Source organism: Scomber scombrus, chromosome 18, assembly GCF_963691925.1.
Source record: "Scomber scombrus chromosome 18, fScoSco1.1, whole genome shotgun sequence".
Lineage (NCBI taxonomy): Eukaryota > Metazoa > Chordata > Actinopteri > Scombriformes > Scombridae > Scomber > Scomber scombrus.
This window is the reverse complement of record NC_084987.1, coordinates 24,148,388-24,272,149: the sequence shown is the minus strand read 5'-3', so window position 1 is coordinate 24,272,149 and position 123,762 is coordinate 24,148,388. Positions and strand designations below refer to the sequence as shown.

At 39.9% G+C, this 123,762-nt stretch overlaps 5 protein-coding genes across 11 annotated transcripts in view; 3 read left to right on the top strand and 2 right to left on the bottom strand.

The window, feature by feature from the left end:
* Window positions 1-17,482: 17,482 nt before the first annotated feature.
* hdac5 (histone deacetylase 5) lies at window positions 17,483-67,914 on the top strand. Of its 5 annotated transcripts, XM_062439087.1 has the most exons (32): window positions 17,483-17,660; window positions 23,662-23,716; window positions 24,163-24,345; window positions 28,690-28,869; window positions 35,145-35,327; window positions 44,204-44,290; window positions 45,918-46,180; window positions 46,309-46,453; window positions 46,560-46,665; window positions 48,681-48,814; window positions 50,963-51,094; window positions 51,391-51,500; window positions 52,096-52,212; window positions 52,435-52,546; window positions 52,691-52,804; window positions 52,932-53,125; window positions 53,218-53,336; window positions 53,469-53,661; window positions 57,608-57,719; window positions 59,873-60,006; window positions 60,433-60,553; window positions 61,008-61,057; window positions 61,150-61,257; window positions 61,357-61,412; window positions 61,522-61,609; window positions 63,734-63,853; window positions 64,787-64,884; window positions 65,026-65,144; window positions 65,343-65,476; window positions 66,608-66,689; window positions 66,783-66,951; window positions 67,057-67,914. In XM_062439087.1, the coding sequence occupies exons 4-32, from the start codon at window positions 28,848-28,850 to the stop codon at window positions 67,094-67,096; spliced, it is 3,462 nt and encodes a 1,153-aa protein (XP_062295071.1). In that variant the 5' UTR covers window positions 17,483-17,660; window positions 23,662-23,716; window positions 24,163-24,345; window positions 28,690-28,847; the 3' UTR covers window positions 67,097-67,914. The 5 variants fall into 5 exon arrangements, with proteins under 5 accessions (XP_062295071.1, XP_062295072.1, XP_062295073.1 ...); XM_062439088.1 differs by lacking the exons at window positions 23,662-23,716; window positions 24,163-24,345 and having other exon boundaries at window positions 17,483-17,644; XM_062439089.1 differs by lacking the exons at window positions 23,662-23,716; window positions 24,163-24,345 and having other exon boundaries at window positions 45,918-46,168.
* Window positions 67,915-73,838: 5,924 nt separating this feature from the next.
* pex12 (peroxisomal biogenesis factor 12) lies at window positions 73,839-78,241 on the bottom strand. 2 transcript variants are annotated; one of them, XM_062439103.1, is made up of 4 exons: window positions 78,025-78,241; window positions 76,564-76,691; window positions 75,147-75,682; window positions 73,839-75,037 (listed from the first exon to the last, which is right to left on the bottom strand). In XM_062439103.1, the coding sequence occupies exons 2-4, from the start codon at window positions 76,684-76,686 to the stop codon at window positions 74,611-74,613; spliced, it is 1,086 nt and encodes a 361-aa protein (XP_062295087.1). In that variant the 5' UTR covers window positions 76,687-76,691; window positions 78,025-78,241; the 3' UTR covers window positions 73,839-74,610. The 2 variants fall into 2 exon arrangements, with proteins under 2 accessions (XP_062295087.1, XP_062295088.1); XM_062439104.1 differs by having other exon boundaries at window positions 76,564-76,688.
* Window positions 78,242-79,769: 1,528 nt separating this feature from the next.
* On the top strand, window positions 79,770-83,557 carry si:ch211-237i5.4 (insulin-like growth factor-binding protein complex acid labile subunit). Its single transcript, XM_062439357.1, has 6 exons — window positions 79,770-79,803; window positions 80,944-81,176; window positions 81,476-81,621; window positions 81,997-82,165; window positions 82,247-82,409; window positions 83,250-83,557. Exons 1-6 carry the CDS (start codon window positions 79,770-79,772, stop codon window positions 83,555-83,557), a joined length of 1,053 nt encoding a protein of 350 aa, XP_062295341.1.
* A 6,522-nt stretch (window positions 83,558-90,079) lies between these two features.
* LOC133999799 (uncharacterized) lies at window positions 90,080-95,196 on the top strand. Of its 2 annotated transcripts, XR_009927390.1 has the most exons (6): window positions 90,080-90,178; window positions 90,266-90,337; window positions 90,424-90,454; window positions 90,586-90,830; window positions 92,295-93,101; window positions 93,152-95,196. XR_009927390.1 is itself a non-coding variant. In XM_062439115.1 (5 exons), the coding sequence occupies exons 1-5, from the start codon at window positions 90,164-90,166 to the stop codon at window positions 92,595-92,597; spliced, it is 666 nt and encodes a 221-aa protein (XP_062295099.1). In that variant the 5' UTR covers window positions 90,080-90,163; the 3' UTR covers window positions 92,598-95,196. The 2 variants fall into 2 exon arrangements, 1 of the variants encoding a protein (XP_062295099.1); XM_062439115.1 differs by having other exon boundaries at window positions 92,295-95,196.
* Window positions 95,197-122,852: 27,656 nt separating this feature from the next.
* The window catches only part of col1a1a (collagen, type I, alpha 1a), a 22,300-nt gene continuing 21,390 nt past the window's right edge, over window positions 122,853-123,762 (bottom strand). Inside the window, exons 48-49 of the mRNA XM_062439084.1 lie at window positions 123,674-123,762; window positions 122,853-123,562 (exon numbers count right to left, since the gene is read on the bottom strand). The exon at window positions 123,674-123,762 is cut by the window's right edge and continues 154 nt beyond it. Of these exons, the coding sequence (XP_062295068.1) occupies window positions 123,416-123,562; window positions 123,674-123,762 (236 nt within the window). The 3' untranslated portion in view covers window positions 122,853-123,415. The remainder of the gene's footprint in view (window positions 123,563-123,673) is intronic.

Below are 123,762 nucleotides of genomic sequence, written 5' to 3'. Positions count from 1 at the left end.
GAGGCAGCTACAGCAAGTGTGACTGACCTTGCTGCTAGGGTGCAACAGCTCCAGTTAGCCTCCTCAGTACCACCTCCTCCAGCTGCTCCAGCCCGAGAACCTCGCCTGCCTCCACCTGAGACTTACTCAGGAGATCCAGGATCCTGTCAGTCATTCCTAGCTCAGTGTGAGCTGATTTTTGGACTACAGCCATTGACTTTTCCTTCCGATCGTTCTAAGGTTGCCTACGTCATCACCCAGTTGTCTGGAAGAGCTCGTGAGTGGGGAACGGCCATCTGGAGCAACCAGGTGGCGATCCAGGATGACTTCACTCAATTCACTGGTGAAATGAAGAAGGTCTTCGATCGCTCTAAACAGGGAAGGGAGGCTGCTCGTGAGATCCTTAACCTCCGTCAAGGCCGCAGGTCAGTGTCCGACTTTGCAATAGAATTCCGGACTCTGGCGTCCTCTACTGGTTGGAACCTGGAAGCTCTGTATGATACGTTTTTCAATGGACTTTCTGAAGGGATTAAGGATGAACTCATTCCCCGCGATTTGCCTTCATCTTTTGATGGCTTGGTGGATGTGGCTATCCGTGTGGACACTCGGCTAGGTCAGCTTCATCGGTTGAAGACAACCAGTAGTTCTCAGCGGACTGAGCTTCGTCGAGGGTCCAGTTCTCCTCTTCAGGTCCTTGAGGGGGGATCAAGGTCGTCCACTCCGGCTCCTCCAGAGCCAATGAAGATAGACCGGACTAGTCTTTCACCAGCTGAGAGACAGCGAAGGCTGGAGTCTCGTGCCTGTCTGTACTGTGGTCAGCGTGGCCATTTTGTTTCAACCTGTCCTGTAAAAGACAATGCTCACCAGTGAGGCGGGGAGTACTGGTGAGCGCAATTCCCTCAAGGATCTCCCCATCCCTTCGCACAGTTCTGCAAGCAACTGTGATGTGGAGGAGCCATCATCACACCACCTCCGTCCTCATTGACTCTGGAGCTGAAGAGAGCTTCATTGATGTATCACTGGCCACCAGATGGGGAGTTCCAGTAACCACCCTGCAAGTGCCATTGACTGCCTCAGCGCTAAACGGGACCTGTTTCGCCAAGGTAACCCATATCTCATCCCCGGTGAGTTTGATGCTCTCTGGTAATCACACTGAGGAGATTGCTCTTTATGTTATTGATTCACCACAGATTCCCATAGTTCTTGGTCACCCTTGGTTAGTCAAACACAACCCGCACATTGATTGGGAGAAGAATTCTATTTTGGGCTGGAGCCCATTCTGTCATTCCCAGTGTCTGAGGTCTGCCCTTAACCGGTTCCCTGTTTTTCCTGAGCTACCTGAGGAGTTTCCAGACCTGTCAAGAGTTCCGGAGGAATACCTAGACCTGAGACCCGTCTTCAGCAAGTCCAGGGCAACTTCTCTACCACCTCATCGTCCATATGATTGCTCTATAGAGTTGCTTCCTGGAGCTTGTCCGCCTCGAGGTCGTCTGTACTCTCTGGCGCCCCCTGAGAGAATGGCCATGAACAAGTACATTGAGGACTCCCTAGCAGCAGGTATTATCCGTCCCTCGTCCTCTCCAGCAGGGGCAGGGTTTTTCTTTGTGGACAAGAAGGATAGATCATTAAGACCTTGCATTGATTACCGGGGCCTCAATGATATTACGGTTAAGAACAGATATCCTCTTCCCTTGATGTCCTCAGCCTTTGAACTGTTACAGGGTGCCACAGTGTTTTCTAAATTGGACCTTCGTAATGCCTATCATTTGGTGAGAATCAGGGAGGGAGATGAGTGGAAGACGGCATTTAATACACCCACAGGGCACTACGAATACCTTGTAATGCCGTTTGGACTGACCAACGCCCCAGCTGTGTTCCAGACTTTGGTCAATGATGTACTGCGGGATATGGTAAACAAATTTGTTTTTGTTTATTTGGACGATATTCTGATTTTTTCCAAGTCCCTTCGTGACCATGTCCATCATGTCCGATTAGTTCTTCAGCGGTTACTAGAGAACCAACTTTATGTAAAGGCTGAGAAATGTGAGTTCCATCAACGCTCCACATCGTTTTTGGGCTTTGTCGTCTCTGAAGGTGGTGTTGGGATGGACTCCTCTAAGATCAAGGCAGTCATTGATTGGCCTACCCCTCAGTCCCGCAAGGATCTGCAGAAGTTTCTGGGTTTTGCAAATTTTTACAGACGGTTCATTCGTAACTATAGTTCTCTTGCCTCTCCTCTAACTGCTCTGACTTCCTCCTCTGTCAGGTTTTTCTGGTCGGAAGTGGCGGAGAAGGCGTTCCAACAACTGAAGAAGCGTTTCACCTCTTCTCCCATTCTGGTTATGCCAGATCCTTCGTGTCAGTTCATTGTTGAGGTGGATGCCTCTGAGGTAGGGGCTGGAGCTGTCCTGTCCCAGAGGTCCAAGGAGGACAGTAAGCTGCACCCATGTGCCTTTTTCTCCCACAAGTTAACGCCTGCTGAGAGAAACTACGATGTCGGGGACCGGGAACTTCTGGCGGTCAAACTCGCTCTGGAGGAGTGGCGTCATTGGCTAGAGGGCGCTGAGGTTCCTTTTCTTGTGTGGACGGACCATAGGAACCTGGAGTATTTGAAGTCTGCCAAACGACTCAACGCACGCCAGGCCAGGTGGTCTCTTTTTTTTAGTCGGTTCAATTTTACCTTGTCTTTCCGTCCTGGGTCCAAGAATGCTAAACCTGACTCTCTTTCTCGACAGTTTAGTGCTCCAGATGCTGCCCCTGCCCCTAACACCATTTTGCCTTCTCACTGTTTAGTGGGTGCAGTTTCTTGGCATATAGTCTCTGTGGTTCGCAGTGCCCAGCAACAGGAGGCTTGCCCAGCTGGTTGCCCCCCTAACCGCCTGTTTGTCCCCAGTTCTGTCCGTCCTCAGGTTTTGGAGTGGGGTCACTGCTCCCGACTGACCTGCCATGCCGGGGTTAGGAGGACTATGGCATTTCTCCGTCAACAGTTTTGGTGGCCCCGAATGGTTGCAGATGTCCAAGCCTTCATTGCTGCCTGTCAGATTTGCGCCCAAAACAAGAGCTCAAATCAGCCACCTGTCGGACTCCTCCAGCCGCTCCCGGTACCCAGACGACCATGGTCCCACATAGCCTTGGATTTTGTGACTGGCCTCCCGCCTTCTGATGGTAACTCTGCTGTCCTGACTATTGTTGATCGGTTCTCCAAGTGTGTGCACTTTGTCCCTCTGCCTAAACTCCCTTCTGCCAAGGAGACAGCTTCTCTCATGGTTAACCATGTCTTTAGGATCCATGGAATGCCTTTTGACATGGTGTCTGACCGAGGTCCTCAATTTGTGTCCTCGTTTTGGAAGGAGTTCTGTAGGCTTATTGGAGCCACCGCCAGCCTCTCTTCAGGATTCCATCCTCAGACCAACGGCCAGACAGAGCGGGCCAACCAGGACCTTGAAAGGGTTCTTAGGTGCCTGGCGTCCCAGAACCCCACATCCTGGAGTCGGCATTTGGCATGGGCTGAGTATGCCCACAATTCTCTCCCTGTTGCATCTACGGGTCTCTCCCCTTTTCAATGTTGCCTTGGCTACCAACCACCTCTCTTTTCTTCCCAGGAACTTGAGGCATCGGTTCCATCGGTCCAGGCGTTTGTCCGGCGGTGCAAGGCGACGTGGAGACGTGCTCGAGCCTCTCTGTTGCGTTCGGGTGCCCAGGTCAAGCGGTTGGCAGACCGCCGAAGGGTCAAGGCCCCCCACTACAGGAGCGGTCAGAGGGTTTGGCTCTCTACCAAGGACCTACCTCTCCGAGTGGACTCACGTAAGCTGGCTCCCCGCTTCATTGGGCCCTATGTCATCGAACGGGTCTTGGGCAGATCTGCAGTCCGGTTGCGCCTGCCCCTCTCACTTCGCCGAGTCCATCCCACCTTCCATGTGTCCCGGGTCAAACCTGTCTGTCACAGTCCTCTGTCTCCCCCGGCTGTGCCCCGCCCTCCCCCCCGGCTCGTTGATGGGGGTCCTGTCTACACTGTCGAGAAGCTGATGGATGTTCGCCGGCGTGGGCGTGGTCTCCAGTTTTTGGTTGACTGGAAAGGGTATGGGCCAGAGGAGCGGATGTGGGTTCCCGCCCGCCACATTGTGGATAAGACACTCATTAGAGACTTTCGCCAGCAACACCCACGCCATCCTGCCTTGACGCCGAGAGGCGTTCGTTGAGGGGGGGGTAGTGTCAGTATCCTTGCATGTTCATTGACACCTGCTGGACATTTTTTGTGTGTTGCAACCATGTGCTTTTGTTTGTTTTGGGTAATGACTCCGCCCTCACCTGTCATGCTTCCATGTGGTCATTGTCGGCCATTTTGTGCTCACCTGTACTCCGTTAACTCCTAATGATTAGGCCTACTTATTCTGTGCTCTGTCAGCCCCAGTTTGTCAGATTGTCCCAGTCTTTTGTTCTGAGCACATCTACCGTTGTTACCTGCTTTTCCTGTCTGCCAACCTGCTTGTTTGTACTCTGCCTGTGAACCTGGTTTTTGGATTTTGCCTGCCGATTTGGATTATCTGCCTGTTTGGACTGCTTATTTGGACCTGACCCTTGCCTGCCTCTAGACCACTCTTTGGACTGCCCTCTAGTTTGTCAGCTCTTTTCCTGTTTCAGTTTTGTGGCCAAGAGCCTGCATTTTTGTTGAGTTTTTTCACCGTTTGACGGGACATTCTTTGTTGGAGTTGTTTTTTTGACTTTTTCTGTTCAATTAAAAACTCTTGAATTTGGAACTTTCTGCATTTGGGTCCGAACTTTCTACAAAACCTGACAACCTCGGCACCAAGGAGTACCACTGATCCTCCCTTCATACAACTCATACAACTAGCTGTTTCTTTTTTTGACTTTCCATTTTCTATGTCTTTACATCCCTATGCTTGTAATATTTGTGATATAATAACACAGATATACCGGTACCTTTGGTTTCATTTGTTACATAATAACATTATTTACAGAACTAAGAAGTCAAACAACATAAGGAAGAAGTAAGGTAAATAATCAAACACAAAGTAAATATTTACATAGTAATACACAAGGTGTTGTTAACATTTATCTTGGATGGTAAACAAGTAGGGGGAGGGTAAGTAGATGTATCAACACATAAGTGGCAATTGTATATTGTGTGGCCTTACATATATACTGACAAACAAACCCACAGACAGACAGATAGGTAGACAAAACAGGGAGACGGACAGACAGACAGACAGACAGACAGACAGACAGACAGACAGACAGACAGACAGACAGACAGACAGACAGACAGACAGACAGACAGACAGACAGACAGACAGACAGACAGACAGACAGACAGACAGACAGACAGACAGACAGACAGACAGACAGACAGACAGATAGATGAAGAGATGGACAGACAAACAGATAGACAAGGAGGTAGCCTAACTAATAGGACAGGTTTCTTAAAACAACATTCAGGTGCACATATGAACTTTGAAATAGCCACTTACTATACTGTTACTATACTTCCACCACAGCTCAACAGGGAAACACTAAGAGGGAATTTGATGCTAAAAATACTATAAATGTGTCAGATATCACTTGATATGACTAACTCAGACTGATGAAGCTGAATAGAAGCTGATCATCTACTTTTAAATGACTGTGTGGACACACTGTGGATTTTGTCCTTCATCACTTCCATTGAAAGCACATTTGAAGGAGATCTTTTAATAGTCAGTATGAATGATTACAGTGGAGAAAACCTCTTCCACTGTTCATATGGACTACTGACTGTTGCTTTAAGACACACCTAAAAAAAATTGTGAACCTGTCCTTTAAGTAGTAGTTGGTCAAGGTGGGGCTATTGTAACTGTTCATACATACTGTGTATGATTAAATCTATAAGTATGTATCATATTTTATCATTATAATCAATAAAAAGTGAATCTGAAAAATGACTGCTGTCAGATAAACATAGTGGGGTTAAAGTGTGGAAATGTGAGTATAAAATAGAATCAAATAAAAAAAATTTAAAAAAAAACATACTTAAATAGAGGCTATGTAGGCTACCTTTAAAATGAAAATATACTAATGAAGTCTGACAAAATGAAAATGTTACAAAAAGTAGGCTATAAGATAGGATAAGATATTCATTTTTTGCATTACTTCAGCAGCAAGTGGACAGTAAAATAGAAGAGCAGCAATAAGAAAAATAATAAAGAACAAAAACTAATAACTAATAAGTACAAAAACAATAACAACAATAATCGTAAAAATATATAATAAAAATAATAGTGACGTTATTTAAATTATTTACAAGAGTAAAATTGGTATTGAGTGGTAATATACCGGAGGTGATACTCTTATTGCACAGATTAAGTGAAATAAATATATATGTATATAATATGTATAAAACTATACTATAACTATACTATACTTAAAAGTCACAATAAACTCCTTTGGTCAGTGATTAAATAGTAATACGATTATTAAAAGGAAAGCAGGCAGCTTTAAAACTGTGCTTGATGGGAGTAAAGCAGACATGTGCGGCTTTTTATCATGCTCTTTATCAGCAGAGAGTCATACAATACAAACACGACGTTAAGAACACACAGCAGGAAGTGTCGCACAGAGCTGATGTGAGTTAAATAAGGACACGGTCAGAAAAGAGCCCAAACAAGACTGCTGCTTGTTTTACTATCGCATCTTGTGTCATTATTATATTATAACAGAGTACATGATCACACTACTGTACACTAATGATTTAACTCCGACTGTCACCTTTTACCTGGAGCATTAATACAGGAGCCAACATGACTACACAATATATCTCACTCTATTGTTATTAATAGGCTATTTAAATTACACTGGAATGATGATGATGATGATGATGATGATAGTGGCATTTATAAAGAGGCAGTTAGTAGCTATTTGGGGTAAAAATGAAAAAGGAATAATAAACAGCTGACACTTACTGCGCTGTTGGCTCAGCTCTGCTCTGCTGAGGAAGTCCTGGAGTCTGGATCTACAGATCCGCCTCCCTCCTCCCTCCCTCCCTCCCTCTCTCTCTCTTTCTCTCTCTGTCTCTCTCTCTCTGTGTGTGTGTGCGCGCGCGCGTATGTTTTGGATTCCCTCCTAAATAAGCCCAGCCCATGTGCCAACAAGACTGTAAAGGAGGAAATAGTCAAATGCATGATCAGACTGCCACCTTAATGATCACATTAGTTACTACATGTTCATTTCTTTGAGGTAAAACAAAGATATTATAATAATAAAGCTGAGTGGGGGGAAAACAACTTAAGAATGAAGGAGGTGCTGAATTTGACTTGAATGAAACGTCAACATAATACCAACAGAGAGGGGTGGAGGGGTGGATTGATGACTAACAGCTCTGGTGTCAGGGTTTGTTGCCTTGACAACGCTGTAAAGGGGAGGTGGGGGGGGAGGCTGGGAGATGATGGAGGAGGAGGAGGAGGAGGAGGAGGGTTAGGTGGGGTCTGGCTGTGAATCATAGCTGCTTATTAGAGGTGGAGCTGGATTAATACACCTAACACTACTGTGATGTCTGATTATCTCTGCTACTGTTGAGATACCACACCTACCTCTATTACTCTTACTACTGTTACTACTGATAGTACTGATTATACATTCACATTACAGTCCAGCAGTCCTACGTGTTATAACTATGAATGGTGAAATCAATCAATCAATCAAGCTTTATTTATACAGCAGCTATCATACAAGTTAATGTAGTTCAAAGTGTTTCACAGTTGATTGTCAAGCTGAGAATAAGACATAAGTGACAGCATAAAGAAAAGGAATAAAAGAAGACAAGAGAACAAAAACAAAGAAAAAATTTAAAGAAAAAAACTGAGGCCGATGCACACGAGAGAAAATAAGGAAGATAAAAAATGTTTAGAAAATTTAAATAAAGTCAAATAAATAAGAGAATATAAATAATATAAGAGGCAATAAAAGAAAACGTTTATTAAAAGTTAGAGTAACAAAACTAGGTTCAAATAGATTAAAAAGACAAAATAGAATGAAATAAAAGAGATAAAGTTTAATAAAAGCTAGACTAAAAACTAGATTAAAAAAAGATTAAAAGAAAGAAACATGAATAAAATCAATAAGATCAAACTTCTAAACTGTAAAATAGCGTAAAATAAAGTAATATGAAAAAAAGTAAAACATCAAAATGAATAGAATAAAATAGAATAAAAAGACTATAAATAATACAAGCCGGGCTGAAAAGGCAGGGTTTGAGTTTACTTTCAAAATTGTCAACACCAGAAGAAGTATGCAGAGCTTTCACTTACTGCTATGTAGTAAAACCTGTGATCATCTAATATCATTTGGAAGTAGTCATGTAGTCACATAAGTATTGTTGTGGTTACCTGTTTTTTTAATCTTGTGATACTTAAACTGTGGGGTTATATGGATGTTAAAAATGTACCTCTATATCTTTGATATGTTTCTAATCCTTATATTGTCTGTAATTCTTACATGTTATTGTCTGACAGGTGACACACACCGTTTCCATTAACCCAAGGTGCTCATTAATTAGTCAGATTGATCCGTCCGGTCCTCCCATGGGATGATTGAGGCAGCTCTTGTCTGTATATATGGAAGTGTTGTGATGCTGCCCATGATGTGCCTGATGACAGTGAGACAGTGTGTACTTTCATTTTTGGATTGCACTTTTCTCCTATGCACCTGCCACTACACAGGTTCTTTCACTTACTTACTGCTAAGTCAATGGTAAATGGAATGGACTACTTATATAGTGCTTTTCTAGTCGTTATGACCACTCAAAGCCTTTTTAGATTACATGTCTCATTCACCCACATTCATACACTGATGGCAGGGGCTACCACACAGGGTGGAAACTAACCATTCATACACATTCATACACCATTGGCGCAGCAACGGGAGCAATTTGGGATTAAGTATCTTGCCCAAGGACACATTGGCATGTGGACTGGATGAGCTGGGAACCAATCTTCCAATTGGTGGACGACCGCTCTACCGCCTAAACCACAGCTGCCCCCAAGTAAAAAAGTAAGTAAAAACTTTTACTTAAAAAGTAAGTGTTATCAGCAGTTTAAAAAGGTAGGCCTGTCACAATAATTACGTGATCGACTTATCGTACAATAAAGTAATTATCGACATCATCATGTCTATATAAGGACTAATCGTATGATACATGGACATATTATCATTATATCAGTGGTATAAAATGATCTTCAAATGACAATAATATAGTTTATCGTGATTATTCATGAGACAATATATCGTCCAACAAAAGCAGTTATCATGACAGGGCTAGTTAAAGATATCAAAAGTACTCATATGATTGTGTCATAATTGCTAATGTATCAACATATGAGCAGCATTATAATCAGCTTTTCTTCAACTGCTCCATCTTTCACAAGATACTTTAAAGTGTCACGGTGGTGGTTTTGTACGATCAGACAACAAACATTTCCCCTAAAAGTGACGATCAGTGACGTGTCATTTTGAAATGTTTCTCACCGCCTTTCTAGTGGTGTAAAAGTTGCAACACTTCCCTCTAAAATGATAGCACTACAATAAACACAGCACACACAATGACTAAGTGCATTTCATGTGAAGAAAACGTGTGTAAGGACGGTTGAGGTGTCAGCAATGACATGAACCCTCCCTTCCTCTCCTCTTGAGGGCGCTCCAGTCCTGGATAACTCGGTTGATGATCAGGCTGAAGTGCAGCATTTAATGCAGCAGCAGGATCTCTGATGTTCAGACCGGGGTCCTGGGACACACTTGGAAGTGGGGGGTGAGCTTGAGGAGCTTCCTTCTGCAATCAGAGGTTTGTTTTAAAGTCTATGAAGGGTAAATTTGCTGTTACCATAGATCTTAAATAGGAGGAGGCATGCTTAGATAATGGATTTGTGTTAGAGGTGTATTGAATATGTAATGTAATGCAATGTATATTTACTCATTGTTCTGTTTTATTATGTTATCTTAGTGGAACAACAGGCACTTAATTAGGAACACCTGTGCAATTGAATGCAATCCAGTATGCCTTCCACTCTCACTTTAACTCAGAAGGTGGAAAAAGAGCAGTTGTCTAGGCTATCTTCATTAATGTCAGAAACTGGTGGTTATAGGCGTGTGTGTGTGCGTGCGTGTGTGCGTGCTTGTGTGTGCGCGTGCGTGCGTGCGTGTATGTGTTTGCCGTGTACATGTACTCCTTTTCTGTCTGACATTTCTGATTTCTCCTGTGACTCACAGAGGGTGACTCACCACTGCTCCTTTTGCTGGTGGTGTGTGTGTCTATGTGTGTGTGTGCGTACGTACGCGCGTGCTACATATTGATATGTTTTTCATTTGTCTTCATTGTCTCTCTCCTCTCTCTCTCTCTCTCTCTCTCTCTCTCTCTCTCTCTCTCTCTCTCTCTCTCTCTCTCTCTCTCTCTCTCTCTCTCTTTCTCCATCTTTTATTGTCTTGTAACTTTTAATGGCACCTGTGGGCCCATTTTTCCCCCAACCTAATTTCCAGTATCGATGAAGACTTTGGTCCTGCTTCAGTATGACTGGACACATTTGCACCTGTGTGGGTTTGAACCTGTGACAGTTAGTATTAACTGAGATTTGATGTCCACTCACTGGTGCAGCATGAGGTCCTGATTCAAGAACACACTGATTTGAGCAGAATTGATGTGTAATTTAGTAAATTTTCATTTGTTCAACCTGTATCAGCTAGCAGCAGTCAGCATGGTCAGAAGCCCAGGTTGTTGTGAGAGTCAGAGTTAAAACAGAACCAGAAACTTTTGGGAAATATACTTTTTAAGTATTTTTTACAACACCAAAAAGTGACCAAAAACATCAATGAATGAACAAAAGCAGGTTAATAACATTCAATTTCATTTTTTAGCATTAGCATTGTAATTTCAAGGTGTTATTTTTCAGTTAATTTTGAAAGCATTCATTTTTTAATTGTAGAAAAATGTACAAAAAATGTGTATTTTTGGCCATTTAAGATAATCTGAAACAAGCTGCAAACATAACAGTGGCATACTATCACCTTTAAAGTTGATATGGCCAACATGGGGAGGCTGTGGCTCAGGAGGCAGAGCGGGTCGTCCACTAATCGGATGTCTGGCGGTTTGATTCCTGGCTCCTGCAATCTGCATGTCCAAGTGTCTTTGGGCAAGATACTGAACCCCAAATTGCTCCTGATGAGCAGCCCTTGCCGTGTGTGTGTGAATGAGTAAATGTGACTTGTAGAATAAAAGCAATAGTCCAATTACATGCATAACATTTGCCTATTTAGAGGGGACATTTTTTTGGAGCAATGTTCTGGTAAATATAAGTCCAGTATTCACTCTTGTTTTAGCTCTGGCTCTTTAACTGCTACGTGTTCCACAAGTCTGCTGTTTGATGCCGGGTAAGTATGTTACAGTGAGCTTTCGGAGCTTTTTCATTGAATGCAACTATGTCTGAAAACAATACTGATGAGAACAGTGAGAGACATTACTGTTGCATTAAAGCTGCGGACCCAAAAGAGGAACAAAATGACCTCAAAGAACTGGTTTAAATGTGTCCACCCTATATCACCTTGCACCAGTTAGCCTTTAGTGAACAGAAGAGCAGACTAAAAGGTGTTTTATTGTGAGGGTCAGGGTTCAAGCATTTTGGTAACAACCGAACTGAAAACAAAAAAATCAATGAATGAACGAGGGATTGGTGATAATCCTTTATGAGTATGTGAAAGGAGCGGCTTGTAGTGATTGGTTGACAGTCATGTGATTGAATGTTAATTTAAAAAATATTGATTATAGCTGCTTTAAAGAGGAGCTATATACTATTTATTGTGCTGTACACATTATTATGAAGCTTTGTGTTTGTATATGATGTTAATACAAGTGATTTTGTAAACAATCATAATGTAAAAACTGCTTTTTCTGCTCAAAACGATCTTATACTGTATTAGTCTGCTTGGATTTGAGAGAGTGGAGAGTCTGATATTGGCTCCTCATTTAGCTTTACTGCCATCTCTATATTGCTATTAATGCTACACTGAGCAATGGTCAGTCAGTGTCCCTGCACCCCTCACACCAACCACTATGTAGCCACGGGTCCACGTCTTCTACACTCGTTCCCCTGCTCTCCTCTATTGCATTTTTTAAAGCAGAATTTGAGTGCAGTTACCCTTTTAGGCATCTCTGTCTGTTTTCACAGGATAAACAGCAGGTGAGTCAGGAGGTTTTGCTTTAAACACAACACATTGTACTGTTTAACTGCGATGGGAAGCAGGAGGAGATGAGAAAGCATTTGGAGGGTAATGGGATACAATGAGATGACCTTTGACTTTCACCTCTGTCAACCAATCAATAGCCTTCTGTGCCAAAGACCTCAGCCAATCAGCGAAGTCCTTTAAAAATACCCACGAGGCACCTGTGGAGTAGTCTGACTGAGGACAGCGTCTCCATGGCAACAACATCATTACCAGAATAGCCCTTTCTTTCTCTCATTCTCTCTATTTCTGTCGCTCACTCTCTCTCTCTCTGTCCTTTCATTCCACCTCCACCGCTCTTCTTCTTCCTATCCTCTGTTCATGCAGAATATTTCTCCTTTCCTTTCCTTCCCTGCATCTTTCCTCTATCTTCCTTTTTTCCCCCCATCCTTCCACCCCCTTACTTCCTTTCCTCCCCCCTCATCTCTTCTCCAAGGTCCCTGCTTCTGTCGCATTCTCCCACCTTTTTCCTCTCTCTCTCTCTTGCCTTCTCCTTTCGTTCCTCCCTCCTTTTTTCCCTATCCTAGTCTTTTTCTACTCCCTCCACCTCCTCCTCTCTTTGTATCTGTGCTAGGAGTGAAAATATTTATAGCGTCAACTATGATTCCTCCTCTCCTCTTCTCCTCTCCCTACATTGTAAACAAGAATTCTATTCAAAGTGCTTTTTTTCCACCTCGAATCTTGCCATTGTCTGACAGTTATTTTATTTTACCTGCGTGCATCACAATTAAAGATATTTTTAAATCAGTTTCGCCAAACCCCATGGGATCATTCCCAAATGGAGCTGAAGTCCCACCGCACTACTGTTTCAGTAGGCTCTGTTCCATGATGAAGCCTATTTTTGTTTCTTAGCAAAGGCTTGTTTGGTGCACAGTTTGTACCCTTTGACTTTTTCTCAGTGACCAGAATTATTTTCGACACAGTTGCTCATGACGATACAGCCGGGAAAGATTCAAGTGTTCCTCCGAGTGAAACTGTAGATTAGAAAAGTGGATACCATTGTTAAATAATGGAAATCTGGCATCCGATATGACCCTTCAGTTCTTTCTAAATATACTACGACAGAACTAAATCTGGATCTCAACTAACATGATTTAAGATGATTGATCATTAACATGATTTTGACTTAAGAAGTCAGTTTGTGCTAATATGTTTCATATTCCTGGGTTTAATACATGTAATTGCACATGTTGCATAGAAACGGGGTTTACAAAGTAGGACTACTGGACTATGGGATACTAGACTATGGGTCTTCTCTCAGACAAAGCTTGGAAAAAGGTGCCCCTACAACTCCGCTTAGTTTACTTGCTTAGTTTCGCTCAATTCCTTGATGCCTAAAACATCATAATTATGTTATTTGATCCCATAGACACTCAACAATTGGGCAAGATAGCTTGATATTGCTGTTTGACATGACTTTAGACTATATTAAATACATAAAAGAAAGTCTGTTCTAAGGCATTTAGTTGTTTTTGACACTGAGAAAAACAGTAAAATTCCCCAAAATGATGTCTTTAGGCTATTCTACACAATCTCCTATGATAACTGATATGATATTTTTTCAGTTCTGTTCACTGAGTCTCCCCTGAAACTGTTTAGAGCCTTCCTGGGGAGGACCATCTCTTACTTTGAAAACCTATATGGCATAGACAGTAGCGGTAGGGGTGTGGGGCATGGGTCAATAGAATCCCCCTAAAAGGTTAATCCAATGGTAATCACATTACAGCAACACCAGAAACACCAATATTCCAATATAATATTCCAATGGGTTTTCTGTCATATATCTACAATATATTTAGACACATTGGTTGTCAGCAGTGTGTTTACTGTTGGCGTTGTGAATAATATGTTATGTCATCGTTCCATTGTGAGTATACATACGGTATCAAACAGGCTCTTTCTCTCCCTCCCAGCCTCTTTGTTAGCCGTTGTGAATGTGCACAACATTTTCTGATCTCAACAGGCAGCCCGGCAGTCAAGTCGACGTGACCTTTGAATGCATAGCGTAGGTTTCTACCTGGATGCAGGCTCCCTGGGATTTGCACCTTGCTTTCATTGCTGACAGTGTGTTGATTTTCTTTTCTCTTTTTTTAGATGAATCATTTATTTTGTCTTTAAGTTGCTCGCTTGGTTAAAAAACCCTCCCAAAGTGGCAAATACTCCATATTTGGTTATACAACAATTAAAAGCTGTGACTGGATTAACCTGCAAAGGGGCCCGAGCTAAAAAATGACCCGCTGAGGCCCCATTACTCAAACCCTCCTTCCTCCCACTCTCTTTGTAATGTCTACAGGTAGTACTTAGCTATTACCTGGCTCTACATTTGCTATGTGGTAAATTTACACATAAACACATTTATTTTGGAATAGGGTAATGAAGGTCCTAAAATTGGACCTTCTTAAGGACTGTGCCTAAAGATCAAGTAAGCAGGCTCCACCTTAAGGCCCTTATTATGCCTCTGCATATTCCCATATTCCCAAACAGTTACAATTTATCAGAACCCTAAAAAACATTTGTCACATAGTAAACATGGGGCTTTTGTAGCACCCGGGGTGTGTGGGGCCCAGGGGCTCGTACCACGACTTTAAGTCAACGATATGAGAATAAGATTTTTCTAAAAAATTACTACTGGTTTCACAATCTGCTCTTCAGTCCCTCTCTCATGGTCCTTCTTTCTACTCCCCAAACCTGCTGTTCTCCACCAGGTCACCAAATGCCCTCAGACTTCTCTCCAAGACGTCACCTCATTCCCCTCACCTGTGCTTCCTCACCCCATTTCTCCCTCTCTGTCTCTTTGAATTTAAGAGACTCCCGGTTCAGAAACCCCAGTCTTGTGATGATAATCATGTTTTCTTTTAAATACCTGCCCTCTGAGTTACTGATCCCCACAAACAAACGATTAAGAGACTATTTTGCCTTTTTTTCCCCGCTGGTGTTTTACAGTTTTTCTCAGTTGCTTTGGAACGGAAATTCTAAAAAAATACCTGTTCAACCTCAACATCATGCAGTTACTTGTGCTTATGTCATGTTGATCAAAATGTGTTATACTGGTACTCTGTTAAATAATCGTACCCCCAAGACATCTAGGCATTAGTTCATTGCATTAGTTATCCCATGCAAAATGGTTGAACCAGTTGTCATAATCGGTCAAGCATATTTTCTATATATTTTTAATGGACTTTTTTATGAAAATGTGTCCTGAATTGTCCTTGACTTGTGGACAAGTGGAATGTATGAAGTGTTAGATTAACTAATGATCAACCAGTTCTCTAAAATAGCTCATAAACAGAACCTAACACAGTGTTACAATTTCTGGCAACGGAAGAACAACAAGGAAATGAACAGGGTCAACAGCTGGGAAGAAGAGGAGTAAGTGTTTTTCAATCGTGGCCTCACGGTGGCCCAGACTGGTCAGGTGCAGGCGAATGTTGGGAGAACAGGCGTGTCCTCAATTGTTCAAAGGTTTCGTAGACAGGACAGGTATGTCGTCGAACAACGTGGACTGTACTGTAATACTGCTACTGTATACTTACTGTTATGCTTTATATTACAAGCATTTTGACTGTCTTGTTCGTGCACAATTACACAAGGACTTATTCTGTCTGTATTGACTTTGGAGATAAACTAAGCATTCTGAGAAAGTTTTTGGCTTTTGCGGGTAATCCAATTGCACAGTGCTGTTTGTACGGTTTGTTTCAAGAAATGCACTCACTGCTTTACAAATGTTAAGGATGGTTTGAGAAATGTACCAAAGTGATTGAGAAAAACTGTAATACATCAGTTGTACATAAGAAAATACTTTTGTGTATGAGAGATTACCTTTTGATTTGTTTTTATTACTGGGATTTTTTGGTTTTCAGTTTGCTGCGTTCATGTGTTCCTTCCATCCTAGTTTTCCCTTTACACCTGCCCTGTATCTGCCTCGTTAGTCCTTACCGCTCCCAGTGTATTCCCTAGCCAATCACCTCCTTGCCTGTTCTCTTTCTAATCACCTGTTCCCATCCCCTCATTAGTTCATTTTTTAGTATTTTAGCCCTGGTTTTCTGCTCAGTACTCTTTGGATACTCCATTCAGTTCAGTCCAGTTTTGCTTTGTCTGCCTTCAGACCTCAAAGATTTATTGAGGTGTGAAAAACCCAGAAGGTCTCTTGAATAGTTACAGCTGTTCTGAAGGTGTTTCTAGAAACCTCACAGACTCTAAGCATCTGGGTGAACAATAGTCCACCTTATGCAGGATTTTTTAACTCAAGTTGTGTCTCTTGGTCCTAATCCAAACAAAGATGGTAGCAAAAATGTAATATCTTGTGCTTTAATGCTCCTTTAGTCTATGTGACTTACATTTTTATTATCAGTTAAGCTGGTATGCCTTTATTGATGTAGTTTTGATTTATTGTTCATATTAAAAAAAGCATTGATACTAATGCTGGTGTTTTACCAAGAAACAAGATCAAAGTCACACAATTGTCTATATGGATTTATAATTAGTGTTGCAACTTGCAAAACGGCTTTTTTATTGTGTGTCAAACAAAATATCTTTTAATCTAGACGATAATAAATCTCTTTGAGGATTTTGGAATGTGGAATGAGGATGTTGTTGAACCCCCCTCTTGGTAGCTATATTTTTCATGCTTATCTGTGGGGAATGAATGTAGCCTAATGGGAATAAATGAGAGGTAAAGACATGGAGTAGGCCTATTGGTAATAGACAGGAAGAAATTCGTCACATTTAAGGGCTGAAAAGCTTGATGTTGGGCCAAAATGATGCACAAAAAAACTTTAAAATTATTAAAACTGCTTGTATTACCATTTGATTAATCGACTACTTGGTGCTGAATGACTTGCGTAAATGACTGGGGAATATTCTTGAAAGTCTTCCAGTGTCCAGGGTGGACATTGAGCAGTTGGACCAAGTCAACAGAGTAGTAAGTAGGAAACATTATAGTGAGGTGAAGTTTAACACGCAAGACTAACTAAACCGTATCTCCTGTCTGTCTATCTCTGCCTTGTCTGTCTGCTTCCATTGGTTTCTATTGAGTCTATTTTTAGCCCCAGCAGACTGGTCACGTGGCAGGAGGAGGACGTCAATAATGTTGTTGTTGGTGGTGAGGGAGGGAGTGAGAGAGTGAGAGAGAGAGAGAGAGAGAGAGAGTGAGTGTGTGTGTGAGAGAGAGAGAGAGAGAAAGAGAGAGAGAGGGAGAGAGAGAGAGAGAGAGAGACTGTAAATATGGAGGAGGTGAAACGGTAGGAGGCGAGACGCGTCCTTCTTGTTAAAACACCCGTTTTCATGTGAAATAAAGGCGCAGAGAAGCTCTACGGGGCGCACACCGAGCCTCAGCGGAAACCAAAGCCGGGGAGGAAGCGACCTCTGCGGCTAATACTCGTTCCAGGAGGAGCCGCCGACATCCACGGTACCGTGAGGTTTACGTGAGTGTCTGTGTATGTGTGTGTGTATATGTATGCGTGCGTGTGTCACCGTGCAAGAAGGGTATATCTACCGACAGACAGTTAACGGCTGCAGAGTGAGTATAGCTAGCTAAAGGACGTAAAGCTGAGAGATAAAACAGCTAACTAGCCACCGAACAGGTAACACTTCACTCACAGCCACTTGTGTACTAGAAGTTAAGTTAATAGCTAGCTGCTAACTTAACTAAGGTACAACCAATAACTTAGTTTAGGAGCCAAAAGTTAACCAGCTACCTTCTGTAGTGCAAGCTTGAAGCTAACAGAGAACAGACAGCAATGTACTGATGGTTAGACAGCATTTACTCTCCTGTTGTTACCAGTAAAGAACATCCAACCAAATGACCTAATATGAAAGTAAATGACCTACCAGCAGCAAACACCAGCGCCTGCAACTCCCACCTTCTAAGCTTAAAAAGTGGCATCAAACCCCAGTGTATTACAATAGAAGTAAGACATCATTATTATGTAACATATTGCAATATACATACACAGTTATGGATGAAGGTCCTGGCATACAGGTACATTGCAAATTCTGAAGCTGTCCAGCATTTTCAGGACTGTTCTTGGAATTGCGATGTCAGTGAGGACAAATGATGGAGGTTTTAACACCCAGCATGAATTATGGCAAGCTCTTACCTTTATGGCGTCGCCTCTGTATTGTTCTACATGTGGTCAAGCCAGCTTAAAAATATCCTTGTTCTGTTGTGTCAGTTTTGCTGTCAAACTGCGTTGGACTGCGATGTTGTCTGGCACATGTATGCCACCTACCTGGGTTATAACTAGAATGAGGCACACAAAAAAAGACCCAAAAAGCGACTTTGTCATGTTTTGAATTGCCCCTCAAAAATACCACAAATATGTGGCGGTTATGGTGATTATGTTTTATCTAGGATAAATTAGACAGAGAGGATGCCAAAGAGGTAGATGATGGTAAAAAAAAAAAAAAAAAAACCCATGCTGCAAATCGACCATGTCTTTTGTTACAGTTGACTCTCTTGTCAAACCAGCCCAATTTTTTTTTTGTTGTAAAGAGTGTGCACAGGATGATGACATACACGTATTTGCAACTGTTACTCCCACTTGAATGGCAAACACCCAACAATCAGCATCTGTCATCATCTATTCACATAAAGTAAAAGAAAAAAAGCATGTAATGGAAGTTGCCATGTAACGTTTAACCAACCAACCAACCAAACAACCGCCCAGGTTATTGAGAGAAAAGTGTAATAAAGTCAAACGAGTGTTGTGCGCTCAAGTGAAAAAATAATTATTATTTACATTAATTATTCGATGGAAAAAAGTGTCCATTGGGATTTAATTTTTATACCAAGATGGAACAAAAAGATGACAAATGAAGGTTGTGACAAATGACGTTATTGATCTTTCAAGGCTTATCTACCAATTCAATACTATCACGATACTTCGGTGCCGATTCTTGATCAAAAGCTAATTTGAATGAATAGAAAAGGTTGCACCATTTTCAGTCTGATGCTTCAGTACACTAATGCCCTTATTCCACTGAAGTACAATATGAAGCAGAACTGGCAGGTAAGATAAATGCTCCACTGTCTTTTTAATGTAGAAGTTAACTGCATTAATGAATAAGTTAATTCAAAAGTATCTTACAGTCTCCTTTCTGTATGAGAATCAACTGAGGGGGAAGGCAGGGTGCTCCGCTGTGTTAGTAGTAACGTCACGACTCCAGCAGTGGAGAGCAGCCTCTCTGCGGGTAAAGACACTGTCTAACACACTGCGTGGGTGCAGGGTTTTTTGAGGTGAGCACAGAACTATTTTCTTTACCTCAGAGCCGGTCTCGTTTGTTACTGCCGGAGTTTGCTGCTCTGCTTCGCTAACGAAGAAGAAGAAGAAAGTTCACAGTATACATCATTTTTGTCTTTATTTAGTTATTACAGGAAGAACTCCATGGCTATGTCTGATATCACTCCATTATTCACTACTCCATATATAATAAACACTAAATAGTTCATTCAATAGTGAGCAGCAAATCAAGATTTCGGACACTAATCGTCATCATTTTGTATCACCACCATCAGCTGTAGAGTTGTTTGCCGGTCTTCACATCTTTAAAATGTGGAGCATTGCATTGTGGGATTGTTAGCAGCAAGAAGTGTACATGACATGGACACTACTTTTTTCCGTTCCATAGTGAAATATTTGAGGTCTATATATAGTGGAGATATTTACACACTCGGCATTCAGACATTCAAATTAAATGCTGGAGGGTAAGTTTGGGCACCATATAGTAAATGGGTGATTTCAGCCACGGCCCAAGATAACTCTAGCCTGTGTGCGCTGTAGACTGCCCTCATAGTTTAGTTCCACCTTTTTAGATCTGTCATAATCACCTGTTGGAATTTTCAGTAAAGGCAGCATCATATGATACAAAGGAGGCCAGCCTTTGGGTTAGATAGGCAGACAACAAAAGTATCAGTTAGCAAGTCCCTGTGATTTTGATCAGTTTGACTAATCCTCGTTTGAAATTGTACCAGTCATCCATGTCCTTCGTTTCTTCATATTTTGTAGGAGGTTTTGTGGTTTGACTGGTTTACTGTGGCTTTGTCTTTTACCATTCCCCCTTTGCAATATTTGAAATTCATCCACTAACAAAAAAAAAGTGCTAAAAATGTCACTGTTTTATTAAACAATAGCAGGCTATGCTAATCTGGGTGACAAAAAGTTTCGGGCCCCAAACCACATAGCTGTTTAAAACTGAAAAAAAAGTATGAAAAGCTGAGCATAGCAATACTTTCAAAATGGAATTTATGTTCACTGCATGTACACAGCTTGGTTGAGGAGGAGAAGTCACGTTTTGTGGTCAGCTTGGTTATCCACTGCTGTGAGGCTGCTTTAAATGCACACTATGCAGGATTTTCCTTAAAAACTACATATAGATTCATACAAAAAGAATCCCTCTCAATCATCACTTATGACTCACCAGAAGTGTGTGGTGGTGTGTTTATCTACATAGATCCTGCTCTCTGCTTGTATTTTCTTATTATTTTGGTGTGTTTGGGACGTTTCTGGGTGTCAACCATTGGGCCGTTGGGCGTGTAGCCGGCAGCCAATAACAGCGTGCAGGGTGTGTGGTCTGGACTGGTATCATAGCGACCAGGTTACATCGCCATCTCTGTCTTCTCTCCTCTGCTCCGCTCTGCTCTCTGTCTGTGTGTCATGGATTTTTAAAGAGTAGCAGGTCTGTTTTATTACTTTGATTTATGGCTTTGTTCTCACCTGCTGCTCCCTCCTTCTCTCAATTGCTCATTGGGCTGGAGAGGAGGTACCAACTTTGAATAAACCAACCCACAAATCGTGCTGCATAGTACACATTTAGAAATGCCTACAATCACAGTTTAGCCAATGAAAACAAAGCCTAAATCCATCCTGTATTAGTAAAAAGAGCTTTAGCCTAATGTTAATTGTTGGAATGTATATCCTTAAGCTACATCACCTGGGGTTAGTATAGGGCTGCAACTAATGAAGACTAATTATCCAATCATGTAGAAAATGGTGAAAAATGTCCACCACCATTTCCCAAGCACAAGTTGCCAGTTCATTTTTTTGATGATCGACTAATTGATTAATCAGCTGTTCATTTTCAGCTAGAGCACAGTTCAATCATCATAGCTTGTCTTGTAACTAAACCACAAGCATAGGAGGAACCAATATTTTGGGTATTAGGGTGAATTTAATTGCAAATACAGTAACTTTACAGCTGATGGTTCTCAGTGTAGTGGGTGGATGTTTTCGGCCTCTGTGTCTGACACACAGCACCTCACACCTCCGGGGTTCCTGTGGGCCGCCCGTGTAGAAGCTGGTAAAGAAGGCTTCGTGATGGCTAGCTAACACGGGGAGCTAACAGATGACAGCCTGGTCGGGGATTTCCACAGTGTTACTTTACTGTTCAGTACTCATCCACCAGGCCCGCCTCAATGGCACTACACACGAGAGGTATACATATCATACACGCCGCGACTTGTTGCTCTGGAGATGCAGCACACATATCAAAGAGAAACAAAAGCACAGTTCAGTATGTAGAATATGCTTCAACTGTGACTGATTGATTATTGATTCAGTATAAAAAATCTCCACTCTGTGAAGTCACACAGAGATTTACTGCACAGTACATTTTGAGGTATTTCTGTGTATTAGTGTGGACGTAGTTTAACTTTTTTCTGTTTGCTTTAATTTCAGCTCCTTACATAAAAATAGAGCTGCAACAATTAGTTGATTAATCAATGTTAGAAAATTAACTGGCAACAATTTTGATAATTAATTGTTTTTGTCATTATTCAAGCCTCTTAAATGTGAGAATTAGCTGTTTTTTTTTAAAGATTTATGACCGTAGTTTGGACAAAACAAGCAAATGGAAGGCAACACTGCACTGTAGACTCTAAAGAATCGTACATTTTGAACATTTCACACACAGACAGATAAGTTAATAATAAAAAATAAATGAAAAATCACACTGAAATAAACTATCTGAATATTCCTGCTTTGTCTTAGTCACTGTTGACATAAAACATAACCAAACATACGATACATACGACAACCAAATGTTCAATTACAAATTCATTGAAAAGCGAGTCTGCTAACATTTGACCTTTTTGATTTGATTTTTTTTGAGGTACCAAACCATTATATACCCAGGTAATTAGATTAGATAGATAGATAGATAGACAGATAGATAGGTAGGTAGGTAGGTAAGTAGGTAGATAGGTAGGTAGATAGATAGATAGGTAGGTAGATAGATAGGTAGGTAGATAGATAGGTAGGTAGGTAGGTAGGTAGGTAGGTAGGTAGGTAGGTAGATGGGTAGGTAGGTAGGTAGATGGGTAGGTAGATAGATAGGTAGGTAGGTAGGTAGGTAGGTAGATGGGTAGGTAGATAGATAGGTAGGTAGATGGGTAGGTAGGTAGATGGGTAGGTAGATAGATAGGTAGGTAGATAGATAGGTAAATCAATAGATAGGTAGGTAGTTAGATAGATAGGTAGGTAGATAGATAGGTAGGTAGATCGATAGATAGGTAGGTAGATAGATAGATAGATAGATATGTTCTTCAAGATGTTGGAGAGCTTTTGTCTCCCAAATGACTCTTTGTTATATCACAGTTTGAGCCGTTACAACCACTATAGAGCAAAAGGTCGCGGCCAGCTGCATCATTCTGGCGGTTGGTACACTACCTACAACTACACAAGGAGTCAGCGCCCCCCCCCCCCCCCCCAAAAAAAAAAAAAATTTGGACGCCTGACAAACATTTTGAAGCATACGTGCCAGTAATCAACTGCCTTAGCAATGAACGGGGCGCCGTTCCAGTTTAATACCTCCTCCCTGCAGCACTCGACCCTCACATCATTCCAGCTGCTGATAGTCTGGTCTGAAGGACTGAGGAGAGGGATTTGTGGCTCTATCATGGACTGAGGTTTTTGCTAAAGCCCAGAGGTCAGACTTCAAATCAAAGGTTGCTCCATTAGTTACGTAAGAGCTTTAAGGGCCAGGCCACTGACTCTTACCTCCAGTGTCCAGATTCTTTTTTTTTTACCATGGCCGACTTCTATTCTATTTTAAGTGTCAGAGTTCATTATCTTGGAAATACTTTGACAAACAAAGTCTTCTTTTAATAATGGCTTCCTAATTTCACCGCACTGTAAAAAAAAAAAGAAAAAGGGACAAATAGTGAAATAGCCTAGTCTAGACTTTAGCCCAGTCTTTTAATTTCTAGATAGCATTTTCCTGGATAGCATTTCCCTGCTGAGCGCAGCAGAGGAATGCTTAGTGATACTCAGATGTAGGTTGACAATAATCCTATAGCAATAAACCTCCACGACACTACCGGGAAGGAGATAGCCGCCTCATTTGGCTCAGAGTGCCGAAGCCTCATTAAGCTTTGGATGAACTTGAATGCATTTGTAAAAGATGAGGGATTTTGTCACCCATTTCTAGGAATGGGGCGACTTCACAGCCAGTGTGTGGAGAGGAGGAATGATTACAAAGACCAGTAAGTCTTAAAACATACTAAACATATGTGAGTATTGTAGTAGTCCTTTGGTTTTCCTCCCTAGAATACATTGTCACATGTCTGGTTTTGTTCCAGTAACACTCTAAAACCTAAAGATGTTGAATTTAACTTCAGGTTCTTAATAAATTCATTTTTACATTCATTTTGTGATAAAATGAAGACGTGTAAAAGCAGCACATTGTCACATTAGAGAAGCTGGAACCAAATCCAATTTTTTTTTCTATGAAAAATGATGAATTGATTATAGTTGTTGATTCATTTTCTGATGATAAACTGACTAGTCATTGCAGCCCTGCATATAAACATAATCTTTAAAATGCGAGCCTGATGTCACTTCTGTTAGGACAGTGTGTGTGTGTGTGTGTGCATTTGCGTGTGTGTGTTTGCTGCAATATGCGCATTTGTCTCCTTTCTCCTTGAATCAGCTGGACAAGAGAACAGGAGGGAGGGAGGGAGAGAGAGAGAGAGCCAGGTGGTGTAACCCTGAACTTCCACAACAGCTGATCAGTCAGTTCAACCAACTCTTGCGCATGTTCACTGTGAGGTAACCGCGTGCACAATGAATGAAAAAAAAAAGAAAAGAAAAGCCATCATCGCCATGGCAACAGGTAAATAAAAGGCAGAGCCTCCATTTTATTCTAGTGTACGTAGAGATGTTAGTGCATCAGTATGTGTACGATGCAGACGTGCTTTTCTTTCATGGATTATAAAGTAGAATCAGGCTGTATTTTTATTATTTGACATATATTTGTTCAGCTTTAGTCTGACGGGGGCAAATCACAGGAGGCAGCAGCTGAAGATGAAAAATCTAGTTAAAGAAGAGTTCCAGTAATCATGTGTTGACTGATTTGCACTTGAAAAGGTGTCAAGGTTAAAATACTGTAGATTTAAAATGTATTACACATCTGTTTGTATGATGGTTCAACAGTGTTCAGTGATCCTGCACACTCATAAATATTAACACATCATCTCCAGTATTATATGAATGATGCTCCATTAGTGTCATTGATCCTTTACGTCAAAGCTTCATACTGATTTCCTTACATTTAAACTGAGATGACACATTATGTGCAATGAACTGCTCTGACAAGCTGATAGCTGTCTTGTATGAGCAAATGCTGTTCAAAGAAATGACAAACAAATATCCAACCAGGATTTAGATTTAACAGTAAACTTTAGCCAATCAGTGTGCTTCTAGAGGCACTTTGATACACAACGAATGAACGGGGAAATGAAACAGCTTCTGGCTCTGTAAGAGGGAGGAGACGGAGAGAAACTCAGGCTTTGTTGAAAATTTGAAGATAACCTGCCAGAGAGCAGGTTAGCGTCACAGAGTCAGTTGCCATGGTAACTGAACCCAAGTTTAGGTTAGCTCTCTTTCTGGAACCGTAAAACCCAGTTTCCCTCATCTCAGGGTTAACAAACTGTTTGTGTGTGTGTGTGTGTGTGTGTGTGTGTGTGTGTGTGTTTGTGTGTGTAATGGAAAACAAGCAAGAAAAGGAGACAAATACTGGAAGAGGCTATGACTTTGACTCCACATCCCGTTCTCTCTCTCTCTCTCTCTCTCTCTCTCTCTCTCTCTCTCTCTCTCTCTCTCTCTCTCTCTCTCTCTCTCTCTCTCTCTCTCTCTCTCTCTCTCTCTCTCTCTCTCTCTCTCTCTCTCTCTCTCTCTCTCTGTCCCTCGCTCACACTTGCTGTTTGTTTAGGGAAGAGGTGCTCAGGTGAATCGTTACCACGGCAGCCAGCTCCCTGGTTGCCAGGCAGCACTTCCTGCTCCTCTCCAGAATGGGAGGGGCCAGGTATTTTAGGAAATTATGGTGTGAAGTGGAGGAGGAGGAGGCGGCAGAGGGAGGGAGAGAGAGAGATTTATATTTTTTGATGCTTTGGCAACATTGTGAACTTGTTCCAGAGAAAAGCAGAGAGACACATGACTCAAGTGTTGTTCTATTCTATTTTTTGATTATACCGTCTTTCTTTTTCTTTCGTCTTTTGTTTCTCTTTCTTGCATGTGTATAGATGTCATTAGGTTAATGAGAAGCTGGCCAGCATGTTAGTTTGTGGCTGCTAGCTAGCTGTATAACTTAAGTACTGTCTGCATGCAGAGAGACACACACGCACACACATAGCGTTTCATCCCATTATCTGTGCCCTGACACTGTTACCACGGCACCCAGCTGGTTTGCTGTAGTGACACTGACTTCCTGTGACTTGTCTCAGGACTTAGCATAGTTGGAGAGGAGCCAAATACTGTAAAGGCAGCATAAGGCCAGCTGGAGCAGAGCCAGTAAAATAGATGCTCCTGTGGGATGCAGGCTAGTTCTCGTTATAAATGTATAGAAAGTTTAGCTTGATAAGTATACAGTGTGCATTTGCATTTACAGTTCTAGGCTGCTTTCACCTTCACAACCAACCGCACTGTCCTTCAGTGTATTTTTATTTAACTAAATGCACCTGCAGTCTGTTTAAACTGGATGATACTGTTACTGTTAACATACATCAATCAATCAAACTTTATTAATATAGCAGCTTTCATACAGGTTCATGCAGTTTACAGTGCTTCACAGCTGATTGACAAGCTGATAGAAATTTAAAAAAGATTTATAATAGGACGGATTTATAATAAAAATCTAAAATAACAATTACATAAAATAAAAAATGAGAATAAAAATGTTTTCAAAAAAACCCCATTAAGGATTTATAATAAAAAGTAAAATAAAATAAAAAAAAATAAGAGGAAAAAAGTTTATCAAAAGTAAAATGAAAACAGCTGTCTACTTAAAAAAACATGCAGTGAGTGCTGTGAGTCAATCAAAACAGTAAAATTGTAAATGAAATGTGTTTGTTGGTTTTTTTTAATAATTGGATCCTGCTGATTTTTGTAGTGTTTGTTAGTTTGAGTTCAGAATGTTCACAGGAAGTGTCCGACCAGGAAGCGTGAGGAGGTCATTGTATCACAGTATGCAGTAAATATAAGATCTTTTGCAGGCTGTTGTATTGGACTGTAGGCCAGTTTACTATGCAAAGAAACCATAGACCAGTTTACTGTACTTGCAACCAGTTCAGCAAACATGTTAACCAGTTACCTGTAAATGTGGGTCATTATTATTACAACTAAGTAGCCTGAGCCTCATCTCTGACACACAAACACACAGAAACACACAGAAACACACACACACACACACACACACACACACACACACACACACACACACACACACACAAGTCCGCACACCCAACAGTCCTCTGAGATTCACTCCAGACAATTATTCAGGATGTCGGACTGTGCGTGTGTGACGTTTCTCTGCGCATCCTGTTCCTCTCTTCTTCCTCTCTCATACTCACACTCACACACACACACACACACACATACAGCAGACTGTGTCAAGATAAGACCATAAGGTGGCGCCAGAGGATCAGGGAGCTGCAGAAAGAGCAGCTTGTTTCCTTCATGTGATGTAATTCCTGAATGTTTGTTCAGGATACAACACAGGGAGGGATCACTCTGAAATGAAGACAAGGTTATAAGTTACAGTTATAATGTCTAAGTTATAAAAAAAATCCAGCTCATTTATTTAGTAAAATGTTACAAAAACTAACAAAACATTAGATACAATCACATCAGACTCAAATATAAACACAGTACAGACTACAAGGTAATTAAACAGATAAAGAATTATTAGAATATAACAAATATACATTTACAGGAAATTGTAGTGGAGAGTATTGCAGTTATTAAACAAATAGCTACAGTTGAATTTATGAGACTGAGAAAATAGTTTGAATAAGCAATCAGTGATTACATTACACTTTAGCAGCTGTAGCAATTACACAATAGAGATACAGCCTTGAGAAAGTAGGTATGTGTAATAGAATAAATGTTAAACAGACAGAGTAAATGATCAATTAGTATGGATGAGCAACCTTTTCTTCTAAGCCTTTGACTCTACTGGAAGTTGTGGGATTCCACAATGGAAAGCTGGTCACTCGTTAAGCACGTTTCCCCCTCCGTTATTTCCTCGTCCGAAAGCGTAACGTGAACACAGTGAGTGAGGACCAGGAGCCACCAGGAAACACATGTTGGTGGCTGGACAGCAGTACCGCCATCAGCTTTACAAACCTTGTCCTAATATTTCCGTGTGGGATTGAAATTGTCGGGCTAAGCTTTTCAGTGACACGAAATCCATATTACCTTTTCAAACAATGGCACAAGCAGCTTCTCATTTCTAACCCACCACTGTTGATTCGACAGCTGTTCTAGATGTTTTATGAACTGTAGCATGTTAGGTAATTAAGCTAACGTTAACTCCACATGAGTCCTTCGATAACAGGTTCTTGCTGACTTGTTTCGAATCAAGAACCCTGTGAAAGGATCTTAAATATGCACTTGGCAGCCGATGGCTATATCATGCTGAAAATACTTATCCTGATGCTACATGGATCAGTTCAAAAAGTCAGCATCCTCACCAACTGATGATCCATGTATAAGACATAGAAATAAAGAAACAGATAGTTCTCGTATTGCAGTGCAGTTAGTACTAGTGTAAGTAGTGTTACAACAGAGAAGGTTCTCTAGAAGACAACTGTCCTAACGTGCCTGGTAAACTAAAAGCTAGCTCAGATAATGAGTTTGGCTGGTGTCGCAGGAGTGTAAATGTCCCCAAATCCAATAAAGAGATGGACAGAGCTGCTCTTTAACATTATCCTCAGCTCCACCAGGAGCAGCTGTTGTGAGCGGGACTTTTTAAAAACACTACTTGTAATTTCACAAAGAATTCAATGCTTGGAAGTAACACTGAATTATATCACTACTATAGGCTGAAAGCTAGTTGGCATTATGATCTCATTATTACTGTCAGTACATTTTTATAAAGGCTATATAGTGTATGTAAGATGAACCTGCTAGGATCTCTGTGGGTAAATTACATCTCAATTTTCTTTCTTTTTCTTTATAGAAAAGCCAACATTAAGTAGACAGTGTGATTCATCTGCCTGCCTGTCCATCATCTGTCCACCAACACATGGCTGACTCTGAGGACCCACTTTAACACTAACGCACACACACCCACATTAAGAAGGAAGGCTTGGAGAGGGACGTCCAGGTTCAACCTTCATGAATTCATCACACAGCTCAGGTAAGTCTATGAATCTTAAACAGCTACTGCGGTTAATAGTGTAATGAAACAGTGTGAAACAGGTTGCATTAGTACCCCCAGGGGCCTCTGGGCACTGAAGCTCATGTCCCCAAAACATTTTTATGTTTTATTTTTATTTTATTCTGATTGGATAACACTGCTGTCAGGTGGAACCTTTGTAACTCCTTACTAGGTTTCCGACAGTGATCAAGAGACTGGGTCAAGCCTTGTGTTGTATTCCTGTAGAGCCTGACTATCATTCAGGGGCCTTTGTCTGCTCAGGGGGCCCCTGGGCACTTAAGAAGTTGCTTGTATGGTGGATCTGGCCATGAGTGTGAGACTGGTTGGTTGGTTTACAACAGTAGTAGCTAAGATGTCAGACACCAGCTTGTGATTGTACGTTGCTACTATTCTTCCATGAGTTAAATCCGTATGAGCAATGCAAGCTTAAGCCTTTTTTTTCTCTTTTTCTCGGGGGTTACATTACTGTGTTGTGTGGTTTATTGCTGCACTTGTCAGCTCAGTCGATTATAAAGGAAACCTTATTGAGCCAGAAGCTCAGTTTACTGAGCGGGAGGTTAACAGTGTGAGGAGGACTGAAGTATTTGAAGCTGTCTAGCAGCACTTTCCAGCTTGATGCATGGTCAATAACAGAATCAATCATATCATTAGATTATATGTTGCTACTTTCTGCTGCCTTTAAGTGACAAGCAGTCACTTACTGCTGTGACAACAAAACAGCGTCATGTGAAGAGCCTGAATCCTGTTATGTACAGTATATATTGTAAATGTAATGTACTGTTAATGGACAGTATATTCTTTCTGTTATGCTAGTAGAACACCAGGCATTTCATTAGGAACACCTGTGCAATCTTATACAATCCAATCCAACAGTTCTGCCATGAATTCTATGTTTATGAAGCTTGTACATTTTGAGTTTTTGTCCACATCATCTGAAAGTTAATAACTCAACTTAATGTTTATTACTGAGGTTGTAGTGACGGTGTTGGTGTTGTACTGGAGTTTTATTAGGGAAAACCTGCACTATCTAATGCAATCCAATACAACAACAGTGCATAATATTAAAAGTTTTTCTAATATTATGTCAGCCTAATGTACGTAAATGGCCTGGATAAAATAATAGGAACTCTTCTCAGTAAAATGCACTGTTGTTGTATTGGATTGCATTAGATAGTGCAGGTTTTCCTAATAAAGTGCTTGATGAGTGTATATGTGGAAAATGATACGCAACATAAACATTCATTTTTAAGTTTTGCTTTAGAATTATTGGTAGAAAGTGAGTGCCACTGTTAACAAATGTTTATGTAAATTTCACTTATCGCATACACGCCCTTTACTCTGCTGGTCCATTCTTCTGTGGAAGGTGCATCCTCACAGACTCAAATCATTTGCTTTTTGTGTTTATTTGTATTGCTTTGAGCTGTAGTTTAGATTTCGGCGTTTATAATCATTGTTTTGCGTAACCACGGATACATGTAGTTTTGTACAAATGGAATTTTTGCTTCTATAGAGTGTGATTGAGGTATCGTTAGCATAAAGTAGTATTTGCCACACCACTTTCTATATTTCATTCCATCGTTGAAATGTTTGAGGGCACTTTATCGAGCAAATACAATAAAACATACTTAATAGTAACATTTCGGATGCAGCAATTTTTATTTAATTCATATTTAATTAAATTTGTATTTATTGTGTTGTCGCTTAGCTTTGGCCTCATTTTAAGGAGCTAAGTGGGATTTAAAAACGGATGCAATGCCTTGTAGTTTTGATCACTTTTATTACTTTTTCTTTTACTTGCGGTTATGGCACACATCAAAAATGTGCTTTTTATTTTCAACCAACTCAGTTTGGACAAGTCATTCGAGTCAAAGACACCATTGCAGGGCATGAGGTAGGGTTGCCACTTTTTCAAAAAACATCAAGTTTGAATGGAATCAAAATGTCCCGCAATTCATCCAAATTAATTTGAATGCGCACTCCTGTCCTGCGCATGCCAAGCTAAATGTGCCGAATAATATGTAGTCAAACAAGGTTGTATATTTGGCACTGTTCCATAAGCTAGTAGGTGAGCTCGCAGATTTGTTGTCGTTAAAGACAACTGCCTTTTTACAAAGTCATCTCCGCGCTATTGTCCACCATTTTAACAAATTAGCACATTAAACTTAATTTACTGATAGCTCATTAGGGTATGCAACAGGTCAAGCTAGTGACGTGTTAGAGCACCCTCTGCTGGATCACGAGGAAAACTACTACTTCAGCCTACATTTCTAACAGCTCATTACAACTCGAATATGAACTTTTCAACCCATGTTTGGACAAATGCTCAAATTTCAAATAAAAAGCGCCAACTCATGGAAAAATCATAAGATTATTTAAGAGGGTTCCATTGAGCAGCCCTAAAACATGGAAGAACGTGCCAACTGAGCCACGGTTTGAGACCTGTAGTGTGTGAGTGTTGCAGGATACATTTAAAATGGATAAACTATATATAAAATGCGTTGTACTGTATTCTTGTGTGTGTTGACAGTCAATGCACGGCAAGATGAATTCATTCACCAAGACGCCTGTAAAAGGTCTCCTCAGGTATTTTTGAACAGTTTCTGTCTCGGACCGAGCAATTGGTTGACTGACTGACTTGACTGTAATTTGGTTGTCATGGATACAGATATAGTACATAATGCACACACACACACACACACACACACACACACACACACACACACACACACACACACACACACACACACAGACAGCAATGTGACTCCAGGGGTTGATGCGCCTCAAATAGAAACGCAGAGATGAGTCATCCACTGAGCTACTGCAGTACACACACACACACACACACACACACACACACACACACACACACACACACACACACACACACACACACACACACACACACACACACACACACAAACCTTCAGCAGATGTGTTCAGTATGTGAGACCATTGAGATGTCAGACATGTTGCCTGGTCAGTCGCATCTCTCTCCTCATCTCTCCTGCTGCCAAAGTGATTTGAAAGCATGATGAGAGATAATGGAACACGTCTTTAATAAATGATTGTAATGCTGGATAACACAAAAAGCAAAGCAGCAGCTCAACTCAATGTGAGGAGATAAAGGACTATTAGAAAATGTGTGTTTTTCTGCATTTTCCCTCCTTTCTTTGTATTTAGTCTCTCTGCCTATGAGTCATACTGAGGCATACCTAAATCTGCTGGAGGACACAGGGCTGTTTACACAGGAGGTGACGATGATGAGGGTGATGAAGGTGACGAAGAAGGAGGTGGGATGAAGGTGATGATGAAATGAAATATTATCAGTCCTGTAAAGAAAGGAGAGGAAACTGTCAAATACAGAAGAGTCACAACTCAGGAGTGTTTTGTAATGTATCAGCAGCCACCATATAAAGTCTGATCCTTAGTGTGTGTTTTTTTTTTTTTTTTTTTAATATTCCATGCACTCCGGGTTTGCCAGCAGCCAGAGACATCCCATTACACTCTGTTAAAACACTGGAAGCTTCTCCTCGGAGCACAGCTTCACTTAGGACCAAACTGCTGAATGGAACAAACAAATACTATAAATAGCAGCCCGGCAGTTTCAATTAATAATATCCACACTGACAGCAAAGTGAGCAGAGCAGCTTATGGTTATAAAGCGTTCCTTTTCCGTGATTCTCCGCCACATTTCACAATTGTAAAAAAAAAACAAATGGTGGAACTGAAGGATTCAGGAGTGTACAAATGACACAATAGACTACTAATTGGCAAAAAAAAAAAGCAATATATGAAGTTAATTAGTGAGCTTAAGATGTGCTGGAGGGTAGATTTTGTTGCCTTTGGACACAACCAGACTAGATGTTGCTTTAGCTAAGAGTCTGTATTTCTGCTTGTTTTGCACCATAGCAGGCAAGTGTTGCTAATTAGTGAGTAGTAACTGCTTAATGGCAATATTGGATTCACAGGATTTTTATAATATATATTATAATATATAGAGCCAGGTAACCCTAACCCACCTGCTATTTATGTGAATGCTTCTATTAGTACAAGTACTTAATTTTCTTTGAGACTCTTCCATTTAAGTCATTATTTTTACATGTCTGCAAAAAAAGAGGGGGATGGGTATTTCTGGAAAAAAAAAAGGAAAAAAAACACTGCTGATCAAGTGCAAAGAGCTTTTACAGCTATTACAGTGGCTACATGCAGCCGTACTGCATCCACACCAAATCAGAGTAGCGAGGAGTCACAGTCCCGCCCCCACGCCCCGCTTGATTGACAGGTGATCTCTGGGAAGTGCGGTGCAGAAACATGACAGCGCTGTGCGTCTCATTCCCCCCACCCCACCCCAACCCACCCCCTCCACCCAACACCACCACCAACACCCCACCCCTCCTCCAGCTCCTCCACCCCCACCCTAGAGCTGTAGGCTTACTGCTCTCTCTCTCTCTCTCTCTCTCTCTCTCTCTCTCTCTCTCCCCATCTATTTTTATCCCCGGCTCCTCCTCCTCCCTGGCAAGCTATTTTCAGCTATAGTCCCTCCATCAACCCCCCATCTCCTGTGTTAGTAAATGCTTCTCTCTTCTCTTTCTCTTCTCCTTATTTTTCTCTTTCTCCTCTTTTTCTTCCCTTTTTAAAAAAAAAATCACTTAAACAGCAGAAGCACACAGTGAAAGAGAGGAATGAATGGAGGTGAATGCTGCTTGTGTATACTGAGACACGCTAAATTGAAACAGTTGACTTTTCTGTTCATCCGTCTAACTTCCTTTCCACCCAGTGATCTACTTTCAGAATTTCTCCCTCCCTCCTCTCTCCCTCTCTCTCTCTCTCTCTCTCGATTCATTCAGCAGCTCAAAGAGCGTCACAGGCACACACACACATATACACACACGCCTATGACTGTCAGACAGTGAATATTAGCCGTCTGACCAGCAGCTGGTTCTGGTCGCTGCACAGAACTCCACTCCGCCGCAGCCTGTCGTTTCCCTGCGTTCTTTTTTTTTTTTTTTTCTTTTTTTTAAAGAGCGAGGGATAAGAGGACAACGTGTGATCCCCTGGCTGTTCTTTTTTTTCTTTTCTTTTTTTCTGTGAGGATTCTAACTTGTCTTCTCCAGCCCTCCTCTCCTCACATTTCCTCTTTTTAATTTTTTTTATTATCATACTGCTCTCTCTCTCTCTCTCTCTCTCTCTCTCTCTCTCTCTCTCTCTCTCTCTCTCTCTCTCTCTCTCTCTCTCTCTCTCTCTCTCTCACACACACACTCCCTCCCTCCCTCCTTCCTTCCATTTCCCTCTCTCTGTCATTCTCTCAGTGCTTCGTTCTAATTTTGGAAGCATGGAACCTCGGGGAGCGCTCTCCCAAAGCTATTTACGTCCTCGCCTCTCCTCGTCTTCCTCCTCCTCCTCCTCCTCCTCCTCCTCCTCCTCTCCCTCTCGTCGGCCAGGAGGAGAACAGCATGAGGATCCTTTGATGCACCGAGCAGGGGGAATTCTGCTACTCCTCGTCTCTGTATTTGTGTTGTGTTGTTAAGCGGCGAAGAGTCGGCAGCAGAGAGGGAACCGATCCCTTCCATCACTTCTTGGGCTTATGGAGACGCACAGTTTTCCCGTCCGTGCAAAGCGACAGGATTAAATTCAGCCCCCTGCTTTTCAGTCTCGTTCGATCCGGTTGGTAAAGACTCACAGAGAGGGGTTCAGCGCACCAGAGGAAACAAACTTCCCCCCCCCCCCCCCCCTTGTTCTTCCATCTGCGAGCAGCGACATCCCAAAACAGACCGGCCGCTGTCACTATTTTCAGCAGGGTCCTCTGCACGGATCGGGACTCCAGGTGATGAAGACAGACAGTGTTTCCTAAATCTGACTCCTGAGATTGTCCTCTGGCACAGGCACAGGCAGAGGCGGTGGAGGGAGGGGGGTTTCTGGAACCTGCAGGTGAGAAACAGAATCAGAAAAAAAAGGAGGATTTGGTTCAAAGTGTCAGTGACTGGTCATCACACCGCAAACCAGAGACAGCGGAAGCCACCTGCAAACCAGACTATCTTTGCTGGATTACACTAATAAAGCACAGTGGCATATATGGAGCTCATTTTTCAGTCACTTTAAAGCTCGCACAGAAGTTTGGAAGTTTTCAATTTCATTCATTTCACCTCTGAATGAGTAAACCCGCGATTCCATCTTTTTTTTAAATCCGATTTTAAAAAAGCCATGCCGGCGTTCTCCAAGAGGAACTGACTGACCGGTTTTTTTTTTCGTGACAGAAACGAGCGCTGCCTCTCGTCTTGGCATGCTGTTGCATCCCACCGTGTCAGGATTGTGCGCCATGTTGCAGACCATCTATGAGACTGAGTCCTGTTTTTCTTCCGCCAGCACAGACAGCCACCAGCCTCTGGAGCTCCTGAGCAGCGGCAACAGGAGCTCCGGCACCGCCATGCCCACCGCCGGTGAGTCATCTCTGGGAACAAGGAGAGGTAGGGAGGGGAGGGGAGGGGAAGGGAGCACGCTAAAGGTTTGGATCAAAATGTAACACATTTAAGTGTTATTTATCTCCTGTTGTAATTAGGGTTTTTGGAGAAGCTTTTCAAATGATGTCATCATGTGTTAGTGGATCATGCAGACACTGTCATGATGAGGGCAGGTGAATGGGTTGTTTTACAGCACTTTGCAGCACACACATCACACTGCATTAACTAAAGATGCAACTGAACATTTTCATTATCAACGGATCTGTCAAGTATTTTTTCAAAATAAAGCAAACTCTTTAACCTATTATTGTGCTTAATACGTTTTTATTAGTACATGTTCATACTTTATTTACCTAAAATTGTCATTCTACTTCTCCACATTATATTTTGTCTTATTCTACTTCTGTCTACTGTATCTGTCTCAAGCGTCTCCTTTTTTACCTCTGTGTGTATGTGGAATTATTACTTAGTTTATTGAAGTTAGTTAATCTAGTTTATTTAAAGGATAGAGAATATTGGAACTGTTGTCTAGATTGTGATTCCTCCTAATGTGAAATCGGGCTCCATGAATAAAATAGTTCCGACTTGAATTGGTTAATTGCTTAAATGTTAAAATGGTAAATAATAGATAATAATAAATCATGATATCCCATGCTGTAACATGCTGTTTTCTCAAATCAATATTCTAAAAAATGTCAATTTACCATCATATATGAAAAGCAACAGATCTTTACATTGAAGAAGCTGCAATAATTTGACATTGTTCATTCATAAATGATGAAGCAGTTATCATAGTTGTTGTTTTTCAGTTGGCTCATTAATTGGTTAAGACTAAATTTTTTCAGCACTACTGCGGAACACAAAGGAATATTAAAGGAATTCCTCAGTCTTAAAGTAAAGTGGATCTAAGAAGCATAGTGTCTGGAAAAGACAAGGCACTCCTCGTCACCTTTTCGAGAGAAACACTGTTTTTATAAATTCAAATGTCTTGTGATTTTCAGCAAAGTTCAGAATACTGCTGTATAGACTGCTTCTTATTAATCATTTTAGGAGCTACTGCTAACCTTTGAGAATGTTTCAGGGTTTGGAAGAACTTTTATTTTTATTTGTTTTGCTTTTTTATGGTATTGACACTGGTGATGCTGACAGGAAACATGAGGAGAGACGAGAGGATGACCTGAAGCAAAGGTTCCAGTGAGGAGAGCTGGCTTTGAGTGTGGATTAATGCCACTTGTTGATGCCAACAGGTTGTTAGTTGGTACAAGAAAGACGTCCAATCACTCTAATCTTATGTTTGGCCGCAATTACAGTATTGGCTCACTGGCAAAACCAGGTCTCTTTGTGTGTGTATGTGTGTGTGTGTTCAGGCCTAACAGGCCCACAGAGACTTACAGTCATGATAGTTTTTGAGTAATAAGGCATTTAGAGAGAACCAGGCTTATTTTTCCACTTGTGTGACCATTGACCTGGTTTCTATCGTTTGCTGAATAGACTAGAAAGAAAGAAATTAGCATGTGTAAGATCCAGCATAAAACGAAACTACTACTCAACTTGAAAAAAAGCAGTGCTGCAATGTCACAGCGTTTAGCATTTTATGTGAGGCTGATGCGTGTTTGCATATTAATGCAACCACTCGGCGTAAAATAAGCTGAATTAAGCACATTGCCGGACTACAAATCTTTCAAATGCACTGAATGAAACAGTTCAAGTGAGTGATTTGTAATTCCCACATCTACTGTATATGGAGGACACCTCATCACTGAATGTAAAGAAAAATGCTATTCTTTAAAGTGGTAATGATTCATGTAGTTGCTGCAACAACCTTTTGACCTGATAAGTGAGTTTTCAGATTTCAGAGTCTGGCCACCTGCCTAATGGAAGTCAGGCAGCTCATACAGTGTTTTGTTGCTGTAAATAAGGCTGATGAGAGCCAAGAGAAACAACTGTAAAACTACAGGCAGTAAAACCCAAAACAAAACAATGAGCTAAAAAATGCCAAAACACTCCCTCCACACCATTAATTATTTTTGGTTGGTGTGTCACTATGAGCAACTTCTTTCATATCACACAAAGTGACTTGACCCATTGTTTATATAAAAATATAGATTCATGTAGCTTTAAACATATGAATACTTACTGTGTAATTGATTCAACCAGATGTTTTCAAAGGCTTTAAGCCTAGTGCAACACAACAGACAGCATCCGCTGTGGATGACCTACAGTCTACCAGCCCATAATACTTCTGACCCACCCATCAGTCTCTATGGCAACACTACACATGTGACTCCTCTCTCTCTTTCTCCCTAAGCTTCTAATTTGTCTAAAGTACACACAGCCATTATACTATTTTTACCTCACTCTCTGCCTTGCTCTGTCTTTTCTTCTCCCTCGCTGTCTCTCTCTCCGCTGGCTTTTTTTAGAGTGTTTTGCAGGGCTGACATCATAGTGCCTATTTTCTTTCAGCAACGCAGAATGAACAAGACAGGGAGAGAGTGAGAGAGAGAGAGAGAGAGAGAGAGAGAGAAGACGAATATTGGTCTCCAGAAATACCTCTCCACAGCAGCAGCAGCAGCAATATGAAGTAGGAACAGAAAAGGAGAATGAGGGAGACATAGAGTGAAAGGTCATCATCCAAACTGGACTCCAAACTACAACACATCTTTCTTCCCCCTTTGTGTCTGTTTGAATTATGTCTTTTTAAAAATATTAGCAGCAAGTTCTGTTTGTCAGCACATAGTGGAGGATCTTTTTTAATCAGCCGACAACATAGGATGATCACTGTAGATGGTGAATGTAATCACTCAACACAGATGAAGCTTTTACCGTCTGCAAAAACAACAGACAACATCTGGTCGACCATAAGATCAGTTTTACTGATTTTTTACTTATGGACTTTGTTGCTTATAGTGCGTTCCATTTGTACTCGGAATTCAGAGTGTCACAGTTCCCAGTCGGAAATCTCAACTGGAATGACCCCTGAAGTCGGATTTCCAACTCGGAAGGTCGGAAGAACCTCACTTGTCCAGACCCCCAAGATGCCCTGTGCATCAGCAGTGTTAAAGTTGTAGCAACATCTTGTTAATTAGCACGTCTGTCTTATTAAATCAGTCGTACACACAGCACTGTCCAACTTCTATCTTTGGACATGTGGACGTTCAGTATCTACCATTCACTGGTATTGCTATCAATGGAGAACATGGCTAGAACTGGTTTTCTGACTTCTGGGACTGGAACACTTCAAAACCGGGCGGGATGTCACTTCCCGGCTCTGACTTCCAAGTTCCGAGGTAAATGGAACGCAGCATTAGTTCATCGCTAGAATGTTTCTGCATCATCTGTCAATCGAATAAATGTCTCAGTGGGACCGTGATGTCTTCTAGAGTTTGTGTTGATGAAGTTAGACTGCTTGTCCGTTGTCTCTTCATGCTAACTGCTCACTTCTTCTTTTTGTTCTTATTCTTAACTAAGTGGGCACATAAAGCACTTCCTGTGAGACAGGAAAGAGACTTACTGTAAGACAGCAAGCTTTTCATTGTCTGCATATAGGCTGGATCACAGTTGCTTTAACACAGGCTCATGTAGCATTCCTGTGTCAAAGTCAGACGTTTGGAAATTCCCAGTTTGGTGGATTATAGTACAGAACTGGTGCATTCCAGTGGTCCCAGGAAAGAAAGTCTTACCTTGTGAGTGGAAGATTATGTAAAAGCCTTATCTTCACGAGCCAGTTTATAGTTGAGCTGCTTTAGAAATGGTTTTGGTAATTTTAAGAATAGCTAGGACTTTAGACAACATTTCGACCATGATGAGTGATGTTTATATCTGCCTATATGAGCTGCTTTATATAGCATCATATCCAGGCATGGGTAAAAGCCTTTTCTAATGGTTTAGGACATCTCCCTGGCTTGGGTCAATAAAGCAACTAACAATTTTCATTATTTCTGTACTTCTTTGTGATGAATGGATTGAACGTTTGAGCTATCGATTGTCAGAAGATATTGAGAAATCACAATTTCTCAGAGCCAGAGTTGACACATTTATAGTACTATTTTCTCAGGCCAACAGTCCAAAAGTCATAGATATTCATTACTTATCAAATGACAAAGAAAACCAACAAATACTTACAGTTTAGATGCTTAAACTAGTGAATTTGTCTGCATTTTTGCTTGAAGAGTTACTTAAAATTGTTGCCAATTTATTTTGTTGAACTCAATAGTTCCTAGGTACTGACTGAAATGTCTCTCTAGAAAGGAGTATAAACAACTTTCATGCAAACAAATGTTGGCATCAAATGCTTTGTCAGATTCTCAATCTTGTTTATGTATTCCTTGATTAGATATTTTTTGATTTGACTATTTTAATTAGACAAAGTAGTTGTGCAGCTGCTGTTAAGACAAAAGTAAGTACTGGTACGTTTGAGAAGTCTGGCTTGTTTTGTTGAATAGGAAAAAAAGGCTTGTGTTGAAAATGCATGATTATATTCTTCACTGTGAGGTATCAGAAATGACTAGTTAAAAATAAATTAAAAATGATTTGTTCAACCTTGTTCCAGACTGAAATATCTGAATAACTATTGGGTGGATTGCTATGAAATTTGGTTCCCACATTCATGTTCCTCAGAGGATGAATCTTAATGAATTTGGTGTCCTCTCTACCACCAGCAGTCACACTTTTCACTTTTAATCAAAAATATCTTAACAGCTATCTGATAGATTGGCAAAAGAATTTGGTGCAGAAATTCATGTCCCTTCAGGATGAATTGGAGTAACGTTAGCAACTTACTGACTTTTCATTTAGCTCCAAATTCAGGTCAAAATTTCTATTTATACAATTCTTCAGAAAAAAGTCATGAAAAACTAAAAATTCGTATCAACCTGAGTTGCTACTTAGCAAATTCTAGTGTCCTACCATACTAAATTAAGATTGTCAGCTTGTTAGCATTGTCAAAGTTAGCATATAAGCATGCTAATGTTAGCCTTAAACTCTGAAAACATCCTCTCAAAGCTGCTATTATGTCTAGTGAGTCTTTGTTCCATTTCCAGCTGGTCCGTTTGTGGTATATGCTACTTTTCTTTGTCTTACAATCAACAGATGGACATTTTTACTATATTCTGACATTTTATAGACCAAATGATTAATCAACTAATCAACTAAACAATTCTTGGCAGGTTAACTGGGAATGAAAATAGTTGTTTCAGCTCTTTAAGAACATGTTGTTTTGGTACCAGCTTAAGGAGGAATGCTTTAAAGAGCACCATTAGGAGTTCATTTACATGCTTCATTCATAATGTTGGCATAATCGGTTTCAAACTATGTGAAAAAGCCAATCTTTGTTGTTTTACTCCTCTGTGCTGCATTTGCTGGATTTGTACAGAGTCCTATTAGCACTGAGGTATAATCACCAGTCTGTGTTGGTTTCCAGCAGGATTCACTGACTGGACAAACTGGATGCACAGTCTGTCTTTTACAATTTTTTTTTTTTTACTGCATCCTTCCCGGTGTATGAATTAACGTGTGTAACTGCAGTAAACTGTAGTCAGTAAGAGACTGATATGATTGACTGAAATGTGGCCTCAACCCCGCCTCTTTGTCAGACTGTACATTAGTATGTGTGTGTGTGTGTGTGTGTGTGCGTGTGCGTGTGTGTGTGTGTGTGTTTACCAGACTATAAATGTCTTGGGTTTGACGTCAGACGCTGGCTGCTGTGGAATGCTGCTCTCTTGCCAAACGGACTGTTGTACACACACTCACAGACCAGTCTCTCACATACACACACACACGGGGGACAGTGTGTGTGTTGTAGTGGAAGGGGAGACACGTGCGTCACAGTGAAATGCCAGAATATTTGTTTAGGTAATTTAGATGTGAGCGGCTGCACACATGCACGGACACACACACACACACACACACACACACACACACAAGCCTTGTTTATCTACCAGCTCACACTTTTTGGACTTTTTCTTTTTACCTACTTTTTCATGCAGTAGCCACTGTGACTTAGCTAACTAAACTAAACTAAACTGTCACAGACCTGAAACTGGACTGGTTCTGTTTGTGTGTGTGCGTGTGTGCGTGCGCGCACGCGCGCGTGTGTGTGTGTGTGTGAAGGGGAAGCGGGTATGTTCATTCCACGAGATTTTGTCAGGAATAAAATCTGAGCATGCACCAGGCTACAGGAAGTAGTGTGTAGTGAGTTTTGCAACCCTAATTCTCACTATATATACAGTACATGTTTCTCTTTGTGCGTCAAGGCCTGAGAAAAGATTTCAAATGATGAAACTTTCCTCCTCTAGCTAGTTGCAATCCTCCCGGACAGGGCTAATTAGCTTACACATTCTGTGTATGTTGTATGATTGGCTTAAAACCCACGTGGGACACAAAAGCCGATTGGTTGAAAGGGTGTGCCATAAAGTGGGAGATGACCAATCAGAAGCTTTAGCAGCTTGGCAGCAGTTGGTTGAATTTACCAATCCCAGCTGGGATAAAACAAAACAAAGCAGGAACCTTGCAGCAAAGGCGCAGCATCTCCCTTATATTGAGCAAGGTCAAAGGTCAGATCACACAGTAGGTAGGTCCTAATTAAATTTCCTCCCAGGCTGCCAGACAGGAAAAATCATGACGTACCAACACGTTGCAGTGTGGCACCTTCCAGGAAATAGCCTGATCCAATAGCAGGGGTCAGCTGAGGCCAGGAGACCATAGCCACCGCAGGCATGTGGTAGGTCAGGGTCACTGCCCTGCTAAGCCCACATCGATAAGCTCTGATGGTGAAGAGATGCTCAGACCTTCCTCTCTCTCTGTCTCTCTATGACAGAGACAGAGACAGACAGTATGTTAACCTGCTGTCTCTTGACCTGCTCTCTGCACTACTAAGAGCCAACCGAAGAAAATAGTCTAAATTACGTCATACAAACTCACTTACTCACTCTCGTGCGCAAATCCAGTGATCACTATAAGCTGATCGGAGCCGTTAAGCTGATTGGAACCTTCCGATCTGAAGCTGTTGAGTCTCAGCATTGTAGCTTGTACATGAATACCAAAAAAACATAAATAACTACAGACATACACACACCGACACATTCGTGTTTCCATCACCACAGAGGACATTACATTGACTTACATTCATTTCCTGGAGACTTATCCTAACCTTAGACATGCCTAAGCCTAACCATAACATAACACTTTACTAATCGTACCTTTAAGCTAAGTCTTCACACTCAAATGAATGATCTACATTAAGGGGACTTGCTTTTTGTCCCCATAAGGGAGTTCTCATAAGTGGCCCTCACACACACACACACACACACACACACACACACACACACACACACACACACACACACACACACACACACACACACACACATACATACACACCAAATGTGTGTCGAGTCAGCCAGAAAAGCTGAGTCATTTATCAAAAGGAAGACATCTGTACTGTGAATCCTGCACTACTGATAAGAAGTACATTCATTCTCAAAATATACATACATAATAATCAGTGGTTGACTGTATTAACCATCAACAGATAGCTTAGCATAAGCCCTGGTGACTGCATGAATCCTGTCCCGTCCAACTCAACTAAATAAGCTAATTTTTTGGTTTGCTTGAATATATTTATTGTTTTTTATTGCTGGAATAAAACTAAAACAAAGCATGAAAAAAGAAAAAATGATATACATATATACACTGTATATAGTTCATTAGTTCTGTTTGTCACATGAACTTCATTTCTTGACCAGTTCAAAACCAGCTAATATGTGAATGTAAACTTACTAGTGGCTAACGTTTCTTGACCAGTTCAAAACCAGCTAATATGTGAATGTAAACTTACTAGTGGCTAACGTTAGCAAGCCAGCTAAGAAGTTACAACATGTGAATAAGACAACTTTTGAAGTTGCATGAAGTGCAAACCTTAACCCTAACCCTATCCTCTTTTGGTGGCGGCTAACCGCGTCCCCATACCTCCAGACCCCAAACTCTGGATGCCCGATTAAGACGTCAAACAATTTGACCCCCAAACTGTTAAAGGAGCGTTACTGGGATTAGTAACTGTAATATACTCAATTTCACATTCTAATCCTTCACACTACTCAATACTGAAAAACTAATCACATTACCTGTTACTGTCCAACACTGCTAGGTCACCATCAGGCAAATATACCCCCTGACCTCACTACACTTGACAGGTTGAAGCTCGTATTCTCTTGACAGTTCCCATATCTTTTATTTCACAAGTTTGAAATGTCAGCTAACACCACTGTGTTGCCTGAAGCATGAAATCAATGTGAATCTGTCATACTAATTAGCCCAAGATGCTGCTACAAATCCAGATAGGTACAAGGCAGTGATTTGCCACTGATTGCAATGTTTACAGTTTTTACATTTCTTATAACCCAATTTTTTGTAACGCACGGGTGCCTTGGCTTGTCTTTGTGCTTCCTTTTGTTTTTTTCCCCTTCATTTCCACCACACTGCTATAAATAACAGCAGGCATCTCCCATAATTTGTCTCTATTAATATGTATGGCACACGTTAACATATTCTGCAGTGTCCTTTAGCCTAGCCACACTGAATATAGGCTACACTAATGCCAAGGTAACACTGGGGTAATTCTAAGTCAGTGCTATCTAATGCTAGGCTAACGCTAGGATTGTGGCTATTTTTAGGCAGGACGCTGTGTTCCTCACTTCTTACAACACTATCATAGCTCATCTGAATGAAATGGGAACTGTCTATCCGTGTGTGTGTGTGTGTGTGTGTGTGTTTGCGGTGAATGATGTAATAGTCTGCTGTGTCCCTCACAACATTGTCCAATCACTCTTTCTCTTTCTCTCTCTCTCTTTCTCCTGCAGTAGTGGAGGTGAAAAGCAGCCTCCCATCAGGCATGCAGAGCCCAGTAGGAACAGCAAGTGAGCAAAGAGGAGGAGTTGGAGAAGGTGGTGAGTAGGGAGTCCTCTAAGAGTCCTTGAGAGGGGGGGGGGGGGGAGGTCTAAGTCTCCAAAAGGCATTAGATTTAGTTGGTCGAAGGCCTTCTAAAAGTGGATCAGTGGACTGTTTAAGAGGTTTTAGGGGATTCTAAGTGTCTTTGGATGGGTTCAAGAATTACTTCATAGAATGCATGAAACCAATCAAATGGTTTATATAATAAGTCCTCCAGTGGACCTCAGTGCAGAGAATACAGGGCTACAGAAAGAGCAAAAAGTTATTCTTATTTCATTGCTTGATGCAAGGGGTTAACTGAAACCCCAACCACAGATTACTATAGTGCAGGTTTTGATTCATAGTTCACTGTCAGATTAAACCCTAGTTAGGACCCTAGCAGTACCAGAGCAATGCTTGTGTATTGTTGTGTTCCTGGTCTAAGTGAAACCTGGACACAACATGCGTTCCGATTCCAAAACTGCTCAGCCGAACAGCAATTCCAAGTACACAATGTAGCAGTTTAGTTTCAAAAGCTTCAGAGTTGAGCAATACCCAATACAACAAACAAAAAGAATCCACTAATCCCAACCCTAAACTTCCCTGACAAAAGCCATGATGTTGAAACAAAAAGACAAAGCTCTACTCCTAACTGAAAAACAGGAGAAAGGGCTTCTCACTCTCCTATTGATTGCTGCCTTAGTCTTTAAATATGTACAGTGCACAATGATTGATAGATTTGCAGGTAAGTAAACCCACTAAAAATACTCACAAAGACTCTCAGGGTAAGAATATCAGGCTCAGATCCGATCAGAGGCAAAGTAGGGGTTGGTCATATTCACGACTTGGAAAAAATATCATGAACGGGAGATTACTCCTGTGCAGTCGTTATGTTTAGGTGAGAAGAGGATTTATAGTGAAGATGGCTTTACTAGATATGTTTCTAACAATGAGAAAGCTACTGAGTCCATCTTCGACTTTGTAAACCTGGTCCTCTTCACCCTCAACAAGCTCCACCGACATCAGGGACATGTAGGCGTGTTATACCTAATCGGTGGATTGATTTTTGAGAAGGTGGCTTAAGCGCTGCAGCTACTACAGCTTTAGAAAGGTTATTGATTTAGATTTTTGGTATCTTGAGGTGCTATAAGTTGTTTTGAGTAAATGGAAAACTGAAGGTGTACCGGGAGTCTTTGAGAACACTAAGGTGCCGGAATTCTTCAACCTAGGAAGACCTGTTTCAGTGTCCAACCTATCCATCAATTGCCTTTCATGAAGTTCTCTTTGTTTGTTCGTTTTTTTTGGGGTGTACGGCTCATTCGAGCAACTTCCAATTGTCTTTGAATGGTTTAATTGATCTTTAGACATGGTTTCACAATGGTTCCAGTAAGGTTAGCTTCCAAATTGTAGGCAGTCACTGTGTCGGTTTACCCCAGAAGCCTTTTAAGTGGGTAACCAACCATTGTTTGGAGTGCTTGTCTCAAGCAGTTTTTTTTGCTGGTAGAAAAGAAAAGTAGAAATTAGAACATGATAATGAATTGTAGGGAATAACAAAAAGAAATGATTTCAAGAAATGTCCAGAGCTTACAGTCAAAGACACAAAGTAGAGTTAGTCAGGATGAGAAAATATCCCCGCTGCTTTCCTAGGTGGGGGTCCAGGAGAAGGCCCTGGAGGAGGAGGAGGCCCCGTGGACCTCCGGACAGAGCCCAGGGTGGGGTCTCTTTCTGGGGGTGCGTCAGGGGTGGACACGGCCCTGAGAGAGCAGCAGCTCCAGCAGGAACTTGTGCTCCTGAAACAGCAGCAGGAACTCCAGAAACAGCTTCTTTTCGCAGAGTTCCAGAAAAAACATGAAGTACTAACACGACAACATGAAGTCCAGCTTCAGGAGCACCTGAAGGTATTGAGTCAGGTATTCACAGCAGATCCATACCGGCTCTTATCTACTCTACAGTTTGTTGGCTAAGAGCCTGATTCATCTTGTCAGCCGGTTTATTTGTCATTCTTTAAAACGTGTGTGTGTGCATGTGTGTGTTTAAGCAACAACAGGAGCTGCTGGCAGCAAAGCGGCAGCAGGAGCTCGAACAGAAGAGGAAACTGGAGCAACAAAGGCACGAAGAACAGGAGAAACAGCGACTGGAGCAACAGCTGCTGCTGCTAAGGAACAAGGAGAAAGGCAAAGAGAGTAGGTTCTACTTCTGTACTCGTACTATAACTTACAAGACAGTGTCCTGAGGGCTGCCTTCACTCTATTCCCCACTGTGTTTGTGTGCTTCTTTGTGATTTTGAAGGTGCCATTGCCAGTACAGAGGTGAAGCTGAAGCTGCAGGAGTTCCTTCTCAGTAAGAAAGAGCCGGGTACCTGCGGACTGAACCATTCCTTCTCCCCAAAGTGCTGGTGAGGATTATAGAGAGCACAACCTGTCCCCCAACAGATCAGTCACATCATTGTAACATCAACATCAGTGTCAAACTTAATTCCTCTGCATTATTCTTGCAATGGTGTATGTTACTTTTTAATGCAAATGTAAGCTGCGTCTTCAGTAGTAACACTTATTTAGTGAATTGCAGTCACAGTAAACTGTACTGTATAAATGGAGGCATGTCCAGTGTGATTCCTCCTCATTCCCTGCTGTGTATTTAGGCACAATCGGTATAATCGGTATTCTTACCCAAGTTTAAACTGTGAGGTTTAAACTGTGAGGTTTAAACTTTCTGACATGCACCACACTTCATAAATGTGATGGCAGCCAGGAATGTGGTAGGAGGCGGGCCCAGACTCTTGTTGAATGAGTAAAAACTGATTTATTCAGTCTAGAGTAACAACAAAAAACATTTCTCACGTGCACACAGCTACAGCGTCATCCTCTGCTAGGCATTTATTGCAGGGGTGTCCTTTCCCTTTTACCAACTGGCATTTAACAATGCTACCTGTATCAGTCAACATTGTTTACAACACATACATCATCTACAACATAATCCTCATCGCAAGCAAAAACAAGTATAAATGATACGGATATTAAACCGAAACATTTAAGTAAAATAAACCCCTTGTATTTGGTCTAACCCGCTGACATCATTGACGAAAGGGCTTAAAATTACAGCCTGTAACATAAAGCCGGATGTATGTGGGCTATGATTTTAAGTGTTACTGTTACTTAGTTACTTACTAATACTTTCAATCAATAAATCAAACTGTATTTATATAGCAGCTTTCATACATTTTAATGTAGTTCAAAGTGCTTCACAGTTGATTGACAAGCTGATCTTAAGACAGAACAAGTGTAGATCAAGTACAGCATAAAGAAAAGGAATAAAAATGATGAAGGAACAAAAACCAACAAATTACAAAAAAAAGAAAAAATTGAGACCAAGTCATGCGAGAGGAAATAAGAATGATGAAAATGTAAATAAAGTGAAATAAATATGACAATAGTAAATTAAAAAAAGAGGGAATAAGAAAAAAAGGTTTATTAAAAGTTAAAGTAAACGCTAGCTTAAAATGGATAAAAATACAAAAGTAAAATGAAATACAGTTTAATGAAAGCTAGACTAAAACTAGGTTCAAAAAGAGATTAAAAAGACAAAAGAAACAGATGAATAAAATCAATAAGATATAACTTCTCTCAATGTGACCTGTCTGAATTGAGTGCTGTCATTTTACACCTTCTTAAATAGTAACTAAACCCCCCCCGTTTTAGTTTGAACATGGCCCGCTTCACACATGAAAAAAAAAAAAATGCATTCAGATCTGACAGTTGATTTCTCTCTTTCTGGGTGGAGTGAGGGGAAACACTGTGAACGTGTTAAGTTGTTAAAGAGATTCCTCTCATGTCAAATCAGTCTACATCGCAAAGCAGAGCAAAAAAAAAAGCTCTTCCGTAACAATACCGTCAAGTTCGAATAAGGCCATAACACACATTTACATATCAGTGACAAAAAGCCATTACTCTAGTAGATAGATGAATGTAACATATTCCTGTAGATGACATGACGTCATGTCCAGTTAATTTTAGCAGCGACAAACATGACTGGAAATGTTTCACCCATCTTAAGACATCAAAAAGAAAACGTCAGGTTTCAGTGTCAGTCCTTGAGAAGCTGTTTCCTAAATTCATTTGGTGCCAACATTCGGTAATAATACGGGGGGGAAACAATCGAAGAAGAGGCACAGAGAACATGTTTCCATACTCACAATAACAAGGAATAACAGGAAAGGCATTCTAGGAAATGTAGGAAATGACTAAATGAACACAGAAATACACGAACCAGCAGGTTGCCAGAAAAACCACAACTGCTGTAACAGTACATCATTTAATATTGTGAAACTGTTTCATCAGCCAGCTAAACTTGGTTTGTCCTTGTTTTTTTTTTTGTGTGTGTGTGTGCGCGCATGTGTGTGTATGTGTGCAGGGGAGCCCAGCACACCTCAGCAGATCAGAGCTCTCCTCCGCAGAGTAACACCCCAGGAACACCTCCCTCCTACAAACTGCCCCCGCTGCTGGGGAACTACGAAGGCAAAGACGACTTCCCACTCCGCAAGACGGGTAGGAGAGACAGACACGGACAGAGAGAGAGAGACAGAGAGTTTGTGTTTGAGAGAGATTTGTCAATTGCTATGTAAAAGAGGTTTGACGAAGGACTATGCGGAGGTGGAGTTTGGTGTGTTTTTATGTGTGTGTGTGTGTGTGTGTGTGTGTGTGTGTGTGTGTGTGTGTGTGTGTGTGTATGTGCTTTGATGACTCAGTCTGACTCACCAGAGAATAGGTAGCCCAAACATAGAGATAACAGACCCTCAATAGCCCCTTTTACACAGAAATCCTGCAATATTGCCCTAAAGAAGACTCGTCATTATGCCGGCTTTGCTTTTTTCACACCAGACCAAACAAAGCTGGCATAATGGCGCCACCATGTGTCAATTTAATAGCATGCTGGCGTTCCCGAATTAGAGGTGTGACCCAACAGCCTCAACATCTAGTGTTACGTACGACATACGCGTCAAAGCGACATTCCTTTTGTAACATTAATAGCGAGTGGACCAAGTGTTGAGTGCTTTTACTAGCCGCGTACATTCTCCCCACATTCGGAGACCTTTTCCACTGTCGCGTTAGCATCTCGGTTGCTGTACGTTAGCTGCTAGCTGTTTCTTCAGAGATTTTTAAGCCCTCCGGTGGCGGGTCGCAGACGTTACACGTTATCGAAAAGTCACAACTATCCCTTTCATACAGATGTCAATCTGGTCATGTGACTACCTCCGCTGCCAGCTTATTGGAGGAACAACAATGACCCCCCCTCATTTAAGTGTTCGTACCTTATAATAATGGCACGACATTTCCGGCTTGATCAGGCTGTGTAAAAGGTACTACTGGTTCTATCTGCCATCAGTGAAATTCATAGTCATTTTTGAAAAAGTGGGTCCTTGATTTCAGACTGAAGTAGCAGAAAGCAGCTTCTCATTTCCAGCCAGCTGCTAGTTTGAGCTGCTGGCTTCATATGACTTTTAGATGTTTCCAGCTGACTCATCTTAAAAGACAGGTCTTAAAACAAAAGTCAGATGCCTACATGAATATCGAAACAGGTTCTTCTTGCTGTAATCATTCCTCCGCTTCATACTATTTTTTTGTAATGGGGAACAAAATCCAAAGTCCTCATTTTGTGTATTGTATCATGTGTTCTGAAGTTTATCTGAAGTTAATATGAGGCTTAAGCAGTTTGAGTTACTTTCAAAGTTACTGTGTTTTTAGTACAAAATTCCCTCTAAAATTTTGCCTTCTGATGGTAATTTGTGGTAAACAGTAAATATCCTCCAGTGTGTCCTGGGATGTTGGTTTTGAACATTGATATTTAAAGTACTTGTAGTAAAACAGTAGTGCAAAATCCTGTAATGTCCACATTGTGGCTGGGCGATATGGACAGAATCAAATATCACAATATTTTTGACCAAATACCTTGATATCGATATTTTGACAATATTGTAGGGATGATTATTGGTGCTTTCACAAAATATTTACACATTTAAGATTTTTGATAATAATCATCAGTAATGTGGATATAATGACTAAGTGGATACAAGCAGATAATAGAACTGTCTGTTAAGATCAGAAAATTACATTTTAACAGTAATGCAGCCTTTAAAAGCAGGAAAAGACACTTATTCCATATCATGATATTATGATATTCAAAATATAAGACGATATCTATAGAATATCACAATATCGATATAATATTGATTCATTGCCCAGCCCTTGTCCACATCCACTGGTCGTACACTAGGCATGAGTTTTTGCTCTTCACCTTTAAAGAAAATACCTGAACATCTACAAAACTGCTCATCCAGCAAAGCTAACCAACCAAAATGTAATGTAGGATTAGCAGACCAGCCTGTATTCCTGTGTCTGTTTGGCAAATCACCAGGAACCTTTAAGTACCCCAGCGAAATACTCCACCCAACAAAAATCTGCACTTAAGAGATTGCTTTGCAATGAAACTAAAGAGATGAAAATGCAAATGACATGACAGTGAGATAAGTGAGATAAAAATAACAGATTAAACTTTAAAAAAGGCAGAGGCAACTAAACACGCAAGCAGCCTCTTTCTCCTACATTCCAAATAGACTGTAATATAACACAGTAGACTTATTTTACTGGTCATTCAGTTTCTGGCTTTTAAAAAAAAATTCTGGGTCTTTCCTCCAGTCTCCGAGCCCAATCTGAAAGTGCGTTCACGGTTGAAGCAGAAGGTGGCAGAGAGGCGGAGCTCTCCGCTCCTCCGAAGGAAGGATGGCACCGTCATCAGCACCTTTAAGAAGAGAGCCATAGAGATATCAGGTGAACACACAAACACACACATGCACACACACAAACACACAAACTTAATGACTGTGTTTTTCATACTGAAAGAAGTACAAAGTTGAAACTCATTGTTACCTCCTCTCTCTCTCTCTCTCTCTCTCTCTCTCTCTCTCTCTCTCTCTCTCTCTCTCTCTCTCTCTCTCTCTCTTCTCTCTCTCTCTTGCTCTCTCCTTAACTCTCTCTCTCTTGCTCTCTCGCTCTCTCCCTAACTGTCTCTCTCTCTCTATCTCTCTCTCTCTCGCTCATTCTGTGTGTCTGTGTCTCTCGACCAGTCTCCTCTCTCTGTAATAGCGCTCCAGGTTCAGGTCCCAGCAGTCCCAACAGCTCCAATTCGGCCATTGCCAACGGCAACACGGGATCAGTCCCCAACATACAGACAGAGGTACACACACACACACACACACACAGAGGCTTTATTTTTAAATAAGTCAACCATCCATGTCTTCATACTGGACAGGCAGCTCGAGTTCGCCACCTACAGTTCAATGTAAGCAAGCAAAGTCAATTCAGCTTATTTGATGAATAGCATGTTTAAAAAATCAAAAGGATTTACAGATGAGTTTAAAACACTATTCTGCTCTAAATTCCTGTTCATCTGTGTGTTTTCTTCCTGTTTTTGATGGATACATGGATAATGAAGCTTGTAAATGCTGCCTCACTAGAAGTGTAAACATGAAGTGGGGCCAAACAGCTGGACAATTTCAGCAGATGTGTTTAAAAGGGATGTTTGATAGTTATTGCGTCTAAGCAGCCGAGCCCAAAGAATGTAGTTAAAGAAAGAGGTTCCAGTGAAATGACTCGATGTGAGAGAGATGTTGTTATTCAGTGCTAACAGTAGATGTTAAAAACAACAGTTACCATAGCAACCTGGATCAATCTGTAGTGTATAACTGTCCGACCGCCCTCCCTACCAAAACTGCTAAAATTCCACAGAGCGAGACACTGAAACTAACCAGTCTGTCTGTGTGTGTGTGCAGCTCCGATCTCTCCATCAGACACTGGGGGCTGATGGGACATTGAGTCCGCTGAGTCTCTACACTTCGCCGTCCCTGCCAAATATCTCCCTGGGCCTCCCTGCCAACACACACATCACAGTAGGTCAAACTCAACAGACATTCACTTACACATACATACATACTCTATCCAACACTGGCTCCCATACAAAACAATGACACTGCTTTTGTTTTGGAAAGAAAGTTTTTTTGATGTCACATGACCAGCAGTTACCATTTTGACCAATACAAAATTTGAGTTATTTTGTGGTGGCTTTCTATACTTGCTTATGTGGTAACCATGGTAATGCCTCCCCTTTACAGCCCCCCCAGAAGCTGTCCAACCAGCAAGAGGCCGAGCGACAAGCCATCCAATCACTGCGAGGGGGTGGGGCTTTAACAGGGAAGTTTCTCTCCACATCCTCATTACCTGCAGGTAAGCCTTACAATGCTTAACATAATAATATATTAGTATTGTATATAAATATATACATTTACATGTGACACAGTGTCATTTATGTATAAGGCGGAAAAAGCAACTTTTAATAATGTTTCTTCATTTATGTGCTTATCTTTGCAGGGGTGGGGCATGATGTGGAAACTCCGCCTCCCAGCTCTCACTCCGCCCATTCCTCGTTATTGCAACACGTACTACTGCTGGAGCAGGCCAGACAACAGACTGCTATGCTAGCTGGTATACACACACACACACACACACACACACACACACACACACCTAAACACACTAGTAAAGTAGTAAAGTAAATGTTAACTTATAGGATTGTGTCCATGCTTAGTGTCATCGTCTTTTTCCCACACAGTCCCCATGTACAGCCAGTCGCCGCTGGTTACGGCAGAGCGAGGCGTGTCCGGTGGCATGCGGGCCGTCAACAAGCTGCCTCGCCATCGACCGCTGGCTCGAACCCAGAGCGCACCTTTGCCCCAGTCCCCGCAGGCCCTGCAGCAGCTGGTGGTTCAGCAGCAACACCAGCACTTCCTGGAGAAACACTACAAGGTACACATGTTCGCACACACACACACACACTCATGCAAATACACACATTTACAAGTGCACTTTATCACGCACTATAATTACTTTGTGTGTAGATGCTATCAAAGGGAACAGACCTTCCCAGGCCACCACCCACTCATCCAGAGGAGACAGAGGAGGAGCTAACAGAGACCAATGACATGCAGGAGGACGACGAAGGGGCGGGTATTCACAGGTGTGACATTTAAAAAAAAAAAAAAAAGTCAGCCAGAATCAATTACTAGTTGATCTTTGTCTCAATGTATATATGTAATTATAAACATCTGAATGTTGTTTTTAAGTCAGCGCTGTTATTCTGACCAATCAGGCTTCAGAAGGAGGGGTCTGACGACAGCACGCCCTCCTCTGAACTACTCGGCGTGCACATGAAGGGTGACGAGGAACGCGGGGCCATGCAAGTGAAAGGGGAAAGTACTGAGAGCGAGCTGGACGAAGAGGAAGAGGATGATGATGTCATCCAGCTGAGGGAGGATGATGACGAGAGGGGGAGCTACACGCAGGTTTGTGTGTGAATGCAACGCTTCTTTCCACTGAGACTAATTGTGCTGCAGTCTGGTGTTTTCACATAAAAAAAAAAGTCCCACACACTCCACTTTTACTCTAATACAGTGATTCCCAACCGTACACACTCCACACTTACTCTAATACAGTGATCCCAACCTTACACACTCCACACTTACTCTAGTACAGTGATTCCCAAACCTTACACACTCCACACTTACTCTAATACAGTGATTCCCAACCTTACACACTCCACACTTACTCTAATACAGTGATTCCCAACCTTACACACTCCACACTTACTCTAATACAGTGATTCCCAACCTTACACACTCCACTTTTAATGCAAATCTCTAATAGATCTATTGTCACAATAACCAGTCAGCTACTAGCTATAATAGGCTAACACCACAGTTCACGCCTCCCACCAATTGAATCAGTTGTAAAACATCAAAGCAAAGTTTCCTTTGAAAGTGCGGAAAAACTAGTTAGCAAGCTAACAGAAAAGTTGAAATAGTTAACTAAAAGTAATGTATAAATGATTTAAATAGTTGTTTTTGTGTTTGAAAAAAAAAATTGAAATAATAAACAATGAAAATTAAGTAGGTAGAAGTAATGGACAAAAAAGTTAGCTAAAAGTAACAGAAGAATAGTTAAAATAGTTAGCTACAAAATGCATGAATATTTGAAATAGCTAAAAATAACAAAGGAAAAGTTAAACTAGTTGGCTCAAAACATAGTTGAAGTAGCTAAAAGTAACAGGAATAAATAACATAGTTAGCTGAAAACAGGTTGAGATAGCTAAAAGTAACAGAGGAATAGTTAATTATTTGGATAAATGCATGAACAGTTGAAATAGCTAAAAGTAACAGGAATAGTTCATTATTTGGATAAATGCATGAACAGTTGGGGGGGGGGGGGGGTGTAGATTGAAATGATTTTGAGCTCATCTGACAGGGATGTAGGAGTACATCAGACAGGAAGGTCTCAGGTCAGTGTCAGACTACGCAGCATCATCATCACACAGAGGAATGAGTCACACAAACGCATCATCAACGAGCCTCCTGCTGTTTTCTGTCTCATTGTGTTTGGTCTGCTACAGATGTTGCGTTAGTTATCTGACTCATCGTTGCTAACGGCCGGCCCGTTGCCTCAGTCCAAACCTAAGATGACCTCAGGTGTTTTTCACCCTCCCACCATTGTTTTCACACGTAAGAAACCCTGAGCTGCAATGCAGTTTGTGTATCACTCATGAGTATTTTACTTTTTTCTCTTTCAGAGGAGCTGCACATTGTGCTTTGTGAGCTCATGACATAACATTCCTATTATCCTTGCTTGCTGAAAAGTACATGTGTTTAATTGAATTTACCAAAATTTGACAAAACATATTTTTTTCCTAGTGTCCTTGAATAACTGGGTCACATGCTGTCATATTGTCTTTGAAGAGTTTGCAGTGTGTATGCAGTGTGAACAGTGCTGTCATCCATGATCTAATATTTCTCTGTTATGTCTGTGACAGGAGTTTATCTCATTAGGTGAACATTAGCTGTTGTTTTTTTGGCTCAAATTCAGTCTCTAGTAAGTAAGATATAAATGAGATGTAGCATGTGATTCAGAGTCCTTTTTACCTTTTTACTTGAAACCTTTTTACTTGAAACGTGAGTAAAAGCTTACTTTTAATTGTGCTACCATATAACCTTTTTAAAGATGAGGTAATGTTCTTTTGCCAATGAGAAACTGTGTGATTAACTCCACATAAACCCCAACCTATTAACTCCAGTGTCACTCTGATATTTTAATCAGGTGATTTCACACTGATGGTTGTTAAGAGATATTATCTAGAAAAAGCATATGGAATTGTTGTTCAAAGTCTGCCGCTCTTGTTATGTTGTGTCTCAAACTGTTGCCTGGCTGGTAGTCAGCATCACCATCGTCCAATCACAGATCGATGATTTCACCACTTTATTTGATTTAAATGATTTAATTGGCTGTGTGGAAAGAATTCCTTCCACTACACTGACAGAGAACTGAAGACAGATGTTTTTCTGTGATTTACAGAGCAGATATGTGTGCTGTAGCAGAAAAAAATAATAATTCAACTTGACTTAAGTTGGACTTGAAAGCTGCACTAATGACTATTTTCATATTATCAGTGGATGAAACGACAGTCAGTGTAATGTCAAAGGGGTCGTTCACACCCAACTCTGCAGTTCCACTCAGCTCTATGGAGCATTTTAGCAGTGACAGAATGACAGAAGCAAAACTGTTAAGTTTTGCTTCTGTCATTCTGTCATACTGAACTCTTACAAACCTATTAACCTACATGCTGAGCTCCAAACAGCAGAGTGGAACATTGAGCAGCAAAAGACAAAACTTAAACTAAACTAAATGACGTAAGTAAAAGAAAGTGAAAGACACTAAATTTAAGTAAACCACACAAAGCCAAACTAAAGTAGATTTAACTAAAGGAAAGTAAACAAAATGAACACTAAATTAAACGACACTAAACTAAATGAACGGAAACTAAAGTAAACTTAACTAAACGAAAGTAAACAAAAGGAAAACTAAGGTAAAGTATACTAAACTGAACTAAACTAAACGTTATGTGACTCTGTGTCTGCTGGATGTGTAATTAGAGACCTGTTTACTAAAATGTTCACCATAACAGTTTTATCAGGTTTATGTGTCAGTGTTGTGTTTACATTTTGGGACGCCTCCCCCAACTGACCAATCAATCAATCAATACTGCTTTAAACATCAGTGCAGTGTAACGTCATTTTATGCAATCGGATATTCCTTGGTTGGGTTGAGGTTGTCTCAGCGTGTCAGAACTGATAAACATCAGCGTGAGCGACACTCTTCACTGCCTTTTTTTCCTCAATGATCTTGTTCCTCCTGCTCCATCACACCCAACGCACCTCACCTCTGAACCCACGTTCATTGTGAGTGGTGTTTGTGCTGGAGGATGAAGCACCTTTTATTCGAGGGGAGGGTTGAATGGATCAGTCTAAAATGTCTGATCACATTTAAGTGGATACATTTTTTTTTTTAGAGGTGCACAAGTACAGGATGAGTCATCAGAAGAAAGCTTTGACATTTAACAGAAACAGAAACGGTGGGATTGGAATATAAAATTGCACAATATGTCATTTTTTGTGACATTTTGTCATTTTCTGACATGTATATATATATAATGTGTATATATAATGTATATATATTGACGCTGCAGTGACATCACCAGCCGATGACTCAACCACTGGACTCACCGCTGTGTGTGTGTGTGTGTGTGTGTGTGTGTGTGTGTGTGTGTGTGTGAGTGTGTATGTTCCCGTATTTTTGTATATGTCAAGTGTGTGTTTTAGTGTCCACCCACAGATGATGAGTCACCCAGTTCCCAGCAGGGAGCGCAGCAACACTCCCTATATATAGACACACACGCACGCACGCACACACACACACACACACACACACACACACACACACACACACACACACTGTGGAGGCTGGTGATCAGTGAAATTTCATGACAGTTAAAGTTTCAAGAAAACTAAACTTCAGACTGTAATGGTTCATGACATCATCATAAAAAGTGTAGTATTACCTTTTTTTTAATCAATCAATCAATCTTAATTTATACAGCATGTTTTCATACATTTTGATGCAATGTTGATCATCAAAAAATCATACATCACTGAGAATTATAGTAATTTCAGCTGTTTGATAAATACACACACACAAGCACACAAACATACTCCATCATTGCAGTGAATGAACTGATCTCTGATTCATCCTTTTTTGCTATGAATCATAACTTTCTCTCTCTCTCTCTCTCTCTCTCTCTCTCTCTCTCTCTCTCTCTCTCTCTCTCTCTCTCTCTCTCTCTCTCTCTCTCTCTCTCTTTCTTTCACTCCTCCGTTTCTCTTCCCTTCCCCTCCTTCCCATCAGGCCTTGCAGCAGCTGGGTGTGTTACAGTCGTCGTTGCCCCACAGACCTCTTGGAAGAGCGCAGTCCTCCCCTGCAGCCACCGTCAATCCCATCAAACACCTCTTCACCACCGGTCAGTTTTTCTGGGGTTTTTTGTGTAGTTTAGTTTTTTGCGTGCGTGCATCTTGTTTGCGATTGGATGAGACGTTTTACGTCAGCAGTGTCCGTCTAACGTACGCCACCATGTTAGTTGCTTAGCAACAAGGAGCTGACTCTCTGTTGGCTGACGGTTGTGTTGAACTCACTGAAATACCTTCATGTAGTATTTGGTTGATCGTACTTCTTGTTTTATAAGCTCAGAGGTTCATGTTCAAGTATGAAGCTTGCTGTTCTGCTTGCTGTCAGTACAAATAACATTTCTATACTGATTCACTTTTATTAACACAAGCTTCATCATTTATTATAATTTACCATCATTTAACTTTGTGTTTTTAAGCAGTTTTGGGTGAATTTGATGCCTCCATCAGAAAAAAGTGTCAAACTACAAACCACTCTGACCAAACTTGAAGCAGGGTTGGAATGATGTGGTCAGCAGTGTTATCCCTGAGGTCTCCATGACACCCACATCATTAAAGCAGATTGGACCAGGATGTTAAAACAGAACCTTTGAGCCCTGAAAAAACACAGTGATACAACAAACACATGTGGCTTAAACAGTCAGAGACAATAATGATTCAGCCATTCAAGAAATCTATTTGTCTTGAAATTCATAACATGTAACATTACTATAGTAATACAGTAGCACGGTAGTCCTTCACACAAAGAAGTAACTACATCAGGGGTTGGTGTCGGGATGGAGTAACGTCACAAGAACATTAGAAGAAAGAGCGTGGGTTTGTTCATTCATTCAGTCTATAATGAATGAACAGATAGAAAAAGAATGTTTCAAAATGAAAGAAATTGTGCAATGGAGATATTTTCTGTCTGTTCATTTTTATATGAACGAGCAGATCAGCCTGACTGGATACTGATCCATAGGGCTGAGTATCTGTCCTCGATACCTTTAGGGTATCAACCCAAACAAGCAGGTAACAAGCAGCATCAAAACATCTACCGTCAACGATACCTGCAATCAATCCTTTTTGCACCCAGAGTTAGAAAATATGTCTATTTGTATGGACTTGCTCACAGCCAATCAATGCAAGTGTTCTTCAATTTAATGCAACATGTGATTGGCCCACTGCCACAGCAGCTACAACCCGTCTATGGTGGTGAATTTGTGGTGAATTAGAGTTCAGCAGCCAAGATGCCTCCTAAACGCTCTAAAGTGTGGCTACACTACACGCCTGTTACACCAGATAAAAGACAGCACTAAATTTGTAATGGGTATCAAATGAAGTACTCAATTGGTATCAGTATCACTTTAAGGGTACTTGGATTGTTACTGGTAATTTTTAAACCATATCCAGCCCTACTGATCCGGTATCTATGGCTGTAGAGCTGCTAGCTTAACTAATTGATTTCTAGAGAGCTTTCTAGAAAGTTGATTCAGGTTTTATACTCAATGCAACTAAAACATAGCACACAGAGTTTGGATACATACCAAATTATTATGACATAGAGCTACTGATAGCAACAGACAAAAACAAATGGCTGTCTTCTGCCCCTTTAGGTTGTTCAATGGTTGACACACTTCCTTTATGCCTTGACCTGAGCCTTCATGTTGCATTGAACTCATACCTAGTTGCAAACAGGATTGCATAGTGAAAGTGAAGCTTATAGGAAACCAATCTAAACACTAATGGCGTTATTATTCTATAGCCATTACACCGTGCAATCAACTTTTACTTCATAATGATACGTTAAAGCAAAAGCATAAATCTCCTTCATATTCAAATCAGATGTATATCTTCAAGGCAATATATACTGTACAGCTTTCTGAAAGTCTGGCTATAAATAGTATAAAGTGAAGTGTGTGGCCCGCATGTCTCACATATATTTCACTGGTAGCTGCTGACATCTAGTGGTGTTTATGTGTTACTACAAAACATAATCCCATTTTGTTGTTATACTGTTGTGGAGTGTGAGGTTTTTTTTTAGTCCTGTATTATTATTTCTTTCTCTTTTTTTTGCTGTTATTGTAGCATTTGTTTGTATTTGAGAATATATGGTGAACTCATCCTTCTCTCTCTCTCTCTCTCTCTCTCTCTCTCTCTCTCTCTCTCTCTCTCTCTCTCTCTCTCTCTCTCTCTCTCTCTCTCTCTCTCTCTCTCTCTCTCTCTGCAGGGCTCGTGTATGACAGTCTGATGTTGAAGCATCAGTGTGTGTGTGGCAACGCTCACATCCACCCAGAGCATGCTGGGAGAGTGCAGAGCATCTGGTCCAGACTGCAGGAGACGGGCCTGCTGGGCCGCTGCGAGGTACACACACACACACACACACACACACACACACACACACACACACACACACACACACACACACACACATTGAAAAGTTAACAAACAGGACCTTTGTACTCACAGCAGAGCTACACCCACTATGCTGTATTGTCATGGTCGGTGCACACACTGTAGGCTTTCCCAGCATGCACTGCAACACACTACTCATATTCACCTGCCAGTAAAAGGAGTGGGGCGGTTAACACACACGCAGTATGTTCTGCCTTGCTGTACACAACATCCTCTCTGCTTATATACAGCAAAGTGTAAATCTCATGTATAAAAGCTTTCTTCATACAGTACTTACTTATCTCCACCAGTTGCCAAACATCTATTATATGATAATTTTTTTCTTGTGTGTAAAAAGCTCAGTCCCAGTCTCCCTCTCTGTCTGTGTGTGAGCAGAGAATTCGTGGGCGTAAAGCGTCTCTGGATGAGATCCAGTCTGTCCATTCAGAGTTCCACACTCTGCTCTATGGAACCAGTCCACTCAACAGACACAAACTGGACCACAAGAAGCTGCTGGGTACCTACCTGTCTGTCTGTCTGTCTGTCTGTCTTACTGTCTTTTACTCTCTCTCTCTTACTGTCTGTGTCTGTCTTACTGTCTCTTTTATTGTCTGTCTGTCTGTCTGTCTTACTGTCTTTTACTCTCTCTCTCTTACTGTCTCTCTGTTTTACTGTCTGTCTTGCTGACTGTCTGTCTGTCTGACTTTCTATCTGTCTGCTTGCTGACATCATTTTTAATATCATGTAAAAATTGTATAAATTATATCAAAATGATGATTAATGATATATGACACACCTGTAGTGACCATCTCTCTCACCTGTGTGTTTGACCTGTTGCCTTCACTTCATATTAAATATATGTCAGCTTATATTGTTGAGATAAAACAAGACTTAAAGCATCACTACAAACTGTACTGAATTGTATGGATCACTACAATACCTGTAACCTCCACTCTGATTGGCCATTTCAGGTCCAATCAGCCAGAAGATGTATGCTGTTCTTCCCTGTGGAGGAATAGGGGTGAGACTGTCTCTCTAACTCTCTACACAGTATAAATATTCAAGTTATTTGAGGCCCCTGGTTTTAGCTCTGTGCTGTGCTGCCCCCTGCAGGTGGACAGTGACACCGTGTGGAACGAGATGCACTCGTCAGCGGCGGTGCGCATGGCGGTCGGCTCAGTGATTGAGCTGGCCTTCAGAGTGGCAGCAGGGGAGCTGAAGGTAACAGAAATACACAAACACACATACACACACTTCATTGAAATTAAACATCTGTCTGACCGGTCGTTCACTCTGTGTGTGTCTCTGTCTCTGTAACAGAACGGCTTTGCAGTGGTGCGTCCACCAGGTCACCATGCTGAGGAATCCACCGCTATGTAAGTACAAGATTATTATCACACCTCAACCTATACACTGTATCACATGTTGGTGAAGACTAACAATTTTTACTTCTTTTTGTGTGTGTGTGTGTATGTGTGTGTGCAGGGGGTTTTGTTTCTTCAACTCAGTTGCCATCACTGCTAAACTTCTGCAGCAGAAACTGGGAGTGGGCAAGATCCTTATTGTGGATTGGGTGAGTTAACACACACGCATGCACACACACACACACACACACACACACACACACACACACACACACACACACACACACACACACACTCACACACACACACACATTCTTTTTTACAACCATCCTTTTTTAAGCCCTCAATGTGTTCATTATTCAATAAAAAAATGTTTTTATTATCTTTCCATAACACTGTTATTCAGGCATCAACTGTTGCATCATAATCCAAGATTCACCATATTTATATTTATATTATTTTCATGTGATTTTTCCTTTAGGTAAAAACATAGTTAATATGACTGTTAAATAGGCCTGTCACAATACTTTTATTGCACGATATATTATTATATTATCAGAAATAATCGCGATAAACGATGTTATTGTAATTTGAAGATTATTTTATACCACTGATTTAATGATAATCTAATAATGCAAGGGGGGAAGGGGTGGGATTGGAGAGTGGGTGCTACGCTTCTGTAAAAACACAGACTGTCATTATGGGCCACGACAGAGTTATTTACCTTTGATTCCATATAAGCAATGCCGCTCACTTCTGCAGTCTCCACTCAGGACGTGCACAGTGAGGAATGGAGGACACTACTTGCTTAGCCAATGTGACATGAATAGCCTATTAGCTGCTAATGCGAAGTGTTGCAATACTGACGACAAATAAATGATCAAGGTCATGTTCATGTATCATATGATAAGTCAATATATAGACATGATGATTTGATAATTACATTATTGTACGATAAGTGGATAATTATTGTTAGCCTACTGTCACGCCTCATGAAATTCTTGCTGTTTTGCTGCAAGTCACACCTGTAGATATTTGACTACAATGTATAGACAAAGTTTCACTCATACACATCTGTACTGTATGCGTCCACAGTAACACAGTGTAAAATGAGCTCATCAGCCAGTCAGACTCAACAATATGAACACTGTGACTGTAACCTGCAAATGAAACGCAGCATTTTCCATCCAAAGTCGGAACTGTGCTCCATCGTATATCAAACTTAACTGTGAGTGACAGCTTCCAAACATCTCACTTAAAATAGTGATAACAGTATACAGGAGTCTGCCAAACTGTTACACAACTAAACCTGCAGTAAACACCAGCACACAGTCCAAATGAACTGCCTTACCTTAAAAGCAGGTGATTCTTCTCATCCTACACTTACATTCAAATCCAAGGCTGATTCATTGTCCATATGACAGCTCTGGATGTCTTCTCAGTTCAGGTTTATTATCACTTCTATAAAACACACTGGGGAGCTAAATGCTGTTTTTCTGCAGATCAGAGTGTTCACGTAAAAAAAAAAAAATACATTTAACACAAAAAAACAACATAAAAAGAGGCAGCCAAAGTAAGAGGTAGTAAAGTGCTGATCCATTTCCATGTGCAATGTTGTGGTAGCTTATACACTGGTCTATTTAAATAGACAGGTAAAAATGCAGATTAGAAATATGATAAAATACTACAATAAGTGTCATTTAAAGGCCTGATTCAGCTGTTTTATTCTCTTCTTCATGCCATTAGAGGCCTGTTGGCTCACAGTCGACAGTTAGCAGCCTATTTGTCCCAGTTTAACATCTGTATCATCTCTTCAAAGTTCAGCCTGACACATTTATGTCTCTGGGATGTGCACGAGAGTAGAAATGAAAGTTGTGTATGTGTGTGTGTGTGTGTGTGTGTGTGTGTGTGTGTGTGTGTGTGTGTGTGTGTGTGTGTGTGTGTGTGTGTGTGTGTGTGTGTGTGTGAACTGCGTTTAGTGACACAGTTTCAGTTTGTAATGACTGATCCTCTGGAGGGATTCAAGTTGGACTGAAGACATTAAAAGGCAAGCGAGCCGGCAGCTAGTTTGCAACATCAGTCTTGTTGTGACCAGATTTCTCCCTTTTTTTGTGTGTGTTATTACACACACAGAGAGAGAGGAGAACAAGCAGCCGACTGAGCAATCACTGCGTCATCACTCTGTCATTTTCCCCCACGCAGGCTTTTATGTAGGCGAGGAGAGCGAATCTCACTGAAATGCTGACCCAACCCAGTGTGTGTGTTTAAAAAAAAAAAGAAAATCATAACAACCCATTGACCTTCTTTCCGATGCCACTGACCTGTCACTGCAGGACATTCACCATGGCAACGGCACCCAGCAGGCCTTCTATAGCGACCCCAACGTCCTCTACATCTCCCTCCATCGCTACGACGACGGGAACTTCTTTCCTGGCAGCGGAGCACCTGAGGAGGTACTGTACACGCTTACACGCACAAACACACACACACACACACACACACACACACACACACACACACACAATTACACTCATGTGTACATTAAATAATAATGTACAGGCCTATAACTGACTGGCCTGCTGAAAGATTGTAAAATGAAATATGTTCTCGTATAAAAACACAAAGTGCATTTAAGTCAAGTGCATTTAAAAAAAAAATCTGTAAAGACTACTACAACAAAGTGCATTCAGAACAAGTGCAACTGCTGAAAGATATAACAATATTTTCTCTGTAGCAGACATCCCAACCTGCAAAAAGTCATTTCAGGGAGGTTCGTTCCGGGTTTTTTTTTTACACTTGGTGTCGGTCCGGGGGAGGGGTGCGAATGGTATCAGTCCGTGGGGGGGGGGGTGCGATCGGTGTCGGTCTAATAAGCAGCAACACAGAGCTATAAGGACGCTTTGCTCTCACACGCGCTGCATTTATAGTCACACACACACGCGCACTCCTGTGCTGTGCGCTTCTCTGTCTCCAAGCAGGTTCTCCGCATCCATCGCGCCCTGGATCATTTCTCGTGCGCGCTGCTTTAATCCCACATCCAAGTGATGATCTTTACAACGCGGATCAAGTAAAGTCGCAATGAAGTGCAGAGGATCCAAATAGTGAAACGTTTGCTGACAAACTCTAAGAGTGTACTTTTCATTGTTTTCACTCTGTGGTCCATCTCAACTTCTTTGCTTAGAACACACTTTAGTGCTGCAATTACAGGAATAACGTCTGCTAAAGATGCATCAGAGGAGCTGATCTCTTTAGTTAGCTGTTTTGGCCGTGTTGTTTCGGTGATGAAAGTATTTCGGTGGCCGAATTTTCGGTGCATCCCTAACTAAAATCCTTTATCTTATCCTAAATCTACACATATCTGTGTTTCTCTCTCTCTCTTTCCTCAGGTGGGATCGGGTGCAGGTGTTGGTTTTAATGTGAACATAGCGTGGACTGGAGGAGTGGAGCCCCCTATGGGTGATGTTGAGTACCTCACTGCCTTTAGGTAAACATTATTCAGTTACATGATTATATGTTTAAATGCTGGTAAAAATGCAGTTGTTATGAGACTTAACCTCTACTGTGTGTGTGTGTGTGTGTGTGTGTGTGTGTGTGTGTGTGTGTGTGTGTTTGTGTGTGTGTGTAGGAGTGTGGTGATGCCCATCGCCCAGCAGTTCAGTCCAGACGTTGTTCTAGTGTCCGCAGGCTTCGACGCAGTAGAAGGTCATCAGTCTCCTCTGGGAGGCTACAACGTCTCCGCCAAGTGTGAGTACCGCTCCACTCCGGTTACCACGGTGACCGGCCAACTAGTATTCTTCACAGTGAAGAGCTGCATGATTTTGATTGATATCTCACTGATGCAATGTGGGGAAAGGTTAGTTATAATGTGTCTTATCTGTGACTGGTGTGTGTTGGTGTGTGTGTGTGTGTGTGTGTGTGTGTGTGTGTGTGTGTGTTTTATAGGTTTCGGTCAGCTGACGCAGCTGCTGATGGATCTGGCGGGTGGGCGGGTGGTTATGGCGCTGGAGGGCGGTCACGATCTCACCGCCATCTGTGACGCATCGGAAGCCTGCGTCTCAGCGCTTCTAGGAGACCCGGTGAGAGAGAGAGAGAAAGATAGAGAGAGAGAGGAGACGTGAACCATGTCGGCCTCTCTCAACCCTGTTAACTAAAGCTGTTGTCGTTTAATAATAAAGGAACGCTTCCACATTTGTGAGGTTAGAGGAGATCCAACTTGTAAATATGTGCGTGAAGTGTGGAGATGAAGACAGGATGTAGTTACCCTTCACATTAAAAGCAGAAAACTTCCAACATCACTCAAGCTCACTGGTTTAGATGTAAAATTGACATGTGAGTGAGTTAGAGTTAGGGTTTATTGTAGCTATTGTGGATTTTTATTGAACTTTTTTCAATATACATATAGACACATATAGACATATAAACCCATACAATTACAGAATACCACAACCCACATACAAGAACATAAACATTAAAAGAAATGAAAAGGGCCAGACACACTTGGGTTGGTGGATAGAGGTTCAAGGAACCCAGGCTTAGTGCTTAATGTTTCGATATAAAATTTAATTCAAAATAAGAGAGGAAAGGCTTCCAGACTTTAAAGAATACCTGTACTGATCCCCAAGTGGAATATCTTGTTTTTCTAGCTTTAGATGTGCCGTAACACTTTCCACCCACTTATGTACGACCACTTACTGTGCCAACTCTCCAGGAACTATTGAAAATAATGCCATAACTGGGTCTGGATGTATTTCCTCACCACATATAGTAGAGGTTTCAAAGATGGCCAGAATGGTCCAAGACTTGGGCAACTCCAGAACAAATGATTAAGAGTGACTTCATCCACATAAGCAGCAGATGTGGAGCCACCTTTATTACATGTTGTGTTAATGGACAGGTTAAATAAACGAGATTCATTGTGTGAATTACTTTAGATGTGTCAGTAGGCTTATTCTTATATTCTAGAAAGAGTCAGAGGAGCTTTCTGCTTTCAATCCTTATGCTAATCTAGGCTAACCATGTCCTCACTCCAGTTCCACTCTTAACACACTGATATAAGATTCCCTCCAAAATACAGAGAATAAGTTATTATTATTACATAGGTGTTCAATTTCTCACTGATAAGCTTTTTTATTGGCTGGATGTTTTTGAACTTCTGAAACAGCTGATTTGACGCTTTTCTGTTAACACACTCTTTCTGTCTCTGTCAGTGTGACTCTGTGTTTCAGTGGCCTCAGGAGAAGCCCTGTCCCAAAGCCTGCTCCTCACTGGAGAGAGTCATAGAGATCCAGAGTAAGACACACACACACACACACACAGAAACACACATAAACACACGATGAGAAGCTACAACATGTCTCTCTTTCTCTCTCTCTGTCCCTCCAGGTAAACACTGGTCGTGTCTCCAGACGAGCGGCCACTCGCTATTGGACAGCCCCCTGGGTGCTCAGGGCCAATCAGAGAAGGACGAGGCTGACACGGTCAGTGCCATGGCGTCCCTGAGCGTTGACGTCGATCAGCCTAGCTCTGTCCCTGACAACACGGAAACCAGCAGGTCAGCGGAGCAAAATGCTGACTTCCTGTCAGCTTCATATAAATATATCTTTTTCTTTAAAAAAAATAATAATTCTGACACATGCTTTTATTTTGTTAACCGCAGGTCCACAGAGGAGCCAATGGAAGAAGAGCCTGTATTGTAGGAGGAGCTCAAACAAGAAGCACACAAGAACTCCACATTCACCTCCTCTTCCTCTTCCTTTTCCTCTTCCTCCGTGGAGTGTGCGTCGGGACACGCACGCCACGCTCGCACACACGCACGTTCACACAGGGTTGAAGCGAGGACTCCGATTGGCTGAGGAGAACATTATAGAGGCAGGAGAAGGTGGGGGCCCCATGACAGCGTTTCTTTTTCTACCGGTTCATCAGCCTCGAGGAGGAGCAGACGACTTGTTAGCATCTCCGTGGCAACCAGAGGAGCAGGGGGCAGGTGGGGGGGGGGGTCAGCATGGATACACCTCAAGTGAAACTATAACTGTGGCTCGAGCCCGTCCTCTCTTTTCCTCTCTCGCACACAGCACCACTGAATTGTTTCCATCCACCCGCCTGCCCGTCATCCTTCTGTCATTTCATTTTGTCCCCACTCCTCTGCCCCCCCTCCCCCTCCCGCCGAGGGATGGTGGCGGTCTCGAACCCGAATTTGGGGAACAGAGCCGAGCAGACAACTTGTCTCCTCGCCTGTCGGTCCGGTCAGAGAGATGAGACAAGGCAGAGTGGAGGAGGAATGAACAATTTCGAATGAGCAGAGGAGGAGGAGGAACTAGGTGCCTTTTTTTTTGTCCGTGAAAACCAACCATCCAATCACAAACCACAAAACACCACCGCCGCAGCACCTCAGCAAAGCAACCAGCCAATCAGGACTGAAGAAACACACTCTCACACACACACTAACAAACATACAGCTATTGTTTTAGTCGGTCAGTTCATTCTTTGTCTCTTCATCTGGATGCCTTAATTTGTCCTTATCTCACTATTTAGCAACCACGAGAAAGACAGAGAGAATCATGAGAGATATTATATTAATATATATATATATATATATATATATATATATATATATATATATATATATATATATATATATATATATATATATATATATATATATTCATAAATGTATTAAAGTGGCAAAGAATTGTATTTTCTTTCCAAATCTGACAATGTTCATGCCAGCTATTCCCTGGTTTCCCCCGACAGACTTTTAATTGTTTCTGAGGGGGAAGAAAAAGCCTCTAAAAGCCATCGTCACACACTAGAAATCTCCAGTAAAAATCTCCATTGAATATTAACTGTAAAATTAATAATAATATTCAATCCGACTTTTATGGAATCTGGTGAAAGCGTCTCAGGATTACAGGTCGGTTTTACGCAGTATTCGTTCTTTTTCAAATATGTGGTCAATGAAAACTGCATCACTTCTCTCCGTCGCTCATTTGGGTTGAGTCATGTGACCTGAGCCCCCCGTCCCTTCTTCTCTAAAGGCGACTGTGGGACTTTTTTATTTTAACACCACAACGACCACCACATCCCTCCTTTTTTTCTTTCTTTTTTTTTATTGTACTATTTCTTGTTTGATGTAAATACTGTCTCCTGTCCTGTTGCCCACGGTTACGTCACAGCAGTCTAGGTGTGGTCTCTTTTCTATATCTGTACATACATATATGTATAAAACACAAAATACTTTCTCTTTTTGTATAAAAAAGAAAAATAATATTCTCTATACATGTATACAGTGGGGTCCAAAAGCTTCAGACTCAGAGTCTCAAGACCTTTGGACCCTATTGTGTGCGTGTGTGTGTGTGTGTATATATGTATATGTATATATATATACACACACAGCACAGCATTTTATATGTTTACATATATATGTAAACAGTGTTTTATCCAATCAGATTGGAGTTATGAATATATTCTATATGGAGATTTGGTGTTTTAATGGTTTGGCTGTTTGACAGGAAGTAAGCACATGGTCTGATGACGTCAGACCGCCACTTGTTTGTTTGTTTGTTTGTTTACAGATGTTGAGGACGGCTGGATATTGTTGTCGTGGTGCTTGTTGTTGTTGTTATTGGAGGTGAATAGCGAGCTCCAGTTCCTCTGGTAGGATAAGGCATGCAGCGCTGACCTCCACAGGCAAACAGCAGCAACTACACATAAGAGGATATTAAGGTCAAAGGTCATGACTGGGTAAACAGGTTGGCCCAGTAATGATGTATTTTTGTAGTCTAACTGGTTAACTATCTCCTCTATGGTTAACTATATTCACTACGCTGACGGTCGTACTGCATATCACGGCCCTGAATCACCATCTGCTGTAGCTCTGACGTTTTTGTCAATGTGCAGTTCACTGATTTGTTATAGCAAGAATGATGAAAATACAAATTCTCTGGATAGTCTACAATTTTCTTAACGAATTACAAGGTAGGAAAAAAAACATCAAAACATGACTTAATAGACAAAATTTAATAGACAAGACCTTTCTTGGTCAGGATAAATTAGGCTTCTTCCTTATCTAGCCATTTAGTTTTCACTTGACATTTCATTTAAAGTTACTAAGAAGATTGTCTACCACTTGAGTTCATATTTTCATAATCTTGCTGTAACTTATTTAAAGATCCATTCAGTGATTGTGTTATATAGTCTGCTGTTCCTGGATCAGGGCTAATGAGCCACTCAGTGACTGAATGTCTGGGAGATGGTGATACAGGGACAGAGTAATAGTTCTGTCAGATGGAATATTGAATAATTGAACTTGAGGTCTTATTGCTCCAGTGCCATTTACACTTTCTTGAGCAGTTGGCTACATGGTTACACCAACCAAAAACACACTGAAACAAAAAGCTACCAGAGTTGGCAACTATATTGCAAAGTATCAATCAATCGAAAACTGTAATAGCACTTCAAGGCTTTAAAAAGGACTGTTCTGACAAATGAGGTTACAATTGTCCAACAAACCACTGCAGTTAAACTTTAAAGACCATTTGTTAGCAGCCTCTTTTATCGGAACTCGTCAATGCTTTAAAATGAATGTTCAAAGATTTGTTCATGCTTAAAAAAAAAGAAGAAAAGAAAATACAACCAGACCTCCATACATATCCCATTCACTGCTTGGAACCATGGCTCAAACATGCTAACTACAGAACTACAGTAAAGTAGCATTGTTTTCATGGTTTTCAATGAGTGCCCTAACATCCAGCTCCTTTTTTAAAAGTATTTTGCATTATTTTTTAGTTTGGCCACCATAAAGCACAGCACAACGTTTTCAGATTTGTGCTTCATTTTCCGGTCACACTTTTCACAAACTGACACTATGGAGGTTGAAAGCTGCCTTTTTGCTATGTCTGTCTGCGCTCATCGAAGATGCCCAGTGGACACAGAGGACACAGAACTGGACCACATCTGTAGAAACTCAACTCAGAAACACTATCGAGTGACGTCAGCGAGCTAACTTTGCCGGACACGATCTTCAACCTCACTAAACTCCAATTCCCAGGATCCTCTGTGGTGTAGCGAGTGTTGTAGCTGACGCTGCTACCTCTGGGTCTCGTCTGTTCAAAAGCAATACACCGATAGGACAGCAATGACCGGAACAGAGAGAGACTACAACATCCAGCCTCAGTGTTGCTGTGGTCATGACCTCCTCGGTTCACTCGCTTACATTGTCTGTAGAGCTCCCTCTACTTTTACACACGTGGTTGAGTGCTATTTGTGTGTATTACCTGTCAGGTGGAATGGATAAACAGTTTTGATTGATTTATTTATTGAGCTGTGTTTTGCAGGCGGTTCAATGTGGTCTTTTTGGACTAATGTAAACACCAAGGCCATTTTATCCATAAAAAACATAGTCCACAATGGCAGCAACTCACATTGGGGGGTTTAATGGTGGGATAAGAACAGATTAGTAATTCACAATGTCTAAGACAGACAATAATGATCCATCACAGACGGTAGTGTTGGGTGGTGTGGTATCGCTGACGGCTGAGCTCAACTAGAGTTCATTGCAGGCACAAAGGAACAAAACAAACAGTTGTGGTGGGACCAGCAAGCGGCAGCTACCACAACTGAGAAACCTGTCAGTAATGCAGTTAATACCCCCCATTTAAAAAAAAAAAATGCCTTAATATTCTCAACTCTTTTTTCTTTCTTTCAGTTTTACCACCAACATGTACTGATTCAGATTATTTTTGGTCATATTTTCATTTGGGCAGCATCTAGTGGTCATGAGAGGAACTACAGCTACAGATATATTCCGGTTTTATTTCAAGTTGGGCCTTGTGTTTTTTTTTGTAGTGTTGGCCATCATTCCCACAGGGAATAAGAACACTATACTCACCAAATTTAATTCTTGAGATGTCAAGATCATGCAAAAAAAAAAAAAGAAACATAAGTGGTCAGACTATAAAACCTACAACTTATTTGAGAGAAAAACAGTTGAATACCCACATTGTCCATTGTAAACATCCATCAGTTTACAAAACTAACTTCCCAGTTCAGCTTAGATTTACTGTAATTGCTGTAGCTGTATACACTGTTTTTCCTGTGTAATGAGGTGTAATTGACATTTTGAGAACCTTCCCAGACAAATTAAGTGTTTAACATAATTTGCTCTGAAACCTTTTTTGGCTTTTGACCCTTGTAAAAAGCTAAGTCTAAGTCTTATAACCTTTTGTAGGTTGAATATGTCTGAGTTGCAAGCAATTTAACCAAAGATTGATATTCACATTGTTTCATTTGAATCATTTTTGGAGGTCTGAAATGATCCAGTATTGCACAATAAAAAGCAAGGATTTCGGAAAAGTTATTTTCAATTCCTCGTTTTTGTTTTTTCTAACTGTTATCACACAGATTTATCTGGTGACCCCCTCTGGAACCTTAGATCACCAGAGGCCCCAAAAGCCCAACAATCACTGTGTCTCAGATTCTCTTTGGTAATTCTTGTTTGTGAATTTGCACCTATTAAGTACAACATCAACAGGGTTCACTACCCTGTCTGAGTTGAAACCTGGTTCTAACAACTTTTATCATGTGTGTTCACGTGGTGCTCTTTTCCTTAATAAAAGTTATGTTTCGTCAAATTGCCACAAGCTAACTGACAAACAGAATACCTGTAGTCAGATAGCATTCAAGTTACAGAAGCACTGGTTGGATCCTGGGTCTCATGGTGTGCTGTTCTTGATGTGAATTTGAAGGCAACACGCCAAGCCATACCCAGATTATCTAAACCAAACCAATTTAAATAATTTGTTTTAACTGTTGGCTTGTTTACAACCTGACTGTCTGATCGCTCATGTTTCTTGCCCTATTGGACTTGAGGCGTTTGTAGGTTTCAACCGAAGTGCTTGTTGGATCGTTAAATAGCTTTTGAAACCTCCTTTCCCATATTGTAATTGGAGCAGGGCTGCGTCTGACAAATTTTCCAAAAGTCTTCACTCAACTAAAACACTAAACCCTTATGAGGAAAGGTCGTCAAAAAGGCCTGTAGCGTTGCTGCCGTTCTTGGAGATTTCAGCGAGTTCAATGGTTCAATGGTATCATAGCGAGTTCAATGGTATCATAGCATATATATATATATATATATATATATATATATATATATATTCAATGGTTCAATGGTATCATAGCGAGTTCAATGGTATCATAGCATATATATATATATATATATATGATGGCCAATACTGCAAAAATAACACCCAAGCTGTAGAAGACAAAGTCGTCCTTTATGTGGTGGTGGTTGCTGCTTGATTTTGCACAGCTGCCAGAGGGCATACAGAAGCACAGATAGCGGACTGAAGCTTTAACAGGCTGTTTTTTGGTCGGTTCGTCCTGAGACAGATTGGAGTTCTGCGTTACAGAGGAGCCACCACGGTCGTCCGGGTTCGGGTCCTGGTCCTGGTCCTGAGGCCTACTGAAAAGAAGGGGCACCCGCAGACTTTATATCCTGTACACTAAAAACTCTTAATACAATATTGACAGTATTGACAGAATTTGATGGTTTGTATCGTCAGGGTGACGAAAACCTCTCGCCGTCACAGTCCAGAGCTTTACTGTTGCTCCCACTCACACACACACACACACACCGGTGAGGTGGAATGCACACTTTCTCTCACACACACTCAAGACTATTTTGCTACATGACTTAATACTGTATATTTCTTGATATGTTTGATACTGTGGTGTAAATGTAGTGTCCTGCTATGATGCGGTGGGGAGGGGTCTTTCTGGGTATTTTTGGACTTTTTGGGTGGGACAGAGGAGGTGCAGTATCAATGTGACCGTCACCTCCTCTCTCTCTCTTTTACCTCCTCCTGTTTTTTTCAGAGGAGAGTCGTTCGCCTTGTTAACCCTTCTTCTCGTCCGGCTCGTGACTGAAAAATTCGAAAACGCAGTTTTTGTTGGAACTGATCACAAGCACATTCCTGACTCTTCTGTCCGTGCTGTCGTTTTCTTTTTTCTTTTCTTTTTTCCAATCTTTCCTGTTGCAACAATACAACATGTGTCTAGTTCTTGCTGACTCACATGTATATAAAGTGCATATATGTGTACACATGTGCAATACACGCTATTCGAGCAATCTATTACTGTGACTATTATTGATGATGATGATGATGATACTTGTTTCAGCCCCGTTTTTTCTTCTCGTCCTGATTTTCTTGTTGATGAATTGTGTTGGTTCGGCTGCAGCCAGGAGCTTAAAAAGGGAAGGTGACTCTTGATGATTCTTCACACTCTGTTTTATTTCAGGGGTTTGTGGACATTTTATTGAATCCCTTTTTTTTTTATTACTCTCACTGTAATGTTGTGACGTTGATCCTGATTATCTGTTTCTTTGTTGTTTTTTTTTAAGTGGGCCTGTTGTTAAACTTGTCTGGAAACTCAATAAAGCAATTCACTGACAGCCTGTTGCATTTCCCATTACTCATACTGATAGTAGTTATACAAAATAACAAGTGACAAAAACAAGTCATAATTTCGTGAGAGTCTGCGCTGCACTATTTCCTGCCAACTTCATGGTGGGGTGTTAAAAAAGTGTAATACCACTGAGGAAACTATTCAATACAGATTTTTTAAATATTCAATGTGATATGAGCTGAAGTAGAATTCTTCTATCGCAGTACAGTTGATCAAAAACCGTAATAAAGTCCATTATATACAATAGAACATGTCCACAGCCATGCTAGCAACTCTATGAAGCTGCACTTAGGCACGGTGGTGCTTCGAGCTAAGTACTAACCAGGTATTATATTTACCATGTTTCACAACATTTGCTAGTTAGCAATAAGAGTACAGTTGAGGCTGATTAGTTCTGCAGGTATTTGGTCGTAAACACAAGTATTGGACAAATGAATAATATCTTCATATCTCAACAACTACTGGTTGAAGTTGAAGGTCTGTACAGATGTTCATGTCCTCTGATTCGTCATGTAGTGCCTCCAACAGGTCACAGTTTTCACTGATGATACACATGACTGATATTTCCATCCCTAGAGCCACGCTGGTAGAATGGCTAAAAAATGATATTGTGATTTTACCCCAAAATGTTTCAGTGTTCAGTTGAGAGTTTCACTTTTTAAAAACAAGGCCTCTGGTTTCAGAAAAAGATCCTCCAAACATGCCGGAGCTGAACCTGAATATGTGCTCAGACTGTTGAACATGTGGTCTAGCTGTCTGGTGAGTAGATCTTGATGAGGTGTTGCAGTTCGGTGGGGTAGCCGGTTACGGGGCAGCGGCGGTTGGCTTTCACATACGTGTAGATGCAGCGGTAACAGAAGACGAAGCCAGAGGTGGACAGCACCGTGGCGTTCGTGCGAAGTCTCCGGCACAGCGGACAGTTGCTGCTGTCGCGGCTGGGCTTGGCCTGGTCTTCACTGTGATCGAGGGATCGGCAACTCTGCTCCTGCTGCAGGTGCAGGGGGGGTGGCGGTGCGGGCACGGAGGTCAGGGTCTTCACGGAGCTCTGGTTTTCAGAAGAGTACCACCACTCCAGGAACTGCAGGAAGAAGACGCCCAGAGAGAGGGAGGTGGAGAGGGAGACGGCTGTGCCCCTCGCTGCTTGGGACATCAACCACCACGCTCTCTGTGCCAGGCTGCAAACAGAGGAACAATGCATTATGGGTGGAAGATTTAAGGACTTTGTATGACATCAAGCCTCATTCAACAGAATTTCATATTTTTAACCTAAACACTGAGATGTACCTTCCTCCAGCTAGGTTGCTGGTTCTGCTGGTTTTCAGTTCTATCTCGCTGATATCTTGAGCATTAAGTCGTGCCAGTCTGACCCTGGCCAGCCACAGCAGAGGACTGTGGGTCTTAGAGACCCCGAAGACGAAGAGCAGCTGCTGGCAGAAGACCCAGGCCTGCCAGGCTGAGCTGACATACGGGTACGCCGCCAGGGCCGCCCTGTACAGCTTCTGGCTCCTGCTCTGCGCCAGCCGGATGGAGAAGTCCTCCTCGTCCCTCTGACGGGCCAGCGTGGCCTCCAGCTTGGACCGCAGATACGGCAACAGGCACAGAAGAAGAAGAGAGCGCCAGTGTGACTTCCTGTTCAGGCCCAGGTGAAGAGGAAGTCCTCGACCTCCCGACACTCGTTTCAGGCCGTAGAAGTTCTCAGAGAAGGAGGCGCTGCAGTGAGACAGGAAGTGGTTCTGGAGGAGGAGGTCCAGCAGCAGGTAGAGCTCATCAAAGCAGCGACACAGGAAGCCAAAGCGGGACGGGTTGGACTCTGCCAGAACCTGAGAAGGTCAAAGATTAAAGCCACCACTGTTAATTTGTAAAGCACCATTTCATACAAATGCAGTTTAAATTTCTTTACAAAATGACAAAACATTATCAAAAGTAAAAACAGGAACACTGACAAGCTTTACAATATTTCTTAATTCAAAAAAGGGCACCATAACTAACAAATACCGTTGGCTACTGTTGCTATGCTAAGCAGCAGATAACATAAACTGATATTTTTGTCACAATCCTTGATTCCAGAGTAAGCTTGTCATTGCTAGCTGACAACGGGAGGTTACTATTGGCTGAAACGCAGACTGTCACCAACATTTGATTTGCTGTAGCTAGCTAATGTAACATAATGGTAAACACTCAGTGAGTTGGTGGAAAACTTGGTAAACAATTTCAATATTTCCAGTTTATTTGTCTTAGAATAAGAAGCATGTAAAATGATCTTAAATATGCACTAATGGCTTTATTTCATCTGATTTAACTGAAGCTCAAGTTGAGTGTCCCAGACTAATAGTATCATTTGGATGCTTTCTATAGAATATACTAGCAACAAGGTAGTTAAACGTATACTTTAATATACAGATACAGTATTTAATATAAGTACTTTATATTTTTAATTGAGGATGACGAAAAACCAATACATTTGGCAAATGAAACCCTATCTTACACACGTTTTGCTGGAGCCACTATAGCATAAACTTCTAAATCAAATAGCCATCAATCAAATACTACTAACGTTAGCGACTTACTGTATAATTTACTCCTCACACCTTTGCACTTTTCTTTAAATAGACACCACCCTCCAAATTGTTTGGTGAGCATCTCTCTAAGGTATGAACAATCATTGTTCAGAGGAGGGGTTTAGTAAAGGTGTGGCGCTCACCTTGACAGCATGTCTCAGTGCAGGTTTGACCGCCTCCATCAGAGACTCCTGAGCCAGAACCTCAAACACCGACGGCTGCTCATTCACAGCTGTGGAGGTCAGATGGGCTCCGGCTTCGGCCATGGCTGCTGCACAACCACAACATAACTACTAGTTACTTTATAGCACGAGTGGAAACAAAGCAAACAGTCACCCCTGTTTAAGCTCTCTCATTTATTAGTATTATGTTTAAGTACCAAGGTGAAGCATTGATTTGTCTGACAGATAATGAAAATATTAAATGAGAATGTTAAGTAACTTTAGAATAAACAAAGATAGAAAAACTCCACACTACAAATTGAACAAACGTTATTTCCAGCGACCATCTTTGTTTGGGTCAACTTGTTTTGGGAGGGGGAGTCTTCAGGATTCTCCACCTTCATAACAACATAACATTTTGGCTTATCGACCTTCTGGATATCTTTCTGATATATATGCTGAACACTATGGTTATCATGTTATGTTAATGTATGAGAGACACAAACTATTGAAATGTTTTACAGTCAAAATTATAACTTTAGCAGTTTCATAACCCAAACTTCATGTAAGTGTCAAAAATGACTCATATGTATTTCCTATAGAAATGTATATGACCAATCTGCGTAGCTTTGTAGTTAAGTAATGTATTTTCTTACTCTATTTGCTACTATTTTATAATAGTATTTATGTATATATATAGATAGTATATAGTATATATATTAATGTGCTAAGACTAAGATTGAAAACACATTTGAAGAATATTTTTAACAGTATGCACAGCAGGAATGATTACTGATAGGAAAACCTCTTTCACTGCTCATATGAACACCTGAACTCACCACTGATGGTTTACAACACACTTGAAAAATTGTGAACAGGTCCTTTAACGAAACTATTGATTCTAATATGTATGTATGGTAGAATGAAAGTTACAATGGCGCCTCAGTAAAGGTTGAAGTTCAGTCAAACTCTGAAAGGTTAAAGTTCAAACTCTGTTTCAGAAATATTTTGTTGATCTTTGGGAGTCATTTTACACACTCTAGAAGCGAGATATATGAAAGCATAGAGAAATGAGAAAAATAGGAAATAAGAAAAATAAGACTGTAAAATCTGTGAATTATACTGCAAATATATATAGAAAAATAAGAAAAAATTGAATAGAATAAAATATCCTTTATTGTCATTGTACAACAGGTGTCACAATATATAAATATTAAGACTAAGACATGGGATGTATAAACATGTTTAAATCAAGAATTGTATAAACAAATTAATAAATATTAGCTGAAATATTTATTAAAGCTGAAGTACAAGTTATTCAATTACAGATAAAACCAAGAACAAAGTGAACCACTGTTTGTAAAGATATGTTAATTTAAAAGCATTATAGTGACAGTAAATGAAGGTGGTGTATTTGTGAAATCATGTGCTTAAACTACTCACCTTTCTTTCCTCTACTAGCAGTTGAAGCTAGCTGAAGTTAGTAGAAATACGTCACTAACGTTCCCGCTCTTCAGGCTCAGGTAACATCACGCGCTCTCTGAGAAACCCTTCATTTTAAAGCAAACTATGTAAAAACAGCAGAGTGTTCATTATGACAGAGACTGTTTATTAGACATGTCTCCTCCATGTACTGCTGTGTACACTGTACCCCAAAACAAGCAGCACTTCCGTACTCTAAGTTTTCTTCTTCTTCTGTGTTTATTGCCGGGTCGCAAACCAACGTCAAAAGTGTTGCTACGCCACCTGCTGTACGGAGTGTAAACTAATATAATTAAATCATCTGAATACTGAGAAGTCTATAGAAAACAAATATAATTATATCATATCATTAAACACTACTGAACTCATTTGACTTGATTTGATATATTGTATTTATTCTATTTTATCAACTTTTACTATGTACTATTTTTACTATTTGTCTTATTTCTATTTTTATTTTTCATCTTTCATCATCATCTCTTTTATTTCATCATCGTATCCTTTTTTTAAACATTGCTTTATGCACCTTTTAGGCCCTTTTAATGTGAAGCACTAGGTGTATGTAAATTCTTCTGTTGTAAAGCACTTTGAGCTTCATTTCTTGTATGAAAGGTGCAATACAAATAAAGTTATTATTATTGTTATTATTATTATCATCATCATCATCATTTTAATTATTATTATCATATTACTGTAGAGGTCTGTAGGTGCTACATATATAGTATGTAGCTCATGTAGTTTTGATATGATATATTTATATATATATGAATATATATTTATATATATATGTACTACTACTAGTACTACTACCAATAATACTACTCCTACTACTGATAATAATAATAACAACAACAATAATAATAATTGTAATGATGATGATGATAATAATAATAATAATAATAATAATTATTATTATTATTATTATTATTATTATAACAACAATAACAAATAGTAGTGAGTGATGATGAGTGATGATGAGTTGAATTCAATCAAGAAAAGAGGGAAAGAAGGTTGGGAACCATAAAACCTCTGTTACTGATAGTTTTTAACCACATAGCATTTAATAGTTTTGTGATTTTGAGTATTTTTCCTTTCTTTTCTTATCTATTGTGTATGCCATTGCCCTCACAGAAGTAAATAGTGTTGTTAAAGTTGGATTAAGTTGAATTGAAGTGAAATTGGACCTAAAAGAAAAGTTTGATATGGAGCTCCTCTATGAGACATGCAGGATCTAGAGATTAACCAGGAGCTAAACAAGATGGTAACATAATATTAAATTCAGTGAAACAGACGGATGGAAGGACACCAAGTCTCCCTGGTGGTATTAACAGGAAATGAGAGGCTGGGGTGGGGGGGGGGACTAAAAGCTGATGAAAACATCCGAAGAGCTGCCTAAAGGATGAAAGGAAACATTTGGTGATTGGAGAGGGATTAGAGGATTACTGACACAGCTGACCGCACTGAGAGTCTCCCATCACCATCGTCATCATCGCTCCATCTTTGTTTCTCTCTCTCTCTCTCTCTCTCTCTCTCTCTCTCTCTCTCTCTCTCTCTCTCTCTCTCTCTCTCTCTCTCTCTCTCTCTCTCTCTCTCTGTCTCTCTCTCCCACTCTCTCTCTTCTTCTCTCTGTCCTTCAACTCCCAATCTGTCTTTATGTAGCTGTCACCCAATGAAGTCAGTGGACGGTTAGAGGTTCCTGATTCAGGATGGAGACGTCTGAGTTCTTCATCAGCGAAGGAGGTGAGTCAGGAGTTTGGAAAAACAAGAGGATGAGATCAGACCAGTTTCAGTTGGATTTTACTCTTTGTGATTCAGATTTTAATTGTAGTTTTTGTCTTAGAAAAAATTGCACATAATACATGTAATAACGTTCACAGTCTATTTATTTTTCCTCCAGTTTTATGAGTCTGAAAAATGTATTATCAGGTACAAATATATGAGAATATGCTGTTTTCTTATGTCTTTGTATTTTTAGTTATTAATGTATACATATCCACTATGTTATGAAGTTTCAGCTGCTTTCCAGTAAATAAGAAAAAAATGCTTCATTGCTTTTACACCAATACACTATGTCACTGTGTGTGTGTGTGTGTGTGTGTGTGTGTGTGTGTGTGTGTGTGTGTGTGTGTGTGTGTGTGTGTGTGTGTGTGTGTGTGTGTGTGTGTGTGTGTGTGTGTGTGCGTGTGTGTGTGTGTGTGTGTGCGAAACACAACAGTGTCGTTAGGCTGAATTTAATACTGCCTCTGCTCTGCTTTTAATGACAGTGATTATGCAATTACATTAGGATTAGAAAAGCATGAATAATCCTGTGTCAAAACAAGTGTAAGAATTATGAGAAAGATAATAATATTTATTTATTTATAATATTTTCTGCATGGAAATTAGTGCAGGAATACACGACTGTACACTATTAAATTGTACATGGAAACAGTTAGCAACTATCTGGTGAACACAGTGGAGCATTTAGCAGATGAAAAGCTAGATGTCTACCTCAGGAGTTGGTGGAGACCAAAACAGAGCTAAAAGGATAATGAATATTGGACATTCATGACTCAGCTCAAAAATGGTTGCTAAGGTTGCTCTGTTTCTGCTTGATATGTAAATATGTAATTGCTGTGTTTTCAGTTTGCGCTGCTGCCACCAAGTGGCCAAAAAACATACATGCAGCTTTAATTATGTATTAGATCCACCAATCCAATCCTTTCCCATTTACATTCTGCTTCCTTTTTGATTTCCAGTTTCCTCAACGCTAACTTAACTGCTCCTCTGAGTGACCCACCCTCACTCCTACGACTGTCCGAGGAACCATGTGTGTCATTTTCCCCGTCCTCCTCGTCCTCCTTGTTGCCTTTTATTCCCCCCCATTCATTTTACCGTCAGTTGAGTGCTTGCGGTTGTGTCCGCATGAGTGCATTTGTTATGAGCATGCCGACCTGGTGGACTGTCGTGCCCGTGGGTTCGAGCACGTTCCCAGGGGCCTCCCACACGGCATATGGCTTCTGGAGCTGGGAGGGAACAATCTGAGCGAGATTGGCACCCGAGCCTTTACTGGACTGTGGTCCCTGCGGGTGCTGGTGCTCACCAACAGTCAGATACAAGAAATCCAACCACTGGTAAGAACGGAGAGATGGAGGAACTCTCAAAGGCAAAATTTAAATGTGAGAGAATTGACAGATAGATCTTTCATTATTAATAGAGACCTTCAGTTGAAGAAGAAAAAACAATTGAAGTGTCAATATTCTCTGAAAGTAGTTGAAGCGTCAGTTGAAATGAAGGAACAGAAGGTCATTGGAGGTAATTTGTGTTAAAAGATGATTAAGAGGGAAGGATTGCTCAAGATTAAAGAAAAAGGTGAAATGAAGAAAGGAAAATGTTAAAAGGAAAGCCTATCTTATTTTTTCTCTCTCTCCAGGCATTTTTCTCATTGTCCTTCCTGGAGAAGCTGGATCTGAGCTGGAACCAGTTAAAATCTCTCCCTGTTGACTTCTCCACAAGTCTGTCTGCTCTCAAAGAATTGCGACTGGAGCACAACAACTTACATCATATATCTGGATACAGGTAGCTGTCCATCTGACTTCCACCATCACACTCTAGTATATGCTATGTATGCTATCAGCTTCTTCCAGCTCCTCCTCAGAAAATTGAATGGAGAATTACATTTCAAAGGCACTTTATGTTTATCACACTTCAACAACCCATCATCCATTTGACACAAGTGGGTACAATAGGCCCACTTTGCAGCAGGAAAAAACAGTTATTGCAGATATAAATTGAGTAAAAAATACTTTCAGAACCAACCACTCCTCCCACACACTTTTTGCCATGGGTGTATCAGGACCACTGTGCTATAAAAGTTGAACCACGGCATACGGACTGAGCTTCTTGTCTGCCTTCCTGTCTCCGTCTCACCCTGTCTTCCCCTCCTGCTGTCAGCTTTGAGTATCTGGACAACATGGAGAAGCTGGACCTCAGTCATAACCAACTGGCGTCAGTGGGACCTGGTGTGTTCAGGGGTCTCTCCAGGCTCAGACAGCTCTACCTGCACAACAACAGACTGTCCGTGGTTCAGCGGGGTAGCCTGGATATGCTGCCTGGACTAGAGGTGCTTTTACAATACTATTAAAATGACTCTATGTGTGTGTATCTGGATATCTGTCTATAACCTGTCTGTTTGTCTGTGCAGGTGCTCCAGCTGAGTAATAACAACATATCTCATATAGACAGCGATGCTCTGGCTCCTCTCTACAGTCTGGCAGTTCTGGCTCTGGAGGGAAACAACCTGCATCACCTCAAGTTTAAAACGTTGATCAGCCTTCATACAACAGCAACACACATTCAGCTGTCAGGTCTCTAATATTTCACTAATACTCTTTTTTACCTTTTTAATGTGAAGATGCACCACTCTTATTTAACACTCCTGTTGTCTTCCCATCAATTGTGCTACTTTTGTCATCCTGGGTCAAAATTAACCCGGTCTGGTTTGACTGTTTATAAAGCATGAGGTGTAAATTATCACCCAATTCTGTGACCTTTCTAGCCAACTCCATTGCAACTTATTACCACAAGTATATATTTTTTGGAAATGATGGTCAATAGGCCTCATTTAAATGAAAGTATACCTCATTTTTTATTTAAAAAACTGATGGCATTTGTTTTTCTTTGTAGAAAAACGAAATGATTCTGGTAAAAACTGATCTGATCTATATGTTGCTTTCAGCCCATTTATATTAGTTCCCCTACATCAGATCCGTATATACATTTTGTGTTAAATCATACCATGCAACATATTACATGTTAATGCAGTTCATCTTAAAACTGTGTCAATGGTTAGGGTTTGTACTTGAGGGACTGTACTTGCATTTCCACCTCTACTGTCACCATTGATATTCATGTTTAAATGTGTTGATGTGATGGCTTTGAAATGATTTTAAAAAGTTGCACACTGCTGGAGTTGAGAGTAATGTGAATGTAAAATGGTACAGTAGTTCAAATGGCAGAAAGCTGGTTGTGTGCACATCCTGTACATGCCATGTGCAGGAAACCACATTCAATGATAGAATGAACTGAAATAAAAAGTGTATTTCAGAGTATGAGGGACACTACACTACACTGCATATTTGTGAGCCTACACTGGCTTTTTATTTAGCTCTTTTTGACCTTTTCATGAACCCTTCTTATCCTTACAGGAAACCCGTGGAGCTGTGACTGTGATCTACATCGCGTCTTTAGCAAGATCTTGCACGTTCGCCATCTCCAAATTGACGACTACCGCAACGTGACGTGCCAGGATCCGCCACAGCTGGCCGGGGCTTCTCTGGCCTGGGTGGACAGCCAGCTCTGCATCGCAGAGACCGCCACTGTGCTTGTCATCACTATCACCGTGCTGGTCACTGTGGTGGCGGCTCTGGTGATGGCGGAAAGGACCAGGAAGAGGAACCAAGGAAAGAACTGGGATACTGCATCACAGACGCAAACTCAGAGCCCCCCATCCTGAGAGCCTGTATTAAACCAGTGAGAGGAGGAGGAGACCTGACAGTATGGAGACACTGTGAAACTGAAAAGTGAACTTCCATTGTCCTGTAGTGACAAACAGGCATTCAGTGGCTGGCATACGAGGGCGATTACTGGAATGGTCAAATTTCCTTTTTGAAATTGACACAGTATACAATTACAGACATATATTATATGTTTGGAAAACCTGAAGGTGTGTGGTTTGAGTTTTGCAAAAAAAGTTTTCAATTTGCACAGTGTTTTTCAAACCTTTAAAGCCCCCATGTGTAGAATTTCTTTGTTTTTCTTGTGTTGCTTTCAGTTTGTTTTGATACCACCAGGAGTCACCAAAATTAAATAGATACAGAGGTTGTTGTTGACGACCACATGTGATTAATGAGCTCAGATTAAATTTGCAGAAACTAACAGGTCAGAATATTTGACTTGCAGTTATTTAGTCTAACTTGCTGTGCTTTTATGTGCATGACAAGGAGCTAAATTGATTGATAAGATATCAATAAAACAAAATGTTGTATTGTCCCACTGTGTTCTAACCAGCTTTAATATACTTGTGTGTGAAGTTGGGGTTGCTGAATAGTATAATTACCAATATATATCAGTACATCAGTCAAAGACTGTTCACACCAGTATTTAAAACAGCTTTTCACACTTTTCAATTGAACTACTGCAATCAGTGGATTTGCTAATATTCTGTTTTCAGTTCAAACTGTGATGAGGTTGACATGCAAATGTGTGCTGTTGATAACGCTGACATGTAAGGGAACAGAGAACAGCAGGGTTCAAAACAGAGAGAAGCTTTTATAGTAGTTGCAGGGCATCCAGTTTTATATAACCCACTCTGTCAAATTGCAGGAGTAATGGATAGGAAATGTTAATTATCCCAAAAAGGAAACATTCCAGTTAGCTCAGAGTGCAGAACTAGCTGTTAGCTTCCCATCAGAGTCCTGGATTTTATGAAGGATGGGTTTACACTGATGATTTTACAGTGAAACTGCTTGAAGAAACACTTGTTAAGGTCAGGTCAGACATCCCATTCTGCTACTGTTTGTTTAAGGCTGTTTAATGAAGATGGACAACATTTGGCAGAAAGCTTTTGTGATTAGTTCAATCTGTAGTTTCAGTATCCTGTTCTATATATTAGCTGTTTTATATGTTTCATGTCGTTGTGCTGCTTTTATGTTTTGGTGAGCCAAACACAGTTTTCACTGTGGTTGACAGTAAAGTTGTATTCTATAGAATTTAGCATCATTTTCAATCAACATCTGTTTGGAGCTGACCAGATTTTCTGCAACTGGCCCAAGAACCAAGAGGATATGAAAGGCTTGTGATGTTTGTGCCCTAAAAAAATGTTGTGACACCAAAGGCCAAATGCCCTTGCCTGTAAAATGATGAAATTCCAAGCCTTGTATTATATTTCTTCACCTTTTAGAATCTAATTTTTGAAAAATAATGTCACATTATATTTCCTATAAGCATTACTAATTTGCTTTGTTTTCACATGTACTGTTCTCCAACTATACATTTTACAATACAGTTTATTTGTCTATGTGACAGATAAAGAGAGAAGCAACTCTGTTATCATTTACCTATGTAACTTGAAAATGTTAAGTAGGTGAAACCATAATTGTACAAACAGGCTCTGGCTGCAGAAACAGGTCTCTTTTTGTTTATTTTTGGTGGATACTGTAGATCGATTTGTTTTGTAGCATTCAGAAATGGCTCTATCATGTGTTTCCATTGAGTTATGTACTGTATATCACTGGCGTGATGTGACAGTTTAAAGATTCCAATAGCTGAATTGCTGCTATCATGGCTCAGTTTGTTTAATCTGCCTATAGCATAATAAATGATTTGGTGCCTGTCCTTAGGCCTGGTGTTAACTTTAACCCTGAGCAAGCACAGAATGTGGATTTTGATGGATGGAAAACTAAATTACCTTGCTCCAATGCTTGCAACCCATGACCATTTAAACAACAGGGTATGCTGTTGATAAAATTAAGACAATAATAAAAAATATTGGCTGAGACAGATGGAAGAAAGGTTGCTGTTCAAAGGTTTCAGCATAAGGAGGTAGGTCTTATACTTTGGAAACTGTTAAAACAAATATGTAACGTTAGCACAGATCCGGTCTTTTCAAAGTAAAGTGTTTTCATAGACTTCATTGAACACAAACTGCTTGGGGCAGCCAGTTATGCTGCCTTCACGAGCTCTTCCTAAAATCCAAATTTTGAGCTGAGCTTCATTTTTAAGTTTAGGTTAAAGGGCTGAGTGATGGGGTTTGAATATTAAACCTTGCCACATACGTGTATAGTGAAAATCACCAGCAGTGCCTGGAAGGTAATCCCAGTGATTTACCGTTAATTGTGTGAAAGAGGCTTTAGTAAGGTGTTACCAAGGCTAATCAATCTAATTTAAGCTAATCAAATGGACTTCTCACAGTTAACTCAGTTCTTCTGTCATGATTCACAAAGCAGAACTCTGATTTAATGAACTCACGTTCAAATTACGTTATGCTTGGACGTGTTTCATGAATGTCAAAGTAAAATTAAAAATCTTACTTTAGTTTATTTGACTTCTGTTTGACTTGTGACTTCTGTTCTCAGGATCACAGGCCACTGGACTACGGGCTTTCAGAACACTGGGACAATTTTCAAACTATTGGAGTTTTGTAATAATGGGACCTTGGACCAATGGGCACTGAAGCTCTTTCTTTATAAAAAAAAAAAAAGCTCTCAGGCACGTTCATAAGGATACTCAGCTAGAGATGGCCCATTATTGCTGAATTGCAAACATGATTACCATACCCATTACCTAAATATGGCATAAAACAAATATTTGGAATGGGAATCGCAGAGAATTCTAGCTAACCAAGCCATTCGACATCTTTTTGTGACATTAGCTATCTTGTCTTCCTCGTTTCCATGTCGGGAAAGAATGATAAGTTGTCATGCTATCTTTATTTTCTGTTTGTTGGTCATGCAAATGGTTGTATTGTGTGTTTGTCCACTACACAGCACTGTGGACTTACCATGTTGTAAATAAAGTTAAACCTCTTTACACTGAGTTCAATGGGTTGAGATTACAAATGACCGGTGACAGATGTTGACAGCTACAGTTGCTAGGGACGATATCCTGCAAAGATGGCCGGCCATCTTGCTGTTGATGACGTCAGGTATCCATTCCCTATTAGGAACTAGTCTGATTGACTGACTGAAACCTTTATTTCCATTGGGAGACAAAGGGGTAACTTTTCCAAAAACTTTCCATAAGGTACCTTGTCTAAAAGGAGCTCTTTCATGAGTCCAATAGACAGCAGAATGGGAAGCTGTAGTTTCCTGAAATTCATTCAGATTCAGAGGAACCTATATCCTGACTGCCCCACCCAGTTCTAAATCTAGAAGTGGACAAGGTGAGTGCAGTGAGATTATCACATGAGGTAATAGAGATAGGTTGCAATTTGGGACATAGCTGCAAATTTTGCAATAAAGATTATATGATGCCATGCTGTTTTTCCCAGACTAATTACAGTAATTACTTCACAACTTCATGACAGTCATTACAGCAGCTCCATCAATTTTCTAACCCAAACAATTGTTTTGTACCTTGCTTAGGAAGTTGAAACATGCCCATCTCCCACAACAACTACTGACAAACCTTTACCGTGCCACCATGGAAAGCCTCCTGACCTACCGCAGCACTGTGTGGTACAGCAGCTACAAAGCATTAGATCAGAGGGACCTGCAGCAGGTGTTAAAGGCAGCTGAGCGTTTCATCAGGACCACATTACCACCTCTGAATGACATACGCTGGCCTTTATATTGTACAGCTACTGTGTGATGTTTTTAGGGACTGTACAAAATAATTTGCTTTGTGGCTATTTATGTGCTATTTATGTGCTAATGTCAAGCTAAATTTTTATAATGTTAGATTATAGTTAGTTAGTTCAAGCCACATATTTATATTAAAACATTCTAAAACCATTGCACTTGTCTTTTTTACTTCTTTTTGTTGACAGGATTATTTATGTATTTATTTTTCCACGAAAAAAGGCTTTTAATTCTGAGCTTCTTGAGGGGACTTTTCTACCTCTAACTGCCAAGTGTGTCCTCATACGTTTTAATTTTATTCTTACTGTCCGACAGACCATCAGCAGTGGGGGGCTGGGGGCAGAGACCTTTATGAGCACCATATGTCTCTGGACATCACATAGGATTACTGATGGACTGATGGATGAAAAGAGAGAGAGAAAAAAAAGACAGTCCTTTTGAGGTCAAAGAGAAGGACAGATGTCAAGATGATTACTGCTGGATAGAAATACATTTATAGAATGTGTGTGTGTGTGTGTGTGTGTGTGTGTGTGTGTGTGTGTGTGTGTGTGTGTGTGTGTGTGTGTGTGTGTGTGTGTGTGTGTGTGTGTGTGTGTGCGTGTGTGTGTGTTGACCGGTATTAAAGAGGCAGAGAGAAAGCAGGATAACATTCTCTTGTCCTTGCTGTGTGTCTCCATTGTCACATATATTATGTATATATCAGACTACTCATTCTTTTTAAATGTATTGAAACAGAAATTGAGGCAATCCCAGAAATTCATTGAGGGACTGTGTAGCTGAAAGCTGAATGGAAGCGCTGATCATATAAATGAAGATGAATTAAAGCTCTCACTTAAACTATATTTTTTAAGTGAGCACTTTAGCAGAACAGACTTGAACAACAAGGATTAGAGATTTATTTCAGAGTGACTGAATGCAGGGTTAAAGAGATACAGTGAGTGAAAATGTTCCATTTGATAGAATAGGAGTTCTGTGCTGAGAGGAGCTGAAATATGAGACGTAAAGATGAATGTTAGTGTGGCAGTGCTAAGTTTGGAATTGGTTAATGTCACAACTACGCCACCTGGGAATCAAACTCCAGGAAATGTTGATAAGGAAATCAGTTACTAATAACCTTTAGTTCAACACTAAACAAGGCAGGCAGATACACTCACTGAGGGACAGAGACGTGATTCCAAATTAAAAAGTTTTATTGATATTCAAAAACTGAAGAAAATAAGCTGAAAGACAAAAAAGTTAATGATTTAAAAGCACAATAGTGAGTAAAGATATATAAAAAGGGTTATTTTATTACAAAACCAGTCAAGTGGACTGGGGTTAGCAGATGGGGTGACACAGGGGTGTGCCTAGGAGTGCTACCACATACTCACCGGTGCAGCACAGCAAACTAAACAGTCACACACAGCAAACGGGTGAAACGTGTCCCATGCCCTTAAACGTAGCATGCAGTGAAGGGGACTTCACCCAGGGTGACTAGCCGCCCCCAGCAGACTGGCCCACACCTCCACTAAATAAAAGAAACAAAACTGAAAACAGGGTAAAACAAAATAAAACCAGTTGACCCACTCCAAATTACAACATGGATATTACAGAGCTTTTAAGGCTGTTCTATAAGGGACAAGCAACAAAGCAGCAGCAGGTGGCAATCTGCAACAAAAGAAGAAAATGAATTTTCCACCTGCATACACAATAATAATAAGATGTCCGGGCCCCCACTTACCACCGTAGTAAGGAAAGGATTCATGGGAAGGTGTCACCTATAGGGAAGCTCTATCCAGGGCACATGGCAGCAAGAGGAAGGACAAAGGGAGAACGGTGCCTTAAATAAGCTAGCGCTCATTAGGGGAGGTTCAGAGGAGGGGCCAAGCCTGGGGCTGCATTCAAACTCTGAACTGAGGGAAATATACCCCACCACATTAGCTAAATGGGAAGCACTCTTTGTTACACTGACATTTAAAGGCCTTTTTATTTGGTGACACTTGTGGTCACTGGTGGTAATGCATGTGCATTGTAATAATAAAGGTCCAAGACTTTCATTTGAAATGACACTTGACCACTGCACACACACCTTGAGCAGCTACTTTGTCAGAAATGTAGATGAAGAAAATCAACTTGTTTATCTGTTTGGGATGAGAGCTTTCATTGTGTCACACTGTTTTAACTCTTCTCTTGTCCTCAGGTTAATTTTGGCCGTTGAGGACAAAAGGCATCAACTCAAAAATGAGATATAGTTTCACTTAAATGAAGCCTATAGACCATCATTTCCTCAAACATGTGTAAAACATGTGGTAATAAGTTGGAATGAAAGGGTCTTACAGGTCTTACACAGATTTTGGTGATAAATTATACCTTATGTTTTATAAACGTTTATAAAAGTTGCACGGTCGACAGGTCAACAACAGCAGTTACAAAATGCAGAGCCACTGTATCTAATGGCTATTGGCAACCATAAATAGTAATACAAATTTGGTTTGATGCAATGCAAGTTAAAACATGCAGCATTGCTTGGGAATATTTGCAGAAAGAACTCAAAGAGCCTGCAAGGAAGACCAATGGGACAGCCCTGATATATTGTTGTGTTTGTAGGTGTGTGTATGTGTTTGTGTCTGTGTGTGTTAGTCTGTGTGTATGGTTGGCATGAGTTAATCAAACAAATTCTGGGACAGAACAGCAGCAGGTGGACTTTGCCTGTGCTGGGCAGAGAGACACTTCAACAGAAGCCTGGTATAGTGTATCAGTGCTGTTCAGCTTGCAGCAGGAAGATGAGCTCCACGAAGGTACCTTTCGTCTGTTCAACTTTTGTATCTGTCATATCTGCTTCTTAATGTGTCCTATATTAATCTGTGGTAGTTTTGTTGTTGCAGATATGTTCAGCTTTCGATATTGTGATGGTGTTGTGTGTAACCAGTTTGGTTGTAGCTGGGCCGGGGGAATTGGTGAGTGAACTGCCCTTTGACCCTCAACCTTAATCTCAGCTCTTTTTCCTGATTTCAAACCATCTCCCTCCTGACTCTCTCCACAGACCCCCAGTGAGACACCAGCCAGACAACAGGGTAGGTAGTGTGGAGCTAACGTGTAAAGCTACTGATACCGATGGTACTTGTTAGAAAAATGTATATTGTGAAACGGAAATTAGCTGAGGCAACATTTTTACATTCCACTGAGATATGACTCTGTTTCCCAGGTGTCAGTGTACTTTTTTACGTCGCCCACCAGGGCCAGCTGAGAGATATCCAGTTCAACCCAATCATCTTTAACCATGTTTTGGTGAACAAGGGCTCTGGCTACAAAAATGACACGGGTATTTTCACTGTGCCAGTTGGTGGTATCTACCAGTTTGTGTTTACTGCTCAGCTCTGCAGAGGAGAACACAACAACCAATGGTACTTCAAAGTCAACGGGCAAGAAAAGATGTTGTGCCACGCTCAGGTACTTTACAGTAAACCTAACTAGACACACTGAACTAAAACTGGTAACAATACAATTAACAGAATTTAAAGTTCAAATGAAATAATCTCAATGTTGTATCAACCACAACATACATATTCCTCTGTCCCAAAGGGGAGAATTTTATATTTTTTATTTCATGGTGGCTGTCATTTTTGGATGCATTTATGTAACACTGCTAGTTAGCCTGGTAGCATATTTCTGCAAAATGCAGCAGCTACAGACTAGGAACAACAACCCACATTAGCATTTACTGCTAAAGTAAACTTTTTTATCCAAACATAAAAAGTGGATAAATGTTTTGTCCTGCACCTTAGCTTGTTGAACCAGGGAAAAGTAGTAATAGGTAGCTAATGAGATGCGCAGTAAACAGCACACTGACATACCTGCAAATGTCACATCAGTCCCATTACATGCTGGTATGGTTCTGACTATTCAATACAACAGCTAACAACATGTAGGCTACAATGTTTGTTTGCACTGTGATTTCAGTGATGTGAGAAATGTGATTTGTGATACAGTGTAACTATGCAGTATTTAAAACTGATCCGCTGTCATAAAAGGTAGAAGAATTACCCTAACCCTTGTTTTGTGAAATCACCTCGGGGCCACAAATTCATCACAAATAGCATTTCCTGTTACCAAATAACATCCAAAGCCGCCCTGTTTTTTGCTAGTTGAACACATTGAATGTGAATTGTTGTTTGCATTAGTAGTAACTCCATACACTTCTGTACAGTAACGGTAACACTGGATTACATGCTGCATCATTTCTTGTGGATCCACTGCAGACTCTAAAACCAGCAATGAAAACTGCTATGGAACGATAATTGCAGAATGTAAATACCAACAGTAAATAGCATATATGGCTGGCTTTGATTTCATGAAAATGATAAGGATTATACCTTCAAAGTTCAACAGTGACCAGCTCCAGCAGACATGAATGAAGTAGATCAAAGTAGACCAGACCATACTCAACAATAGACTAATCAAAGATAAACTGTTCCACTGAACCTATGGTCTAAACAACAAACTAAACAAGGCAAGACTAAAGTAAACCCTAAATAAACCAAACCAGACAAGAGTTAATTCTACTAGTTTAAACTAGGCTACTCTTGGCTAAACTAAAAGAAGACCTTCTCAAATCTCTGTGATAAGAAATGAGCCATCTCCATGACAGCTGAGAAAACTCCTACTACTTATGAAAGTATTTGAAAGCTTTGGAAAAAAAGCTAGTAAGTGAACCTTATATTAAAATAATCTAACATTACTCAAAACAAGATGGATTAGAATTAATTATACCTAAAATGAACATTCCTGAAACGAGTTAAACCAGACTGAATTACAGAAAAGTCATTTCAACCAAACAGCCCTTTTTGGTATAGACTGCTACACTGAGCAACAGGACAATGTACCTAAAAACAGTGCAACCTTTCTCTCCCCCAGATATCTCGTGGTGAGACCACCCTCAACACCTGTTACATGATGGAGGAGCTGATAGAAGGTGACAAGGTGTGGGTAATGCAGGGCATGGGGGGTTGTGCCTGGGCCAGCTCCACCTCCAGAACCATCACCTTCTCCGGCATATTGTTGGCAAGTAATGGTGCGTCCAATCTGGGAGGGGAGTACGTCCCTAGCACCTCCCTTCCGCTGCCCATCAACGAGACAACGTCCAGCTCTGCAGGCCCGAGTGCTACTTTGTCCAGCATGACTGTTGCCCTGCTGCTCTGGTTTCCACTTCTGGATTAATCACGGCAAAGTGAAAGATACCTACAGTATAATCTATGTGTATAATCTTAATTTCATTCTGTATTTTTAAGATTCTAATGTGACCTCATCTAAAAGAGTAAGGGTTTTATAAACCATCAGAACCACAGATATGCTTTGCTGATATTTTTCTGTGTGGCATTTTGATTTTTTAGATTATACCAATTGAGAAGGTCAAGGTATACCTGTCCTGAATGTCCCCACTCAAAGGTGTGGTAAAAAGCCTTTTTATTGCTTTCAGAAAGAAGGTCAAATTTTAGGGGTAAGACAAACAGAGGCCTTCAGAATCCATTGATTTGGTCCTTCTTAAATTTGGCAGCAGGATCTATAAACATCATTCACCCTACATTGTAAACAGCATGTTAAGGCTCATCTGCTTTGGAGTTTGATGTATTTGACGAAAACATTCTTTATTCTTGAAGAAGACAGTTCAGTCTTGACGTAATTAGTCATTTCCTTACATGGACCTTTCAACTTTCAGGAAATGTTTGTATGTTATACTAATCAGACACTTATAACTGCATTAGTGGAACAAGATTGAGGGTATTTGGGGTACTAGAATGCAGAGGAATTCCCAAAAAAGCCCCTTGTCTAATAGCTAATGTGTTATGCATGTTAATGTTGGTCGATATTCACCCTTCTTTTAGCTTTGTTTTTGGTCTGAGACAGTGGCGGCTGGTCAATGCGGGGCGCTGGGGCGCCGCCCCATCCAATAATCTAGAGAAAGTCTACTTAAACATATTAAATATAAATTAATTAGATAATGCTAAATCATTATGAAATAAAAAGTATTTGCTTGTAAAATGCGCCTGTTAGTCTCTCAGCACCTGTCAGCATTCATTATAAATCGATTCCAAATTGTATTTTATTAGTTTCTATATGTACTTCCTGTATGCGGGGCGCCGGCCTAATGGGAGTCAATGCAAGCCCTCAAACTTTTGACAAGCACATGACCTGAGGCTGCTCTTTCATTGGCCTGCGTCACGTTTCCCACGGAGCGCAGCTCAGTGCGCCCCGGACACGCCCACTTTTATTGGCAGCGAATTGTTGTTGTTTCATGTTTTTTAATCCTACTGTGATTGGACAGTTCCGGCTGTCATTCACGCACTCCAGTTAGCTTCTGTCACCCAAATTCCTGCTGACGGTAGATTCAGGAGATGACGTTAAAGTGGAGCCGCGGAAATTAAAGAAGATTATTTTGTAATTTCTCTACAAAAACATAATTTCACAAGACTTTCATTAGAAGAGAGAAAGAGGATAAAGCAGCAGCAGATGATGGAGGAGCTGAGAGTTTCTCCTGCTGATGAAATGATAAACGGAGCTGGCTAGCTGGATGCAGTGTGAGTTATTCCTTTTATTGCTTAATCTGTTTGCTGTTTCAAAGAGTCAGCACCGAAGCGTTGTGGACAATGACGGGGGAACGAGACCTAAAACATCTCTCTGAAAAAAATCAAACAGAAAGCTGCAGCCATCGAGACAATAGCATGGAGCTAAGTTGTTTTTAGCAGATTTAGCATTGCTGAGCTCTTTCTGCAGCTGTTTCACCACATCTGGCCACATGTAGACCTCTGCTATGCCAAGCTCCAGAAGAGGAACATAGGTTCAGTCAGTGGCTGCATCCAGCAGCTCCAACAGGACATATAAAAGATCAGGTAGTAGCTGCATTGCTGTTATTAATATTGTAAAGTGTTAAAAAAAATACTTTATAAAAGACATAACTATGAAGTGTAAAAAAACTAAAATGCATAAATGCAGGATAAGAAATGATGGAAGTAATTTTGACTATTACAGTTGATTTGGGGTACATTTCATTATTAAAATAAGTTAAATAAGTTATGCTTAATCACAGCAGTGTATAGTGCTTAATGCGCCATCTAATGTCATGTTTAGGTATTGCAACAACTAACAGATTACAGTGAAATCAGGACTGAAGACACAATAACTAAAATATAGGTGGTGTCTCTTTTTAAGCATATTACCTTATTGGTAACTCTGCTTTAACTGCTGGTAACTTTAGGTGATGTGAGTGAAAAGGGCATTTTATCATGTCTGGTTATAATTTTTTATTCCTCTCTCTGTGGGTCTGTGATACTATACTGCGACAAACCAGGGGACATTATAGTGTGTTGTGTTGTTTTTAGATTGTTTTTTCTTTCTTATTTTTATTTATTTTATTATTTTGCTGCGGTATGAAGTGGTGCTTTGGCTTATTTGACACTAACCCTAGGACCACCAACCATCAAACTGCGCCCCCCAAACATTTTTGTCACCAGCCGCCACTGGTCTGAGATATGGAAAAGAAAAAAAATTGGGTTTGTCAAAGCTTGTTTGCTGGAGCTAAAGCAATTATCTAAAAAGGCTAAAAAGCTCAGTAGAAAACCCAAATTGTAGCCACATGAATGAGCTAAAATAGGTACGAGAGTTTATAATTTCATGAGGGTTCTTACATTACCCTTCCTACATTACATAACTTTAATTGATTTACTCACTTTAAATTTAATATTACAGCTGTATTACTGTTGCATGTGTGCCCATGTTGTTGAAATCTTGGGTTAAATAAAATGTAATTTGTTTTTCACAATTTTGAACTACTCGTAATTTGATATTTTTGTAATGTGCATTAGAGTTCACTATAGAAGCATACCTTGAAGTTCCTTGCTGGTCGAAATAACAGTTAGTGGTGTATGCACTGACTGTCCAGCAGATGGAGACACCTAACTGATAATGCTCATACATCTACAGTTCAACCAGGAGAGACAAGTCAATGAAGGCAAAAGAATAGTTTATTATACAGATTATTTTTATTTATATTTATCAGGTGAAGATGAAGAAGAAAAAAACAAACCTCTGGATTTACAATACGATGCAAGGCTGACAATGAAGGGGTGTCACTGTGCTAATGGTTAGATGAGACCGGCTGATGAGAATAGCTGGTCTCAATTGATGCCCAGCGGAATGACAGCACAGAAATTGTGAATGAACATGTGTCAGAGATCAGAATAACAAATAGTTGGAGAAATAAAACTACAGACCTGAGCAGCAAAAGATGGTTTAGTTTAGATTTTTCGATCATTAAACTAAAATAAACGTATAAATAAAGTAAATAATAATATGTCCTTGTTGTCTTCATCTCACTTAGAAATAGTGACAAACTAAAAAGGAAAAAATTGTCATTCAAATAGATCCCAGCGTACATAACAAAACATTTAAAATAATTGGCTATAATGTACATATACTAACTGAACTTTCACTAAGCTTCATTTGGGATGTAGGATGTCATTTATGTGCTGTATACTTGCTCTGAAGATAACTATCATACACTGTAGAATTCTTACTATATAATAAGTATAAAGATACTTAAATGTACAGGTAAAAATGTCAATTTCATTTATTTATAGCTTGTGAGAGCTGTGGGAGAACAATGCCAGGTTTGTACTGTATGTGTGACTGTATGCTGATGCAAACATACTAATGCATGATGTTATTTAGTTAAATGTAAATTAAGTTTCAGGTTTTCCACCATGAAAACTCAAATATACAGAAGTTCCTGACGAGACACTTGCCATTTTTCTCTGCCATCCTCACTTTAAGTGAACATGACATTATATTTCTAAAAGTTGGAAGAATTTGTATTGTATTTTCAACCCAAATCAGTGTTACAGGCACTGAGATAGCAGCATTTTCACTCAAAGATTGGTCAAAATTAACAGGAGTGCTAGTAGTGTCTGTACACATGCATATTTTGAATACATTTCTCATACCTTTGCATTAGAAAGTCAAATTTTTCACTTAGTATGACTTAACAAGCCACATGACAAGTATTTATCATAATTTTGATGTACTGACTCTCTCAGTCAGCTCTGATAAACTATGTCAAATATTGTATATATTTAATACTTATATATAATAATAATTATGACTCAGTAAGTTAGACATTTTTTCTCATCCCATAAATAAACACTAAAATTCAGAATTGCAATCATCCCATCATTTTGTTTTAGACAGGTACACTTTCTCATAAGTATGACTTAGTAAGTCAAAATACTCCATGAGTAGGTCATTAAAACATTGAACTTATCTTATAACTATAACTATGACTTTTTAAAATATATTTTGAGTTTATTAGATCAAAAGTCTAACTTAATAAGACAATGTGAGATGTCAATGATTGAATGAAGAAGTTAAAAAACATATTGTTTCTAGGAGGAACTGAGCCTCAATAGGTGAGACTATTATTGGGTGTAACTTTTATTATGTAGGGACCAATGATAATTCTGTCTGATAATGTCTTTACAGACAAATTTCAAACACGGACTGTAACATTTCTCATGTTAGAGTCTGCAGCAGCTAAGATCATGATGTACAGCTGCTGGGTCATACTGTAGCTTCAGTTGACACAGTAACAGCTGTTTGTTGCAGAGGTGTGCAGAACTTGGGCTTCTTGCACAGACGCAGGTGTCGCTTTGCAAAAAGTTGCGGTGAAGTGGAACACTGCACCTCCGTTGTTTCTCAGCTTAAAGAGCAACCTGCAGCTTGCTCTGTGACCACATCCTCTCCTCTGCTGTAGCTCTCAACGCCTCCACAGGTCTTTCAAACCCCAATTTGTTCCATACACAACAACAGCCCCAACCTTCTTCTGTACAGAGATGAGAACGTTTCCTGTTGTTATGGGCTGTGGTTGACTCACATGTGAAAGCTCACTTTTCAACCAAATGCCTTCAACCTAGAGGAATTCAGCTTTACTCACAATGTTAATCGTGATGCATAACTGCCATACATTCATTGGAAAAACTAGATCTGTCGCAAATCCACCTGCTTTAGTTCAACTTAGTGTAGCACTCAGATGCTATCAGAGAGATCCTTTCAGTTTTGCTCATTGGAAAAACTCATTATCACCCAAATGACCCAGTTTTTAGTACAGAGAATGGAAACATCTCAGAAAACAGTTGAAAGCTAGTTTCTAAAAATATCTCCACTGAGTCTGTAATGCAGTAGGCTGAGATGTGTGGGTGGTGATGTCTTATCTGCATAAATGGATTTTGTTTATCGAAACTGACAGAAATTTGGGCGTTAACTGCCTATAAAACAAACAACTGTGTGTTCAGCATTTGACAGATGGGGAGTTCAGTTTTGTGTTCTGGTGGATTAGAATGGATCTTTCTGACTTCTTGCAGGCAACTTTACTTTTAAACTTTGAAAGAAATGACGATGACATACTGTATTACCTCTGAAAGACTTTTATTGAGAATAAAAATCAGCATAAAGCAGCTCACAAGCGCTTAAACAGACATCATCTGTATATCTCTGGATATCAAACTATTCACATGAGTTAAAGTCATTAATATTGTGCTGTAACCACTATAGCAAGTTGCTTGATATGATTGGCTAGTTGAGTGCTGAAAGCAAATGCACAGCAACATACATATAGATCTTTTTGAATGTATAAAGAGGAATCAGCTCGTTTTTTCAATCCAGCTCTCAGTTGTTCTGTTTTCCAGGTGACCGCTGTGTAGCAGACAGAGAAGAACACATCTTAAGTGATGAATGAAATACAACACTTTTTATAGACCTGTCACGATAACTACTTTTGTTGGATGATATATTGTCTCAGAAACAATCACGATAAACAATTTTGTTATGGAAGTCAGACAGCAATTTTACATGTCTGAAGAAGCAGTTGAGTAACTTTTACATAAACGAGAGGATGGGAATCTTATGAGTTTAGACCTACAAGTCTGTAATGAACGCCGTCATCTCAGTCTATAATAATTATTATAGTCTATGACAATTATTAAATACTGGAAAAAGTGTGTGTAGAATGTTCATAGTGGACGAACCTGAAGCCACCGCAACAGAAACACCACAAAGACTCCGTAGATGCTACTCTTGACGATCAAAATGATGTAGGTTAGCTTGGCAGCCTGGGTAACCTTCACATATTTCTCTGCAGAAAAGCACAACATTTCAATGAATGACATGATTCAGTAATGTTTTGTAGATATTTTGAGTTGTATAGGTTAACACAAATATGTATTTACCTCTTCGTGGTCCTGGTAGAGAAAGAAAATGAGACAGGTTTACATTAGTTTCATTGGAATTCTACATCATCTAAGAGACGTTAAGGTTCTTTCAGTTGAAAATGAACATACCATCTCCATCGCTTTGGACCCAATCTGAACGATACACAGTATTTGTCACATTAAAGAAGCTGACAGTGCAGTTAAAGAGCTTCCCGCGTGTTAACCACTCTCTGATCGGGACCGTCAACGTGCTGGTGATGCTGTAATATGTCCCGTTCTGCACGGCATTGCCGGTCGCCACGCCATGTGTGACAATGTCCTCATCGATCCTCCAAGACACGCTCACATGGTCCGGGTAGAAACCAGTCGCCACACACAGCAAAGTCTTTTGCTGTTTTTTTTCACCTTTCCTGATTAGACACTCTTGTTTTTTGGAAGGTTGAAGCACTTTCACTGTTGGTGGAGTGACAGTAATATTTGTATCTGTGGGGACAAAGGAAGAAAATCATTAGAATGTTTTTTGAGAAGATTGATACCATTCGTGTTGTATCACGTGGACAGCAGTAGGTGAGCTGAACTTAGCATAAAGACTGAGGGAAACAGCTAGCCTGGCTCTGTCCAAAGAACAAAATACAGCTAACAGCACCTCTAAAGATAAATAATTACCATGTTATATTTTTCGTTCGGTTAACGAATATAAAAATGTAGCCGTAAAAACTACAGCTCTCATGGAATTATGTGGTGTCATTTGCTACCAGGCAACCAGCAGAAACTATGCCGTTTTTCATATATATTCAACAGATTAATTTAACATGTACATTTGTGGGGTTTTAGAATTTTTTGTTACCTCTGGACAGAGCCAACTAGGCTAGCTGTTTCCCATTGTTTCAAGTCTGGCTGTAGCTAAACAGTGGTATCAATCTAAACGCAATTTAGACGTGAACTGATTACTTTCTAGTGAACGCCACAGTCAGACAACTCAGAACTATTTCAAGTTTGTTATACCCATTATTGTAGTAGTCTTACCAAGAACTGTTAGCCTGGTTCCTTCTCCGAAATAAGCAGGATTAGTGCTCAACCACAACGCAACACTTGCACACAAAAAACTACCAGTCTAGTGATGAACCACAACATTATTGTTAACATATTTCTCTTAATTTTCCTCCACAAGTCACTTATATTTACAGTACAATACATTAGTATGACACTGACTTAAAAACGTTTTTTCGTAAGTTAAATTGCTTAGTGTTCATTTTACTTAACTTTCGCCTCCTTTGATAGATTTTCAACACCAAATTCACAGCATTCAAATACATTACATAATGTTATTACATAATTTAACGTCCATTGAAGCAAAAATTTAGAGCTCAACACAGCTGAACTCCAAGTCATGGAAAAGATATTAAAACTATATGTTTTTATTACCTCATGAATAAACTTCATACGAGAATAAAACTACCAGATAATTTAACATGTCCTTCAGTTAATTATATATGTGTGTCTTACCTAGGACTGTCAATTTGGTGCCACTACCAAAGTAAGCAGGGTTGTAGCCGTTCACATTGACACACAGCTGCAGTAAAAACCTTTCAGCACTGACAGCTGTAAACTTTTTTTCTATTCTTTACAGAACAAAACAAAAAACTGGACATTTCTCCACATTTATACTGTATTAAACTTTAACATTTACACAGACAGTTTTTGAAAAATGTGATTGAATTGAGAGAATAGTGTAAAACAAACAAATTTAATTATATCTATGGGATATTAAATCATATTTCTGACTTTTAAATTCTATATGATGGTTTTTCTTACCTAAAACTGTGAGTTTGGTTCCAGTCCCAAAGTAAGCCTCTGATTGAGAACTCACAGTCGTTCACAGGGTTGCTAAGAACTCATGACGGGAGCAATTATCTGGGCATAGAGCCAATTCTTTTATTACCTCAACACTTTGCTGGAGAACAGGTTAGGACTGAAACAAAACTAACATGTCCCATTACACCTTTTCACAACTATAGTTCACCTTTTACTACATTTACTGCCGCCAAATTAAATCACCAATATAAAGCACAGTCAACATATTGCCAATTCTTATAAACAAGCTGTGAAATGTGCTTGATAAGATTTAGATTTGCAGATTTTCTTACCTATGACAGTGAGTTTAGTTCCAGCTCCAAAGTAAGCCGGATTGAAGGAGCACAGAAACAAGCACAGAGACAAAAACTCTCTACTGCTTCTTTCTCAATGCTTCTCTTTGAATTTTTTAAAAATATTTGACTTTGTCATACTTTGACATGTTGAAACTTTCAGTGAAATCTACCTAGGTTAACAGTGAATCAAATCACCCTCTGCTAAAGATACCTTTATAAACATCAACATATGATATTGTGCCGTTTTTATGATACTTTAAGTCATTTTGCTTGCAGTTACTACATTAATCATCTCCAAAGTGTCAGTCAGACTTTTAAATACCTTTACAGCAGATCAAATCTGATACCTGAAATCCTCTGATACAATACTTTAATGAACTTAATGATGATTTCTTACCTAAAACAGTTAATCTGGTTCCTCCACCGAAGTAAGCCTGAAAACCACCACTGACACAGTGGAACTGAACAGTACTAAAATCAGCCCACGGTGCTGTTGATGCTTTCTGTCTAGAATACTTTAAGCATATGATTGGCTTATTTTTTCTTTAATTGCTAAAAAGCAAACTCTCTCTACTGCAGCCAGTTTGTAAAGTTAGAAGATATATTTTTTTCATCTCTCAACAACAGCAGAAAAAAATGTAAGGTTCACGTACAGTATTTTGCCTCACAGGTTAATTTATTTCAAGAAAATCTGATGTTTTACTTACCAAGAACAGTCAGTTTTGTGCCCTGACCGAAGTAGGCTTCGTAATTAACACAGCGTACAAGCTTGATATCAAAAAGCACTGAGCTGAACTAGAACTACAAAGGCCCATGAATGGATGACTTTTAAGAAAAATACATAAACAAATCCAATTTTTGCGCCCTTAAAAAACATAATGATACAGTATTTCAGTCTCTCTCTTTTTTTACCTGCACCTACTTAAAACAGTCACAGTTTTGTTCAATTTCCAAAGTATGCTTTCCAAAGTTAGCATAGTCACAGCATAGAGTCAGACTCAGACTCAATATTTAGCTAAAATGGTAAGCTTGGTTTAGTGTCCAGAGTAGGATCAGTATAGAACAAAAGTCAAACGTTTTCCATGATTACATCTTTCATTGTCAAACACTTTTAACCTTTTTCATGATGAACTGAAGTTGTGAGAAACTTACCCAGAACAGTGAGTTTAGTTCCATCTCCAAAGTATGCCTCGGTTCCACTGCCACACTGACTGCCTTCCCTGACAAAAAGTAACAAAACTGCCCACAAATGGCAGCTGGAAACGGGCTAGTAATCCATGGAATTGCTGGAGTTTTAGAACAGACAATGGACACCACAATGTCCAAGTTACCTTGGTATTTTTTAACGCAAGTGAATCAAACCCAAACCTCTTCAGATGGGTTATAATTCTATTTTATTCCAAACAAATTTTACCCACTGACAGTCTTTCTACATTGTCAAGGTAGTGATATGGCCTGCAATATTGATGGTTTTAATGTTGCCATGTATCTCAGGTAACTTGCAGCTCTCTACCACATGCATAATGAATGGAAGAGGTTTTTGTACGGCGGCTCTATTAGAATGTATCACCGTGGCCCCCCTGTCTCCACAGTGAAAAAGCACCGTACAAAAACCTAACTTCTCTTTGCTTCTCACATCTATCCCTCCCCCACCCAGCCAATCCATATCTCAACTTCCATCTTTCTCAGTCTGTTTGCGAGAGCAGCTGTGCCAGTCGGCTTGACTGGTGGCGAGGTAAGCTCCATGGAACCTGAGTGCTGCTATTTCTGTGAGAGCTAAGAAAAGAAGCAAGACTGAAAAGAGCACAGGTTTCTATATACAGTAGCAGCAGAGAGGAAGTGACATCTTTCCTGGTCACACCTCTTCATCCTACCAATATATAACCAATGAAACGCACTGTGTAACCTTCACTGAAAGATGATACTTGAATGAATCTGATTTAGTCGGGTCATCTTTTTCCCAGAGGATGATCACTGCTGATTTTCACAAGAACCCTACCTGCAATTTTTATATATGCCACCACTTTTTCTTGCCAAGACCTGCCCTAGTCTGCCTCTGATTAGATACCTTTTGCCTTCCTGGATTGAGTTGGTTAGCTTTAAGCATGAGGAGTGAGTGCCTGATAAAAGAATATCAGGCTAAACCAATCGTAGGCAGAACAGGACAGGCCTTGCCAAAAAAAGCAGTGGGATCCATAATAATGCCTCCTATTGCCTAATGTTACCATCAGGCCAATATTGCCTCTTAAAGGTCTAATATATAACTTTTCCACATTAAAATGTCTAAAAATGACTAGACCGATGTTATATATATATTGTTGACTTGGCTACTTAGATTATCCAAAATGTTTCCAAGAAGTTTCAAACCTAGAGATCATCATTTTAATTTAAGATTTAAGATATTGGTCCATTTCATTTGGTCAGCAGTCAATGGCGTCATATTCCCTTTGCACATGCGTCAGTGTTGTGGATGTCCACCAAAAGCTGTCATAAATTGACTTTTGTCCAGTTTTAATCCAACTTTTTACAATACACATTTTAGATCTTGGTGGTTTTCAACTATACATTCTAACCAGATGAGCAAACGTAAGCACTAGTTCACCCCGTAGCCCCTCTAGACATCCTCTGTCTATCCATCTGTATTTCACAGACAATATAATAAGAATACAAACATGAAAGACTTACCTAAAATAACATTAAAACACAAAAGATTCCATATATAAATTAGAGCAGGTGTAAATTAAAAAGTAGTGAGTCTATTTGTCATTGTTTAAAATGGATATTACAGTGTGAAACCAAACTAACAGTTAAACACGATGTGCAGCAGGCGAACTTCCTAGCAGAACATTACAGCTGCCGTATATCTCACAAACACTTTACCAACCATCAAATCTGTAAGCTAGCAGGTAGCGCGACGATGCTAAGATATGTGGCGGGCTAACAGTGGGGCCTGACACAAGCACTGCTGCTCACTGTCTTTGTAGCATTTAGCGTTAAAACCAAATAGTTTGAACCATGCAGATAGTTTCCTCTGCTGTGCTGAACTGATACATTGACTGATACACTGTAGCTCAATACTACCTCTATGTCAGATTGTAAAGACATTTCAAACACTAACAACCTAATATCGTCATATCGCACTCCCCTACTTGACTTATCACATGTGAATTGTTGCTACAATCTTTCATTATTTCATTATTGTTTTTTCACTTTAACATTGAGTTTTTAAACATATGTAATGCCAAATGTATCCTGTAGATGTCAGTCTATGATCAACTCTTTAACTTATTTCCTTCCATTGTTTTATCAACTTGTGCAATAAAAAAATAATGCAAGAATATAAGAAAAAGAAAAGCGCCTAAGAGCAAATTGAAATAGATGAAATGTAGAGCAGATAGATTGTGTGGGACAGACAACTATTGTGTACTCTGTTACAGCACCTGTGTACTTATCTAACTGAACAGCTTTGTGGTTCCACAGAAATATCAGTGAAATAGGAAACGCTGCGTTGTTACTTTATGACTTGAACTTGGATGTTGAACATGTTGCTTATCAAATTCTTTTAAATTAGTATAATTGAAAGAGCTTGAACCATAAACTTGTCATAATCCTGGTATTTCAGCAGCCAAAAAATGATTTAATGTAGTCAAATTACACAGATTAACAGTATTATTAGTATTTGTTTCACTCTTCATGTATACTGTTTGTGTGTCTGATCTATTGCTTGATCTTCTTACTACCTTTTTGCCCAAAGTGTGTCCAAGCTGTGGGCAGGGATGAGGATACATCACTAGTAACTATAATCACAGTAGACCAAGAGGAAGTACTTGACTCATTTCTGTTCCATTTGATTTTAAGCTATAAAATAATAACTGATCATAAAAAAGAGAAACATTTTATCATAGCAGTGAGTAAACATAGTTGTGTCACTTTTCTAGCTTTATTCTGTGTTATTTATATGATGTTGACATGAGTTGTGACACATTTTTCAAAGATTCAAGGATTTTTATTGTTATTCCAGCCATGTAGATACATTAAAGATAATGAAATACAGTACTCAGGTGATTGTAGTAGAAAAATATGTAAATATATAATAAATAAAGAACATCTACACCATAGGCATAATTAGTCAAGAAGTAAATAAAGTAAAAGATGTGAATACTATAATTCATTTTAAATCATTAGTCATTACATAGAGGTGGGACATATAGTTAAAACAGTTAACAGTTAATAATGAAAATACAGTGTAATTCAATTAATGAAAAATGCTGTTTGTTTGTTTTTTAACTCAATTTTTATTTTAGTTTCATACATAATCAGAATCACATTCATTATTATCTGCTGTTTTCTCAAATTAGTTTTCAATACAAAGTAGTACTAATAAGGACATGATGACAATTAGGGCACAACAAAGGGACCAAACACTGTAACAACAGAAAAGATACAATAAAATAAAGTGAAATTAAAAAAAAAAAAAAAAAAATCAGAATAATGATATTGAATTCAAAACGTACGCTAGTGTTCCTCCTTATACTAGCTTAACTACGACAGGGCTCCACCTTTCCATGAATATGTCTTTTTGGAGTCTCAAGGAGTATGTTATTTTTTCCATGCATTAATTATAATGCATTTAATTGCTGTTGCTAGTAGTATTTGTAGGATATATTTTTTGGCTCTTCCTTCGATTCCTTTTGGTAATAGACCGAGTAAAGCCACTGTTGGGTCCATTTTAATGCTTCTGCCAGATACTTCTTTAAGTGTTTCAAACACTTCTTCCCAGAATGTTTTCAGTTTCGGACATAACCAAAATATTGGGTCTGATTGCCCATGTGTGGGCCGCAATTTCTCAAGCATTTGTTTGAGTGTGTTGTGCCAAATTTAGCTATAATTTCAGGTGTCCGAAAGAACCTTATGATTACCTTCCATTTAAATTCCCTCCACACATTCGAGTTAGTTACCAGATGTGCTTCAATAAATATTTCTTCCCACATATCCTATAATATGTTTGAATTAGTCTCAGTTTCCCATCTCTTTTTAATTTGTCTTATTCAGATTCATGCCTAAAAATGTATTTATTTATTATTTATTTAATTTATTATCCCAATTCCTTGTTTGTACTTTTAACAATAGTTCATCAATTAGCGTGGGTTTAACAACTTTGACCCAATCCTTGTGTTTTAATAATAAATCCCTTAACTGTAAGTACCTATAAAAATCCATATTTGGTAGCTTAAACTCCAATAACTGTGCAAATGATTTAAAGTTGCTGGCATCATGGAGTTGATGTAAGTTGGTGAGTCCGTACTTTGACCATTTTCTGAGCCCTGTATCTGTTTTAGAGGGCAGAAAACTACTTATAAATCCGATATTTGTGAGTGCTGAGATTGTTTTAGGTAGGCCAAATGTAAGTTTTATTGTCTTCCATATTTTTAATGTAATTGTGGTCCATTAACAATGCTGTTTTGCAATTAAAATTCATCAAATTAAAGTAATAAAAAGACATTTTGTTTCTTGATTGCACCCTTACTCTAATCCCTTACACTGGTCCTAACCCTATAACCCTAATTTTTTAGCACTCATTTGCTTCACTGGAGAACCTATATTTTTAACAGTCAGGCCACTATATCAGTATAGGCTAACGACTAGATCTCCTGCTTGTTTGGATCCAGTGGATTCATCATGCTTTTCTTATGAATTTGATGTGTGTATTTACTGTATATATTCCTCTTTTAGCACTTATGGGATTTAACAAGAAGTCGTTGACCTGACAGATTTCGGGACCTATAATTGTACTCTCATTTTTCAACAAAATGAATCTGATGATTATTATGTAGTCTTAAACTCATTATATGAAATATATTTGTTTATTATTATTGCTTTGAACATAGGCTTTGGTGATACTTTCTCTTTAGGCTGGAGACTTTACTTTTAAGATAAAATAAGGTAAGGTATCTTTATTGATCCCCCTAGGGAGCAATTAAAAAACTGACACAACAGTATCCAGATAATTGTGAAAGTGATGAAAATTAAATAAAAATGAAATACAATAAATAATATTACATACAATAAACATATAATCTGCAATTATATAAATCTACAGTATACATAAATTATTGATACTATATACAAATGTGCAATGTTCCTGGGATTACAAAGTGAAGTTCAATGTTCCTGGGATTAAATAGTGAGGACAGCCTCAGTCTTATTAATGGGAGTGGTAGGTACTGGGAGCTGTGGTGTTGTACAGTCTGATGGCTGATGGTATGAAAGAGCCCCCCAAGTGCTCTTCTGTAGTTATGGTTATGTTAAAGATAAATAAGATGTAGAGGAAATAGGCCGTTTTTCTTCCCTGTTGCCCATGCCAACCAGCCGATTCAGGATTATAAGCCTTATACTCGTATTACGTTGTTGCACATGTCATGGTGTTTCTTTGTACAGTGTGTGAAAAGAGCATTGTTTACCCCAAAAAAACAGTTGAAGTTTTAATGGTATCATGTTAGAAAAGAGCTAATGACAGAGAGAACATTTCCTGCATGTAACATTAGTGATGTAGCTCTAAAACACCTCAGCATTCTCTGATAGACATTCACGCCTGTCCTATCTTGCTGTTGTGGTTGTTGTTAAGCCACAGAGTGTGTTTGAACCATTGTGCGAGATGCACAGTAATACACAGCTGAATCTCCAGCCTCAACTTGGTGTATCTGCAGAGTGGAGTGAAGCACCTCAGGCCGCGACATGGTGTACTTCGATTTCTTGAAAGGAGCTTCAGTGTTCCATATATTTTGCCCAAGAGAATACGTTACCATCTCCATTTCCCTACCCCGTGTGTTTCTGTACCAATACATGTACATATATTCTGCTTTATCTTGTTTGCACTGCAGCGTCACAGATGTGTCTTTTTGGCTGAGAGCAAATGGAGACTGATCTATTTTCACACCGTAGGAGAAACCTGCAGAATAAAGAAGAGAAAAAAGGGAAATAACTCAATTTATATAAAAAACAAAAAGCAAAACAGCCAAATGAAAGAATGAAATGTTCTTACAGGCAAAGTGGAGAAGTACCAGTGAGAAGACCTTCATGTTCACTGTACAGTTGTTAGATGTAAAATAAAACCTGGTTCTCTTTGTAGCACCTTTACTGAGGAAGAGTTGTCTCTGAACACTCCACCCACAGTCCCTCACAGTGTCCTTGGACAACTACAGTCTCCTAGTGGCCACTGCAAGCAGCGCCTGCATGTTGAGGTCATTGCGTAACACATTTGATGTTTAACTAAAAGAAAAGAAAAAGAAATAAGAGTGCAGGGTTGTTGCTGGTAGCATACTGCAATGAAGACGAATGGAATCAGCAGTTGCTCTCTGCTATAGCTGGAGAATGGATCAAGGTACTAGCCCAACAAAGTACATTGCATTTGGCCAGTGGACTTTTTCTCTTGACACATCTGATAGGAGTGATCGTCTCACTTGGTTTTTTTTTAGTGATGCATTTTCATTGGCTGGTATTTTATTCTGTGTGAAAAGAAACCGAGCCAAGGGGGGGGGGGGGGGGAAGTTAAATTATTCATCCCCTGATTCAGATCAGGGCAAATAACCATAGATTAGAAAATGCCCTCAGTCCTGGTTTACTCTACTCTACTCTAGCTTTCATTCATTCATTCATTCATTCATAAAACCTAGCTGAGACAGGTAAGAGATTATAACATATTTTAAGAGCACCTTGCTACAGTCATTTTGCTACTATTAATACCAAGACATCACTTTTCAAGTTTAGTTTAGTTTAGTTTTTTTTTTTTTAAAGTTCAAATTTACATCAAAAAATGACAGATAATGACAAATAGTATACAATGCAGGGAGAGGCAGGAAACCTGAATGGGCTTATTTAAAGCCCCCACCTAAAAAATGTTAAAATTTCACAATATTGCAGAAAATAATATGACATATAAACACACATATAAAGTGAGAACAAACCAAATATTACAATATTTATATGATATAATAACTACAATTTAAAAGAAATAAAAACAGAAAAAGTTAACATCTCTTTCTTTCATTTGCATTTTTTTAAGGACCAGTCCTGCCGTCCAGTAAAATAATATTATTGTCATATACAGTTCATGTTGCTCATCACAAAAAAATCATTGCATATTTGAATATAAACCGTTTACTTTCACTAAAAAAAGGATTTCATAGAGCGTTTTCACACAGCATGAAGTTAGATGATGATATTTTGTAATTTACTTTTGGGAGGTACTTAGGAGGAGAAAAAAGTCTTGAATCTATGCATAATTACATTGAACTGTTGTTTTTTGAGAAAACAATTAAGCTTAAAAAGAAGTACTCAAGTTATTCTGTGTTGTTAATATTAGATATTTTAGCTGTATCACCAGTCTGCTCCTCAGGGTGTTCAACTTGGAAACAGCAGGAACACGCAACAGGGTTTTGGTAAGTCAGTGACATTAGACCACATCACTGTGTACTGGCAGCACAGAAATACACCGCTGAGTCTGAATGATCCACGCTTTTAATGATCAGAGATCCGTTCAGTCTGCTTGGTCGTTCAATCTCAATTCGATCCTTGAACTTCTTCTCGTAGTCGGCTGGGTTGACATCGTAGTTGTATCCCATTAAAGTCATTTGTCCGTTCTCTCTCTGCTGGTACCAGAGCATCACATACAGACTGTCATCATCTTGACTGCATTCAATTTCTACCTTGTCCTTTACATTAACTATCCCGGGCCCAGACTGATGAAACGTCACGCTTTCGGCTTGATCTGTGGAAAAAGAGATTGAAAATAGGGTTGATACATGCAGACTGGAACATGTAGATACAGTTTTTCATTGATTCATTTTAAATATACATTACATGGAAGCAAGAAAAGAAGAAAAAGCCCAACTGGAGACATCGTCCATCCACTTCTGTGCTGCTGTAGGAAAAACTTTCCCTCTGCTTTATAAAAGACGCACATCCCCGATTGTGACAACTGAAGAAGAAACACTGAGGGTGTTTTTGTGAGGGTGGGGCATTCAACCACATCACTGTGCACTGGCAGCACAGAAGTACACAGCCGAGTGTGACGGGCTTGCTGAGCGAACTATGAGGGTTCCTTTTAAGGAGCTTTCTCTTTTTAGCTCAAACTGCTCTTGAAACTTCCCCTCGTAGGTTTGGGCGCCTGTGCCGTATCCAAACCCAATGAGGGTCATAGAGTTACTGTCCTGTCTTTGCTGGTACCAGAGCATCACAGGGCGGTTGCTGTCACCATGGCTGCAGCTGATGGTGACCGTAGTGTTCTTCTCCACAATCTGAGGACGACTTTGCTGAATCGCGTTACTGTTGACCTGACCTGAGGAAAATGTAGATACAATGATTATTAACAGATGAACAGAAAAGGTTCACACTGCAGAATCAGTTGGAAATATCGTCAGAAGAAGTGAAATTTGAGATCTTACTTAGAAACCAGATGAAGAGAATACTAAATGCATACACAGATGAAGACATTGTCATGAATTGCTGTGTGAAAAACAGGTTTTGACTCTGGGTGAGAGAAGGTATGTGTGTTGTATTTGGGATGTGCTTATTCATCACCACATGCTCCTGAGCAAACCTCCATGCCATACGCTACACCTCCCCCTATTGGCTGGATCTTAAATGTTTCAGCTTGCATTCATGATAATTAGTAAAATATCTGAGATCATTCTTTTTTGTTAATGCATGACGATAACTAATTGGACAGGGTCATACAAGGGGTCATATGAAACCCAACCTTGCCTCATTTTCAGTTAATTTACCCTGTGTAGCTGGAAAGCTTGACTGACAGGAAAACTGCAGCTGATTCCACCTGATGGTGTTACTGCTGGCCCTTGGTGGCAGAATTTGTATTATTATCAGCAAAACAACTAACAAAATTTGACCCATTTTTACATTTTAAAGCTGTAAAAACACCCTATACACATTTCTTTTAGGTGGACTAACATGACCCCGAATATGCATCATAATAATGCATTATATTTTTATTTTTTGTGCATTTGATACATATTGTTGTACTGTATATGCAAATGTGCCAATTTGACCTGTGTTTATTAAAAAATTCAAATTCAAAAATAAATCAGTATTCAAACATGTTTTATTCTTCATATTCTATAAAATGTTCTCCTTGGTCATAATATAGTGATTGTGAATGTCCTTTTTTCCAAGGATTAATCTAATATTTATTAATAACTAATGGGGGATTTATGAATGTGAATTGGTGTAGAGACTAATTAGAGTCAGAATAAGAACAGAATGTAAAGGTTAAGATATATAAAAATACTCTGATTGGAATAATTGTAATATAATGATTTATGTCATATACGTTTTTCCATTAAAAAAGGTCCAGTTGTCTTGTTAAAATTTTTTAAAATACATTTTCTCCTGTGTTGGAAAAACCTCAGAATCTGATCATATGCAGATATTTTAATTTTAAGTATAGTACCATGATTGCCTTCAAACCAGTTGTGATGTCACAAATCATAAAGTTGCAGCAAAATTATATGACATACTGTATCAACATATATTTCTTCATATATTTTATTTAAAGTTTTCGTATTTCACAATTAAAGAGGAAAGACATAAAAAAGTAAGTGTTTCAATAAAAAGAATGTATACACATTTAGAAGAAAAAAAAAGATGATTGGCTGTTGTCATTTGAAATAATATATATTTTAATTGGTGAAAGATAAAGAGATTGATACAAATACTGCAGGAATGGCAGACTCTGTCACTTACAATGAAAACTACTAAAGGTAATCACAGTGCAAATACATTCAATAAGTATTGCCGAAATAATTAAACAACAATTGATTAAAAAAAACAATAAATAGAATAGATAAAAACAAGTAGAATAGATAGAACACATAGAATAGATAAAAACATGTAGAATCGATAAAAACAATGAATAGAATATATATAAACAATAAATAGAATAGATACCAACAGTACATAGAATAGATTAAAAAAATATAGAATAGATAAAAACAATAAATAGAATAGATTAAAACAATAAATAGAATAGATTAAAACAATAAATAGAAAAAACTATAAATAATTATACATAATAAACGTGGTTTGATTTCAATAAAATCTTAAGGATTATAACTAAGAATAAAATAGGGAAGCAGAACACAAATCTATGTCAATGCAATGACATCATTCAAATACTCAATACTGAATATCATCATGTTTAACAATATCATTTTAATGCTTTTCTTCAAAAGGTTTTGGAAGCTATACTGAATTTAATAAGCTTTATTCTGGAGGGTACATGCTTTTCCCCCAGTGGTTTTAAATGGCAACAAATGATCACAGTGGTTTGACGTCGGTGTGTTAATATCTGCTGGATCATCATGGTTTTTGTAAGAGAGAGGGAAGCTGTCTTTACCACTGTGCTAACTTGCTGCACAAGAATATTTTGCACTGTGTTCAGGTTTCGGGTTCAGGATGTGAAGATATGCTGTATTCCTTCCATCACCACTCATATTGAAGTAGCCATCATCTTCAGGGCAGTGTCTCCCTTTGAGCGCTGATACCACAGAATAGTGTTACCATTTAGGATTTTATGTGTACAGGTCAGCTTGTCTTCTTTACTCAGTGGTATCAGGATATCAGCTGGAGACTGAAGAACTTGCATTTCTTTGATGGGGAAAACTCCTGCAGAGAGATAAAGAAATAGTGGTAGGTAGAGGTTATATGTCTACAATATACAGTAGCCTTAATAAAATTTGGATCATGTCACAGTTTGGATGAGTAGATTTGACCCTTGACCACCAGTCTACCTTAAATCTGTCTAGACCCAATCATATTTGCCTCAGATGTCTAGCTATATCTTGATTTCTCATTTAATTTCGCTCTTACCCTTCTACTTTGTGGTTTTGGGGCTTCTAATGAATGTGAATCCACATGGCACAAGAATTCTTGTGCAACATACACCATCCTGTGTCTTGTGCTTGTTTCCCTTTGTCCAACAGTCTTGTAGATGGACTAAGGTGAGGATAGCCGTCTAGAATCTCAAACCCATATACATAACCCTAAACCCAGCAACATTTTCACCCTAACCCTAGCAGTAATTGGTTTAACTTTGCACTTAAAAAGAGTTTCTACAGTAATCCATCAACTATATTTAAATACTAGTTTGATAATAGGTTGACCCAGATGCTCTGCAGCCTTTTTCAGTGGTTGAGCAGTCCCTTTGAGGATCAGCAAGATTCCGGCTGGGAACCCAAAACTTGTTCTTATTGGAAGGTTATAACTAATATGTAAAGCAGTAGGAAATTGTGTACCATAATTAAACACCATTAGTTACAATGTATAAACTCTCAGTAAGGTGTAGAAAATGGTACCAAATCAGGAGATCAGTAAATATCAAATTAAATATTCCACAATTGCTGCACATTGGTATTTGAGTTACAGGATATGATCAAAACTAGCTGAAATACGATTTCTGAATACCTGTAATCCAGATGATGATGATGTGTCAGATGGGATGAGGCCAGATCATGTTGAATGTTATCAGCCGGCTGACCCGTTTGAAGATTAATTCCATTTTTCCATCTTACTGCCATGTCTTCTTCAGCTCCTCCCACCGTTTAGTTGAACATATAAAAAGTATGAGGTCATGTGGTTTGCTCCAGGTGTACACGTTTGATATTCTGGTTTTTGTACATGAATTTGGGGGTTTTGTATTACGGTGCCTGACTGGCTGCACAGAAATAAAGCCCGCTATCTTCAGGATGCCTCAGTTTGAGCAAATGAAGGAATGCCTCCTTCTCACCATCTCCACTCACGTTGAAGCGACCCTTATAGGCTTCATCAACAACTTGAGTACTTATATAACTCGTATAACCAACCAGATTTAAAGAAGTGTTTCCTTGGGAGCTATGATACCACAAAATGGTGTCATAGTTATTAATTTGATGTTTGCAGGTCAGTTTGACTTTATCGTTTCTCTCCCATAGAAGATCCGCTGGAGTCTGATGAACATCTTTACTTTGATTTGATGATGCTCCTGTGGAATAAAGCAGAAAATGACTCCTGTTAACTCAGCTGAAGCTATATGGTCAAATGTGCAGTGTTGAAGCAAAAATGAAGAACTTGACATACCTTTAATCCAGATGATAATGATGTATATGATGAGATGAAGCTGGATCATGTTGACTGCAATCAGCAGATTGGAAGAAATATCCACCGACTTGTTTTAAGATGAAGTCCAAAAGCTCAACTCACTGTCTGTCCTTGACTGAGGGATTCATGTCTGTCTCGCTTAGTTTTTTCCATCTTACTGCCATGTCTTCTTCAGCTCCTCCCACTGTTTAGTTGAGCATATAAAAGTATGAGGTCATGTGGTTTGCTCCAGGTGTACTGGGGTAAGATATAGGTTTTTGTACATGAATTTGGGGGTTTTGTATTATGGTGCCTCACGGGCTGCACAGAAATAAAGCCCGCAATCTTCAGGATGCCTCAGTTTGAGCAAATGAAGGAATGCCTCATTCTCACCATCTCCACTCACGTCGAAACGACCCTTATAGGCTTCCTCAACAATTTGAATACTTGCATAACTCGTATAACCGACCAGAATTAAGGAAGTGTCTCCTTGGGACCGATGATACCACAGAATGGTGTCATAGCCTTTGATGAGATGTTTGCAGGTCAGGTTGACTTTATCGTTTCTCTCCCATAGAAGATCCGTTGGAGTTTGATGAACATCTTTACTTTGATTTGATGATGATCCTGGGGGAAAAAACATAAAATGATTCATATTAATTTGGCTGAAGCAATCAAACTTACAGTGTTGAAGCAAAAATTAAGAACTTGACATACCTTTGATCCAAAGGAGGGGGATAATAATTAGAATTAAAGAAGTCTTCATGATGTTATTCACCTCTGCTGACAAGAATTCTTTACTGTCTGAAGCAGGAAAGGGGAGGCAGTTTGGTGCAAAAGGCTTCACATGAAAAAGAACATGAAAAGGGATTACGTCGACGCACGACCGATATCCTGTTTGCAACAAGCTCTTCAATGACATAGTAGACAGGATGAGATTTTGAACCACCTCATAAGGCTAACACCCCTAGAAGCTGTAGTACAAAATTGTTGACAGTGTCAGAGGTGATATTCTATTGAGTTCTATTGATCATCTGTGTAAAAATGTAGCATATGTATTAAATCTGGTACTTGAGGTAAATCCGAAGGGTTTAGCCCCTTGAAATATGAAGATTTCTGGTCAAATCTGTCAGTCAGAGGGCACATAGGCTGTATCAATAATATTAATTTAGTTGACCCCATGTTTACATCTAAGAGCAGTAAAAATTAAAAATAAAACACAAAAGAACACCCTCAACACTTTTTTTTGCCTTAAATGTGATGACCTATCCTAATGTGATCCAGAATATACAAAACATTTAATTTGAAAACCATCTTTGTTGAGACTGTTTGACCCATATTTATTGAAAACATTCCAAAAATCAGATCAAATACATTGTTGGATTTTTCACATTTAACAATTCAATACAATTACCTTATATAGGAATTTAATTGTGAATGTTTTTGTTTTTCTCCAGAGGCAAAAAGCATAAAAAAGTAAAGAATAGACTCTGCTCTCTGACAGCCATATTAAGGGTTTGTCACATATTTATCTGCCACTGATGAAGAATTTATGAATGATTTGTGATTCAGAAGTTAGAGACATAGAGAGGCATAGAGACTACTTATGAGATAATACTGATAATACCTGTTTTTCAACAGTACAGTAATCTGTGTACAGGGATGGATATATACAGTACAGACATGGACAAACACACAAAAGTCACAATAATGAATGTGTAATATACTTACACTGTAGTCATCAGTTCCACATCAAATAAAACAATTACAAGCACTATTCAAAGTGCTTCAGTATAATGTTTTAAAACCTTTAAGTGCTTTCTATAATGAATCCTGCTACCATCCTCATAGCATACCAGCATGAGCAGATGATGATCGGATATCAAACTAAATTTACAACCACAGAAGCAGGTGTCTGTTGTTCCACGTAATACACAAACCACCAATACTGAAAGGTCGGTGTGTGTAGTTTTTGTACACACCACAAGAGACTTTGTGTCAGCGTGCCTCACGAGCTGCACAGTAGTACACCGCGCTGTCCTCAGATCCAGCCAGCGAGACTGTCAGAGAAACATTTTTGGCATCGTTCTTAGTCAGATCTCCACTGATCTTGAAACGCTGCTCATATGACTTTTCCATTACAACATTATTAAAGTTGATATGTCCGATGAGTTTCATAGCAGTTTCTCCAAGTGGCTGCTGGTACCAGAGCATAATTCTGTAGTCAGTTCGTTGGTGGGTGCAGAAAAGCCGCACTTCGTCACCAGGGCTCTTAACGAGAACAGGGGGAGACTGATGGACCTTAATACCCAGACAACCACCTGGATATACAAAAGAGAGATGTCCTTTACATTGTGATGGATGACAGAGACAATGAAAGCCTTTCTCAATGTAAATCATTACCTGTAAGGCAACAGCACAAGAGAAAACAGATCATTTTGACTTCTTCTTCCATACAGATCAAGATAAAAGACTCAAAACCCTCAGATACACTAAACAGAAGTGAGTTTTAGATATTAGATTATCATACTGCCACTACTGCCTCTGCTGAGCTGCCTGAGTTCTGAGGAGAAAAGGGGTGTGACAAAACTCAACAGGGCCAAAGCTGAACTCCACCTCTCTGCTTCCAGCATTACCAGCACCGGCAACAGCTGTAAAATAAGTTTAGTTTCTCCTGTGTTTAATACTCACCTAAGAGAGCAGATTTTAAATGTCCTTAGTCTTTTTTATGTTAGTTATCAGGATCAGTGAAAATGCTACTGAACTGAGCCATGAGTTGTTGAGTTTTTTTGGTGTGGACAGCGCCACCATGTGGTTTAAGGTGTTTGCCCTACAAGAAGTGTGCTGACATCACACTTCTTGTAAGGCAAACACGGTCATTTTGACATAAACCACAATAACAACCACACTTGCACATCAGGAGGATTATGGCAAAAATGTCTAAGTGGTGTAACCATAAAAACTGTACCAAGTAATTCAACTTGCTTAAAAACGCTTAATTCTCAATAAAACACCATATCAACTAGTTTGGCATGATCTTACATTATAACTTTTTTTTTTTAATTAAATAAAGGTAATGGAATACAATTGTTCTAAATATTAAATTTAATCTGGAGAATCATGTAAATCAGGAACCCTTTACTTTTTTTTAGAAGTACGCTTAAATACACTGTAGATGAATAAAATATTTAATATTTATCATTCTTTTGTGGTTAAACCATTTGACATTTTCAGGATCATTCAGTCTTACTTTTGGTTTTAAAAAAATGGTGCAAATTTCATTTCAAATGACATAAAATCAAAATGTACATTTTAACAAACCTGACGCTGATTTTAAAACAATTAAGATATTTTTGAATTGCTCATCTTGTCAACCCTTATTTGTCACTGACCAACATAGGAAACAACCGAGATAAGAATGTAAATATCAATTTAAAATTTAGAAATCGTCATCCTCACGAAACCAGTTACCATGCAGCTACAATAGACAGTTAATGTGTGGCTACAGGTTATAAATAGAGATGGGAGGTTACACTAAACACTGTTTTGCTCCACAGAAAAAACCTCCGACTTTAACCTCTAAAAAAACTGTTTAATACGCAGGTGCAAGGGGGTGTGAGCAGTATTATAGACATGATAAAAATGTATGACAGGGAGGTTTTTGTACTGAGGAGCAGCGATAGATAACACTGTGTCAACTAGCAGCACAGAAGTACACTGCACTGCTGTCGGGGCTGAGTTTCTCTGTTGTTAACATGCTGATTTTGTTTGTATCTGCGCTCCCGTTCATCTTCACAGACACTCCAGCCTCGGGGAATGGACTGCCTGCTACCATGTATCCTAGCAGCTGTAACTCTCCGACCTTTGTTTGCTTGTACCAGAGGATCTGATTGTAGCTAGGGATGCTGTGGACGCAGCTGAGTGTGGCCGTCTCTCCTGGACTTCTGTACATCTCAGGTGGATTCTGGCGGACTTGGTCACTGAATGAGGCACCTGAGAAAAAGACACTTTTAAAACACCAGAAAATATTCAGCAGACAACATTCAGAATTATCACCAGCCACATATCCATCCTTGCTTCATGACTTTACCTGAAACCAGAGCAGTCTTAAAAGTTATGCTTAGGATTAAGACGATCATGTTGTGTGGGTAAAGTATTTTTCTGCAGGATGTTAGAACAGCCTGCTTTGAATTACAGTTTTTCCATGCACATCTGCAATTTAACTGTTCACCCACATCCTTTCACTCAGCATAATACACAGAAAGTCTAAAGGTGGGTGGTACCATCATCCCTCAGCTCATCCAGCCTCTTCATCACTAAGTAAATATACATGTAAATATGTGTATACTGCCACCTTCTGAACAGTGGTGGTGTGATAACGTAAGTCCTTTGCAAGTCATAAATAAGTGTCAAATATTGGATATATATATATGTCCAAATTTTAGACTTTTTGTTGGGTGAAAAACCCCACCCAGACAGAGGAAAATGAAGAAAAGTAGCAAAAACACACATATCCTCAACATCAACCTTCCAAAGATACAGGAGATTCAGGTCATTGGTTATAGTTAGATATGATTTACCCAGAGCAGTTAATAGTTAATAAGATTTTAATAAGATAGAAGTTATTAGGATTTCTTTTTTATGATGTAGCAGTGAAGACTGATGGCTCTAATGGTTATACAATAAACCCAACAGTTCCATAAAGTTCTTGTCATTTTCACTTTACATAAAATACATTTCAATCATTATTGCTATGTTATATTTTCATGTCTTGGGTAAAATAGGACATGATATTGTGTGATAGTAGGTGTTTTTCTCTAAAAGTGAGTGGTGTAAAACCTAAAAAATACACTCTCTCCGGTGTACAGTATGTAAGGGTTAAATGTAACATCAAACCATTGTATAGTGTGACTGTCTTTAATAAGGATTAATCACACATTTATCTGTGACTGATGAGGTATTTATGAATGATTTGTGGTTCAGAGGTTTGGTATAGAGAGGTAATTATGAGGTAACACTGTGATGGGTCAGAATATGAGAAGTATGTGCAAATATCATGAAAGTCATATATTACGTATATTATCAGTGGAGAGAAACTGTACACTCTATTGTATTATAAACCTGTTGCATCAAAGCTGGTTTTCTGCTCATGTGGTTAGATAGAGCAGGTGAACATTGTGATTATGTGACTGAGGGTTTTTGTTAAACGCTGAGAGTTTATGCAACAATATACATCACTGGCAGCACAGTAATACATCACGCTGTCCTTGGCTCCACTCAGTGTTACAACATGAAGAGACGACATACTTCTCCCATCTCCGCTTACACTATAGAAGGCTATGAATGGATCCTCTACGTTCACAGAGTTGTATCGTGCAAAACCGATGAGAGTCATTTCGCTGCTTCTCACAGACTGTTTGTACCACTGGATCATATAAAAAATACTATTAGGATTGTTTCTCCAGGATCTACGATCATGGCACCAGGACTCTGATGAACTTCGTTTGTTGAGAGCCCAGCAAATATTTTAAAAATGTTTAGGATTTACATGACGCACGAATTAATGTAACAGTACCTGGCACACAGAGCGGCAGAGCAGCTAACTGTATGAGCAGTCTGATCATCATCTCTTCACAGGAGAAAAAAGAGTGCAAATTGAACAAAAAGCTGTCTAGATGGAAGAAAGGCTGGGCTCACATTGTGGGATGTCCCAGCTTTGATCAGAAGGTATAAACAGTAATAAAAGTGTTGGTTAAAAGAGTTTGCTGCATATCTGTGACAGTTTCCCATGGTGAGATTCTGTACAAATGTGCTTTTTTTCCTCAGAGGGTATTGGTGGGTTTTTGTAGAGCAGAGAAGATGACTGAGTCACTGTGCCCACCAGCAGCACAGTAATACATGCCACTATCCTCAGGATCTCTGAGTTTCAGGGCATGAAGTTCAGCTTTCTGTGAGCCATCTCCGGTAATTTTAAAACTATTATTACCAAATGATTTTTCAATGGTGTAACTACCGTAGAAAGCATATCCAATCAGTTTAAGCTCAGGGTCACCCAGAAACTGATGGTACCAAAATATAGTATCGTATAAACTGAATGAATGGCTGCAGCTGATTGTTGCAGAATCATGTCCCAAGATAGCTGGTGGAACCTGACGGACCTCCTTACTCAGCGAATGACCTGCATTTAAAGAGAAAAAAAATGTAAGAAACACAGTGATCATTTTGAAAAATTCAACTTTTAGTTAAGTTTGGTTAAAGGATTTGACTTGACCAACAGGAGAGACAGAGAATCAGAAGAATGTTCCATTTGGTGGTCTCTGATTCTGTCACTGCACTGACAGAGTGAACTAACACAGTTGGATGAACTTGGGGAGGGAGGAGACAGAAATTCAGTTAATAGAGTTTTTGCATTTCAATTAACTATGGTGAAAAACATATGAAAAAGAGTATTGGTTTGCTCGAAGACACAGGTGCTCTAGGGAAGAAGGTAATCCTACGTTTTTTTTGTTCCTGGATAACACATGAGAAATGTATTTTTTCCCCAGATTACATGATTTTGAGAATAGCTATGGTACTTGAATTCTACTGGGAAATGTAATTTAACTAGTACTGGTGTTTGATACTAGTCCCCACAAATACTATCGGTGAGTCAGTTTGCTGTTGGATTTTTAAAATATATATTTTTTATGTTTCATGATGACATACATCTCAAAACATGTACTACTGTTACTACTATGGTTTTTCTTTTTTTTTTTAATGGTTGGACTGATCCTCTAAAGTGGCTTAAAAAGCTCCTCAGCACTTCTTCATGTACATCTCCATCTCCTTTTTCATCTGCTTTTACCTGATCTTACCTCATCGACTTGCCTCTGATGTTTGGCCTCAGTGTAAAGTCAAATGCAGAGTCCTGCTCGCCTGCAGAGGTCCTTCCTCTCTCCAAACAGAGCCTCCTCTGTGTCTGAAACTGGAGAGGTCAACATTCCTCTCTCCAGGCCTCAAATAAAGACCCAAATTCTTGCAGAAATAATCCAGATTCCCACTGGGAGTGCAAACCTATCCGCTGATCCCTGGGTTGCTGCCTCCCTCAAGGTGGACAATCAGTGTCTTTGTGAAGCCAAGCTGATGCCAACAAGGCTGAGCCCAGAGCAGGTCCACCCGGCAGCCCTCACTCCTGCTGCCTGAGCTACGCACACTGTCTGCCTTGCTGTGTGAGAACTCACTGGATTATTTAAGAGAAAAGAATTTCGCAAAGAAGCAGCACCAATGATTTTTGGCTCACCATCAATGCTGGATTATTAGAGTTTTCTTGTTGGATTATGGATGTTCAATTTTTTAAATTTTCCCATTGGATTTTAATGGCCTGGGAAAAAATGCCACCAGATATTTGTGATTGCTTGACAATGCAAACAAGAACCTGCATCAAATTGAGAGGTAGGCCACAGTTATTTTTCCTTTCTTACTCAGACATAATAGTAAATGCTGCCCAAGATAGTAGCCACATACATTGGGCAACATTTTCAATCAACAGAGAAGAGCAAAATTGCAGGTAACATGAGAGAAGGCCATCTTTTGAGTGCTCACTCTGGGGAACAATGTCTAAGAGGTTCAAAATGATCAAGATATCAGGAAAAATAAGTCAAATTAGAAGCAAAATGTCACAGTGTTTCTAAAAAAAAAAAGCTTCACAAACTATATTGAACTTTTAAGCAAACAAGGACATTTGAGGTCATGACAAAGTCCTCATTTAGCTCCCTAACCAAATGTGTTGTGTTAAAATTTGCTACGGTCCAACAGACATCTTCCTGTTTGGTATGGGATGATTGTTGCACCTTTTTCTCTTCCCACACTTCCCTGCCCGATATCTAAACGAGATATGCATTGGAAAATAAAATAAAAAAAGGCTGATTTTCTTTCACCTCGTTTCCTCATTCAGTCACTGCATAACAGGTAAAAAGCTGATTTAATTCAAGGGGCAGTCAGTGATTCAGTCAGGGAAGTAAGCAGGATTCAATGTTAGACCACTTAACATGCTTTATTTCAGCATTCAAATAATTAAAAACATCTCAAATTATTATACATATACAAAATAGGTACAGATCCTTGTGGTGTTTTCCCCCATGGGTGTGTCTTTCTGCCTTCTCTCACAAACTCTTTTCTGATGTCTCTTTCTGTGCATTTTTAAAATCTGTTTGATTCCAATTTTCTGAGAAAATTCACCCTCCGCACAAGAAAACAAGAAACAAACTATAACAGATGTGTGGATGAAGTTCAGGGGGGGCGGGGAAAGGGTGGCGGAAAATTGGTATGATACAAAATGAAGGGGAGGCTTGAAAACTTAAAAAACAAAATTGTGACGAAGAGATGCGGATCCGCTTTTCACTTGAACTCAGAAACAGAGCTAGAGTTTCACTTCCAGAACGACCAAATCTGGGAAATAGAAGAAGTCTGTCTCATTCTGGACACCAAGATAAAGCCTAGGTTTCATTTTAGCACCATGAAGGCCCCCGCCATGCCAGAGTGACCTGGATGGCCAGGAAACCTCAAAGAAAGAATAGCACCTTAAGTTTTAGCTGTTTCTGCTTCTGCTAAAGTGTCAGCAAACCTCGACTACCCCACTGACCGCTACAACTACTGCAGGCTTCACTTCAAAAACACTGGGCCCTTCTTTTTTTTTTACAGCTGGAATTCCTTGCTTTTCTGAGGTAGCCATAGGATTTTTTTTCTTTCAAAAAAGAGGTTTAAACCCATGTTTCTCTGCTGGTGGTTTTAATGTAACTTTTTTTGAAAAAGGGAGAAATAGAAAGGAACAAACAAGAAAGCGACCACAACAACAAACAAATCACAACAGCAACAACATCAGCGGATGAGGAGGAGAGAGTTGCCAGCGTGGTCTGGGGCAGGTGGAGGGGTTGGCAGAACAACAGAGACAAACATGGCTGTCAGTTTCACCGTTTATTCATCAACACCTGAAACGTGGTACAAAGCAATTGGGTTCTGTCTGTTGGGACTGTCCTTTCATTCCACTCACCGCAGGGGTGTATAAAAATACAAAAGTCACCTGTGTGTTTCTGTAAACTCCAGAGAGGCCTGGTTTGGCTGGATGAAGAGGGGAAGTAATTTTTTACACTTTACAGAAGCATATATTATTTTCTTGTTGCCAGTGAAACAAAATGTCTTCTCTACAGGATCCGTGGTGTTGGTGATGGTAAAAAAAACAAAAAAAAAACAAGAGTCAGAAACAAAAAAGTAGTGGTCCCAAACGTGACGATGCAATTCTGCCACATCGCCGCCATCTTGTTGAAGTGCAGGTTTTAGGCGAAGTGGACCATCAGAACAACGGCCAAATGGAAACTCGTAGAATCAGGAGCAAGGGGTTGGTTTTTTCAGAAAATGGCATTAGAAAAATGTTTTGTTGGGGCTTTTTTAGAGAGAGATGACTGCTAGAAAAATTAAACACACACACACACACACAAACAACAATTTCAAGTCCAGATTTCTCTTTTTACAAGAAACAGACAGGTCCAACTTCAAGGCCAAACTCTTGGTCTGCAGCACCAACGTCCATAGGAGCGATATCAATGATGGGCAGGCGAGATGTTTTCGATGTCTTGTAGTCGATGACTGTCTTGCCCCATGTACCGGTGTGTGACTGAAAAGAAAGAAAGAGAAAGGAGAGTTAGAATCAACAACCAAAGCAGTAGAGTAGCTACAGTAACAGTAACTGTGTAGATTAATTATTTGAAGCATTAAGTCTCCTCACCGTGCATCCATCTTCCAGGACACTGTAGGTGAAGCGGCTGTTGCCCTCGGCTCTGATCTCAATCTCGTTGGAGCCCTGGAGGAGCAGGG

Coding starts and splice junctions, on each gene's coding strand:
- si:ch211-237i5.4 (XM_062439357.1), top strand. CDS start 79,770: ATGGAGACGTCTGAGTTCTTCATCAGCGAAGGAG. Junction 81,622..81,996: donor CATCATATATCTGGATACAG/GTAGCTGTCCAT, acceptor TCCTGCTGTCAG/CTTTGAGTATCTGGACAACA. Junction 82,410..83,249: donor AACACACATTCAGCTGTCAG/GTCTCTAATATT, acceptor TTATCCTTACAG/GAAACCCGTGGAGCTGTGAC.
- pex12 (XM_062439103.1), bottom strand. CDS start 76,686: ATGGCCGAAGCCGGAGCCCATCTGACCTCCACAGCTGTGAATGAGCAG. Junction 75,683..76,563: donor CACTGAGACATGCTGTCAAG/GTGAGCGCCACA, acceptor TGACCTTCTCAG/GTTCTGGCAGAGTCCAACCC. Junction 75,038..75,146: donor AGCAACCTAGCTGGAGGAAG/GTACATCTCAGT, acceptor CTCTGTTTGCAG/CCTGGCACAGAGAGCGTGGT.
- hdac5 (XM_062439088.1), top strand. CDS start 28,848: ATGAATTCATCACACAGCTCAG. Junction 53,126..53,217: donor TCCTGGAGAAACACTACAAG/GTACACATGTTC, acceptor CTTTGTGTGTAG/ATGCTATCAAAGGGAACAGA. Junction 61,258..61,356: donor TGGCAGCAGGGGAGCTGAAG/GTAACAGAAATA, acceptor TCTCTGTAACAG/AACGGCTTTGCAGTGGTGCG.
- LOC133999799 (XM_062439115.1), top strand. Junction 90,455..90,585: donor GACACCAGCCAGACAACAGG/GTAGGTAGTGTG, acceptor TCTGTTTCCCAG/GTGTCAGTGTACTTTTTTAC. Junction 90,831..92,294: donor AGATGTTGTGCCACGCTCAG/GTACTTTACAGT, acceptor TCTCTCCCCCAG/ATATCTCGTGGTGAGACCAC.